The 144179-nt window shown below is 38.4% G+C and overlaps 1 protein-coding gene across 4 annotated transcripts; it reads right to left on the reverse strand.

Annotated features, from left to right (window-relative positions):
• Positions 1-837: 837 nt before the first annotated feature.
• On the reverse strand, positions 838-114576 carry Otogl (otogelin like). 4 transcript variants are annotated; one of them, XM_038314891.1, is made up of 59 exons: positions 114495-114576; positions 113451-113490; positions 112417-112465; positions 106797-106863; positions 105065-105163; positions 103184-103338; positions 98039-98160; positions 95679-95884; positions 89841-89968; positions 89372-89478; positions 85071-85177; positions 84726-84851; positions 83031-83139; positions 82159-82205; positions 81582-81727; positions 79840-79963; positions 77338-77515; positions 74179-74303; positions 71720-71929; positions 68975-69140; positions 68300-68374; positions 65732-65784; positions 63288-63450; positions 59147-59254; positions 58143-58281; positions 52048-52182; positions 46775-46924; positions 45038-45157; positions 42921-43037; positions 39570-39726; positions 38359-38385; positions 33895-34062; positions 32036-32314; positions 29615-29732; positions 26603-26682; positions 26227-26297; positions 25883-25886; positions 25467-25516; positions 24380-24557; positions 23991-24133; positions 23739-23762; positions 23556-23648; positions 21556-21745; positions 18491-18705; positions 17007-17148; positions 15916-16101; positions 14586-14798; positions 14089-14193; positions 13745-13852; positions 12487-12588; positions 12068-12172; positions 11942-11982; positions 9877-9940; positions 8625-8803; positions 8080-8184; positions 6793-6912; positions 5498-5543; positions 1693-1772; positions 838-1038 (listed from the first exon to the last, which is right to left on the reverse strand). In XM_038314891.1, exons 1-59 carry the CDS (start codon positions 114574-114576, stop codon positions 838-840), a joined length of 7047 nt encoding a protein of 2348 aa, XP_038170819.1. The 4 variants fall into 4 exon arrangements, with proteins under 4 accessions (XP_038170819.1, XP_038170822.1, XP_038170821.1 ...); XM_038314894.1 differs by lacking the exon at positions 52048-52182; XM_038314893.1 differs by lacking the exon at positions 25883-25886 and having other exon boundaries at positions 26256-26297; positions 46775-46921; positions 114495-114546.
• Between the last annotated feature and the right edge of the window lie 29603 nt (positions 114577-144179).

A 144179-nucleotide genomic window follows, 5' to 3' on the forward strand; every position in this document is an offset into this window, starting at 1 on the left:
CATTCTAAATGGATATTGGATTTAAGCTTTTTAATCCTACTCAGTGCTATTTAATAATGGAAGATTATGTGACGTTTTGTCACCTTGCTGTATCATTTACAATAAAAGAGCGTGAAACCAGAATCAAAAATTCCTAGAAAGTATTCTAGTATTTAACACAATCTTACCACATTGTTGCTACGTGTGTTTTTAGAAGTCAGAAGAGTGTTTTTGGTAAGGTCACACCTGGAAAACTAAGAGGGGTCTGCAGTAACATTCCTAAGATTTGGTGAAGTGTTAACTAAACTAACAGCCTATGGGTCTGTGTTCTGTTTCTAAGCACACAATTCTGTGGTTATTTATCAGCCAATTATAACCAATCACATTAGCCAGAGTATTAATTAAATACTAGAAATTAGTATTAATTAGTAATTTAATTAATTAGAGTATTAATTAAATATTATAAATTAAAGTCTACCTCAATTTAGACAGCTGTGGCAGACTACAAATCAAAACAATTAAAAAAAGAGAACTATGTACTGAAATGGAAGGAATTCAGCAACACAGTCTTCTACGTTATAAGAATATTTAAATTCGCCCAAAACTACAATTATAAATACAAAACAGCATTTCAGCAAAACAACTTGGAGTAATTTTATTCTCCGACATTAAACTATAAATCGTATTTTTCTATGGAGACTATACACAGTTTTACCGACTGTTAGGCTGTCCAATTCCAGTAGCATTAGGAACACGTTCTTGTTAAATGGTGTGTGTCCGCCGTGTGCCTGCACAAGAACGATGAGCTGATGTTGCCTGGCAGGGCACTGTGGTGTAGAGTTCTTCCAATGTAAGCGCTCAGTTCCACTGGCACGTGCAGTCTACCGGTTCCTGGAGCGTGTACATGACTTCTGTGCCATTTCCCGAGCAGTGCAGAGGCACGGTGATGTTCCGCACCCCGTTTTCACGGCAGCACTTGCAGAACCTCAGGTGGCTTTCCACGTTGATGTTATAGATGGTAGCCGACGGGCACTTCCCATCACAAGATGCCACACTCACCTGCGAGGACAGATAACGAGGAAAAAGAAATCTTCAGATGTGTCCAGCATTGGTGGTTGTTTGATTCCTCCAAACAGTCCGTAAGAGCTCTTTTACCATTTCTTGCCCCAATCTTTTATATGTTTAAAAGATTGTGGAACTACTACATTAGAATATGACTCATACAATGCAGCAAGGGGTTGTTATGTGGCCATCCTGAATACAGCAATGCTTACATAATTCAAAACTGAATATTGCAAGCATAACTGAATAGAAAAATGAAGTAACTTAGTCCCAGCCCAGTAATCCTATTGTTCCTGGTGTTCTGTTCTGGGACAAGTACAGCATAGAATTAAGTAGACCGTTCTAAAAGGAGTAAAGTAATAACTCTGACTACATTTTTATTATTACTCAGAGGATATAGTCTAATATATGTAGCTTGCATTTATCTCTAGATTACAATGATCACTGAGAACTGTTGATTATTTATGCTAAGAAAAATAGATAATTCTTCAGAAACCGGATATTTTAATATTAGAGGATAGGAATGCTCTCAAAGTTGAATACTATATGTTGCTGTTTTCTTGGCATATTAGTCTGCCACGTGTCAGTGAGCCACAGATTTCCAGAAACACAAATGTTCTTTATGTAGCCAACTTTATTTTCCCCACTTACAGAGCTCTGGCTTAAACAATCCTGTTTCTTTATGATTGATTTAATGATCACTTTCTGGCATATTCTTTCTTCTCGTTTGCCTGGAAAATAAAATAGAGAATGTATTTGTTCATTAAAAATCCTAAGGAAGGGGATGAAAAGATGACTGAGTGCTTAGCAGTCCTTGCTGATGACTGGAGCTCAGTTCCCAGCACTCACATCAATGGCTCACAACTCTCTGTAAATCCAGTTCCAGGGGACCTGACACCTCTGGCCCCTCCATGAACCACATTCATGTGAACATACTCATACCTCCACAGAATTACAATTAAAACAATCAATAAATATCACAAGCCCATGTAAAATGCTTTCCAAATTTAAAACACAAATATAATTAGATTGGAAAGTTGGTATATGTATTTAAAACCTATAGTCAGTATTAAATTTTTTTTCAAACTCTAATCTTAGAAATTACATGCATAATATCTTTTCTCTCCTTTTATATAGCTTGGATCATCTAGATTCATAGTTAATTTTACTTTTTAACTCATCATTTAGAATAATCATTCTCATTATTAGTCAAAAACATTACAAATGTGGAATAATGAATTTTATATTTAACTATGATTCTTGAAAATATGAAGTATGAAAAAGTAATTCACTAGTACACAACAATTTTTAAATAAAACTGGTATATAAAACTACATTTTTCTAAGTACTCATTAATATGCTAAGTATAAAAACTTAATTGTCAGCCTTTTGTAAAGTATGAATGATTCATACTTTATTCTATGGCTTTGAAATGGTCTTTTATGATTTCAAATAAAAACACCTATAATCAATCATTCATGACACAGTAGTATGCATCAATGTGCAACTGAGAGTTACATGATAATATAACCAGAATATATGTTTGACAATGTTTGACACTGATGTAAGCCCCGATAAGCCAGGATTCAGACCTCGCTTGGTCATCGACTTGTTTTGTTACTTTGGGCAAGTCATTGATTCATTCTGTTCACTATACTTGTTTATGGAATAGTGGAGTTACATTATCAATTTTCAAATGACTTTATGCATGAAAGTCTTAGTTAAAATACATACTGATATGAAATTCAAAGAGGTAAAGCTAAGCTACTCTGGTTTGGGGAAAAATGGGTAGTTAAAACTGGCTAAAATTAAATTACCTTGGAAAAATTAATTCAATAAATATATGGGACAACATTGTTCATCACTGGTTAGTTGAACATTTTATTCCTAGAGGTATTTCCTGTGTAGTCCTCGCAGATTTCTTTGTAAGTATGTTTGGTGTTCATAGCGCCTGTGATAGTACGTAAATTCTACAATCTCCACTACATAACCTGGCCATTCCGAATCTCAGGCTGTGACAAAGCTTCTCTAGTTCAAAGAACTATCAACTACTTCATGTTCCCTTACACACCAGATGAGAGACACCGAAGCAGTTTGCTCTTATTCTGCAACTCAAAGAAGTTGACAGAGTTGAACTATACCCATTTTTGATTAACATTATCTTCTCTTCTGGGCTTGATTACCTAATCATTTCAGGAAGCTACCGCTTCCTCTATGAATGGGCTGTGATCATATCTATAGGATGAGAAACACTGGTGTGGCATTCACCAGTTTAGCAACCCAGTTATTCCCCTGTCTTCCCTCAGAAAATAAACACTAACTCTCTACTAGTTCTCCTAGGATGATACTATGGGGCCAATTATAAGGGCTTTGACTTGGACTATGACTGTGTTTGTATCTCCTATCGAAAGGAGAGACTAAACTCCAAAGCTGTCAAAGGAGTGAGAAGTAAGAATATGTAAATACAAGTCTCTTTAGATTCTACAGCTAAATTTAATTCCTGTGTTCCCGATACAGTAGATAATCGACAAACATTAGCTCCCATGTGACTCAGAAAAGAACACTGAATGAAAAACTACTTATTTTCAATGAACAGTAAACAGTTTTATTTGCTGGTTCTTCCTAGGGAAAAAAAATACACATTTTTCTTAAGGCCCAGTCAGTATAGTTCTTGTCATTTGGATTGTGTCCATCAATTTTTCCTATGTTCAGTAGAGCTATACATGTGATTTTCATTTGGTCACAAGGCCATTACAGAGGCAATCAGATGAGAATGAGATGAATATGAAATTGAAATGCAGATTGACTGGTCCATATAAAAGGGAAAATTTGGACACATGTGTGTACATGCATGTGCCCGAACACACACACACACACACACGGGGGGGGGGGGGGGGCAGGGACAGAGATTATTTTCTGACTGAACTCAGTAGAAAGCAGCTTGCCAACATCAAAGTTTGAGGACTCCAGATCTCTGAAGCAGTACATTTCTGGTGTTTAAGTCACCTCCTCTGTGAGAGTATGTGTTACCACAGGCCTAGAAGTCACACAGTAAAATGGACATCAAGGTTCGAAATACTGAACTTCTCCACTTTCTTGGGATTTTTTGGGGGGGAGGGGGTGCTTGTCTATGACTTAACTGGGTGTTTGTACACTATCGAACTAAGTTTGGCCTCCTTGAGTGGAAAATCAAAAGTTTCCCAAAATTTATTGCAGTGAACTTTTGTGCAAAATAAATATTCTGTCTTTATATAATCATGAAATTCAGTTCTTCAGGATACTCACAAATCTTATTTGAGAACTATTTCAGCTTGTATTTAGTAATCCATCCCTCTGCAATGATGTTATTAACCAAAATTATACTATGTCCTTTATCCAAAGTATTTTTATATAATTTTTAAATTTCTACCTATGTAACTCTTCTTAAAATTCCTACTTCTGTATTAATATAAGTTCATATTTTAAAAAATAAAAATGGTTGGTTGCATAGTGCTCTAGTTCATGAACCTCTAGTTCAGTCTTTAAATTATTCAAAATCACAACAAAATAAGCATGTAATTAAAACAAATATAAAATGAATTTTATGTAGTTAATTAATTACCATGAAAATTTGTAAAGACAGGATTTAAACATAATTCATTGTTGGCATTTTCCAGAAGTACAGGCTTAAAGATTTGTTCTAATGGTCTGAAGATACTATACTTCTCTGAATGTCCAAATTGGTGTCTCGATGTCATTCTTATCTGAAACTACTTACGTTTGTGTAATTGAGCATACTCCAAGCAAAGTAGGCCATAGTGAGCTTGAAACTCAAACCTATTAAAATCCTAGGCTAGAGGCTAGAAAGTCACACAGCAAAATGGACATCAAGGTGTGAAATGCTGAACTTCTCCACTTTCTTGGAGTTTTTTGGGGGGAAGATTATCTGACTTAACTGGGTATTTGTACACAATGGAACTAAATTTTCGCCCCTCATCACCAAATCACTGAACAAGTGGCTCAAGACAACTGACATCTCTTCTAGAGGACTTGGGTTGGTACCCAACACCCACATGATGGCTCACAACCTTGGGTAACTCCAGGGCATCGGGTATCTTTGTATCTCTGTAAGTACTGCATGCATGTGGTACACAGACATATATAATGCAGGTAAAACACCCATGCACATACAATTATTGTAATTTTAAAGAAAATACTAGGCTATGATTTTTTTTAGAAATACCACAATAAAGAAATGTCCAAAAGGAAATGAGAATTTATCTAAATAAAAAAAAAATGTTTACGTACACCACACAATATAAAAGTTGGGGTAGAGGACTATCAACCACACGTTGTAAGAGCACTTAAATGACAGACTTTACCGAATACAGTTGAGGAACAGACTGTTCTGAGACCACAACAACCACATAGGCCATGAAAACTACTCTACTTCTGCACGGACTCCATCCCCACTTACAGATCTTGCAACAGCCTTCATTATAAAGCTTGACAATCCCTTCATTCTGAAAAAGAAGAAAAAAGGGAAAAGACACAGTGTTTATCCATTTCCTCTTAACCTGGGATTGAAATCCAACTCTCATAATATTTTATCAATTATCACAAAGCCTTTATAGAAAAATTATTAAAAGTTAACAATTCCTAATAAGAATTTCTTAGTAACAATATTTTCTTCAAAAACTGCATTTTCCATACCTTAATAAAAAAAAGTACTAAAAAATGCTATATAAGGAATAATTTTTCAATGCTCAAATATTTTTAAGATAATAAAATAATGGAACTATTCTAACTTGTCATTCATTTCAACTCTAAAAAAGATTTAATCTATAAAATTAGATGAACTTTTAAGTATCATAAAATGTTAAGAGGAAACATTTTTTCATTGATAAATACTTTATTTTTCAAACAAACCCCATCTTTCAGAACTTGAATATAACTTTAGTACATGTGATAGCTAGCTGGCCATCACTATTAAGGGTGTGACTACAGAGGAAAAATCCGTAGCACTCCGGAGGCAGAGGCAGGCGGAGCTCTGAGTTCGAGGCCAGCCTGGTCTACAAGAGCTAGTTCCAGGACAGGCTCTAGAAACTACAGGGAAGCCTTGTCTCAAAAAACCAAAAAAAAAAAAAAAAAAAATCCGTGAGATTATGCTTTTTCTCTATGCAACTGAATAAATCCCTTTTTTCACTAAGGACTGGTTGTCTAAGTAATTAACACTGGAAAAGGTTTGATTTAAAATAACAATCATAACCTTTTAGAAATCTTCCCCTTAATAGATTTTTCTTTTAGAAAACAGAGGGTGAAATGGAGCAAAACTCCAGAATCTGGAAAAGCACCAACTTCTCCAGTGGCCTGTATCCGAGAAGCGAGGAAAATGTCACTAGGTTACATTGCATTCATGACACAAGAAATCTATGTGTTTGTCTAAGAAAAAAAAAGGTAAAACTCAATTAGGTAGCACATTTATCTTTATTAGAAGGGAGTCTGGGTTTGCTGACCAAAGGAATTTTCAATTATTCTTCAATATCTACATAAAAACCTAGTGACAGCAAATTATCCGTTCATAGGAAGTCAAATTTAAATTCAAAAGAGCAAACTAAAGAACTGCAGCAGATATTTTATTTATGCAAAGAAAAAAAACATTGGCCATAGCAAATAAACCACAGTGTCTGTAGGACCTTGGAAAAGAGTCTAATGGGCACTTCCTAGATTACAGTTAATATAAAATTTCTTGAGATATAATGAAGTACAAACCAGTTTGCATTCGGTCTCATTAAAAGGAGGGCACACCATGCTGTAGTTTAGAATCGTGGCTCCCTCGTCAGTCCTAACACATTCATACGTGGTGCAGTTATAGTGCCAGGAGCTCCCCTCCTGAGAAAGAAAAGCAAAGTGACAGCTATCTATGCCAAGATCTACTTTCCTTAGAACACCTAAATTTATTAAATATTCAACCAAATCCACAACAAGACAGAGAGCTCCTTGGAACATATTCCATTTGAAAATTTCTGCAATTCTATCTCTAAATCACATACATGCACATACAGAGAGAGAGAGAGAGAGAGAGAGAGAGAGAGAGAGAGAGAGAGAGAGAGAGAGAGAGAGAGAGAGAGAGAGAGAAAGAGACAGAGACAGAGGAAGGGAGGGAGGAGGGAGGAAAGGAGGGGCAGAGAGGAAGAGAAAGAGAGAAAGAGAGAGGGAGGGAGAGGGAAGGAGGAAGGAAGAGAGAGAGAATACATTTGCTTGTGTTTGGTTACATAATGGAACTATCAGGTTTAAAAGAAAACATTTGCTTTCTAATGATTGTTGAGTTATAGCTACAATTTAAAAGTACAGTCAAACTCCTGAATTTTCCTTGTTAAACAAAAAGAAAAATATGAAATTTATCCCTTTCTTTGCTCTAGGTCAATGGTTCTCAACCTGTGAGTTGAAACCCATTTGGGGGTCACATATTGGATATCCTGCATATCAGAATATTTGCATTATGATTCATAACAGTAGCAAAACTACAGCCATGAAGTAGCAAGCAAAAATAATTTTATGGTTGGGGCCACCACAACATGAGTGTGGTGAACTGTATTAAATAAAGAATCACAACATCAGGAAAAATGAGAACCACTGCTCTAGGTCCTATCCAAATTTATGAAAAGTATCAGATCTTCCATGAACCCCAAAGAAATTACAATCTTTAAGTTCAAGGGTGATAAAAAATAATATGCAAAGTTATAAAATATCAATATCCAATATATCAAAAATAAAAGTTTAATGGCTCCATAAAATACTAATTTTTAATATCTTCATAATTGACTAGATACCAGCCTTTTCTGGAACTCATTTCTTATATCTGTAAAATTATGAGAGTCCAATTTAAATTTAACCTAAGGAAGCAATTTAAACAAATTTTTGCAAAAGTATCAAAAATATCAAAAAATTTAAGATACAACAAATACACAAATATGTAGGAGGTATAATCTGTGTATAGGTGTGCAATGTGGGCAGAGGTATGACAGATGATATTTTTAGTAGAGAATAAATTCATACCTCATATATAACTGACGTTCCATTGTCCATGTGAAATTTGCAGGATCTGTTCCTACAGGTTCCACAGCAGTCGTAATCGCTGAGAGACGGGGTATAAATCTGGTGCTGCATATAACAAACAGGCACAGTAGTGGTCACCCAGCAATACTAGTATCTTAATGAGTTAGTTCTGAAGTTGTTCTCTCTGAACGTCTGTAAGCATTTCTAAAGTTGCATGTGAGCAACTTCAAAAAAAAACCAGTTTTCTTCAGATAGACAGCATATAAATAAAGTAGATAGTAACCTCTACATCTATAGGCAACAATTATCCAGCAGGTGTGACAATCTTAGGTCCACCAAGCAAGAAAGCTCTCCCCATCACAAGTCTCGAAGTTCAAGGTCATTCGTCGTAAAGCGCAAATCTGCGTTCAATAGATACCTCATAAAATAATAGTGTTGGGGAGCTGTTCAATTGTGTAACCCATAAAGCATTCACAAGCTCAAACTCTCTAACTGGAAATTTTAAAACTCACTAGGCCGCCAGAATGACTTATAAGAATACTTACAACATCGCAGGCTTTTGAACAATTCACCATCGTAACGTTCAAAGTATGAAAGCCTGTATTGTTATCTTTGTCATCCAGACATTCTATTGTGTAACAAAAATCCCCTTCCAAATACTTTGTCAGAGACTGGCCAGGATTCAATACTGATACTTCTTGAAACACACATACATCATCTTTTTCTAAAGAAATGGTCAATAAAAAAACCACAATGTCATCTTTTACTTATACTTAAGACTAGATTTTCATTGTGATCAACCAAATTTTCAAAATCAAGTAAGATGTTACATATACCTAGCAACCCAACAATTTATTTAGCCATATTAACCACATCAATAACACAGCTATTCCTTAATATATAATAAAAATTAATCTGTAAAATCACTTGTATTAGCATGCTTGAAAAGATTTATTTTATAGAAACTTCCAGAAGTATGAGGTCTCAGGAATGAGCAAGGCATTTCTGCTCCATCTCCAGAACACAGATCATGACCCCTGTTAATGTGGATGGAGACGGATTCTGAGTCTAATTCAGTAATAGTAGTGCCCTTCATTGTGGAACTCTGTAACATTTTGTGACTTTAATGATCATTATGCTAACAGAAATGATTCCATTCTTGGTGCTTCAGGGATAATGTACCACTGTCTCTGAATGGTGGCATATTAGAGCAGGCTAGACGAGGGCTCTCCTTGCCTCTAAGTCTGAGGTCTTCCTGTTGTTTGCTCATACAAAATTTTGAAGCAATTTAAAACATTGAAGAAAGTCTGTGAACCCACTAAATCTTAGTATGAAAATACAGCACTTCATGCTTTCAAATGTTAATACTAATCATAAAATGATGAGCAAAAATATGCACAATTTTAGGTAGCATAGTTTTTTATCCATCTCTCATATACTACACACTGACCAATTTCCCCTTCTCCCCCTCCCCCCAAGTCTCTACCTCCAATCTCCCTTTCCCCCAGATCTAGTGTTTCAATGCATTTTGACTAAGACCAAATTAGCATATTTTAAAGTGACTTAGAAAAATAATTCCAGTTTTGGGGTGAAAATTCATTGTTCTGACTTATCAAATTTCTCAGAACATTTTGAGATGTTATGAAGGAAAAGTAAGAGTTGTTTATCATAATACTGGCAATCAACTTAATATAAATGCTATATTTCTAAAAGAAAATATTTTAAATATATAAATGCAAAGCAACAGACACCAATAAGAAATAATTATTACTTTAAAGTATTTAAGAAAACACTTACCACAAAGATACTGTACACATCCACAGTCACTCTGAAAGTTTTGATCTATTGTGGCAAATTCTCCCTATGAGAAAGAAATTGTCATGTGATTTATCATGATCATTTTTGAAAATACACATTACAAGCAATTTCACCCAGATACTTAACAAACCTTCTAGAGGTAGGCTTAGGTTTGTTGAGCATTCAGGAAAAAAATCTCAATAAAAATGTTATAGTGCATTATTCAATGCTTGTATAGGAGTATGTTTATATACATGCTCATATGTATGGGCACATGTATGTCTTGTGTATGTTGTTAAGAATGTACATGTATGCTGAAACAAGAGGACAGTGGGTGCCTCCTTGGTCACTCTCCATCTTATACACTGAGGCAATGTGTCTCACTTGTACACATCAATTCTTTAGGTAGCTTACCCCAGGGATCCTCTACCTGTCTCTTGTGGACAGGGGATACAGGTACATAGTACACAGATATAGGTACAAGTACATAGATGCTGTGTATCCTAACTCAAGTCCTTACACTTGTGAAGATTTGATGCTAAGTAAAAACCTGAGAGACATAGAAGTCACGATCCTACTTTTATGGGAATGTGCTTATAATACACACACAAATCAGATGAAAACTTTGTATAAAATCTATGGTAGCTAAATTTTATTGTCAACATGACCAGGAAAATCCCTTAGGAGATGGAGCCCTGGCCTTGCCTATGAGGATATTGCTAGTGAAGTTTAACTAAAGATGAAAAACAAAGCCTCAATGAGAGTAGTACTGTGCCATGGAATGTATCACAGACTGGATAAGGAAGAAAAGGGAAGAAACCAGTTAAGTACCAATGTCCATTTGCAGAAATAATGCGCCTAGTCCCTCCCTCTCCTGCTGCCAAGCCTTCCCTACATCTCGGGGCATATCCCCTGGGCATTGAGGCCAAATCTTTTCTGAAGTCACTTCTTTCCTGGCATTTGGTTAAGAGAAAAGTAACTACTGTGGAAGTTACTGTAAATCCCCAGCATTCCGTGTAAACTATAGATGGCATCACCTAAGAAAATGTAAAGTTAAATGAGAGGGAAAATAAACTAGAGACATCCATTACTTGATGCTACTCCTCATCTGTTTCCCAACAAAACTTGGGTTTCGGATGTCTGAATGGGCTGAGAGTATATATAAGAAAAAGAGGAAAATGTAAGCATAATCTCACTGTGGAAGACAATATCTGCTCTAATAAATGATGGTAGGAATATATCTTCTTTTTAAAACCTAATAGCATGAAATGAAGGTAGGTATTTGATGAAAGACCTACAAAGTATTGTACCAATGGTCACACTCTGTTAATAGCTATGTCAACTTTGCTGCCTTCGTACATAAAACTCTTGAAATTTTCCTCTTTATATACTCACAGGTAACTCCAGAAAAGGTGCAGCATTACATGTTTGAACCTCTTTCTCTGCTATAAAGTATGCATTAAAAGTGTAATTTCTGGAAGAATTATTTAAGACACTTTTCAATGTTGAAACAGCTTTTTTTGATAGTTTACTTCCTTTTAATGACTGAGACCTTCACCAACATAATGTTAGTAGATTAAATTGTCTGTTAAATCATTTTACATTACAGTATAATATATTTTATATGTCACTTTTTTGAATAATCTTGCCATGTAACTCTCATTAGCTTTGAACTCACTATGTAGGCATGCTGGCCTCCAACTGACAGTGAGCCACCTGACTCTGCCTCACAAGTTCTAGTATTAAAACCTGCAACACCTTGCAAGGCCACTTTCTTAAATAAACTATAAAAAGTTAACTATATATGGGTGGAGGGGAGGGGAGGGAAGGGGGAGGAGGAGGGGAGGGAAGGGGGAGGAGGAGGGGAGGAGATGGAAATTTTTAAATATAAAAAATAAAAGAAAAAAAGTTAACTATAATGATGCAATGTCATTATTTCCATCCAGATCATATACTATAACAAGGAAAATTCCATTAATTTTGAATAGTTCAGAAATGAGACAGATCAAGGGAGAAGATACTAATTTGAACAACACCACAAGGCAAACAAAATATACATTCTTACCACTTCACAAGTTGGCATGACAAGATTTTCACAGTTGCACTCTAAAAGGCAAAAAACCAACCTGTTTACCTGAGTCAAAACACATCAGCTCATCATTGAAAAACTTTAAGATATGAAATGCATTACCACACTGCCAGTTTGGGCAACACTGTTCAGATACATTTTTTCCCACCAGATCTGTATCTTTTGCGCAGTTGAGTAACGGTGGAGGACAAAGATTTGGCTCACAAACTAGAAAGAAAAATCAAACGGGGAAAGATGAAAATATGAATCTCATGGACTTGCCAGTCCTCGTTAGCTTGCTGTCATTACCAAGGCAAAGCAGGATTTCTAGTCCCCGGGCTTTCTTCCATTTCTCTCTGCCATGTGCTCCTATGGCTAGCATGTATTCAGCCATCGTTAGTTGATCTAGCCCAGCTCATCACATGAAAAGTCCTGACAAAGGGGTCTAAGCTAACAGCACCATTGAACTTCTTAAATATCTATCTCTTTTTGGACTTTTTATTGACACATTAAAATATTGTTATTAGTTAAGATGGCCTTACCACAAGAGTACTGCGGACAACACAAATGTGTAGTGTTCAGATCCACTGTGAGGAATTCTCCATCAGAGCATTGCGGAGCTGGTTCTGTGCATGCTTCACACACTGAAGATTAAACAAGAAACCAAAGTCATATTAAACTAAAATCAAGTTAATGATTAGTTCAGATTATCAACTACACCAAAATCGAGTATAATATTTTAATTGGGAATTAGGAAAATAATACATAGCTCTTTACTTTCTTTGTACTTTACAAACACAATGCAAAAGAGGATATCCTATCAGAAATATAAGCCATTTATTTCCAGAATTTATTCTTATTGAAAGCAAAATTCTTAGCACTGATTAATTGATATCATAGTTTATAGCATAGTTCATAACATTGATTAATTTATTGGAATTATCTTATTTTTCTGCCTTTGATTGTTCCCTCTTATGGTTGAACAGCATGGGAGGAACTTGTTCATACCTGCCTCCAGATGTGATAATTTTCTGAATTATCTGACAGATGCATCCACACAGTTTTTACAAAGACTATTAATAAACGGGCCACATCCTGACCAGCTACTATGTGGGAAAACCCCTGCCTGATTATCAGAATCTCTTTCAATGGAATTTCAGTGAGAAATGGAGGTACACTCGAATGAGATGCAGACAGAGTGACATCTCTTCTTCCTCTTGACTCTTGCACTTGCCCTTAAATCATTGTTGGAACTTAATCTAGCCACATGCAATCAAAAAAACAACTGAATTCGAAGAGATGTCTTGATTACTGGTGTGATGATTCTCTTGAACTGGGGGGAAAGAGTTTTCCTTATTATTAACTTTCTAGTTCAGCAAACAGAATACTTTGTGCTGGGTACTTCCTAGATGTGTCTGATTCTCCTATGCTTTCTAAAATCATCATAGTTCACAGATGGTACGTAGACATTAAGTTATTAAATGGTCTTATATGTTATTCTAATTGGGTCCTCTAGACTAGCCCACACTAAATTTTCTTTTTAAAAGATAGATAGTTGCCCGTATTCCATTATTTGGATCATGTTTGAGAGGTACACATAGTTTTGTTGACAGGATAAGTACTGGCTGTAACGTTATTGAGAGTCATTTACGATGTCCTCTGCTTTCTATCAATTTTATTCAGACCAATCCCTACAAGATAATATAATACCGCTTGCCACAAGTCCCATGAGGGTCACGGCAAATAGATGCTTCCCAGATCCTTTCTCTTCTTGCTGTGAATTATCTCTAAAGCACTCACCACAGAAAGGGTAGAAACAGCAGGGTTCTCCTTGTTGAACCTGAAGCATAAACTGATCTTCTCTGCAATCTGGTGCCGAAATGTTGGGACATTTCAATGTGTCACATTCTGCAGAATCACAAATACATTTGAAAATTTGTATGAGGGAGACAACAGGTAAATTAAAATGAGACTATTGCTTTTTTCTCTTTGAATTGAGTGACAATCTTAATATAAAGGCATTTTTAGAAAATAGCAACTTCACAAACTTTCATGATAAATTCCATTGAGACCCATAGGAAGAAAGCCTCCTTGGCTATTTAGAATGTACAGTGAGCTTTATTTTCCCAAATAGATTGACTTACCACATTCATACTGTGGACAGCAAGAAAGAGCACTGTAGCCAACCATCAACTTCTGACTACTCGTGCATATTGGGATGGTTGTGTCACACAAAGTCATGTCGCAGCCTAGAAATAAGCAGCAGACTGTTACAGTAGCAGTGAGCCCAACTAGAGTCTTATGCTGCCATCTCAGAGTGGGGAAAATGGCTCTACCAAACGCGCTTTCACTCCAATGAAGCCCAACAGGCACAAAACTGGCTGTGTAAGAAATTGCACCAGCTCAAAGGATCCTCTTGGATTTTCTTGCATCCTTTATTGTCATGAACCAGAGGTTCAGAGTCTTGCCTTTTGTCATAAGTTGTTGAATATTATTAATAGTCACTGGCAAGCATTTTAAGGTGAATTTTTATAACCCTTTTTGAGAAAATGACATTTATGGAAACACTTCATAGTTAGCCTGCCATGTTTTTCACAATCATTGGCATGCATACCCACAAGACTAGAGTTTATCCACATACCACACACTTCTTTAGAGCAACAGGTCAGCTTATCAACAATGCGCATGACAACTTCAGCTTCTCGTTCACAAGTGGGGGAGGGCTCTTCTTCACAGACAGGCTCTATTGGAATAATGCTTCCATCCTCGAGACATTTGTAGAGGGCACACTCATCAATGCCCCCATTCCAAATCTCCCCAGCACTGCGGGGTTGATCTTCACTGTCAGTGCACACTTTAAAAGATCAACAATGTTATTTCATTTACAACCTGGGCACTACAGCAAGTCAAGTCATGACGTCTTAAATTTTGGATCATTACTCTTCCACCCATAAAAATGCAGATCATGAATCTATACTTTCTCAGATTCTTCTGTTTCTTTCTTCAGCTAGTACATTGCATCGCTCTTTAACTAAAGTTGATATGAAGTCCACAGAAAACACTTTTATTTTCCACAACCTTCCATGGCCACTTTCCTTACTGGCAGTCACAAACCTGTTTCTCAAAGTATCCTTACATTTCTATTCTACCTGCCCTTCCATTTAATCATTAGCAAAATTTCTTTTCTTACCATGATTTAAGACCCAAATGACTGACAAAGTGCTGTGTTGCAACTTTCAGAATTCTGTGCTTTTCTAATCAGTCACAACCATAAAGAAAATATGCCAAGCTGGGCGATGATGGGGCACGCCTTTAATCCTAGCACTCGGGAGGCAGAGGCAGGCGGATCTCTGTGAGTTTGAGACCAGCCTGGTCTACAGAGCTAGCTCCAGGACAGGCTCCAAAGCCACAGAGAAACCCTGTCTCAAAAAAAGAAAAAAAGAAAACTAAAGAAAATATGCCAAAAATAAGTTGAATATGAACATAGAGTAGTTGTTTTCCCTAGATAATAATGATATCTACCATCTCCTGTATTCTTAATTTCTTAAGACACTGAATGCTCAAAATGTTTTTTTAACTATTTTGTGTTTCCGTGTTATAACCATAGGGACTAAGTCCTGTTAATTTCTCCATACGTAGCCTCAGAATCACAGAGGCAAAAGTGAATCACCACAGAAAAAATAATTAGAACTTAAATTGACCCCACAAAGTACTTTTAATTTTTAATTTGCCTTGCTCTTTCCTAGTTATTAACATACACACAAGTAAAGATTGAGGACCATCATCATCAAATATTCTGATTTTAACTCCAACTCAATCCGTATTAAAAGCAAATTACAAATTCATTTCCTTTCCAACACCTGGGCAATCTTTGATGAGTTTCCCTCAGCATATATTTTCAATATTTAAAAGATATTGTACACATGTGATGGCTGGATTCCTGGGCAATCACTTTGCACTTGGGTCCTTACCACATTCTTGCTCTGGGATGCACAGGGTTTTATCTGGCCGGTGAAGAATGGTTCCGTTCTTGCACACACAGTCCTCTCTCAAATTCAGACAGGAGGAGTGCCCATAGAACCATTTATTGAGACATGTTCTTGCCTCACAGGGCCTCACACAGGGCTGGTATTCCTTTCCCTCTGGGCAGCTCAGAGCTGTCGGCAATAAAGGACAGAATTTGCTAATAACCAAAGTAATCTATGTGAGTTCTGGTTGAGAGAGAGCAGTCAGCTTGCATTGCAGATACAAATTTTGCGTGGCTTCTTTCATTATTTTTCATTTACTGCATAATCATAAATAAAGTAAGCCTGGTGACTTCAAAGGCATCCTTCAAGTATCTAGATGGTATTCAGTGTTGTAGTTGAAAGGGTTTCTTTAATTTATATCAAATATATATTTCCAGTCTAAGTCTCTTTCCCATAAATATATGGAGTCAACTATTAAAAAACTACTGTGCCATGTAGCCAGAGAAGATACAATTTCTCCATTTCTCTGCCAGATAATCATGGAAACACTCCTTAAACATGTAACTCAAACTAATGAGAGAGAGAGAGAGAGAGAGAGAGAGAGAGAGAGAGAGAGAGAGAGAGAGAGAACTGCCTGTAGAGGTTTAATCATTTACTGCCAAAAGAAGCATTGCTGAGCAGTTTCTAAATGATGTTTTAAGAAATTCTTGTTGATTTCTGCTGTTCATAAAAAGTCACACTTTTCAAAAATGAATATTCAGCTTGTGGGAGATGGTATAAATTGGTACAGTCTTGATGGGGAACAATATCAGCGTGTCTAGCAAAACTGGAGATGTTAGATGTTCATGGTGAATCGGGAATGGAGATTCCTCTGGCAACACACCAAGAGGGGAACAGGAGAAGGATACAGAGCCAAATTCCCTCTTATTTCTGAAACTCTGTGAGAACACTTGCACGGTGACATTTGTTTTCATTTTCCATTCACATTCGATGTCCTAAGTCATTCTGTGACTCAAAGTAAACAGAGAAAGGATTGGGAAGAGGAGGATGCTCTAGAATGGTTAGAAGATACCACTGTGCTAGCAGTCACTCACGGCAGTAGTCAGGTGTCCTCCACCGAATGCAGAAATCAAACTTGTTGCACAGAGCCACATATGCAGAGATCGCATCGCATTCATAGCTCCAGAGATAGGTGTAGTTGATCCACATCTTTTCACAAAAGTCCCTTGGTGAGACCTAGAGACGCATTTTACCATATAGAAAAATTCTGTCATTTTTAACTTCCCCAAAAACCATGAGCTAATCCAAAACCATTTGAAAAATCAGGTAAGAGCATTCCTTTTGTGCCAGCAAATGAGGTACAAAGGCAGGAAGATTGACACATTCGATACCAGCCTCATCTACATAGCAAGTTCAGGTTAGCCAGAACTACATAGTGAGACCTGACTTCAACGAAGTTAAAATATTCAGAGCAGTAAATTAATGTCATCAAAGTTTTTCTTAAACCTCAATTTTTCAAAACTATTTTTGACATACCCCCCCCAAAAAAAGAATTTATAAAGGAAAAGAATTAATGATGCTTTAAAACAGATTTAAATAACAATAAAGTGCATGTGCATGCATTTAAAATATGACTGTAGAATATGCTTGCCTGCCTAGTACGGTCATCCACGTGGGTTTCTTCTGAACTATAACTTCCTCGTTCTTCTCCCTAGACTGCCCTTCACCTCTGTAGACTGCACCAAAATGCCTCATTATAATCCTTGCATGGACTTTTGTACCAAATATTCTCTTATCCACATTGTTTTCTATTTCGAGATCTTTCTCTCTCCCACCTCCATTTTTGGCAATATGTGGTTTTAGATGGCTCAGATATGTGAATCTTCCTGAAAACTTTTCTGAAGCTGAACTTATACGTATCTCCATACCATGTATTGTAAATATCGGTTCACAGATTCCCCTTCTTTTAAACTAGAGGCACAGTGAGGACCTTATCTGTGCATCACAGAATTCTAGCTCAGTTCCTGATACATGCTAGTGTAAATGGCTTACCAAATTTTGTACTAGTTTGTCCTCAATTTTTTTTATTCACACGGATCTCTGAAACTATCTACTAATCACGTAAACTGAGAAAGCAAGAGAGCAGTGGGGGAGGGGTCCAAAAACGGAGGAAACAAAAGCACACAAAAATCAATCAAATTGATCAAGTGATGGTTGTGTTATTCACACTAGAGGATAGCATCATAGGAATCGATTAAAACTTCACGGTCTTAACTCTTACACAAGGTTATCAAGCACCATTGATCTATTTCGGCTGGAGGAATTTATTCATGGGAAAATTCCATTTCCCGGAATGTTATACAATTCTAACAAAGCATAGGAGGAAAAACTACAATAATCCTTCCTGTCTCTATAAGTTTATAACAATTAAACATCTCTGAACTTCATACGTACAGACAGAAGGACCAGAGGGAAGCTATTCTCAGTAGAATACCATGGCAGGAATGGAATCTGATGGGCTTTTCATTCTCTCAGAAACTCTAATGCAATCGCTCATTTCTAGCTGCTTTTAACTTACTTTGTCATGGCACGGAATGAAAACGTCTCTGTTCAATAACTCGATGCAATGGCTGCAATCATGTTCAGTACAATTTCTAACAGGTCTTCTCATCGTGACTTCAAATGATTTCTCAATTTCCCAACTACCAATAAATAATTCTATGTCTTCCATGTTGGTAATAATGGTGCCATTTTGCATCCTGAGGTCATCATCTGGATCGTCATTGCAAATTCCTTGAAAGTACATGCAGCTTTTAGATGGCAAAAACCTTCATTATCACCAACTCAATTGGCTTTAATACTTGATTTTAAACAAACTGATTTGAATGAAATTATAAGCATTTGAATTGGTTATCTCTTAACACTGGCATTGATAGAAACTTCAAAATCATGTCTTTTTTATTAAATATGTATGTTAAATGAAAATGAAGGAGATTGTAAATATGAATATTCTGCTCCTACAGTATCCAAACTAAAATGAAATTAAATACTTTCTAGAACAGCAAATATTTGATGAATGAATTCCAGTCTTCCATTCTACAAGGAAAATCTGGTATAAACATAGTAAAGTTTTTCTTTAAATAATGGTTTCTGTTCTATTATGTAGCTTATGACGTAACTCCAGGAATGGGTCATTGTAATGATTTGTGCAAACTATTGACTTGAGCAGATGTAGAATTATCTATGAATCAATCTATGGACAGACCTTTGAGGGATTATCTAGCCTTTGTGCACGTCTGTGAGGAAATATGTGGGCTGGGTTTACTGAAGTAGAAAGTTCCACACTAAAAGTGGGAGGCACCAGTCCCTGGTCTTGGGTCTTAGACTTAATAGAAAGAATAAACAAAGATAAACACAGCATTCATCGCTCTCTGCTTCCTGATTGTGAGTATAACACAGCCCGTTGTTTCAAGCTTCTGCTGTCCTGATTTCCCTGCCATGGGATACTATATTTTTCAACTGTGAATCAGAATAAATACTTTTCCTTAAATTACTTTTGTTGGGATATTTTATAACAGCAATGAGGAAAGAAACTAAATGGTATAATCTAGACAAATTATAAATTACAGATCATAAACAATCCAGACAGAATCAGGCAGTTGATGGCAGTCACCTGAGGAACAGAGATTTATTCAATATTAGAGTATCACTGTCAGTGTATGAACTAGGGTTGGTGGTGAGAGATACTATTTTTTCAAAGTATTCAGACCTGTTGGCGTGCTCTAGTTTTGAGTTTCTTTGAGAAAGGCCAGACAAATTAGTTTACTCTTCAACAGTGGAGTTTAGAGCCAAAAACAGCATATAGAAATATCCCCAGGGCCCTAATCAAACCTCGCACAAATCCCACTCTAATTTAAACTGTCATTTTTCTTAATTCTCGAGACTTTATTCCATAAAACATGTGAATTAAACATTTTCTTTAAGCATCAAATTATAATCCCAAGACAGGAATATCATCAAGAGTAAAGGCTGTCAGATTCTCTAGATAACTTCATACATCAAAGTAGTCCTAGTTTTTACATCTAAACTTTTATAATGAGGAGTAATAGCAAAACTGTGCTTTAAATGCATTTTCAAAATGTTTTCATTCTAACCACCATGCAAGGGGTTCACAATACTATGAAGAATTTAATGCCAATAATGGCAGTGGGACCAGGATGAACTGGCTTTTTGGAGTCCATTTCCTATGGACTGATACCTTGCTCAACTGTGATAATAGGGGCTTGGTCCTGCCTCAACTTGATATTCCAGACTTAGTTGTCTCTGCATGGAGGTCTTACACTTTCTGAGGAGTGGATGGGAGTTTGGGTGAGCAGAAGGTGGGAAGGAGTACAAGGGGAGGGAGGGGGAACTATGGTTGGTATGCAAAATGAAAAAAAAACTTTTAAATAAAAAGTTTTTAAAAAATAAAAAATATAATAATGGCGTCGCATCTGGCATCCTCTCAATTTGGGCCTCACTCTTTTGGACTAGTTTCTTCCACCAGCACTCAGACTAGCAGTCTTGATGAAACACAGACATCACTTGAATTAACCATATATAACCATATATCTACCACAGTAATTATGTACTTGGGCAATGACCTGTGACTAGCACAAATGTAACCCAAGTCTCTGCCCTACACTGTTTATTTAGAATCTAGTTAGCCAAATGACTGGCTTCACAACAGCAAAATATCATGAAAATCAAATAAAAAAACATACTACATAGAAGAGATAGATCCTAAAAATGATTATGAATTCCCAAAGCTGGGTTTATTACTCAGTAACTAATGAATTATTATTTACACTCAATGATAACTATTTTGAGAATGATAATCTTAAATCATCACAGAAGTTTGTGCTATACTTAACATATTCTTGGTAGTTGAAGAAATGTGTAAACCATATTAACAAAATATTAATGTATATGCAGTTCAAAACAATGTAATATTGTGTTTAGATCCCATTGTGAGGTCCTTTATACTGAACTTTCTAGGAGACAACAGATCTGTTAGTTTCGAACTTTTGTTGTATTGCTGCACATATGTCCAATTTGACTTATAATTTCATGTGTGTGGTGTAATATAAAATTAAGCCTAGGCATAATGGTAAACATGAAGCATACATCTTAAGATAAAATGGGCATGAATATTCAGAACACTAAACTCTTTCAAATGGCTTATGTTTTTCTCGTTTTCAGACATTCAAATGTAAGAAAGAAACAAATACATAAAAGCCTTTAATCTTTATAAAATGTGTTTTAATCACATAAATTAAAATAACTCTGGGACCAATATATTAATGCAGGCTAAAATTAAGTAAATTAAAACATGCCTAATAACTTATTAATGTTCTGTAAAGATGACTAATACATAGTGTTGTAAGATACAACAAATGTGCATTTAAATAGATTATCTAACTTAAAATACTTTTCCTTATACATTAGCCTTTGTTGAAAGTCATTGATTCCTAAAATACTCTCATGTAGAACTAAACATGACAATCACATCTCAGCCTGCAAAGTGGGCCATTGCTGTCCAAAACAATGTATGTAAAAAAGAAAACACATAAAAAAACAAGAGATCTCAACATCAAAACTCACCACAGAGACCTTCTGTATAGGACGACAAGTTAAACTGGGGTCCGAAGTGAATGTCTATGATTCCTGTAAGGTGAGCCCACTTTATGACTAACCCAGAAGGAGTAGTAATCACATACATTGTGCCAGAATCTTCTATGAACAGTTCTTGACTTGAAAAGGGCAAAGGCACGACGATAGAATCCACATCTACCTAGAATAACATATATATAGCTCTTAGGAGATTTCTTAAAATATAGAAAATAAAATTAGCCTTTTATATAATGTAGGATTTTTTAGTATGTGAAATTTTACTTCTCTGCCACCCCACACCTTCTGATAGCTTCTAGTCTTCTTGTTGACCCTTTTCTATGCCTTGATATATTCAGTATTCTCTTTTATATTTTACTTTTCCTGAAAAGTAAATTTGTTTCACATATTTTCTTTAATCTGATTTCCTCAACATGATGACCAGACCATTATTTACTAGTATTAAGACACAGATCCTTTTTCTTCTAACCCAAGATTCAAGAGTACTAATGTTCAGAAGAATCATCATTCAAACTTAATAAGGATTAAGAATCTCAGTGATTCTGCTTCTTTGGTTTTGTTGAGATTCTGGACTTAATTTTCAGCATGTCTACTTGATACTTTTAATGTAGACAGCCCAAGGAGATTATACTTTTTAAAAAAAACAGTGATTTGAGATCATTACCATGATATAGAACCATGAGCTATAAGTAACAGCAATTTTGGTAGTTAACTCTCTCACAAATCTTCTGGGTCTCCATCTTTCAACCCTAATCCTGTTGCCTCTTCTACTCCCCGCTTTCTTCCCATTCTTTAAGACCTCAGGATTTATCTCCTCCACATAGGCCAGTTTGACCCCCTCTATGAGTATATCACTTCCTTTCTGCATTTCTCTGATATATTGCTCATAAGTTTAATCCCTATACCTCCTATTTTTCAATCACCAGACAATAACACAAAAGCCATACAACTGCAGGTTAATTAATATTAGTATCAGTGCTGTATCATCTCAAATAATATTGTTAATAGCTAGATATTAATTTAACAAATGACCAGCAATTGTCCAGGAATATGTTCAACTGAGGAAAAAGATAATAATCCCCTCTATCCAAATGCTCAAAATAATAGCATTTACTATATTTGAGGCTATTTACTATATACTCTATCAACTTCTATCAAAATAAAAAATGCAAGCGCTATCATCTAAAAATTATCATACTTGCATATTTTAAGTTTTACTTAGTTAAACTTTTTTACTATCTTATTTTATATTCATTTTAATATTAATTACATCATAGAATTTAGGGAATTGTGGCAATGCAGTAATTATGTCTAGAAAGAAAGATAGTATGCCATCCATGTACCTTCATACATTTTTCCTTGTTCTTTAAATTGAACCATTTAGATCTAAATAATGTATTCAACTGATAATTCAGTTTTACATGCTAAACAGATTTCTCAGATTAGATCTTTTCCTATAAAAACATTCAATTCCTTTTAAGTATTTCATCACTTTGTTTAGATTATTAGAATAAATTTGAATCTGATATTTTTCTTTTTAAGATAGTATTTATTCATGAAAATAGAGTGGTGTCAATGGTCCAGAACAAGCTATCAGTCTGCCTTTCTCCTGGGGCTCTTCCCTGGCATGTTCTTGCTACTGCTGTTTTCTACCATGTGCACCTTCCTCTCCACATTCTTTCCTTCACCTGACTTGAAGCATGGCTCACACATCATCTGAGGGTGTGCAGCAGGTATATTGTGGCCCTCCATTGGTCTCATGGAGGGTAACTATTTGAAATGCCTTCACATAGATGGAGGGAAAATACCAAACTAAGAAACACATCTTTTAACTTTCCATGACAAAAATACTTAATCCATAAGAGCAACAAAAAAAAAATAACACTCATATCTAATTCCTCCTTTTGTGGAGATGATTATTTTGCATAATTTCCTAAGCTATGTGAGAACATAGCTTAATTGCATGCTCTTACCTTTCTTGCTGCTCTATTAATAAGTATTTTGTGTGTAGATGTTGTCACATTTAGCTTCTTAAAACAAAGTCCTGAGATTCTTCTGAAAGAAGCCTTCATTTGGAAACAAATTAAAAGGTTATGATGTTAAAGAGTTTTAGTGACAGGCAAAAGAAGCTTACAAAATTATTCACAGATACTCACTGGCTTTTTAAGGGCATTTCCATTCTGGGGGAATAAAAAAAAAGACATGCATTTAAAATAAATGCATTGATTATCCTTCAAAATCATCAGAGTAATATTATAGATCTATGACAAATACTTTTCCATAAAAACTTCCTTTGTTTCAATACTAAGTGATCAGTCTCGTTCAGCATTTTATCACTGTGGAATCCAGGATGTTACAATGAGCTACAGATTTAGGAAGAAATGACCCCAAGATGGGTGATAACCTACCTGATTCGTGGAACATTTTTCAATGTGAACAACTACGATTTCCCCAGGGATTCTTACTAGGATGTAAGAAGCCTTGCTGGACAGGGCAGCACTGTTTCCATCAAATGTGATGATGCTAAGCTCTGACAACATGGAGCACCGACCTAGGACAAAGCCACACGGAGTGGAAGTTTTTAAATTACTATTTGAATTTTAGAATTAATTTCTCTCTTAAAAATATACCTTCTTCCCAACTCCCCTGCTACTCTCATGTTGTGTTTTTTTCATTTGTGTGTATGCATTGACATGATAATCTCAAAACAAACAACAAAACACAAAACAAACAAAACACCTCAACATTCTTGTCTGATTCAGAGACACCGTTCACAGTATGAGAAATGCAAACTCACAGGGGCATTCCCACTCAGGACAGCATATATCAGTGTTGACTTGAACAGGTCGTCCCCGGAATCCACAGTCCGGCATTTCCAAGTCCTTTGGGCAGTTCAGCGACCAGTTGTAAAAGGTCCATTCCATATTAAGGCAGATGTACTGGCTACAGTTGTAAACAGGATCAAATTGTTGAGGCTGATAACAGAAGAGCAAAACCAGTTAAGTTCGCAAGCTCAACTAGTGCTTTCGTTGGAGTTTAAATTTCACATTCACATTGTTCTCATAAGTACACACACAATTAACAAAAACCTTTTAAAAGATAATTCAGAATTCCCTCCAACTTCTGTTGTCAGACCATCTCTGTAATAGTCAATATATACTTAAGATTTACATTAACACTGACTTGAGATCAGAAGTATCAGACATTTAAGCAAGAGCTTTTTTTCTTTTTTCAAACAAACACCGAAACTAGGACAAATTATCTAGGAAATATTCTTAAGTTCTTACTTAACTATGACTTTGTTTTTGTTATTGCCATCAGAAATCAATTAATAAGAATTATCTGAATTAGTTAAGAGAGCACAATTGTGGATCGTAGAGATGAAATAATAAGTAAATATATTTTTTGTAAACATACTGAATAATATGTTTTTCAAGCATAAAACTTGACTTTAGGCTCTAGAACTCCTGCTAAAAAGCCTGCCATGGAGGAGGTGCACACTTGTAAACTCAGAGCTACAAAGACAGAGACAGTAGATGCTTCGGCTCATTGTTCAGCCAGAACATCCTGCTCAACAAGATCCAGGTCTTTGAGAAACTCTGCCAAAAAATAAGGTGGATGACACCTGAGGACCAACACCTACAGTTGTCCCCTGGCTTTAACATGACACACATATGTGCCCATGCACACCCAAACACACACACACACACATACACACAAACAAAATGAAATTACAGTTACAAACATGCAAAGTATATCCTGCTTCTCTATTAGCAAACAACTGGATGCCGTGCTAAAGGGAATTAGTGTTTGTACAATGACACACAGACTAGTGTGAGCGCTGTAGGAAACAACGAGCAGCTGAAAGAGACCCACAGCCATACCTCACATTCCAAACCTGTAGCTGGAGTCACATCTGACGGAGTAACCATGTCTGCATCTACAAGAAATAAAAACATGTCCCTGTGAGTGGGATGGGAGCGACCATGAAAGGACGCAAAATGTGACTTTTTAAATATGCTTAGAAGTTTTACATTGTCTATTTCACTCATTCCTTCCAGGTATCAAGCAAACTAGATAAAATAAAATAACTTTGTAATTTTGCAGATGTAGAAACGAAGCCGTTGACAAATCTGGTAAACAGTATGGGCAAATTCTAACTCAGGATTCCTGATTCTAGAATACTACCACTTAGTGATGCTTTTATAAACAGTCTCATTGATAGGATGATGTAGCACAACTATCTGAACAAATAAAAATATCAAGGGAATCACCGAATACCCCTCAGGAGCTACAAAACCCCACTGGGTTTCAATGTTAAATTGTGAATCTAGTCCCTTTCACTTGTCAACCTCCAGCTTGGTCTCTTTTCTGGCAGAATAGATGATGCTCTGTAGGACCATGTGGCAACCCAGTGTGAGTGTGATGGAGGGACTGACACAGGCTCAACAGGCTTATCTGCAAAACACTGTCTAACATTCTCTATCAGTACTAACATCGTACCTAAAATAGTCGGTCTGAAGAACAACAGGATAGCCAAGGCAAGTGGCTGGAGTCTTCCCTAGCTGGAATTGTAATTTATCATTTACAAAATTTAAAAATACTTTTGCTGAATGCTAATTTTGCTGTTTAAAATTGTAGCACTCCCCAAATCCCTGGGTATGGCACCTTACCTGGTGGCACTAATGCAGGTTCTGTGGGAATCAGTGGTATGCCTGCAAAGAAACAGAGGTGCCCTGCCTTAATCTGTAGTTACATAAAAGAAGACCCGCCTAACACATACAGTTCTTTGCCTTCAACGGGACTATTTAAGGAAAGAAATCACAAGAAAGAGATATGAGAAGCAAGATACATATGTTTTAGAAAACTATTGGGAAGTTATAAAATAGCCCGATGACAAAAAGATTGAAATAAGTTATTGTCTTTCTCAAACTTCTGACTGTAGCTAGTTTCCTCAAGAAAAAAAAAATTATCTGTGCTTTTCATTTTAAACAGTAAATTATGCAAGATTCACACTTACAGTCTTCTGGATAAACGCATTTAAGGGTCACCTCATCCAGGATCATATGCTTGGGGCAGTGCGGCAAACATCCTTCAACCCTTTAAATGAAAAAATAAATGAAATAAAGAGTAAATAGAAAAATACGCATTAAATATTTGCAACTGAGGTTTAGTATACTTAAAAATATCATCAGATACTTGGGAAAACTTTACCTCTTTATTTTTAAGTGTGTGTGTGTGTGTGTGTGTTTGTGTGTGTGTGTGTGTGTGTGTGAGAGAGAGAGAGAGAGAGAGAGAGAGAGAGAGAGAGAGAAAGAGAATGTCATGTGTGTGCAGATGCTCACAGAGGTCAGAAGATGGTATCAGATACCCTGGAAACAGTTGTGAGATACCCACTGTGAAGAACGGGAACCTAACTCAGATTGTATCTAAAATCTACAGGCACACCTAATCATGGAGTCAACTCTCTGACCTCTACTCTCACTTCTATATTCCAAATATCTGAGCAGATTGCTATGAAGTTTGACTATTATTGTCCTGAGGAGGTGTATAGGACAGACAACATCAACAGTGGCTTTCACTGCCTATTATTCAGCCCTAACCTCCCTGAAAGGAGAATTGAGATCTCACACAGAAAGAAACGGAGTGGTGCACAGAAGAGGGTTTTTTTTTTCGTACAGACAAGGAGGAATAACAGTGGAGGTGCAAGTTCTTGGGGTAATTAATATTTGTACCCAAATTCCTTCAGTGATATAGGTGAGAGTATATCGAATTATGAGTTGGAGAAAAACCAGCTTGAAGACCCAAGAAGTGTCTGGCTTGAATAAGAAACCCCATTACTTGTAGGAGTCACAGAAGTAAAGGGACAGCCTCAAAACTTTCGAGATGCCATGGGCTTAGGCATTGTGTGCACAAACCTAAAGATGGCATGTAGGTCACTGCTCTTCCGAGGAATAAGACCAAAGTCTGGCTGAAATCATATTTTCCTGTCATCCAGATGAAGCTCAGAGTCCAATGTTTCCTTATTGGAAGGAACTATAACCCACCCTGTATAGCCAAGTCTAATTATTAGAGTCACACATGCCAGAGAGAATTAATGCAAATCCTCATAGCAAAAGGCCTGATTATCTGCCTCTCAAATGCACTAGCAGGCTGTAATAATATTTTTAATAATTTCTAAACACTTCCAATTGCTTTCCGCGTTAATAGACTGGACAAAGACATGCAGTTTTCCATTCAGGGTGAACATGAACTAACTTGAACCGTTGACGGGTCAGCAGCAGAGGGCAGTGTTTGTGAGGAAAAGGCTTTCTCCTGCTGAACAGGCTTAAGTAGGAACAGTTAGCAATGTCTTAGATTCCACATGTACAAATGCGTCTTTTAAAATACAAACAGCTTATACATGCTCAGCTGCCTGTATCATACAATGTACTGGAATAATGGAACTCTAACTGACAATATAATCCCATTTGAAACTTTATCAGTCCGCAGAAGAAAAATTAAAGTTACAGGAAAATTGACAAGCTAAAGCCAGTGGGTTATCGTTAAATGAGGTCATCCTTATTTTTTTATTTGACTCAATTGTTTTGCAACTGTTTTGTAGAGTACAAAATTCATACCTATCCTCTTAAGCCATTTTCCAAAAGCCATTATTTTATCCCTTACCAGTAACTCCATATAACAGACTTCTCTTTACTTTGTCATACAGCTAATATTATTACCAACTTTCAACAAATAGAATACCTCGGTGTAAAGGAATTACTATAAAAGATACGTAATAAGAAGAATTTATATTTGTGCTCCACAGTACACTGCTTGACACACTTTCTCACAAACAGCTTTCATTTTCAGGGAACACTTTGATCTTTAACAGTTGCTTGGTACCAGAAACTCAAGTAATCTGAGACAAGAATGACTGATCATTCATTTGGGCACTTGAAAGAGGGGTGCAGGGGCATATTGAAACCCAGCTTAGTGCAGGGGTCCCCTTGGGCCACGAGCACAATCATAGTGCATGGGTCCCCTTGGGCCATGGGCACAATCAAGAGTTGGTACAGACACTTCAGCATAGAGGACAGGACTGCAAGTCATATGCACAAATGGGAAATCTTGGCAAGTAAAAGCTCCCCTGCATCTTCTAGTCACCCCTCAACCTTCTCCATAAAGGGAAGTCCTTCAAGGCAACACACTGGAGGCACTGGGGGAGCTGGCATCAGTCACTTCGGACACTGGTTGTACTACAAAAGGAATAAGGAATACCTAAATATCAAGAATGGAAGGAGACAGCTCTCAGACAAAGTCTCATTCTGAGATTCCTGAAGACAGGATCTCCATTTTGGACTGAGGTCGAGGTAAGAGCCAGTGACTGGCTGCTTTGCTTTTCTGATATTCAGGTTGAGCCCCAATTTCCCTCTCTGAGTTTTTAATTCATTATGCTACATTTGGTGCCCAACTTTTACCTGAGGCTTTTTAGCCACCAGCCCAGGCCAGAGCTAGGATTGGAATTCCAGCTCTAGGAATTGGGACCTGGGTTTTGGAGAAGCAATAGCCTTTCCAGCTCCCATCCGCCACAGCTTAGCTCCCATGTAAATATGGAAAATACACAGAGAATCTGGATACTGTTTGTTATTGGGTCATCTTTAAAATGTTTAACTGCTGAGGAAGGAACAAGAGCTGCTAAGAAAAATTGATTATAAATGCTGCTGGATTTATCCAACCTGTATATTCTGAAAATGACTTGACTTCAAAATTTAAGTCAAGAGATATGTTACTTTGGAGGAAAAGGTTCTGTTTTCATTTCCACGGGAAGTGGGAGGCTGTGGATTCATTCTATGTTAAGAAAAATAAGATTTGATCAGGGAAGACCCTCCCTGAAAAATCTAATAGGAGTGGATGTCCCAGATGATCCAATGTTTTAGAGCATCTTTATTGCAGTTTCCTCTGAGTTCTACATCCAGAACAGCTTCAAGACTGCTGGCTGAGATGATCCAGCCTCAAAGAATTTAAAGGTTGATACACCAATGTTACTTACGGCGGAAGAAAAGCGCAGGCTAGGGCTTCGGGGTCGCTGCACGTTTTAAAACAAGGAGTAGCACAAGGTTCGTATCTCCATTCACACATCCTCCTGTAAGGTACCACTGCCTGGATTTCTGAGCAAAGAAGGAGAGTTAAGCATATTGACACATACATTTTGAGAACTAAAAACTTCTGATAAGAACCCGTGTGGTGTTTGACCTCTTTCATCATAATATTCTGTCAGATAAGAGCATTACAGTTCCCCGGGGACCAGAAGATCTGGGTGCTTGGGTTGAGTGACTAAATGCAGATCTAGCCTCCAAAGAGTTAAACGTCCTCCTTTCTCTCGTGTTTATGTTTTCAGTGATTTCCCCATTATCGTAGCTTTATGCTGTAATTTTAATTCTATTTTATCCTTGCACGACTCTGCTGAGGAACATCATTTGTTCCTTCTAATAATCTAGCATCTTCCCAGCTTCAATCAGGAAAACAGGAAGACCAAACACACATCTCAAGACAAAACTCTTGGGAGCTTGTCCCACCACTGTCCTTCCCACAGAACTCAGCACGTCTCTCATACATGGCAAGTCCTGCTTGAAAATAAACAACAGATCAGTAGGATTGAAAGATAAGTCCTGTAGTTCTAGATCGTTTGGGTAAAGACTTTCCTCTTACAAGCTCTGGCACTGCATCTCTTTCCCACATCAGGGAGAAGGCCTTCTGCCACAGCTCAAGTTTTTTTCTACATAAGAGATCATTTAAATCTGTGCCCAAATTTGCTCCCTGAAGACTTCAGTTCTAAAGTGTGGGAAGGAAATGAGCTGTTTCAGAGGATTCTTTGTGTTCGCAGAGCTGAGCTGGAGTTCCTGGCTCATGGATCCTGAACGAGGACTGACATTAGGATCAAGAAGGCCAGTAGAGTTTCTCAGCGGACGAAGCCTCTAGTGATCAGTGTCTCTGATGACGTTATCGACTGTCCTTTGCTAGACCTGAGTGGGGATGCTAGATCTGACTTAGTAGAGCAGACTTCCAGATTAAAGGGGGCTTTGGGGTTCAACTTTACATACAATCAAGTACAATAATCACACCATTCTACAGAATGGTGTGCAGGCATGTCAGTACTCAAGATCCAAAAGGGAAAAGAAATGTCTGTAGATGACCTTGGCTATCCCCAACCTTCAGAGTCCCACATGGGCTTCTTACAATAAGGGTAGAATGCTATAGGGATGTATTATGCACATATAGAGGGGAACTATTGGGACTAACACAGAACTGTCTTTCTAAACCAGTGTGTCCTGAAAAGACTGTTTAGAGACATCAGTGGTATCTAGAGTGCAAAATCCAGACTGCCACGTTCTGCTGCTCCCACTGCTGAAGTGCATCTTGAGTATGGAGAGACAAGACATCCATTACCTGCCCTGAGCTGCCCTCCTGAGCAGGGGAGGTGAGGGTCACAGCACTAGCTTATGGCTTACAGTTAATTTTAAGCTTCAGAAAATTCTCAGCACTTACAAGAAAATGATGGCGTTGCTGGTCCTGACTCCCTCTGTCTCATTAGACTAGATCCAAGGCAACAAGTGTTGAAAGCCATTAGGGAGCCTGTAGCCCTCCTTTGAGTCCCTTGCTAGAGTAAGAACAGTCTCAGCTGCATTTCAACAAAAACTCCCGCATACTTAGAACCTTTGAACTCGGGGCTTTAGGGTAGGGCAATGCTTTTACTAAAGTGCAATTTGGGTTTCCAGAAATCCACCCACTAAAGAGGTTTTCAGAAAATCATTCACAGCAGAAAAAAGCAGGTGATTAGCAATATTGAAGTCCTTCAGAAGAGTGTTTCAAATGGAGCAGTGTTTGAAGGCTTCACACGGAAGTCAAGCTACTGGGGTTTGAAACTCGAGCATGACTTCAGCTGTAGAAAGAGAAGATTGCTTTCTGACACATAGGGCTCCTCAGCTATAGATCGCAAAGAGTCTTCCTTGGAAATCACACCAGGCTTTTGCACAACTAAGAAGACTGTCCAGGGGGTAATGAATGGAGACGCTCTTGAATTCAGAAGACAAAGATAAATAATGCTGTCTTCAAGTCTAAGAATTAGATTAATAGGAAGCTGTGTTATATGAAAAACATAGATCCAAATACTAACCATATCATGAGATGTGAGTGGGTTCTGATGCAAAAGCCCAATAAATACTATTAGCAATATTTGGGGGAAATAATTATAATGTTAGCTAAGTTATTCTAAGCCATTTATATCTATGCATTTAATATAGTAGATAAAAATCAGTATTATTTTGCCCAGTTAGCTGAGTAGCCTGATAGGTAGAAGGGTTAGGGTCACATAAAGTGTGCTCATAGAATCAGATTCTTAACATTGGCTTCTGATAAGGTCTGCACAGTATACATGTCTGTACTCGCTCATTAGAGCTCCCAGGAAGCCCACCTTCTATGCTGAAGCTGCTTGACTGCTTGAACTCTTCCGAATCATCGTATTTTGACACTCTGACACTAGAATCCGTGAAAACAATAAAGAAGCCTTTCTTGCTGTATAATTCGAATGCACTGGAACCAGGAATCCAGAGGCCTTGGTGGTGGAAAAATGTTGCCCTCTGATGAAATGCCGAGTTTGCCTGCCACATCAACAAGCTAAGAGTGTCGTTGTCATGAACATAGAGAAAGTAGTTTGGCCTTTCAGCAGATTCCAAGGAAACCAGAGCCAATGCTGTAAAACAGAGTGTCCTGATGACATAGGGTTTGGGGGGGGAAGGGAGAACACAGGCACAGGCACCATGCTGTTCATTTACAAGATTGAAAATGGTCAAACACATCCCCTCACAAAATTAATGCCCATCTCAGGCACATCAGACATGAATTATGAGATTTCAAAGAGAAAAGGCAAGGCTTTAGGTGTAGTGAATAACAATGAGCCAACCCTCCCAAGCCCAATCTCTGACAGGTTTTCTCGTTTTGAATCTATCTGTTATGCCCTTGGAGGGAAAATGCAAAAATAATATGAATCTATATTCATAAGCTGTAATAATTTCACATACAAAACCTTCAAACCATTCACATGTATGATGGAAGAGTAAGAGAAGAAAAATATACCAATCTAAGAGTGTAACCAGCTGTGCTTTGATATCAATGGGGTCTTAGAGGAAAACTGGGCCTTATAAGGAATCTTGCTACACTGAGAAAATGTTGTTCACTCAATATTACTATCTATTTCTCCAAAGATGAAAGAATGGCTAATGAGCCATCAGGCTTTACAAAGCATTGGATAAGTATGATTGCATTTCATCAATTTGCTTTGAAATTGTCCCTTATATGTGTATGATTCCTGCTATAAACACTCTTTATTAAGATATTGAATTAATTTTTTTAAAAAAGTATTTGTCTCTTTCAAAACCGGGCGTCCCTATAAACTATAAAATCAAGACATCTATCAAATGCAATGTTACCAAAGACATGAATTTTTGTCCTTAACACTTGCAAATACCATGACTGAGAAACCAAGATGCAAAATAAAATAAAATATACAAGGAAAAACAGTTGCAACTAATGTACATTAAAACTTCAGACTGATAGATGCTTGAAGAACACAGAGGTCATTTTACAGGAAAGAAGGTGTCATTTGAACCAGAAAATTGGAAGCACTTTCTCAGAAAAGTGAGCATTTTAACAGATTCATTCATTTCACATTGTTTTTCCTGAGCTTGTAGAAGAAGCTGTATGTGGTTCTGGGTAGACTACAATGGAAACATAGCCCTGCATTACTGGCCGGAAGGGTCACAGCCACCAGGAAGAGGAGGTGCCAGGTAGTTACAAGCCTAGGACACAAACTGCTGGTAGGAGCCAGTGAATGAGGGCAGAGTCAATACCTGAGACCAGGACAGAGGAGGTGGCTGAGGACAGAGACCGTTTCTGACGGTCTACACTCCAGTATGTGCCTCCATACTCAATCATCTGATGCCAATCATACCCTTCCCTTTCACTTTAACCTCCCATTAAAATTAAATGTGAGGAATAAACTGTCTTTTAATTTTTTTTCAAAGTGAGTTCTGTGGTTAATACTGAAAACATTTAATCAGTGAGTTACTTAATACCAAAAAGAAAAGAGAAAAAACACTCAGAAATCAGCAGTTCTAACATAGCAATGCCAATACATAGGCCAAGATTTTGTTTTTTATTATTTGGGGAATGTAGAAAATGTCATAGCATATGAAGCATCTAATTGTTATTTGGGGAATAGTTAATGAAAACGTGTAAGTGATGAACTAAATTTACATTTTCAATTATACTTACAAGATGTCTTCTCTTTGAAAAGGCCCGGAGTGATCATAAAAATAAAAAACAAATTACCACGATTACTACTTCTTGGCAAAGAGAAAATGCTTCTACTGGTCAGGTTGGCACCTAGAACAAGGCCGCTCTGCCCAAAGCTTGCCAGCATATATGGTCCTTCTCCAAGTCCTGGGGAAGTAGGATAATTATAGATTAGCATGGGACTTTAAATTTTTAAAAATCAAAATACTTCATAAATATTCGGCAATTAAAAGTTATTCAGAATAATTAACAACTCGTTTTCAAATAAAAGTAGTGTGTAGTGTAGTAGATAGTATATATTTAAAATGTATTAATTAAAATATATAAATATAAATGTAAGTGTATATTTATGTATGTAAATATGAACAGAGTGCATGCATGAAATTTGTATGCACATAAAACAAAACTAGGTGGAAAATGACTTAATCTTTTAGTTTTCCAATTCTCTCTCCTCTAGAAGAAATTTGTCTAGGTTACTTTCCAGTCTACAACCCAAGGATATTTATATCCTCGATAAACATATGAAGTTTAATTGTATGAGAGCTTGTGAAATGGCTCAGCAGGTAAAGTGGTTTTTACACCAGCCTGGTGGCTTAGGCTTGATCCCTAGAACTCATAGTTGGAGACAGAACCGAACTCATGAAGGATATCTTCTGACTTTACATGCATGCTATGACATACAGCATGTACACACACACACACACACACACACACGCAAGAATGGTTATAATAAAGACATTTACTGTACTAATGGTCTCATGTTATGACACTCTTCTAATTGCACTGTATGAAAAAAAAGAATTCAAAGACACAATATCCAATATTTTACTGTTTGGGGAATTATTAATTTTCACCAGAAGGTGAGTCTAAAATAAAGAAGAAACAAGATGTCTAGACCCAGACTTGGAACTCCTCAGAGAAATCTTTTTGCAAAGCTTATATTATAAAAATAAGTAAATAAATGATAAATGTTATTGATATTTTTATTTGCTATTTTATATAATCCAATTTCTGTGCTGCTAGTAACCTTAATATAACTGAGTATAGTAAAATTTTGAAATTTCTTATGAATGATGATATATACTGTTGCATTATGACCAGCTATATACTTTGCACAGGTGTGTGCATATTTTTGCCTTGTGGACTATATTTGGTGTTACCATGAGCATGGTGGATCATCTCCTAAAAGATTTATCATGTTATACTTGATAAATTTCACTTTCCCCTTTTCTAATTTCTATCTCAAACACAATTTTATCCTCTAGCCCACTCTAGGTAAGAAAGGAAAAAATATTCAATGAATGTAAAATAAGGTTTTTCTCCTTTAAAAGACTCACGTTCAGAGAAGGGGGAAAGGGTCGAAGAGGGGATAACTGGGTTAGAGGATGCCTTCTAAGAGAGCATTTTCCATCATGAAGACCAGGAGAGGGAAGGATTCAGTGCTATCCCCTCCACTCATATCGTCTGGAATTGGTCACCATGGAGCAGCTGGGGCCACAACCATTGAGAGAAGAGCTTCCAAGTATGAATGAAATACTTGGATCTCCTGCGTACGATGGGACTGGAAAGGCTGTCCCCACGCCAAAGTGGAACTGAACCGGAGCAGTGAGAATTTTCCCCCAACACAAGTAACAGTTGGTTCTGGCCCTGTTACTAGTGTTTACTATGCACAGTGTCAAGCCAAGTACATGAGAACCAGAGAAAACTACACCAAAATTCTGTACTGACTTTGTAAAAAGAATTTAAGAAAAAAAGGGATATAAACCTCAAAAAGGAGACTATGCTCCAATTTATAAGTATGTAGATTTACAAAAGTATATATATATATATCATATAAATATGTGAATATGCAAATTATAACATAATTCAATACACATGTGTACACTTGATAAAACTCATTACTTGGATATTAATCTAAAAATAAAAATAAATATATAAATCAACATGAAGAATATGCACGCACAACAACAGTTTGAGGACTTGAAGCATCCTCATGGACATTCAGCCTAAGAATAAGAAAGGAGGTGGACAGCTGGACAGACCTTCCTGCCCATGGAATACAAATACTTCTCATTATGACAGCATAAAGAGATGCCTGTCATTCATTCATGTAAAAACCAAATGGTTGAGGAGGACCAGAGGAAAACAGTACCTCTTGTACATGGAAGGACCACTACATCCATTAAGTCATTTGAAGTCATGAGTTACCAGCACAAGATCAAGCCCATCACCAATCTGGCATTGAGCAGAATGCAAAGGTGTTTACAAGTCCTGCCCTCTAAAAGAGTAGCTGGTGACAGTTAATAGCTACTAGACAAAGGACAGTCTTTCTTCCTTAGGATTGTGGTCTCAGGTAGGTTGATTATGTTCCATGGATGGCCTTACACCTATGCACGTATAGCCAGCACTAATTGAACTTGGTGAGCTATTTAAAAACAAAAGAAGGAAGAGTATTTTTTTAAACAGGATGTGAAGTTGGGAGTTGGATACAGAGGAAGAATCCAGGAGGATTTGGAGGTGGTGGAGATGATTAAATATATCATATATATATATATATATATATATATATGAAATTCTCAAGAATAAATAAAACTCTATTTTAAAAATCAAGCCTAATGCTCCAAGCTAACTTACACTTTGTTTCCAGTCAATTTCCATGTACTACAATTAAGATATCATTAATGAACTTATCAATTTTGGCAGTGACATGTACAATCAATCATGTTTGTTAAAATCAACCATGTCCAACAATGATTCCTTAAACAAGTCATAAATACATATTTAATAAAATCATGCTGAACTTAATTACTTAGCGATTATGAGCAGAATACTAAAGTCTCTGTCCACAGATAGCAATAATGACAAAACTCCATTTACATTATAAAAAAATAACACGCAACTGTGAAGAACTTTTATATGATACTGAGGCTCAGAATTATTAAGACAATTTCAGGCACAACCTTTCCATTCTATTTTTAACTCTGTCTTCTGACAATTATTTATTTCTGTACTTTCCTCAAATAATCTATCTTTACAGCATAGTTTCTGACATGTTATAGATAAATGAGGGAGAGAGTTCAGCTGTCCATGTCCAGAGAAGCCAAGAGAATTTATAAGAGCCGTGAAACAATTCAAAATTGTTTGAAATAAAACAAACTAAGGGAAGTCACTTAATGGTGACTGTATTTTTCTCATTAGACAGTTTGAGAAAAAAGAAAAGCCCAAATCTGTTGCCTTCTGGATTTTTTTTTTTCTGATGTCCTTATTCACCTCTTCCACAGGTGTGGAAAACACCCGTCAGACTTCCTGCCACAAGCCTGGATGCTTGCTGAGGCTTGGGAATTTTGATTGTTATTATATTTTTAGTAATGATAAAACATGTTTCTCTGATTATCATTGCCACTTTGTTCTCTGGTTTTCCACAATATAATAAAATTTATCTGTAGCCATGAGGCTGTGTGATGATCATTAAAATTTATTCTCCCTATCAAACTGAAACTTTCTATCCTTTGAATAACATTTGTCCTTTACTTGTTAACCCTTCCCCCTCCCAAATTCTGCGGAGCATCACATTTGTCCCTATTTCTGTGAGTCTATTTCAAATAACACATATAATGGAAGCAAAGATAATTTCATTCTACCTGGATTATTTTATTGAGCTTAACTTCTTTTTGGATCAGACATGCTGCCATGAATAACAAAAGTCTTACTATTACTTTTGGTTCAATACTAAATAGCTAGAAGAAAGGATTTTAAGGGTTCTCACAACAAAGAGTAAATGCTGAGATGATTGACTTGCTAATTAGTCTGACCTTATCATTCAATTGTGCATTTATTTTAAAAACACTATATTTTACTGCAAATATATAGAATTGTTAACTTAAAATTATGGAAATCTGGGGCTGGCGAGATGGCTCAGCAGTTAAGAGCATTGCCTGCTCTTCCAAAGGTCCTGAGTTCAATTCCCAGCAACCACATGGTGGCTCACAACCATCTGTAATGGGGTCTGGTGTCCTCTTCTGGCCTGCAGGCATACATGCAGACAGAATATTGTATACAAAATAAATAAATAAATATTTTTTTAAAAAATATGGAAATTTTAAAACTTTTGAACAGGGTTTATAGTTATATGAATGGTTATATAAAGCAAGATATGACTTCTCTATACTTTTGCATTTTACCTAAAATTAATTCTACTACTTGTTCATTTTCATCATTCCAAAAGTGTTTTGGAAGACCTTTTAAGTACAAATAACCTAAATTATACACTTTGATTTTTAGAAAATAAATTTTAGCGTCAGTCCTCATAAAATTAGATGCGATATAGAAAGAAAAGCTTTCATAACTTTGTCTCATGAATTATTTGTGTTTTTTTCACAGTATAAATTGTTCAAAAAGTTTTACCTGAAATACTGAAGTAATAGTCATGAATATGTCACATACCTTCATTATAATATTCACAATCAAGAGCTAAAAGAAAGAAAAATAAATAATAAGTTGCATATAAGTTACATATTATTTGTCTGAGAATGTGCAACAAAGGAACAGGCATTTAGTAACAACTACATAAAATGACAGAGAGTGACATCATTGCTTAGAAACTTCCTACGAGCAAAGGCGATTGTGTGTGCATGTGTGGGAGAACACGTACTTGTTCATGCAGAGGTAAAGCTGATGTTTTTAAAACAATCCTGCTTACAGCCTAGGTCAGCTTCACACTTGCTCACACTGATCCTCCCTCTTCAGCCTCTCCAGTGCCGGGAAACGGGTGCACACATCCAGGTCTTACTCAAAGATTATTTTTAAGATGGTGTGTTTCAACAAGATAGATTTCATGACATTATTATTTTTTTTATTCTACTTCATCCCCTCCCGCTTCTCCTTCCAGTCCATCCTTCCCATCCCACCCCCTTTTCCCCACCCCCAATCCACTCCTCCTCCATTTCTGTTAGTAATTCAACAAAACATGGCATGTCAAGTTGCAGCAACACTAAGCACCTCCCCATTTATTAAGGCTGAGCAAAGCAATCCAGGATGAGGAAGAGGGCTCCAAAAGCCCGTAAAAGAGTCAGAAAGAGTCCCCTGTTCCTGCTATTAGGACTTCCACACAAAGAGGACTCGTGACATTATTTTAAGAGTAGATAAAAATGCCTGACAATTTAGAAGTCAATCACAGTCACTGTCCAAACTGGAATCTGTTCTTCAGATGACTCAACCCCTACATAAAAATTATTAAAATAAATAAAATTATTAATATAAATAAAATTAGCTGACAGGAAATCAAGATGGGTTTTTAAGAGAACATCCTTATTATCAGAACGATGGAACTACACAGGTGTAAGAGGATTGGAATCACAATCAATTTCTGTGAGGATGGTATGTAATTTCTATTTCAGAAGTTGCAGGAGCAGCGGTCAAACGTAAGAGAAAACAGCAAATGTCTTTCTCTTTGATATATGATAACTGGTGACTATCAAAAGACTATGAAATTTAGACAGCTAAAAACGATGTTTCCATGAGTTCCCTGGCATTGTACCACAATAAAACGATAAATAATTCGGATCTTCTAAAAAAAAAAAAAAAAAAAAAAAAAACAACAACAAAAAAAAAACAAAATACAATCCACTTAATGACGTCCTAGGCAAGGTACCCACCACAAACTGTGGGTGACCTCCAGCGCACCGGCACGCCTTCCTGGCAGCATTTGTAGGCATATGCGGCCACACTGGTACAGAGACATTCACAGTCGCCACCTAAATTACAGTTACACGTATCTTCGTGGCAGTTTTTGGCAAAAGAGGTCACATCGATCTGAAAGTAAAAGGAAAGATAATAAGATTTCAATAAGCGCCGCTTGTGATTACATTCAAACAGCTGAGAGAAGAGAAACTGCCCACTTTTCACGATGGGTGACATCCGCATAATACCGCCACCCACACAGTCCTAATTGTCTCAGCCCACGGTGTTGCCAAAGGAAACGGGGTTACTAAACAACAGCCACCTCAGAGGACTCGCAGAACAAGTAAGAATAACAGAGAGATCAATCTTGACATCCGCAATAGGGCAGATTTCAGACTTAGGAAAAGTGTATTGTTGGATTGTTTCATTCTTGGCGTAATCACCCGGCATCAAAGCAGCTTGCTCTGTTTCTAAATGCGCTTCGCATTTTTTTCTTCTGCTTCTTCGTCTCCTAAATGGCAGTATGCTGGTGGTGAGTGAGTGGCAATGGCAGTTTCTTATAAATGTCTTATACTCAATTAATGGCTTCCTTTGCATTGCACTTGTTAAATCACTGACTGATTGAATAGATTGACAGTGTGTCACAAAAGAAAGGTTTGGTGTCTGCTATTTGTGTTTAGTGTTTCGTGCCAATGCATGGGTTGGCCTTTCAAGCAGCATCCAGGAGAGGAGTCTTGAGACTGTGGCATGGGTCCAGAATGAACATTGTATTGCCTGTCAAGGAACTATGGTCTCAAATGGCATAAAAATCTCAAAATGGAGCCTCTTTATAAACAGGACTCTAGGCTACCCATATCCTTTTAATGTAGCAAGCCGTCGTGGACTCCCTCTAAGTTCCTAAAACGTTTTGATATGATAGCAGAGTTATCATATTAAAACTTACCCCTGAGGTGTTTAGAATAATAATTATAAACTCACTACGTGTTAACATAAATTACATAATTTATTAAAACCCTGTATTTGATCAAGCAAAATTAAAATAGGGGAGAGAGCGATGCTTTACAGTTTCGCAGATTTCCTTAACATCCTTTCACAAGACACAACTTGACTCTCGTATCTGATTTCCCATTCGATGTGCTGTACTATTTTTGCTGTGGCTTGGTTTTGGCTAAAATCCAAGGAAAGTTCTCTACGTACATATAACTAGAAAGTCAGTGGTATTTAATACATTGGGAGGGTGACTGTGATAATAATCTTTTAGGCTATATCCATAACTGTAGCTTTGTTTCATGTTTTAAAAGGGATAGATTGTGTTAGATAGCATTATGGCATATTCAATCGTGTTTTAGCGATTTCTCTTTCCCTTCATGTCCCCACCCCACCGCCCCTAATTCCCCTCTCACAGCCTCTTGGGGAAGGGGGGGGCTCCTTGCTTCTTTTATGTCCCTTTGTCCTTTAGCTCACTCCCTATTCTTTCCCATCACCTGTTAATTACCTTCTTGGTTTCCTTTCTACATTATTGGGCTTCATCCTCTTACAGCTATTATATGTAAACATGTATACATTACAGGCTAGGATGTGTCTAAGAGATAGAACATGTGTTTCGGTTTTGGTTTCCTTTCTGAGTCCGTATGTAGTACACTACAGCTCCATCCATTTTCATTTCTCTCTACAGCTGAATCAGATTCAGTGTGTCCAGGTACCACATTTCCATTATGCATTCACCTGTGATGGACATCGGAATGGCTGATAGAATTGCCTTGCTGCTTTGAATATGCGTAAATAAACTTGAATGAGAATGTATCTCCATAATAGGATGTGGATCCTTTGTAATGGCAATAAGCGGTGTGCCTGGGTTATGGGGCAGTTCTTGTTTTAATTTTTTAAGGAATTCCACATTGATATCCACAGAGACTAGGTTGAATTAGATGTCTGAAATCACACCAATGAAGTCTGTACTTTGCTTGATTAAACTCTTTAGGTTTAACTTGCCTTTAGTTAAATAATCTTTAACTCCTGTGTGAGTCCATAACATTGGGCAATGATTATTTGAAAAATGTGTAGTGTACAAAGATATGGATGTTAATGCATTTAATTATAGACAACAGGTCACATTTATTCTTATCATCAGCTGATAGGGATTCCCCTCCGTTTGCTGTGAATACCATTGGTTAATAAAGAAACTGCTTTGAGCCTATAGCAGAACAGGGCAGAACAAAGCTAGGCGGGGAAAAATAAACTGAATGCTGGGAGAAAGAAGGTGGAGGAGAAGCCATGCAGCCCCACAGAAGACAGACAGACGCAGGAACTTTACCAGATAAGCCACAGCCTCATGGTGATACACAGATTAATGGAGATGGGTTAATTTAAAACATGAGTTAGCCAAAAATACGCTTAAGTTATTGGCCAAACAGGATTGCAAATTATATGATTTCTGTGTGATTGTTTCGGGGATGAGCAGCTGGGAACAAACAAGCAGCCTTCTACAACAATCAGCTGCATTTTCAGAAAAGTATCTCAAAACTTTTAAACCCACAGCAATGAAACCAAGATTTGCAAAATTCTATTTTTCACTTCAAAAAGTTTAAATATTTTTAAGGACAACAGATGCCATCAGATGTTTGCCGTGAAGCCTCAGACTTATTCTCTTTTCCTTAAGAAAATATCTGCCAAATATTCTTGTCTGAATGACCATATTTTTCTATAATTTGTTCTTTCAAGTAAAAATAATGTTCCAAGGAACTAAACAGCAAACCTGCCTCACAACTCAAAAAAATGCACAAGTAACTTCTTTGAGAAAAGAGGGGGCATGTGGCAGAGGTATTCTTGGCTTTAAGCACTGTACTAAATTACATTCCCAACTTCTACTGGGGCCCACGATTATCACATGAGGAAGGAGCTTAGATATTTAAGTTATGGTCTTAAAATAGCTTCTAAAACTATTTTAAATATGTCACCAGGAATCCGGTTAAACTATACTTACGTTGAAAAGAATGTCCATTTGAAATACTCTCTGACGACAGAGACACGACTATTTCCCCTTTTATTTTACACATATTTAAAAAAGACACTGTGAATAAATTTTATTTCATGAACTAGCGTTGTGATGCTCATTTCCAGACGCACACTGTTCGACAAGATGGGCTGAGGAGGAAAGGAGGTCAACTGATCCTGGCGCCCACAGAGAAGCACCACTAACAAGCGTCCCCTAGCGACGACCACAGGACACCTGAGACACACGAGCCGCTGGATGTACCCCCACTCATCTCAGCCCATGCAGCAGCAAGTCGCTATATTTGAGATTTCAGTGAAAGTTCTCAATTTACCACATTGCGACACGGAGCGAAGACATCACTGTACAGAATGGAGCACTCTTTCTTGGCATAGGGGAATTTGTTTTGGTGGGCCTCGCAAGGCTTCAGTGCTTCAACAGGATCTTCACACTGTTGAGTAGCAAAGGGAAACGAAAGACCTTAACGGGGTTGAACTCCGAAATCAAAGTACCCAACACCCATGACAGTGGCATCGAGCACAGTTTAACCCTTTCAACATTCTTTACCTATTGCCTGTTCTTATTCATAGAGGTTACAGAGTACTAACATAAACCACTTCTGAGAAACAGCTAAATATTAAATAGAGAGATGTTAGAGAGAGAAATTAATCTTTTGAATTTTTTTCACAAATGCAGTGTTTTCAGAAAGAATTCGATGAACATGAATCTCTCCCTCTATCTTCTCATGCTGTTCAGTTTGCCACCAGCCGTCTTCTGAGATACGGATGTACAGATTACCTACTGCCTCCTGAGACTCAACTGCCCAGTGTGACCTCTGCTGTCGCTAATCTACCTCTCCAAAGCGTCCCCGAGAACGGGCACCAACGGTTTGCTCAGTTTTCAAGACAGTTGCCAGGCTGCAGCCACCTGAACCTTCCTTATCTTCGATTCTGTCTTAAGTGTTTCATCTGACTTGGATTCAGCCTCAATGTTTTCTACTGGCTTTTCTTATACTACACCACGCTGACCCTTCTTCCCCAACCTCCTGTTCCCACCTTTCTTAGAAAACTTTTGCCTTGAAATCCCTGTGCCCCTCATTTGACACAGGTGCACTCACTTCAACAGCCTGAAGACTCTAAAGTGTCAAACCCCTGTTTTCATGCCAGGGTTATTTCCTGCCCTTCAAGCTAAAATCTTTCCATGACATCTTTCTCAATGCACTGTGTAATTTACTACCCTTATTTCTACTATATCCTGAGCCCAACTTCTGCACACATACTTCTCCTCATTGACCTGTCTAGGGGAGAACTCCAGCTGATATTTCTGATGCCAGAAGGTATAAACATTTTTTTGAGTCTTCCAAATCCATCCTTATCAATAATGTCCTTCAACAAATATTGGGAGCTTTCGTTTTGTAGGGTCTCAAGTTTCTACCATTTTTGAAATCTCCCCTAAGAGATAACCTGGCTGTACTATAAGAGCCCTCTGCCCCTGCTAAGATTTATCTTTGGTCTTTCGGGAATTCTCAACCTGTGGGTTGTGACCCCCAGAGGGGTCACATATCAGATATTCTGCACATCAAGTATTTGTATTATAATTCATGACACTAGCAAAATTTACAATTATGAAGCAGCAATGAAAATAATTTTATGGTTTTGGGGTCACCACAGCATGATAAACAGTATTAAAGGTCAAAGCATTAGGAAGGCTGAGAACCACTGCTATAAACTTTACCTTCTTGTATTTTGTAGATGTTAAAGGCCTTATTTACACGTCAATTGTTCCAGGAATCCTCCTTGGACTATAACAACCTCTACTAAAATGCCTATCTATATCAACATATTTTTGGTAATTTTCTAAGTCACCTACTGACTTAAGCATTGAAATTTCTCAAAGACAGAGACTATCATTTTCATATTCTGTATCTATACTATAAGAAAAGACATTATCTTGGCCAGGGATGGTGGTACTCCGTTAACCCCAGCACTCGGAAGGCAGAGACAGGCGGATCTCTGTGAGTTCGAGGCCAGCCTAGTTTGCAAGAACTAATTCCAGGACAGGCTCCAAAGCTACAGAGAAACCCTATCTTGAGATAAAAAAAAATACAAAAAGAGACATATTAAACAAAATCTACTGAATGGATATACAGTAGAAGATATTTTGCTATGCTTGAACAAATATGAGAGAAGATATAAGTCTGAATGTCACCTTTGCTACTCTCTGTACATTAATTTGTATTAAATAAATCATTTAACCTTCCTGAAATACAATCTTTCTATCTGAAATGTGGAGATAATATTAACTTTTGCAAAATAAAGTTGTCATAAGAATTACATAGAAAAGTCAGTATGAGAGTTCATTACTATACATTCTTATAAAAACATTCTGTAAAAGATAAATTATTTCACTCTTTGGAATGCTGTTCAGTTTGTTCTAAATTCTGTAACTCACCTGTCCCAAGGCCCAACTGTCCCCAAACACCTGTGCATTTCTCACTTCCAAGTTATTAGATGTGGTCATATCATTTGAAGTGCACTTGTCAAAGTTCCCACACAATCCTGCCAGTTTGTTCTACAAAAATAAAATTATGATGAAATATTTTATATTTTTTCTAACACTCACATATATTAAACCTTGGATGACTTTAGATATATAAACAACTTTCATAGAAATAATTTAAAACAAATATCTTAATAAAATAGATTTATATCAATTAAATTACATTTATAATATTTAACAGCCCCCAAATAATTTATCACCCTCCAAGAACTATATATCCACACTAACTATAGCATCTTAGCATTGATATCTCTTACAATGCAAGTAGAAAAGTATATACTGAAGTATATTAAAAAATACATGTACATATAATATAAACTGATACATATATCTTGTACATAAGCATAAATAATTTTTATGAAGAAAAACCTACTAGATTATGTGTTTAAGATTTTGTAACAGTATAAATGTTGAAACAATAAAACTAACTTATTCACGACAGACTGTGAAATGAAGAAAGAGTAGCTATGGGTCTTACTCATATCAGCACTGACTACTGGATTTTTCTCAAAATGCTGTGAAAAAATTGCTTTTAGAGGCAGAACCTTCAAAGATGTTCAAAAATGGATGACATTCCAACAAGAATAGAACTTCTGCTTAAAGCCTTGAACTGATGCTCCTTGAATTCTCTCCTCCATAGTGATGCCTGCAATAGGACCCTTTGAAGTAACATGGACCGACTTCCCATGTTCAGAAAAGCAGACAGGACAAGGGACCTGTGTCTTAAAAACTGCCTCTATAGAAGACCAGTTACCACTTGTTACCACTTCCACCCATGGGTAAATAAACCATGGCACATCCATACCAGTTACAATAGCACTATAAAGTGAAAAAAACCACCATTTTATACCATATGGGTGGATCTGATATTTATTTAGCCAAGTCAAAGACGAGAGAGCTCAAAAACTACTAAAATTCCACATATATGATATTTGGGGAAGGAAACCACAATGGATATAGAAACAGTGGAAATAGAATGTTCTTTTTCCAGATTGTGGCTGTGGAGGTAAAACTTAGCAATACGAGGGAAGCCTCAATGAAAAGTCAGTATTAGTAGACTTGCTTTGTAAAAAACTCCAATATTAGATCAAGACTCTATACAGTTTTCAAAATACACAGAACCCTAAAGGTAATTTTAAAGTTACTGTTATTCACTTACTACAACAATTTTATAGTATATGTGGATTTATTTTTAAAAAGATAAATATGAAACAAAATAAAGAAAACAGATTATTACAATAAGTGAATCTTTTTTTAAAAAAAAAAACCTTACATAATAAAACTCAAAGGAGGAGAAAGAAGAGGCATGAATGAAGCAACAACAGACAGTACAGTGTTAAAGCAAAAAAAGAACTAAATAAGATTGGCCCCGATTATGCAAACTAATAGTTACACCACTTGCCTGACCCCAATTCCTGGAGTCCTACACATGGTATATTACTAGAAAATTTGAAAAAATAGCTTACTACAAACATAGCTCTCTATAGTTTATTTTTAAAAAGACACCTTCTAAAACTGAATTTACCTTACAAATTCAATTTTTTTTGACCTTTCTTTTCTTTAAACATGATAAGCAAGATAAACACAATTCCATTTATTGCATCCCATTTAGGGGTTAGGCTTGCCTACCTTCCACTGTGGCCCAACTTTGATGTGGATGGTTGTCTTCTCGTCCCACAGAATGGTGATATCTTCCTCTGGGAAGTACACTACTATGTTGTGCCCAGCCTTCCACAACTGGTATGCAGGCTTGCTCTCCAGGAAAAAACCTGATCGCTTCTTCCAAAAGGATTAAATGTCTTAGAATGAATATCACACTCTCTAACCAAAGGAGAGGCATTAATGCTTTCTGGTATCTGTCTAACATGATTTCTTGCTATGTTTTTTTTTTTTGTAACTCTCTAATACAAAAACAAAGTATTACGTAAGAAATACATTAGAATGATATTCATAAGAAAACAAGAAATTGGGCTCAAAAAGAGACCATGGGGAAGGTAAAAGATAATCCAGTGACAACGAAGAGCAGAGAAAGAGAAAAGATACAGAAAACAAGATCGGATAATGAATACGAAAGACTGAGGATGAGGAAGATATGCTCTTCCCTTCAAAAGAAAAATGCATCCTTGCTTATGATTCTACAGCGTAAAATCAGTCTTCCAACATTACTAAACTCTTTAATGAAATAGAGAATTGTTACATTTGGCAAGATACAGTGCTTTCACAGTCCAGTGTAAATTTCAAGATTAAGAAGTTTGATAACTGAAAAAAGAAAACACGATACAAATATATAGATATACGGGCATACACGTAAGTGTGTATACAAATATATAGATATACGGCATACACGTAAGTGTGTATACAAATATATAGATATACGGGCATACACGTAAGTGTGTATACAAATATATAGATATACGGGCACACACGTAAGTGTGTATACAAATATATAGATATACGAGCACACACGTAAGTGTGTATATGGGAATGAGATAGAGATGCAGACAGACAGAGAGAGGAGAGATGAATTACTATCAAAGAGATTTTAGAAGCATTATGAGGGGAGGCATTATACTTGGGAAAGAATCTGCATAGAAAGCTGCAATGAGAATGGAGAAGAAACGAAGGGATGACTTAAACAAAGGTTTGATGCTGGGGCATCCAAAATACATTCAGGACTAAGAAAAGCAGTAAAGAGCTGTAGCATGGGTACAGTGACAAAGGTAGCCTGGGGACTCAACACTCAAGTAACCCTCAGAAAGTAACTATCACTTATTCAGAATGCAATCAATAAAGGCTTTGATCAGGGAAGTAATAGCCTATGATTTGGAAACTCAAAGGAAATAATTTGCAAACTAGGAAGGGTAAAAGTGATTAGATGGGAATACATTGCAAAATGAGAATACCTGTAATTATGACCACGGCCATAGATAGAGCTCATAAAATGATCTGGAAAATGCATGGTTGTATTAATGAGAAGAAAACTGATTTATCCGGGAGGAAACAAAAATTGGAAACAGATATGAAATTTTTCAACCATTTTTCTTCTCTGAATGTAACCGAGTGTAGAGGGAGAATGTCTAATGTCTAGAGTGGTGTTGAAGCAAGCATTCCAAAGGTCAGGTGAAATGAACCTAGTCATATTTATAAGGTATTTTCCATCTACTATACCAAGATTATATTTATAGTTACGTTGTACACAGCAAATATAGCCATCCGTGTTGTTAACAGGCTTTACCTAGCCTCAAAATCTTCTACCCCACAATTATCTATTCTCACTGGCTAGGCTAATCTAATTATTGTTTGAGCCATCTCAAATCTATGCACGTGATAGTCTCCTGCTAAGAACTATAACCCCAGAGTGTGGTATAACTGATTGATTCCCTCTTTGATTTCCTCCGTCATGAGGCCTCACAGTATCTTTCAGTCCCAAATAAACTGATTTACTGGCCCCACACTTAGAATTCTAAAGCCCAGTGGGACAAAGATCACGCATCTGAGCCACGGCATCCTCGCTCATATCGATTCTATGGCCTGCATCTCCCGCCTCTCAGCACTGATTTTCAGCTTCTTGCTTCCTGAACTCTGCTTGCAAACCACTGCTATGCTTGGGGACCACTGCTATACTTCATCCACAACACAGAGGGAGGGCAATGGTAGGTTGAAGATAGGACCCAAGTACCAAAAATGATGAGATGAGGAGCTCCACACTAGGGAGGTCTACAATCACCATGAAAGGACATCTGTGCTCAAAAGGGCACACATCAAATGAATAGAAAAGCATCCTGACCAAAAATAAAAATAAGAAAACAAGAGGTAAAACAGATATTCCCCCCAAGGATCCTACATTTTCATTTGATGGATGCCCCACAATTTGTATTTTGTATAACCTGCTATGCCACCAAATTACTCTGCTACGTCATCAACTTTTAGCTTCATTGTACTTTCCAGTAGTTTTTGTTGATGTTGTTTTTGTTGTTGTTGCTGCTGCTGCATTTGTCACCTGACCTGGCCTTGTCATCTCTTCCCATCCCAGCAGTCTGGTTTTAAATCAGTTGGCTCCAAATCAAAAGCACACTTTTAGCTAGTTGCCATTAGATATAAGATGCTTGTTTTATTAGATGAGGCAGCCTGCGACAAGAATGTCCTTCCTAATCAAAAGAAATGACTGTGATCCTTGCTTTTCAGTTCATCAGCTAAAGCTTCTATCTGAATGAGTCAGGAATGAACTGCCCAAAGGAGAAACCTGGGCATTATAAGACAAGCACCTCAAACAAAACTAAACGATGTTAGAAAAATAAGTTCAGAAATGAAGATCGTTAAAACACTTCCGAGCACAGCTTTGGAAAATTTGTAAAAGATTTTTTAATTGGCACGTTTGATTGAATTATAATTGTGCATTCATACAAAGGGCAGAGGGTTGTTTATTCATTTCCCTGGATGAGCAACCCATGAGTTTATAAAATAAGTGGCACTTGCTAGATTTCCACTTATGATCTCCCGGAAAGACATTTTAGCTGGGAACTTGTTGGGATCAAACTACTCTCATGACTTTTCTTAATCTTCCTTCATTCCTCATGGTCTAAATAAAGGAGATTCATCAACACCTGTGTACAGCTGAAAATTGGAGGCTGGGAGTTACATGGAGCTTTAATTACCACTTCAGAAATGTGCCAAATTGTCCTTATATGAGCATTTGACCAATTTCTCCCCTTTTGAAAAAGCATCCTTGATCATAAAGAGACCTTCACCTATAAATGAATATCTAGCTAATGGCTAAGCCGAACATTTCGGATTACTTAAAATAGATGTCAATATGACTGTAGAAGCAATTTTGTCTTGTCTGATTGCTGGGTTGTTAATCTTGGTATTCCTACCTGAGATCCAAAGTTCTAAAACTGCAGCAGAAGAATTTGGGGTGAGACTGAAATCCAAAGTAACACAAAACGGCAAAAAGCAATCTAGGGGTGGGACAGATTACATAAATCACAGGACCTGTCCAAAATAAAAAAGTGTGACCTTTTGTTTAAAACTGAGAAATAGCCCTCTTTTGAGCGTGAGGGTTCATGTTTTCTGCAATGTCTTTCACTCAGCCATTCCGGTGCCTGAGGCAGAACACAGAAACTGAGCCTTACAGCAAATGTTCCAGATGACTTTCATGAAGATCTGTTTCAGAGAAAACTTGGGAAAATGGTTTTCTGGGAATTCTGTTTGAAACAGTGAGCTTTACAAGACCATCATCAGATCACACACTTCAAATCCACAAATGCACTGCCTTTAAAATGAAGCGCACATGGGTTGTGCTGCCCAGGGGCTACCAATCAGAGCCTAGAACCCTTGGCAGGCCCTCTTGTTCACATGCCTTCTGGAATCTCGGCCACACCCTTGCTCTATCATCCCAGGGGCTTTGTTTCAACCTAAGCCAATTGTTAAACCAACCATGACATTTTGTCTTCCAACTCTGCTCCTTTGAGTGTGGCCATTCCTGCAATGCTCTTTTTTGAGCTCTTCATCTATTGATCCTCGTTCATCTATCTACATTCATCTTTCTATTATGTATCATCAGCTTTCATCTCTTCTTACGGTGTATAGCTCAGGAGCTGACTCTATATGAAAATAAGGGTAATAAAAGAAAGGGGGTCAGTCCTTAAAATTCATTTTCCTGACTTTCATTGTAATCTTCATGGGACCGAAGAAGGTGATTTTGTAGTCACGCTGAGGGGAACTTGGAATTTGAGGAGCCCAAGAAACTTTGCTGGAATGGCACAGCAGATAGGTGGTGGGTGGAGGTGCTAAATCACTTCTGAGTGACTCCCAAGTCCATGCTCCAAATCTCCTTGAAAACTGAGGGTTGCTTTAGTGTTGGTGGATTTTCACAGGTGTTCTTCTAGGAGCTGATGTAGACCCTGACGCATCACATCACATTGTCCAAGCTTATTGCCTTTAGTGAATCATTATTCTCTTGAGTATATTAAAGGCAAGCAAGTGTCTTTTCACTATGACAGCCTAAAACTTGGGTGCCAGTTTTAGTATATGGTAAACATATTGATGAATTAGTAAATAAGTAGGTAAATGAATAAAACTGATTATCTTTTAATTGGATGAATTATTGCTATTCAAGAATAAATAAAAGATGCAATGATCTTACTTCATATGTTGCTTATAGACACACAGAGAAAACAGAAAGACACACACAGGACTTGACTAAGGGCTGAGGAGGATCTAACAGGGTCTTTGAGAGCATCCTGAGATATTTCCTAAAGGAGACTGGACATACTGCACAGAATATGGTGAATCGACAGATGTATTCATAAATCACTTTCTCTAAAGGTACAGATGAGAGCAAAAAGAACCTAGAATATGTAAATAATTGAAAAAAGATTCAACCTATGGGATATGGGATTGAGAAAGAAAACCATGAGAGGCGAGGCAGGAGAGGTGGACAAGAGCCGAATTGGTGAGAACCTGGCAGGGCAACAGAAAGACATCTGAAAATTTTGAAGTACAACTGGCATAGGAAATCAGATTTCCATACGGGGAAAGCCACTGTTGCTGCAACGGATAGGATGGAATAAAGGGAGTGGGGGCTGTTTGGAGAATTAGGAAGACAGACTGGAGGCTGCTGGAGGAACTCACATAATAGGTGTGGTTCTCAAAACCAGAAGGTTGATCATGGATAGGAAATATAGTAGATTTAATTGAAATATGAAAACAAACAATATAAGCAGAAGATGCAAGCCATGTATACCATGTTGTTTACCAAAACAACACAAAACGATGAAGAAAAAATCTAGATATTCTAACTACTTATAATCAGAGGTATCTAAGTAACCATGCCATTTCTAATCTGTTTTCTATATCAGTAGCACAAGTTGGGATAATTGTGAAAGAAAGAATTCACTTACCTGTTTGTAAGGAGCCTCATTGAGGTAGATTTCAGTGTCCCCAATTGATATCAGAACACTTTTAGAACAAACAATATTATTGTCAAAGCATTTCTTGTTCTGGGCAATCACAGAGATATCAGAATCATCTGTACTCTGAAATATGTCAAGAACATTTTATTGACACAAATGTATACTATATACAGTTCCAGTTATTTTTATTAACAAATGTAAAGACAATCAATATTTATAATGACTTATATGCAAATTGAAAGAGATCATATGACTAAAGTGAAAATAAAAATTATACTTAACTGAAAATGAGAAAATATTCTATTGGGATACCAGTCTTTAAATAATTAACCTAATATGTTTTAAATTTGGTTCTAGCAAAGTTATCAGAACCATAACATAGCTCCACTTGTCAACCATTATAATTTTCTTTATCAATATATAACCACTAACATAATAAGTCACTTAGAGAGATTTGACTTATTTTCATTTTTAGAAAATACACAGTTTCCTTTTCTTAGGGAATTTTCTGGGCTGCTTACTACCTCTAAGGAAAAACTGAAGCAGATGCAAAATTTTGCCACGTGCTAGCAGACAAAATAAAGCATTTTATTTCAGGGTTTGCCTTGAACTTCGTGTGTCTCTAATTCCTTTAACATTGATTTTTACTGAAAATGGTGCTTTATTGTTTCATAAAGTGATCTCTCTAAAAAGAAAATGTTTTAAAAATAAAGTTATTTTAAGACAAAACATCAGAGCATGCTCAGACAGACATGGGCAGTGCATCAAAGGTAGCTGGATAGTGAAGATTTGATCTCTGTATGCAGACTTTTAGATCTCACACACTCTCATATCTACTTGCTCAGTATTATTGTGCAAGCAGTCATAGACAGTCATCCATGCACTCCTTGAGTCATAGTGGGATTACAGCCCTTCCTTCTCTCAACAGACTCCAATTCCAGCAGTGTGGAATAACCTACGTGTTACCCGGCCCTGATGAGGACAGCATGCACCTCTGACAGGTGACATCTGCTAGATGAGACGCAGAGCTGTAGAAATGAGATCTAAAGCTTGAAATGTTCTCAGTTCTCAGAACAATCTTCACTATCAGCTGTCTTATTAGAGTGTACAGGAGGCACCCTGGTGTCAGCTTTGTCTGTGCACCTGTCAACAGTGTGTGTGTTAAATATTCTGTCCCACCCACACAAATGCCCTGTGTACAATAGGCACAATATTCCGGTGAATCCCTTCTTGATCTGTGCTCATGTATCAGAGTTCATCCTACAGCCATCTTCTCAAGCAACAAGGACCATCAACCTAAGCAATGACATATGTCACCCTTTGGACAGTGACACTATCTGTTGTTAACTGGCTAGGCCAGTCATTGGCTTGGCTAGTCATCAGTGCTCTGGCTCCATTTTCTGTGGCTGATTTTGAGTGCTCTAAGAAACACAGGACTTAAGTTTATCTCATTGATATGATCCCATAACAGTTGATAGAGAGTACTGAGACCACAGTGTGCTCCTTCGGCTGTGATCTTACCACCTTTTCAAGGAAGTCACACCCACGGTGGTATGTCGCTGTGAGTGGCATTTCTGGGATGACACTGACCTAAATATGCAATCAAGGGTGTCATGAAAAATTGAAGTGGCTCTCTGCTTCAGTAAGTTAAAAGTTCCTGCTTCTTGATGGTTCTTTTGTATTTGCAATCTAAAAGTGTTTCCTTGGTTTCCCAGCTTTACTTTTTAAATTTTCATATAAGGATAGTGTATTTACATCATTCCCCCTCGTTCATGCTCACTTTAACTACTCTTGCACCCTCCTCAAAGCTCTCTTTCAAATTCACTCTTTCCCCATTGTAGGAAGAGAGAGCCGCTTGTTGGTTTTCGGCCACCTGGCTAGCTTAGACCCAAAATAATCATACAGAAACCATATTATTTAAATCACTGCTTGGCCCATTAGCTCTAGCTTCTTATTGGCTAACTCTTACATATTAATTTAACCAATTTCTATTAATCTGTATATCACCACGAGGTCGTGGCCTACCAGCAAAATTTTAGCACATCTATCTCCAACAGCAGCTCCATGGTGTCTCCCTGATTCAGCCCTTCTTTCTCCCAGCATTCAGCCTAGCTTTTTCTGCCTAGCTAAGTTCTGCCTTACTATAGATCCAAAACAGTTTCTTTATTCATTAATGGTAATCACAGCACACAGAGGGGACTCGCACATCATCCCATAATTATTATTCTTTCTCTCTCTCTCTCTCTCTCTCTCTCTCTCTCTCTCTCTCTCTCTCTCTCTCTCTCTCTCTCTCACACACACACACACACACACACACACACACAGTTTATAGTCCCAGGCATGAATTTCTGCCTATCGAATGGGCCTTGAGTCCAACTGGACAGCTGTTGGTTACCACCAGGATATAAATGCCACTATTGCACCACTGGGGATAGTGTGCTATGCTGTGCATTTCTGTGTGTCATAGACATCACAGCAGGGGGGCATTGGGTCTATTGGTTGATTTTCTTCCTTGGTGGCTTGCATAGCTCGTTTCCCACAGCATGAAAGAAAATCTTCCGGGAGGAGGTGTTTGAATCAACCTAGCTCAATTTCTCTAAGTCTGTTGTCAAAAAACATTATTACTAAAGAAGCTCTTTTTAAAATCCCTCATCACCATATGAGTTAACAGCTAAGTGACTCTAGAGCCACTGCCCTCCCATTGTGGCTCACTCCGGGAGCCTACCCCAAGAGTCACTGGACTACACGTTGAGCTATGACCTGCAGAATACCACTAGCTGATGAGAAAAGCTTTGAATTGCAATCATGCATTTTCAAGGAAGCAGAAATCTGAGCTGAGACGTGGACAAGAGGCCTACAACCATGCTCATGCAAGGGATGTCCAAAGATGCTGCTTTCTGGACCACTTCCTTTTCTTCATTTGTATTTTTCTCCTATTTCAAATCTAATTTCAACTTAGTGGATCAACTTTGTCTTACACTAGTCTCTTCTTAGTTTTTAGCTTCTGAATAGGTTTTCCCAGAGTGCAGAGGCAGGCCTGGAGGTGGAGGTCTCCCTTTCTTAACCCCTAAGCACTGAGATTGTTTTAGATGGACTGATCACCTTTCTCCCTCTTTCTCTTGTCATGCTACCTTGGATGAAGCAACCCTAACTTCTCCCTTTGCCTTTACGGTTTCCCCTTCATTTGCATTTCCCTTCTTTATTTTTTATCATGGTTACTAGCAATAGGAATCCTAAATCAATATGCTTCCTAGTTTGGCCAAATTATTCCTGGCTTGTTAGTAATTCCAGCAGCAGTGCCTACAGGAGAGGGTTTGGTGAACAGTGCTGACAGTGTAATTAATGTGTCTGTGTGATTCACTTCTACTTGATGGGTGCTGGGAGCTCTTGGCTTCTTCCTGAACGCTCCTTCTGCGAAGCATTGCGTGAACTTTGAAAAGCAGCATAATGAGGGCCATTAAGATGATTATAGCATTGTTCTGCTAAAAAATTAATCCCACACTTCTATGTTTTTATGAATGGTTTTCAAAGCAGAAAGGAGTATATAATGCAGGGTGTTGTTTGTTCTCTCTTGGGAAGAGTTATTTAGATTAAAAGATGAGAGCAGTGGGCTACAAAGCTTCTATTACAATCACATATCTGTTACTGTTAATCAAAGTAACTCAGCGTTAGCTCTATTCTTTATATTAAATCAGAAATGTCAAGAAATATTGTATATTACATGGTCTGTCTCTTAACACCCTGCTATGCTGACAGAAATTCAAAACAATAGCAATGCTAAGAGTTATGTGTCTATAATTCCCCCTCCTGATCTACTTCGAGTTAATATTAGGTTTGGAAATAATGTGGCAGAGTTACTAGGCAACCCAGGAACAATTACAAAGCTAGATGGAAAAGGTCAATATCAAGGTTTTTTATTCTCCTCATTCTAAAAGCTCTGTTAGACAATAGTCCTCCGAAGGATCCCAAAACTTGAGATGTGGGCACCTTTCAAAGTAGAATAGTATTGTGCTTGACAGGCCACTATCAACACCTGTCCCACACAAGCCCAAACCTCCTTTAATGTCAACCATTCCACACCAGGTCCCTGCTGAATCAAAAAATCATAAAGGAGGGTTTGTCGCTGCAAGACATTACGAAACCGTGGCAAGGCAGAATTTCATGGAGGCAACACACACAAAAATATAGAATCTGTTAGAACCACAGTATGAAGAAAACTGGAGAAAAGAGGCACAAAAGTAGGGACAGGTGATCAGAAACAAAGGACCGGAATCAGAAGAATAACAAGAAGACAACGGTGACTTCAAAAACGGGATGCAAACAAGAAAGGTTTAGAGGAAGTTGCTCAGGTCAGTAGAGTGTTTGTATAGAAGCTGGAGGACTTGAGTCACCAAATCTGTATTTTAAAAAAAGCTACAGTAGCATGTATTTACACTTCCAGTTCTTAGGAAGAAATAAATTTGTGGAACTCAAGGATAGCCTAATTTTTATCTCAAGTTCAATAAGAGCCTCTGTCTCAAAATATACAATGGGAAATATTTATGAAGATATCCAATATCTGCCTCTGGCCACTACACACCCACATGTACACACACAAACACACACACACACACCAAAAAAGTCCTTAAACTGGATTTAACATCGAAGTAATTATTTTCTTTTCTTTGTAGTTTCATATAAATTAAATAATAATAATATTCTCCCTATGACCCAAGTATCAAATAAAGGTGAGCACCCATGAATTTTTGCTCATCGCTGTACCCCAACTTCTCAGTCTAGGGCTGACATTGCAGAAAACACACAAGGCAACAATGAGGAGAAAATGTAGGCAATGTTTAAAATTTTCAGAGTGATGAAATCATAAAGAGCTCAGGGGCCGAGGGAATTCAGTTATATTTGAAGAATCCACTAAAGAGAATGTTAAAATCCTTATCTAAAAGAAGTTATGGGAAGAAGTCTAACAGGTACCTGATACTTGCTATGAATTAAAGTTCAACTCTGAAATCTGAGAAGTAAGATAATAGACTTCCTGGTTTGTGAGTTTATAGCATAGGTCGGCATGCCGGAAGTTTTAGACTTTGTGGGGTTTCTTTGCACTTAAATCATATCTTGCCTCACAAAACACAGTTATGATCTTCACTCTAAGTCTGTCTCAAGACACAAATAATAACGTGCTATGTAATGTTGTTTTAAAGAAATCTAAAATCAATAAAGTAGCAGAACATTTTAATTGTTGAATTCTAACAAGTACTCAACATTGTAACAAGTGGGATACCTAGAACTTGATTGTGTTAAGAAAACATTCAGTCTAGTGATGGGCAAAAACAAACCTACCTTTCTGTAAGGGTGAGGTCAAAGACCAGCATGCCTTTAAAACAAAACTGTTAATTTTTAAAAAGTCGGAATAAAAAATAAAAGTGGGTACTTTATAAATTAGATTACTGGGTCCTCCTCAGGACCCAAAGAAACTCAAGGTAAGTTTGACCACAGGTAAAAGCCAAAGTATACCATCAAAATAGCATTTCTAGAATCAAAAATAATCTCTCTTGGTTTTTAGATTCATAAGAATAAAATATATGTTTTAAGCCAGGCGGTGGTGGCACACGCCTTTAATCCCAGCACTCGGGAGGCAGAGGCAGGCGGATCTCTGAGTTCGAGACCAGCCTGGTCTACAAGAGCTAGTTCCAGGACAGGCTCCAAAGCTACAGAGAAACCCTGTCTTGAAAAACCCAAAAAAAGAATAAAATATATGTTTTAATGAGTTATATGTATATTTATTGCGCCAAGCTAACAATAATTGAAATAATTTATATTTAATGAGCAATTACTGTGTAATCAAGCCCTTTCTATCCCCATTATCTTCACTTCACAGACAAGGCAAAAGGCACGGGGCTGAAGAATTAGTGCGTCCATTACAAATAAGAAAATTGAAGAAGAGTATAAAGCTGAGCAGTAAGTTGAAAACATTATGGCTTTCCTAAGTTTTATTAGTAGTAATTACTAATGCGATGTGCCATGGACAGCAGGCTGTTCTTCACATCATCTTTATATGAGTTCAAACAAAGAAAGTAATTATGACCAACCTTTATCAAAAACACCTGGCAATCACTGATGTAGTCATATTCCAACCCATCAAAGGAATAATAGTGCCGATCCCCATATACTGTGCACACTGCAGGACATGGATAATACGTGCAGTTGAACATCCCCCGCCGACAAACACTATTGAAAGATAACAATAATTATCTTGTGAAGATATTAGGTTCAAATTAGTATTTTTATTATATATTCGTGTGTGTGTGTGTGTGTGTGTGTGTGTGTGTGTGTGTGTGTGTGTGTGTGTTTTGCCTGAACGTATTTCTGTGTACTATGGGGAACAGAGTGCTTGTGAAAGCCGGAAAAGAGTTGGAGTCCCTGGAACTCAAACCAGGGTCCTCTGAAAGAGCAGCCAGTGCTCGACTGGGAGCCACCACTGCAGGATTAACAATTTTCCAATAGTCTAAACATTGGTTCTCAGAAGCATTCAGAGTCAATAATTCCTATAAGTATTGCCAATTCTTTCTGATAACACCTATTGCAGTGAAAAATTTGTCATGTTTTGACATTTATTGTACCAGACATCAAAAGTAAGTCTGGGACACACAGAAAATAGGCAATGGAATGAAAATTTTATATTCAGGATTCTATATTCAAAATTTTAGAACACTTGCATATATTTTACAGAAATTTTAGCAAAAAATTAATTATTTTTATGACATTTTTCGCACTGACTTCTAAACAATAAAACTTCTATTGAATAAGGCCAGCTCTTAGAAACACTTAGCATTTTCTTATGTTCGTCATGTTTCTCCTATTGTTGCCAAATTGTCTTATTTCCTACTTCTAGGCTAACAAATATACACTTATAATGCCATTATCCCATCAGAAAAATTAGTGGCTCAACTTCCAATAGCCTACAGCTCTGATATGTGCAAGCGTGGTTATGAATCCCTCTTGCTAGTCAGACACGTCAAGTCTCGGCAGTCAAACAAGTGAAGTTAATACAATTGCCGAGGAAAACTTCCACGGAATAAATGGCTGTCCTTACCAGGTGTAACATGGCGTGGAGATGACTTCCCCAGAGACATACTCCCAGTCCTTCCAGATGCAAGGACAGCTTTCAGGAACATAGCACTTCCCCTTGTGCTCTGCCATTCTTTCAAAGGAAAAGGTCACATGAGTAGAGAAACCGGCAAGCGTCAGGTGGGCTCTCAGGCTATAATTTTATCATACTCAACTCTGAGTTTGCATTGGAAACTGAATCTGGTCTCCTCCTCTTCCCCCTCACAAGGTCCTTGTGTATCACAGTATTAACTAAATACCAAGAACATGATCAGATATGATTTGACCTCTTGTTATATAGCACAATAATTAGAAAACACGAGAGTATATTATAACATGGTGAGTTGTTCTAGAAAAAGCACATTTGAAGAGAAAATGGGTGGCTCAGTCACCATTATTAGCTACTAATAAAGAGGCCGTGTTGTCCGACAGTTCCTGGTAAAACAATAAATTATGACAACAATAATATTTTCTGCTCAAGGATTTAGAGAGCAAACAAGCTTGCTTCTCGGAGCTAAGATATAAAATTATGACAGTTTGATTTAGGTGCATTTAAATTAAATATATTTAGTATTTAACTTTCCTTTATGTTAGTATACTATTTCAAATGTGCAGTTTGAAGTGTTTTCCCGTCTTAAAAAGTTATCACAGAACAAACTATCTAAAGATATCTAGTACTATAAAATATTTAGTACATATAATTTAATAGTAATGTAATAATTCAAACTCATAATATTGGAGGAAATAGTGTGCTATCAAAATATCCTGGTATTAAGATTAAGTAAATCTACATTGCATAGATTACATATATATATATATATATCAATACCATCATTATAAATATGAATTTTAATATTTTTATATTTTCCCTAGAATACTATATATAAATTGAAATAATTAACAACATAATAATAATAAATAAAGTTGTAATGATTTAAATATTATTTAATTATATAGTAAAGCAAAAAATGCAACATTTGAGTGAACCTCAAGAATTAACAGATATTAATATTTATATGAATAATTAATTGATTAAATAATTTTAATAAGACAAAAACAAATGATTAAAATATATCATTACCAAAATATATAGAACATATTTTTATGATTTTTTAAATGCTATAATTTAATATTATAAAACATGGGGCTAAGGGCTGAAGAGGATTTACATCGATATTTGTAAGTTGCCCAACACATATGAACCTCTGGATTCCATCCACAGAACAATAAAAAAAAAATACCATCAACGTTTTGAATCCTGAATTCCTAAATAACCACGCATGTGTTTTTAGACTTCTGCTGTCCTCATAGCTTAGTATCCAGTGTGGCGCTTTCTTACCGGTGCATACAGTCTGTTAGACTTTACACAGTACTCAGGAGGAAAATGGTATTTGCTATCATTTAGCCATGGAATAGACTTCTTTGTTGAAAAAGACTGGATAAAGGAACTTGTGTGTGTCAATGATGTATTGTCTGATTCAATTTCTTTCCTACAGGCCAGGTACTCCCCAGGTTCTGCACCCTTACCTCACTCTTCCAAACCTGCCCATCTTCTTGACTCTAAATCTTCTTTTTCTAAAAATTCTTCTCATTGTTTAGGTCTCACTTTCGTTCTCTCTTTTCTCAGTCTTCTCTGTCCCTAACTTCCTCACCAGCTTCGGTACTTAAAAATCTGTATCAACGCCTCATTGAGGATTAATCAGGTGGATTAAATATTTGATTAGATGGGTGATAAAGACCCCAATAACAAAAGCAAGTATTTTTGTTTACTCTTACACAGACACTATCTTTAAATATGCCACAGGCTCACTAACCTAACGACAATGCACTACGGTAAACTGTTTTCACCTTACACATATATTTTAATGCCTCCCCCCAATCCCCTTCTCCAAAAAAATAGTTTCATAAACTTAGTTGTTTCAGTCAAAGGGACCATGATATCTGTAGACCCGACACAGCAACAGTCTTAAGTGATTATACAGAAGACTGATGAGTTTTGCATACATAATTAAAGCTGGGGAGAAGGAGGAAGACACTGTCCTTTTGTGTCTTTCTGATTGGCTGAGGGGTGGGGGAAGCGGGCAATAAGCACCAACTGGGCACCTACTGTGTAACTGCTCTGTTGTGATGTACTCAGCCATCCATGAAACAAACACCACTACACTCATTTTTAAAAGAAATTTAAACTGGGTAAATGTGCCCCAAGTTTACTTAATAAGGAGGACCAATATTTGAAGCCAGCTATATTGACTTTCCCTCGATTTTGCATTAGGGCAGTGATTTCTAAACTAGATCCATGTAGATCTTTTACAGTCACCGACCCTATGAGGATCCCAGAAAATATATGCTATGCTAAGGCATTGTCTCAACATGAGCCAGGAAAGGTCATACTGAAGAGAAGATAACTTAATTACCGTCACTGACCTTGTACTAGAAGTGTTTCTGTTTGAATTTTTTTCCTGAATCAACCAGAAGCATCTCAGTTCTTTCTAGCACTATTTCAATATAATTACAGAAAGAGAGGTGGCACTTCTCTACGCTTCTTAAAAAGGTTAGCCAGGAAATAAATGTCAAGTTTGAACTGAGAGTCAAAGGTAGTAGCAAACAGCATCACACACTGAAATAAAATTTAGATACGGCTTTAATCAGTCACACATCCCAACAGTCGCCATCAAAGAGATCAAGCCATGTAGCAGGTTTTAATTATTTGACCACAATAAAAATTTTCTTTCCCTTGTCCTTTAGATAAATTGTTTTCCTTGCTTGTTTGTGCTATGGCCTGATTTCCACCTGTCTTTGCTCTTCTTGTATGCAGGCTTTTGTCTTTTGTGACCTTCTTTCTCTCCCTCCTATGCCATTCTCTAGACAGACTGACATCATTCCCAGATACTTGGCTCTTTGGAGCCATTTAGATAAAGGTGATTCTCCTGGGAGGCAAGCCACAAGGCCTGTCCCTCCTGTGCTCTGACTTTTATGAGTTGTTCCTGGGAATGTCTTTATGGAACGTATTCACTGAGGAAGAATGAGTGACCCATTTACCTGAGATGGCCCTCTCTCTATCCATCATTAGACAAGCAAGAGCCAGGGAGCCCTGATTATATGAGCACTTACAAGGGAGCAAACAGCCTTCAGATTCTGTCTGTCTATTCTAGTCTGTATTCTATGTACCACAGGTACACGGTATTTCTGCAACTGGAGGAAATGAATGAAGAATAGATAGCCTGCAATTAAATTGTGATTCATATATATTGAACACACTCTACACACACACACACACACACACACACACACACACACTTATCTTACAATATCTTACAGATCTTACAATGCCTACCTAGTTGGGGCTTCAGAGGAAAGTGTAGAAAAAAATCATTCAGCTAACAGCAGAGCAAGAATTTGAGCTTTGGTGTGAATGCAGTCAGAGTTCCCACTTAAAGCAACCCCCTGTCTAGCCTCAATATCGTTACCTGAAATGTTTATAATTAAATCAGTCCACTTCGCTATTACGAATTAATGTCACTGATAATCACTGCATCAATGGAACGTGTTTGGTGTATACCTAGATGGTGCCTTGAGAAAAGGTAATTGATGGTGTCATATTCCCACCTGCAGCTGAAAAGGGGGAAATCCCAACCTTATCTTAAAATGTGCACCTTCTTCAATTCAGTGCATGACTCCAGTTACATTGCACAATGTTGAGTTACCTTAGCAAAATAGTGAGAATAGTCTGGTAGCTAACAACTCAAAGTAAACCACTGGTCAAAACAAAGATTTCGACTATTCTTGAAAGAATGGTTTTAAAATGTTTTTAAGTAAGTTTGTGTGTGTGTGTATGTGTGTGTGTGTGTGTGTGTGTGTGTGTGTGTGTAAGTTCGTGTGTGTGTGTAGATGTGCATACATGGGCCTAAGTGTCTCATGCTTTGACTATGGAGGTATTAGGACAGCTCTTTGGAATCAGCTCTCTCCTTTCACCTTTATGTGGTTTCCAGGGATCCAGCTCAGGCCATTAGACTCACAAGGCATGCTCTAACCACTAAACTATCTGGCTGGCCCCAAGAATATTTTGAAGAACCCTTACTATTCCTGTAAATCTTAAATGGTCATATTAGCAAGATAAGGGAACTCACCCTGGAGCACAAACACAGCCACTTATGCAGGGTGAGGATGGGGCACAGGTGAAGTTCATGGCCAGGTTTGCACACGTGGTCTCACAGTTTATACCACCAGCTGGTAATTCAGGGTCAGGAAACCTGCAGTCAAAGTATTCCTTCCCTTCTGGGCAGGCGTGAACTTCAAATACAAGCAATGATAACATGGCTTTAACTTTGTATTGGCTTCACAAACTTAAGCACAAAATTCATGGACCAAATCATTGCTATATCTAAAGGATGCTCTCATTCATTGATCCTTGAGTTGATGCGCTTAGCAACATTATCTAGTCAGAGTTTTTCAGTCATCAAAATTTCCAAACTGGAAAATCTTACCCACTTTCCCTGAAAGGTCAATAAATTAAATAAATGTAATTTCTTGAAGTACGAAAAAGGGGGTATGTTGATTAATTCAAACACACCTATTTTTAAGAGCTGAAATTATAACCCCTATTTCAACAATTATAAAGCCATAATAAATGTGTTACTCCTTGACCATGTTGCCTAATCTATGAATAATTATTTTCATCAGTTTTTACTATACTCTAAAGTACAAAAGTGGCCATTGTTACAGAGGCATGACAGGGACTTCCTGTTTCTCCAAAAGGCTTTGGGTCTGTCAGGAATCAAAACCCTTACATATGATCAAAGGGATAGAACGGTGAGGACTCTGTTGAGAAAGCAGGCTCCCTAGGCATCTTCGATTCAACTATGAGCTTTGTTGAAGTAAGAGGCGAACAGCGAGGTTTCCAGTAGCTCGTGTTAACTATGAGGCCCAGTTTATGGGGCCTGTAGAGAAGCCCCAGACAGACCCAAATCCTGACACAGTAAATCTAGAACATACAATTCAAAGGAGATCTTATTGTTTAGTTTTGGGTTCTAAGAAACAGGCTCTCACTCGGAAGCCCTGACTGCCCTTAAATCCCTCCCTCTGCTTTAGCTTCTTTAACTGGGAGGATAGATATGTACCACGAGGCTAGGCTCCCAACTGATTCATAATGATAAATAGCTGCGTATCCAATTAAGTAACAGAGCCTAAATCTCACTACCTACCAGAGTGAAAACCAAGAACTGTCATTTGCCCAGAATTGTTCTGTAGTCCCTGAAAATCTGAGGCTATTTCTTTATCTGATGGGAATACAGATTCATACAGTCCCCTAATTGGAAGATTTTCAGGATACAGACTCTAGTGGGAAGGGGACGTTCTAAGAGAAATGACAACCGATATATTGTATAAACCTATTGTTTCTATTTTTCATTTTTATAATGGGGTCTTATGTAAGCCATGTTGGCTTCTAACTCAGCATAGCTGAATCTGGCCTTGCAATCCAGACTGCCTTACCTCCACCCCCGCACTGCTGGCCTATAGGAGTGTGCCACCATGTTCTTATGCTATGCTATTTTCAACTCGTTGCAACTAATACTAGAACCCTGCTACCCAGACACACCCCAGGGCCCAAGGGCACTGACATTACCTTGGCCATTGGTAGACATTCAGGATCTCTAGCATTGATCCTGAATCAGAATCAGAACCTAGGTCTCAGCAAGATTACCAGCATTTTGTGCACGCATTAAAAACTGTGAAGTGTTAATCTAAGACAGAGTTTTCTGGTTTCTGATCCACAGCAGTGTTACGGCAAGCATCTAGGCTAGCTCCCTCAAACCTTTTGGCTACCCAAAGTGGTGCTTGGGTAGACGGTGTAAAGGTTTACATGCCTCAGCTGATCAGCTGTGGCTCTAATCCAGGGATTCCCAACCTGTGGGTCACAACCCTTTAGCAAACCTCTCCCTCCGAAAGTATTTATATTGTGATTCATAACAGTAGGAAAATTGTAGTTATGAAGCAGCGATTCAGTAACTTTACGGGTGGGAGCCAGCAGAACATGAGGAACTGGATTAAAGGGTTGTAGCATCAGGAAAGTTGAGAGCCATGGCTGGGGGAAGCCTCATAGGCTCACCTCTCTAACTGTCCCTCGTATACTGTAAGTCTTGATGTGAAGAAGGTCGGGAACCATTGGAATGCTATGCTGACTATGTGATGTTACTGTATGCATGTGCTTGGGTAAGGAAGCCTGGGAGGGACTGGATGCCTTCTAGCATTAAAGTAAGAGGCAGTGTTTGAGATACATGAAACTGAATGAATGGAATGTATGCCCTGGCAATGCTGAAGCATGCATGGGCAGCCCGTATATAGCGGGTCTGTTGAACTTGTCCATATTGGGTTTCATGGTCGAAGTTGATGAGGAGGACTGACCAGGTCTCTTCCTCAGGAGGGCACCAGATCTCATTACAAATGGTTGTGAGCTGCCATGTGGTTGCTGGGAATCGAACACAGGACCTTGGGAAGAGCAGACAGTGCTCTTAACCGCTGAGCCCTTTCTTGAGATACACACTCCACAGGAAAATCTTTATCTGGAACTCACCAGTAGAGGGTGTTGCTGGCTCATCACACTTCACAGTCCCATTTGAACACTGGCTAGATGTAAAGAAATTGTTAATTTATAGACCGCCAAAGTGTGAGTCATATAAATTATTATTGAAGACAGCTATTTCATTTTGACATATTTTATCAAACACTTCCATGTAAGCGGCCTTGTGAGAGACATGAGGATAAAAATACCACATTATTGTGAATGGCCTGGCCCAAGTGTTTCTAGCAAAAGGGGAAATGATGCAATTTGATTTCTACAATGTGACATACTCAACACACAAATACATTTAAAATCTAAGAGAATAAAAAACATTTTAAAATTTTAAAAATCTATTCATAACTGACATTTAGGTAGCCAGGGGTAATAAACCCTGAACAATTCTAAAGGATAGATGGGGGTTATGCCTTAGATCAGACAGAAAGATTCCAATGCTTAGTGGAAATATACAAACTATGAGATACAATACACTGTTCTGCTCAATCAGGTGCCAGGAGATAAGGAGAGCAAAAGAGATAAAGCCAGACCCTGCTCTGATGCCATAATTTTTTTCCTCCTGAGTTGAGCTATCACAGTTTTTAAACATGGAAGTGAGAAGGTCAGTTAGAATGTTAAGACCACCATCCTGGGGCAGCATCAATAAAGATGAATTGAGTCACAACAGTCATGTGATTGCTTGTGATCTAAAGAGAAAACCATATACAGACAAACGAAGATTTCAAATTCCTTAATATGATAACATAATAGGAACACACACCAGTCCTCAGGAATTCCAGCACAGATTTCCCTTTGGCTTTAGAGCAGAGCCTATGTCCTATACTTGCAAAATGAAGATAATGACATATCAGATGCCATATCACATGCAAACCATGTGCCCACATTTTTCTCCACGGAACGTCACTCAAGTGTGCATACCTTAAATACCATAGAGGAACTGAGCCAGCCAGATCTTTTTAGGATACTTCTCCTGGGTCAGAGGCCTTTGACAGGGTAGCAAATAAGGTCACAGTGCTAATTGGTTTTAGTTTTGGCACTAAGGAAGGATGGATTTTAATTTTACTAAAGTTAAATAAATATTATTCAGGATATTAAATTCAAAAGAAGGCTTTTCCAACACTTGGGAGGAGAGCACAGACAAGGAGAGCTGCTGGCAATTGTTCTGCTGGAGTTTATTGGCTCTCAAACTCGTGTTAAGGATTGGAGCCCACGATGACGCAGTTAGAAGGTGAAACTTTAAGAGGTGGAGTTTAAGGTGCAAATTGATTTGGTCATGGGGAACTACTTCTGAAAGAGATAAATATGTTTATTACCTGGAGCAAGTCATTATTAATCTCTCAGAACTGGGCTGTTTACAAGGGTGACTGTTATGAACAGTTGGCTCCCTTGGCTCTCTCTTCCCTGCGGACCCAAAGTTCTTGACTCCTGTAACATTGAACTAAGTAAACCTTTGTAAAGTTCCTGGCCTCTGGTATTTTGTTACAGCAATGTAAAACAAAGGCAATCATAAGAAAGGTGCAGGGAAGAAGAACTGAGTGTTATTGTTAAGGCGGTGGGATGGGAAGAAAAGAATGCATTTCACCTATGTGAAAAAAATAAAATCAACCTAAATCCAAGATTGTTAGGGTCTTTAAGGCTGGGTGTGTTGAGCATAAAAAATGGAGTCAGAACGAGTCTCAGATTTCTAGCTTGGGAAACTGTAGATAGTGGTATATTCTATACACACACACAGACACACACACACACACAAAATGCAATGGTCTCTTTGTGTTTTGATCAGCGGGTGGGAGGGAGATGGAAATAATTATTAAAAAAATAGTGCGAATGATAGTTTACCATCAATGCAAAATGAGCTATGAAGCAAGGTCTGCAATCGAGGAGCAAACCTGCCAAGCCAGGTGCCTGGGCACGAATCCCAGCATCATTATCAGGTTGCTTAATTACACGTGCCTCATTCTGCTCCTGTATAAATTGGGATAAAATGGCAGACCCTTATCTCTTGCAGTTACAGTCATGAGTGCTTAATTAATAATAAATATAGCAAGCCGAGAACAGTTTCAGGACAACGGAAAACACAGAACTCTGGCTCTATACAATTGTTGGCATTATCGACACCTAAGGATCAGCTGTGAGAACCTGCAGGGAGCCGGAAGGAGGATGCTGAGAGAGAGGCGCAGATAAACTGGTCCTGCTCTGTGGACATGTCTTCAGTTAGTAGACAGGTTATATCTGGAATGGGTGTTATCCTATCAAAGCTATTGAACAAGCTTTGATATATGTCAAGAGAAGATAAGTGACCCCTATGTATGCTATTGTTCTGATCCATTCCAGAATTGATTTTTTTTTTGAGCCAGTAGATGAACCATGAACCTATAAGCCCTCAGAAGGCAGTTTGAATTACGATCCCATTCCTGACATCTATTAAAGAACCAAAACCTATTAAAGGGCTTTTGTTTCACCAGTACATGTCTCGGGCATTTCCTATTCCACATTCCAATGTGATATATATATATATATATATATATATATAGTGTGTGTGTAGTTAATATATTCATTGACACCTACCATAATCCTGAGGGTGTTGGGATGAGCTCCCCAGGCTGATAAATGCTCCCCCTGTAATGGCACCGGCAGTGATATCTATAAGCAGAAAGGTGAAGTAAATAAAATAAGATATGAATTTTTTCCAACATAATTAAAATGGCAATTGACTCCTTGCTCTGAGATTGGCCACTGTAGGGTGCCACCATTCACAGTTCTGATGTGCAAATAGCAGAAACTAACTGGACATAGTAATTAGAGAGTCTGAAGATCAAAATAGTTCTGAACTGCTAGTTAAGTCCCAATAAAAGTCTCTGAATGCATTTCAGAAAAACACATCTGCTGTGTCTTTTACTCCTATGTGCAAACCAAAGTCTTTGCTTCCTCTGAGGGCTAAGACCTTTCTGAGAATGGACCCTACAATCTTACCACTCACGTTAAAAGGAAATGTCAATCTTGCTAGTGATTTTGGGGTGTGGAGAAATCAAGTAGGAAAAAGCCTCGGGATTAACTGGAAGAATCTTTTCTGCTTTCTGTAACTTTCTGTGAGTATCTCAGCACATTAAGAAAAAGGTAAATAACAAAAGAAGAAAAAAAAGGTACTTAGCTACGTAAAGAACCACGAGCAAAAGTTGATTTGACCTATCAGAGGGAAATGAGACACAATCTGGCTGTCGTCCAGCCATCTCTGTGACTTACATGGGCACACAGAAGTTAAGGGTGTCCTCGTAGAATTTGCCTTCGGGACAGTTGCATCCTTCCGCACAGTCACCATTGCACTGCTCAGGGGAGGAGAGGGAGGTGCAGGAGCGGAGGCAGAATGAGGAACACTGATGGTACAGCATGCCCTTCTGACACACCACAGCTGTGGACAGACAAGCATCACTTACAGCCCCCACGCACAGAATCATGTGCTCATTCATAGGTCCAAAGTAAATATAAGGCATGCGGCAAATATTGTCTTGCAGCAGTAAACACATCACAGATTTGATAATAAAATCAAGGAAGGAAGGAATGAACAGATAGACAAACAGAGCGATGGCCTCATTAAGGGTATAACATGGAAGTGAAATTCCTATTCCTCAGAGAGGCTATTAACTTAGCCGTTCTGTGCCATTCTTAATTCCTGTGCCATATTTATTCGTTCTTACAGATGATATTTTTAACAGTCTGAGTAAATTCCTGTGTGACATTTAAATCTTCATAGTGCTATTCCTTTATCCTACTTTACTCATCATTGTTTTGATAAAACACTGACCAAAACCAGTTTGAGAGAGGAAGGGTTTATTTGGCTTACGCATGCTAACTACAGTCCATCATAAAGAAAAGCCAAGACAGGAACTCCGACAGGACCGGACTCGAGTACCATAGAGGAAAGGTACTTACTAGCTTGTTTCCAGGCACGTGTTCAGTTATCCTTTCTTAAACAACCCAAGAACAACCTATCCGGGTGTGGCGCTGCCTGTGGTGAGTGCCTCTCCTTCATCAATTCATAATCAATGTCTCACTGTTATGGTAACAGACCGGTCTGAGGGAGGCATTTCCTCAGTTGGGATTCTTGTTTCCCAGATGGTTCTTATTGAGTCAAGTAGACAAAAACTAACCAGTATGGTTATCACCACATTAACCATATTCTTGAAACCTAAATAAGCATTTGTCTGTAAATATGATGCAATTTGATTTTATTGATCCATACAGTGTTTTTTTTTTAAATCATGTTTATACTTTTTTTTTTCAAAAAACTTCTAAATTCTCTTTAGGTCAAATGGAACTAAAAATGGAAGGCAACTAGTTAAACATAACCTAAAATAAATCTACACAATGACAACACCAGCTGACATACCAGTGTGGATAGGGGAAATCTCCTCAGCTCCTACCCCTCGATGAATAACTATAGGCAATTAATGGTTGTTAAGAATCAATTTGTCTTCAGCCCCTGATAGGATGTCTAATACCAAGTGCTTGGCCCTAAACACATATATATGAGTAATATTAAATAGTCTCAGCAGGTTGTATTTATGCATAAGTATGCAGTAATAATAATTATAGAAGTCATAACTTTAAGAGGGAGTGGGGAGAAATGGTAGAAGTTGGAGGGGGAGGGGAAATGATAGAACACTCACCCGTAAAATTCTCAGAAAGAAAATAGTAAATTAAAAAAATCTGAAATTTTCAAAGAACTAATAAGAATACTATTTTCAACATTTTTTATTTATTTAAGGTAAAGAAAGATTTAGAATACATGAAAACACCTTGACCATTCTGATTCAAACATAATTAAAATTATGTTAGGTGTGTAATGCAACTTTGTGAGTACAGAAGTGGCAAGGATTCCAGACACCATAAGCAAGGAGAGAACTGAAGCACAAAGTAGAGGAGGGGGTGTTGATCCTAGTTGTCTTAGATCTAAGATTTCACTCTTGTGAGAATGGGAAATCCCTTATAAAAACCAGAAAGTAGAAGAGCCAGGCTGGAGAGATGGCTCTGTCATTAGCGATTAGGCTCCCTTTAATGGCATCAATCAAGAAACTAGAAGAACCATAGGTGACTTCTCAGAGATGAGAAGCCTCAATTGAAGAGGGGACTAGGGCAGGGGTCAGATGTGTAAGGGTCTATGGGCTCATATTCCCAGCTGCAGAGGCCCTGAGCCCTGCTTCTATAGCATGAGAGCGGGCTGTGTGAAACAATAAATTTAACAGTTTTCAGTAAACTTCCTAAAAAAAATCAAAAAAACAAAACAAAACCAAAAACAAGCAAACAAACAAAACCAGGAAGCCCAAGAGTTGTAGCTGGAAAAATAATTATAGGACACATATAGAATTTCTTTTAACAGCAGAGATCATAATTAGAAGTATTAGGAATCAAGAACATGAAACAGCAACTGCCTACTGCATATTGTACCCATTTAACTACAGACCAGTTGCGTCACTTAGAGCATCATCATCTTCCATATTCTTCACTATGATATTTCCAGGATAAGAATATTTTCAAAATTTTCCAATTATTTTTAAGGCTTCTTTCAAGAGACATAATAATACTCTAACTTTGTAATAAATAACAGTTGTTAGTGTTTTCCTCTGTGTGTGTATCTCTCTCTCTCTCTCTCTCTCTCTCTCTCTCTCTCTCTCTCTCTCTCTCTCTCTCTCCTTTCACTCCTTCTTCCCTCTCTCCCTCTTCTAGCTCCACAAATTTAAGTGAAGGGTCTCTCACATACTAAGCAAACACTATAGTACTCGATCTTTATGTTATAAGTTCTTTTATCCAAGATATAACTAGTTTAAACCAAACTCTGTATTCATTTATGTTCAGAACTTATACACTATAAGAATACTTCAAATAATTTACATACAATATTGACATCTCTTTTATAAAGTCAAAAGAACCAATTGTGGATACAAACCTATCAAGATTTACCTGGTCATCTGCCCGTGCTGTCATACTCACCACAGAAGGAGATCTGCGATCTGAAATCAATGGGCACACCACGCTGGGCACATAGGTAGGCATAGTGGGCAAGAGCATTGCACAGGCAGGAGCTTCCACACTTGCATGCATCATGGCGGCACAGCTGATAGTACAGCCCTGGACTCACGTAGACATGGCACGGTGCAAAGAGCTCCTGGTGGATGACGTCACAGTGGGCTGCGTACCCAACTAACAGAAGAAGCCATGAATATTTCGTATATGAGCCAGGTATGACCCTAAGAATGGGGTAGCAAAACTACTCAAGTATCTCCCTTTCCTAGAAATGTGTTGCTACTTCAAACGAGAGTCAATATGTTGAGCAACCTAGGTAACAGCACTGAAACCACATTCAATTGTCTTTTAGGAAAAACTACAGTGTTTTTTTAATAGCTTGAGCAACAGAAAGGCTGACAGAAGTGGTAGCCTCAGACAGTCCCAGCCTGAAGATCACCTCAGAAAACCTACTATGAGGACCTGGCAATTATTATTTCCTGGCCTCTGTGCATGAAAGTGGTTCCAGACAATGGATGGACCGATAAGTCCGTATGAAACACAATTACTCCAGGTCTGGCAATCATTGCATTCCTTCTGATGGAGTCTCAGGGGTGAAAGACAGTGGGGCAGATGTCACAGTCATTCGATCCATCATCTACACAATGCAGTGGCTAATATCTAGCAAACATGAATAGCTCACTCTTGTTTGGTTAATAAATCTATGTGTGAAAAAACGGGTGAACAATGAACAGAAATTAGAAGTTGGGATGTATTTTGAAGTCTTGGTGACACAACTGGCATTATAGTATTTGAAGTAAGTTTGTACAATCGCAACTTCAAATCAGTCCTTGACCAAATACATTCCTGTGTAGGACTAGCAAAACAAGTTTGACCAGATCAGGGAGCTAAGATCTTTCAAAAAAAATAGAAAAGGTGAGGTATGTGGTTCCTTGATGAAGTATACCTTACATGCAATGGTTTCCTCATAGATAAAAACCAGTCAGTCTTTGTATTGCTATTGTGACTGGGGGGCAGATGGACATCAGATATTTTACTTTCAAAGAACAATACTGAATTCATTTTGTTGAGAACACCAAGCACATTTAATTGCAATATGACATATTTTCACTCATTCTTTAAGAATTTAATACAATGCGTTTTCATCATATTCACCACCCAACTCTTCCTCCAACTCCTCCCAGATCTGACATATTTATTAATAATAAAAAACCCTGGTAGTTACCTAAACACTATTTTTGCATTAAATATGCATGCATATGCAAAACAAATGACTGTACACAGTTGGGAGACACAGTCCTAACCCCAAGAATCCTGAAAGAGTGAAATAACACACCGATAAGGCCATTCCTTTGTGTTCTAAGAAACTGTAGATCAAATCGTGCTGCTGTTGTATAAGAGGTAACTCAAGAAGATCTTTGTGAGAAACTATCAAGAGTTTGGTTCAAAGTTACTGTCTTTTTATCGTTTTTCCCTTCTTCTTGGGTCTTTCTTAATTTATGTGTTTGGGATTTTCAAGAAATCATGGTTCACAGCAAAAGCAAAAGAGAAAATCTCTAAAGCATATACCACAGAAGGCATCAAGTGTGAAAGCAAAGCGATGAAAAATATGGTAAAACGGACACAGTGGAGGCTGAGAAAGACCACAGCCAGAAGGCACAGCTTTGCAAGAGCTCCACTTTACAGGGCAACTTGATAAACAATAAAGTCGCTGCATCAGCAAGAAGGAAATCGTCACTGTTAGAAACAAGATATCAAAAACCAAATGAGATTAGTTGAAGAAGTGAATTCATTTTTAAAATATCGGGATGGAATGGAGGAAAAATAGAAATGGGTTGTCAAAGTAATAAATGATACAGGCCAAGATTCCATTCCAGTACTCTTGAGATTAAAGAAAGAGATTGACAGTCCTCCTCATCAAGTTAAAAACATCTAATTTCTTTTTTTTAAGTGTTGGGAGCAAGATTATCTGTTCTTCCCAGCACATCCAAACTAAATTATGGATTCCCTGCTCATAAAGTTATAATGGATGCTGTGCATAGGGAAAAATACATGATGTACTTGAGTTATCACACCATGAAACTGTAGCTGAGCATCCCTAAAGTCTAACAGCAGTGTTAGAGTGGTTCCAGTATCCAAAAACCTCAAAACACAGACTGTGTTTAAGAAGAAGAAAAATTATAAATACCCATGATGTGTAAATTTTTAAATGCAAAGTAATGGGTTGTTTTCTGTTCTTTTAAATAGACCTAATTACATTTAACAGGCATGGTTGTAGGCATATGACTGAACAAAAACACATACGGAATGGCAGTGCTCTTACATAATGAATAAATCATAATTTCAAATTACGGCATAATGTTATAAAATTAGAGTAACATTCTGAGCATCTCCCCTTAAGTCTACATGCGAAAAGGAAGACTTACTGTTCTGTTGATTGATGTTACAGGGGTCCACCATCGGGACGTGGACAGGAGCAAAACAAGTGGAGGAAACTCTCCACGCGTGTGCGTGAAGCTGTGGGGTTCCTTCTATCATGCCCGATGGAGAGCTGGAAAGCCAAGAAAATGTTCACCATCAGCTCTCTCATTCACCTTATTCGTTCATATCCTTCAAATATTCAAATAAGTAAACATTCCTTTTCTTAATGTTTAAGTAGATCAACTTCAAGTTTGCTAGCAATTTCTAAGAAACAGAAACATTTCAGCTTCCCGTTATTGAGATTTTTCAAGGTGTGAGATTATAGACATATGTAATGTGATTGAATCTCCATTTGTGCCTTGTGAAGAAATCCTCCTTATGCCTGTTTTATAAAAGAAGCAAGAAAGTATCTCAAAGCATCTCACAGAAATGTTGATCAGTTTCATTAAGCTGGTATCCAAGAAAACAAAAGATCAGCCCTGGTTCCCACAGTAACCAAAAACTCAGTCTGAGTGTGGATTAGGGTAATTGTGGGAATGTAGAAGTACAAAATTCCTATGGTCTATTCAAGCTAATGGCAAATAGCATTGGGTAAAATGGCCTATACTCTTGACTCATTATATCAATTTATATTGTAAGGCCTGAAATACTGAGCAAAATTAATACCATTACAATTGGGATAAAAATTGATAGAACGTCACCCATCCTTCAAATTTCCTTACTTCTTCAGTTTCCTCCGCAGACCAAAACAGAAGAGAAACAACCACCCTTTTAAAGTGAGACTACAGTGTCAAGGAACCAAATATGAAATTCCACCTTCAGGGACCCTCAAAACTCATTAATTCAACAGCCAACATTGGATAAGTGATTCCCTATCAGTCCAGGCCCTGTGAAGTCTACTTATATCGGTCAAGAAGGCAAATCCAGTCTCCTAAAGGATCTGTAGGCCTGTGCTCACAGCTACAATGTGTCTGAGCAGAAGTCCAGGCTTGTCTTTCACCCTCATAGCACGCTAAAAGGTCAGTGCTTCGGTCACTAGCTAGCTGAGACCAGTTCTTCAATGGCACAGAAAGGAGAGAAAGAAAACAGTGCACAAGACATTGGGTGACGTTTCCCCTCATCCCCTGCATCCTCTCCTTTCTTTTCCTATTTCCCGACAAGCCCCCAGAATGCTAAAGAACTATAAGAAGCCTAATATAAAAGTCTCATTTTGTTCAGATGAAGGTATTAAAATTCAAGAAACTGCCTGAATTCTATTAATGTCCCTCCTTGCCTTTCTTCTCCCTGCCTCCTCCCAGGGAAAGCAAAATATCTCAGGGTTCCCAGGAGGAGCTACCCGGAGTCTGGCTCTCTTATTTCACTTGGATGACTTAAAACAATAAATTGGTTAAAGATAGGAACCAGAATGTAGGCCTGTTTATTTATTGTATTTCACTTTATAAAATGGCCTTTCAGCTCATCATACTTGACTTACTCTAACAGGGCATGTAAAATAAATTCCCAATTAATATTTTTTCATTAAACTATGTTTGTAGATTCGCATTAACCTTTGTTAAGTAAAGAACTTTAACTACTTTCACTGAAAAGCTAAACAATGTTCAAGAGTTATCTCTGACTGAAATATTATCCTGCATCCTTATCGCGCCTGAATGTTTATGCATGGAGGGGACTGGTGCCTCAGAGAGTGGCAGACAGATCTGCCATCTGTTAAACTCTTGACTGCTAACCCATTCTGACAAACAAGGCCAAGAAAGAGGGCTTAATGTCTTTTCTGTACATCTGAGCCAAGCCTCCTAGCCTGGATTCTGTTTTGAAAATGTGATAGAGACATTGTTATTTTAACTTCAAGTAAATAAAAAAAATCTGAAAGTAAATAAATTGTGTTAGAGATAATGTAAGATAAACTTTACGTTTGAAACTTTAATTAAAGCATCAGCTCTCATTATTTCATTACACATTCAGTGAACTTCTTGATGCATGGTTAAATGTTCTGCTCAGTTTGGTTGTCTATCTGGGATGAGCAAGTTCTATGATTACAGCAACCAAGGGTAGTAGTCTCCTAATGCTCACAACCCTGGAAGTTTGGTACAAAAACCAATAAATGATATTCTTCTCACAGCTAATCCAGATTTGACTTTGGCTAGATATAAACTCAATTTTACAAAGCAAATATTGTCTGCTTGATTTGAATATTAAACCAGAGTTTATGATTAAGATTACAAAGGGAAAAACCACAGAGGGAAAGATTATGTGTGGAGGTATTTGGGGGAAAAATAATCACACGTTATTTAGAGAGCAGCTCTTCTATGACATATTCCCTGGATGCTCAGCCCACAGTTACCTCTAAGCTTATATTCTTATGCAACAGCTTTGTTTTAGAAAGCGTATTTTTAATATTTTCTACCATAATTCCTCCCTCATGTAAATATCAAATTGATGTATCTTTGGAGTGTATTGATAGAACGCTTGACTTTTGAGCCTTTTACTTGTTGATTTGAGTTTTGTTTTAAAAGTTTTTGGCTTGAGATTAAGACAAATTTTTCAAGATCATCTGAAATGACCGTAAACGCGGCTCTACCATTTTCTACTACATTTTTATGTGAAACAGCATTCTCAGTATTGATGATTATAAAACCAAAATATTGGGTGAATCTGGCTGTATGTCCTGCAGTTGAACATATTCAATTCAATTCTTTGTGTAAAAACACAATTGTCTTCTCACTATGCAAGTTTTTTTTCATCTTAAACAGAAAAATTATATTATAGCAAAGGATTATTTAAAATCATTTTTCTTATAGCTTATTATCACTATATGTTTGAGATATATATATATATATATTATATATATATATATATATGTTTCTATTTTATGTAGGACTGCATAAAAGTTCATGGATAAAAGGGTTTGAGTGGGGAAACTTTAAGAAGCCCTAAGTGACCTTGAATGACTTTCTTATTCCCATGGGGTCTTAGTTTCTTCTCTAATAACTGAGACAAGAACACAAATGTGAAGGTGGCTATACATTTTAAATATGATGGCATATGTGAGGTGCTTAGCCAGCAATTCCTGACCTCCTATCCATTATGTAAACATTTTTAATGAATTGCCCTCCTCTAAACTGACAGTCATTAAACTCAATGAGCTTTACATAAATCATACTTACAGAAAGTCATCTCTGATGTTGCCATTAAAGGTGCCACACAGCCCTAATGTCCTTCTTTTCCATGCACTGGAGAGCTGTATGTAAATTCTTTCTCCATCAACAGCAAACAAGATCTTTAAGCCAAAGGTAGTTCTCAAAAGAATGAATAAAGATGACAAAGTTTGGATTTCCACAATGCCTGGAGGGAAATAACATATATAAAGGAGTGCTGTCGCACAGAGGCAGTGTTCTTAGATTGATGTAGGTGGGTCTTCTGTTTTGTGTTGATTTCATTGGTTAATAAAGAAACTGCCTTGGCCCTTAGATAGGTCAGAACATAGGTAGGTGGGGAAGACAGAACAGAATGCTGGAAAGAAGGGAAGTGGGTCAGTCGCCATGATTTTCCGACCCGAGACAGATGCCATGGAGCCAGCCGCCAGGTCAGATATGCTGAATCTTTCCAGGTAAGCCACCACCTCGTGGTGCTACACAGATTACTAAATATGGGTTAAAGCAAGATGTGAGAGAACTAGCCAATAAGAGGCTGAAACTAATGGGCCAAGCAGTGTTTAAATGAATACAGTTTGTGTGTTGTTATTTCGGGTGTAAAGCTAGCAGTGAGGGAGTAGGGCAGGACGAAAAGCAGGCCTGCTTGCCTCCTCACTACATGAGATGACCAAGGGTAACAGTAGGCCTCTCTTTCTATGGCACCTGCAAGTGTGCAGCCAGCTGGCAGTCTTTGATAACAGTCTTTGGCAGTATTCCATATGGACTGTTATCAACATGTGCTTCCCATTGTCAAACATCTCAAAGTGGGTAGGTCTTAGACATTTGAATTCTAATCATCGTTCTCATAGTGCGCGTGCTTGCTTGTGTGTGTGGTGTACATAGATATGTATGTGTGCAGTGGGAATGAATAGTGTAGCAGAGATGTGGTGTATGATCATATGGGGGGTGTTGGGGTGGAGGTGTGGTGTGTGACCTGTGTATGTATTTGTGTGTGTATGTCATTTGTATATGTTTATGGGGGATGCAGTGTGTGTGCATGTATGTGTGTGTATGATGTGGTGTAGCATGACATGTCATGTTCTCCTAAACTGGCCATGATCCATTAGGAAGTATCAATTTCCTTAAATCTATTCCATATTTTTGTGAATGCCAACAAAAAGAAATGGAAAGTATAGCTCTTGGTAATCACTATTTTATGAGACACAATACAGACAAACTCAAACTTTGTCACCAAAAGCTCTTCTTTAGCCGGGCGGTGGTGGCGCATGCCTGTAGTCCCAGCACTCGGGAGGCAGAGGCAGGCAGATCTCTGCGAGTTCGAGGCCAGCCTGGTCTACAAGAGCTAGTTCCAGGACAGGCTCTAGAAACTACAGGGAAACAGGAAACCCTGTCTTGAAAAAAAACCAAAAAAAAAAAAAAAAAAAAAGCTCCTCTTTACTCCTATGTCAATTTTTTTCAAAGATTTTAAATTTCTAAATTTGGTCCCTAAAGCCATAAACCTGAAAAATTTTGATCACTGCATTTTCCTCATTGCCCTCCCCAAACATCACCAATGAATCCAGCAGTAAGTGCCGGCCACTCGTGTTCTGATAGACCCTCATCAGTCTGTCTTCCCCCTGCCTCCACTCTCTCTGCCTTGGAGCAGCTCCTCCTTGGCTCTGCCATGCCTCACTAGACAGCATGCTGCATGTTGTATGCCTGATATCTATCATCTCAAAATCACTTCCACAGTGCTGTCCTCATAGTCAAAAAAAAAAACAAGAAAAACAAAAGAAAGAAAGAAATTACAACTCCTTAAAACTCACTGTTTATTTGGCTATAGTGTATGAGATTGCCATTTCACAAAATGATTATTTTATATTGATTTCTATATGCATTTTCTTAACATGATACCTGCGTGACACTGACATGTGACTTGTAACACAAGCTGGAACATTGCTGAGAGTTCTCACTGGGAGAGCAAAAGAATATCCTTAATAGCTATGTTGCGATGTGGACATCAACAAGGTCCATCTCAGGAAACTGCCACATACGAAGCCCTCGACACACTGTTCATACCCCACCTGCTTTCCTGATGTCAGCTCTGGATAGTCTCTGTTGGCCCTGTCAAGGATGTAGCAATGTCAGTTCGGTTATATCCCCTGAACAAGTTTCACACACTCAGCCCTCCCTTCCCTCCATAGCACTATCTCGCTCTTTCATCCTAAGAATTGCTCAGCTTCAAACGTTCTCTTAACCCGGAAAGCCCTTTGCCCAGTGTTGGATGGGCTACTCCTCATTCGAACCCGCAAAATCCTCCACAAATCTTTGAGTCGATCTCATTTTATTTCGAGAATCTGCTTGCTTGTGCAAACTCTAGGCCACTTGAGAAAAACAGTAAATATGGTGGCCTCCAGTAGTTTTGGTAGAATGACACAAGCACCCAGTAAATGTTATGTCATCCAACGGGAAGAAAATGGGCCATTTAAATTGTGCTTGCTTTGATGCTAATGTATGCACAGTGTTGCTTCTTACCGTTCAGAGTGAAGCCATGGTTGGGACTGGTGAGGACCTGGCCTCCCCTACTGAGTGTCACTTGTTTGTTGAAATCATCCTCCAGGATGAGAGTTATCGACTGAAGGCAGACCAAACCCAGGTTCTGCATAAAAGTCAAAGTATTGGTGATAGACAAGAAGAGACAGAGGAAAGAAAGAGGGAGAAGGATGGGAGAGAAAGGAGAAGACAGAAAAAAAAGAGTACATATAAATAATTTCTGGTACATAATGGAGGCTTGATGCTGTGATAGATAAAATGAAACAACTGATACATAATCCATTTCATATAACCCCACCCGTTGCAAAGTATGGTTTGCTATGATATATTAAATATGATACGTATTGCAGAAACTGTTTAGTAGCAGCATTTCCAGTCAAGTACTAGCAATTGCTTTCCAAGGCACACGGCTCATTACTTAGTGGGTACAACTGACAAACTTGTCAAGAAAGACAATTGCATTGTATTACCAAGCAATTTAGGACTCCTTCTAAAGCTAATTCAAACACTAATAAATTTCAATGAAAGAATCAAGTTGGAGCCAGGCATGCGGTTCACATGAATATTCCCAGCACTCCAGATGCTGATGAAGGAAGAGTGTTAAAAATCTGGGGTTAGACTGTGCTACATAGCAAGAGTCTACCTCAAAAACAAACTGTGGGGGGGGGGGGGGGAGAAAGAACTTAGTTAAGAATGTTTGTTGAAAATGGCCTTTTATTGGAATTATTTTTTATTTATTTTTCTCTTACATATTATATCCCAACCACAACTTCTCTTCCATCATTCCACCCACAGCTCTTCCTCCCGGCCCCAATACACTCCTCTGTTTCCTTTCAGAAAAGGGCAGGCCTCTCATGGCGATCAGCCAGCCATGCATATCAAGTTTCCATAAGACTAGGTATGAAGGCTGGATGAAGTAATCCAATAGGAAAAGAAAGATCCAAAATATCAGGCAAAGGAGTCAAAGACAGCCCCCTCTCCTACTGTTAGGAGTTTCACAAGAACACCAAGCCACACAACAAGAACATACATGCAGAGGTCCTAAGAGGAATCCACGCAGGCTCCCTGATTGTTGCTTCAGTTTCTGTGGACCCCAGGTTAGTTGTTTCTGTGAGTTTTCCTGTGATGTCCCTGAGCCCTCTGGCTCCTACACTCCTTTCCCCACCCCCACTCTTCTGTAGGATTACCCAACCTGATTATTAAAGGTTTGGGTAAATTTTTGAAATTATTTTTCCTGTTGTAACAAATTACTGATGTTTTTTATTTAAAAAAAAGATCCAACATCAATATTATAAAAAGTCAAAAAATTATATATTATATTATTACATATTATGTGTCCCTTTAGAATGATATGAAACCTACTGGATCCTATACAAAAAAAATACCTTGTTACACAAAGAGTTTGGCAATAAATTAAGGCTTAGTCCTATAGTGAAATCATGCATTAAGTTTCAAAAAAGAACATACATAAATAACTTTAAGTTATTTTTGTATGCAAATGTAAATACATCTAAAGTCAAGGTTCACCACATCATCAATATATGTCATGACTAACAGTGAGCATTTTTATTCTTTTGTGATATATTAGGAATAATGACATATTAAAAATCAATACATTAAGAATAATCTATTTTTATTAATCAGAGTTGTCACTTCATCAGAATGTGAAGTTGGAGTTTGAACAGTGATTATTCCCCTGCCTACTGTTGGGCGTTAGCACTTACCTGTTCACAGTGAGCTTTCTGTAAAGTAATTGTGAATTTATCCTTTCCAGTTCCTTTCACGAGGATGTACTGGCACAAGCCAATGAAAGAGTAATGGCGCCCATCGAAGGTGGTAAAATGAGAGTCCCCCACAACAGAGCACTGAACTGTCCAAAATAAATAAGGAAGGAGAAAAACACAGAGAAAGGAGGTTGGAAAAAGTGTGTTAATTCCTGAACAGCAAGAGGACAGCTTTGGATAAATAAGCATACCTCAAAAGAAAATCTAAAGTGTAAATTTAGTTTTACTGATCTGACAAATTAAGTCATTAAATTTCATTTAAAATTATTAAATTATAGCTTTTCCAAGTAGTTTTAGGCATTATATTTACCCATTTTAACAAAATTTTACCGAAGTTGCCTACTCAATGGTACCATGTATTCAATTTCCCAATTATCCTCTATTAGCGAGTTTTATGTTATTACATGCTTTGAGGTATATATGAGATGCAGTCATAAAAGCCAGTGTTGTTTTCGCTTCCAAGTTAAAAACTACTTTTAAGATTTCAAGATTGTTGTTCAACATTTGAAAAAATTACCTGGACAGTCATGCTCAGTGCAGTTCCAAACTCCACCAACACATACACTAAATAAAATCATAAAGATATTAGCCTGACACCGACAATATGCTGACATTCGCCTCACTATATCGATTAATAGACAAAATGTAATAGGTTCTCTATTATCTCACTAGTACTCTAAAAAAGTTAGACTAATCAGTATAAACTGGATGGTTCATAAATGGCTATCTATTATGTAGCTATTTAATGTCACCAGCCACGGACAAGAGGAAAGAGATGTCTTCTTGTGGAAGACACAGACTATAGGCTTCTTCCCACCTTGACAAAGTGAGGAGTTTCTGGAGAAAGAAAGGGTCTCTGATGACGCCAGCATCTAAGAACACGGTTAGTTATACGATAGCATGTCTTTTGTGCATACTGACAGCAAAGAGAAAGGGACCACAGTCATGTAGCCTTCTGTATTTGCCTGGTAGTGTCCTGGAGGAATTTCATGCTTCCCCAGAGCCTGAGCTAGGTTAATAAGAAATTGTAAATCTTACTGATCATGACCAAAAATTAGCAATAGACAGTCACTTTATAAAGCACCCAGTATGTAAACCCAGAAGCACCACCTAGTTCTAAGAATAAAAACATGTGTGAATTAATGCTTATGAATAACAAAATGGGATGGTGGCATATGGGCAGAGGATTTTATGAAATTACCAAGGGAAATAATAAGAATACAAACACATAAAGATAACGAAAGTGTGCCGTTCAAGTAAAATACAAACTGCGTTTCAGAATTCACGGATGAAAATAAGCAATGGGTAGATTCTATAAAATAACTGTCATGTCCAAGTTGTTAAGGAGAACGGTACCTAGAAATTATTCTTTACCCATGGACCACTTACCACTCGGTGCACTCTTGCTCAATTTTTGAACCAACTGAATAAGCTAACCCATGGAAACTACACGGGCAACTTTCCAAGGAGATGCAAGTCCCATTGTCCATTATGAGGCCTGTTTAAGAAAAATAAATGTTATATTCTCAAAAGAAATAGTAAGGGTTACATTCTTTGAGGATACAACAATTCAGTCAAGACCTTGATGATAGCAGGTGCTAGAAACAAAAGCTCCTTGACTGTCAGGGAAAATTCTAGCAGCCTGGCTCTCAGTCGTGTCTCCCTTATAAAGGTTTACTTCAATGAAATTTCAACTTCGATTTCCTGGACTTGACCACCAACATCTCAAAGCTTACCAAAGAGAAGAAAGGAAGCTGAAAAGTGCCTCCTGAATTTTAAGGGGAGAGAAAGAAAGAAGTGAGAAAGTATATCCTCAGTTTACGTTCTGATCAGCCAAAGATAAAAGAGATTGACACTGTTATGCAAACACTAAAGAACAGTGCTTCTCCCTGGCTCAACGAAGTGCATTTGCGAAAACTTTGTGAAGGTAAATGAGGATGGAGCAAATTTTAAATCAGCTTTTCCATCCGGTGATCTTACTCATAGCAAGTTTCTACAGGAAAAAAAAGATTGGCCTACCATAGCACATGGATTTATGCCCTGAAGCCACTGCATTATCCAGTGTTTGACTGTAAGCAAACACCTCAAGACTGCCACTGGCTCACCGTACTGGCAAGTCAAAAAAGGCGCTGGGAAATTCACTTAACACCTTTATGGGTTTTTTTTTTTTTTTTCATTTTGAGACCTGGAGATTGACCAAGGTCTTTTGAATACTAGGGAAGTACTTTAGCCCTGGGCTTCTTTTCCTAATTTGTATTTTTTTAATGGTGGGGAACATGTTGCACTGAGAATGTGTCTCTGCAGGTAAAGTGCTTGCTGTGTACGTACAGGGTTTGAGTATGGATCTATAGGATGCAGAAAACCCAGGCCTAGTGATATGCTCATACAATCCCAGCCCTAGGTAATTGAACAAATGAATCCCAGAACTTGGTAGTCAGCCAGTCTAGCCAAAATGACAAGCTCCGCAGTTCAGAGAGACCCCTTCTCCCAAAACCAGGTGGAGAGTAACAAAGACGCACACAAAACCTCAGTCTCTGGCCTCCACGTGCAGATGCTTACACGCACAATAATTAATTACTCATGTGCACACTCAAAGAAAGAGAGAGAGGAAGCTAGAAAACATCTTTGTCCTTCTCTATAGATGTCTACCCATACAATAACTTTAAAGCTCACTTCTACCGTTGGTTGTCATTTTCATTTCAAATACTAAAACTACACTTGGACTAAAATCTTATCATGGAAAAAATATAAAGACTCTTTTCTAAACTCACTTTCATAGTCCAGGAAATAAAAATGTATAAAGTACTATGATATAGTGAAAGAATACATTCATCACCTTGGGAATTAAAAATACTAGTTTCCAAGTTTCTGAATTTTTTGCAAAATAAAAAAAAACCCACCCTTTTATTGAAGAAGTGGACACGTTCCTTAAAGGATTACTTAAAGGATTGAATGCTACGAGGGTACAAAGTTGCTGTCGCTCTGATGTCCAGGGAATGGACAACAAAGACCAAGATGTGGTCTTCCCATAACCGAGTACCACGATAGAGGAGTGCAGGCAAGGTTTCTTGGCAAGGTGCTTACCGTCAGCACAATAGCATCCATCAAGGCAGTGAAGATTGCTCCCGAGACACTGCTTCTCAAACGTGCAGCTAGGGGGGCAACAGCTGATACAGTCCCGGTGGACAAAGCTGTCATCACATTTATCAGCTGAAATGGGCACGCAGTGGTTTACAAGTCAATTAAAAAAAAAAAAAAAAAAAAAAAAAAAAAAAAAAAAAAAAACAGGGTTGAGGAAATAGGTACATTTACAACTATGTCAGCCATTTTTTGAAGTTTTGCAATGTGTTAGAGAAGTTAGGCAAGCTGAATTCTAGGATAAGACTGAAACTTTTTGTAAAATACATGACTTGAAAACCACAAACGTACTGCATGCTGGGAAATCGTCCCTCCAGTCTTGAATGGGAAAGCCAGCGTGAGAACAGGCTCTCGCGTACTCGGTGGCTGCCCGACAGTAAGTTTCATCATCATCCGTTCTAGAAAGAAAAAAAAAAGATAGAGAGAGAAAACTGAGCCAGGGACACTTGGAAATCTAGACAGAAATCTTCCTTGGACCTTGGGCCCCCTGAGTGTTAAAAGCAAAGAGGGTTTGTATAATAATAACGCTAACATTAGTTAATGTTAGGATGCAAATCTTCCATGACGTACCTTGGAGGAGACAAGAACATTGAAAACACACACAAGAGATCCTAGATGAATATACCCACCTAAATTTAATACAATGTATGTCAAAGCCTTTATCAAAGCCTTTCACTTTTCCTATGGGTCAAGTAAACTATAATAAAAAGTATTCATATTTAATTTTCTTAAATCTTCACATGTGTTTTTACTTCTATACAAAATATTCCAGACATTTTAGAATTTAATAGTCATTAAATGCAGATAAAAATTAAATAAAATTAAAACAGATAAAATTGTATTTCTACAAAAATATCAAGGATGAACTTTTTTTGGAAACACCTCCTTCTGAATTGCCCAATAGTCTGCAGCCCTCCTAAGGATTATGTTCATACCCATATCAGTCCTTGCCATAACAGCCCAAAATACTTTTCAAAGACTTAATAAATAATATTTAACTGAAGATTTAAAGGGAGATTTCCGAGCCCTTTCACTGAAGCTGGACATTTTTACAGCATTGCCACAAGTAAATTATCTCTAATTATTTTTCTTGCAATTGCTTTAGAAGCTCTGTAAACAATAATTTCTTATGGGATCTGCCAGTTCCCAGAGCAGATTAACTAGGCGCTTTCAAAATAAACAGGTTTCTAACAAGGTAGCGAGCTTGGTTTTCAACCCGGTCTATACTCAGAAGTGGATAGTTAAGCATCTTAAACGATAATGACCTTAAGAATGTTCCACTTTGTGACTCTTAACGTCTTCGGCCTCTGTTATAAAAGCCACCTTCTCAAATTGCCCTTATTCTGTGCTACTGTAATTGGAGCCAAGTAGCTTATCTAGTCCAATTAACTGAGCTTTAGAAGGCAAAAGAGAAACCTGTCCATATAACTACAGGGGCTCAGAAAATCCTCAGAGAACAAAACAGAAAAGTCTTTCTGAAAGGAAGTATATATCAAAAACTGTTGCATTTCTGGAAGAGATTTACCTTGCAATCTCAAGGTTTACCTTAAAAGGTGTGAGTGTTTCCTACAATTAAAAGTAATTTTGAAAGTTAACACAAAAAGTGATTTGGGGCTTGCCAAACGATGCAACAAATATCAAAATGTCTGTCATTTACTGAGAGTCTATGTTACTCCAGGAAGACATCATCCGAGGCACACAGTCTTATGGCACCTAATGAAATACATCGAACTGTTCAAGAAGGAATTCATTATCCTAACTTAGTGAAAGAAAATGAGCTGATTTTCCATTTGGATGTTAACTCCAGTGAGAAAGGTGAGCATTAAATAATAGTTGTTTCTAATTTGATTGACTCTAACATGCCAAAAATTAAAAACCATTTCTTTGCTGCCAAGTTTTTAGAAGCAAAACCAGAAGGCATAGTTACAAGGATCGTATTGTTTTCGTCAAATTCTTCGTCTTCAGTGGAGCTTAGTATGCAGCCCTTGATTTCTCTGTGCCCATCACAAGCAAGAGGCAAAGGTGGGTGCCACTGTTGGGAACCCACTTCTCTACCCTACTAGAATTCAGCTTTCAGAGGAGAGACTATAGGAACATGGTTTCTATGTTTCCGTGTGGACCACACTGCTTAGCACAAAAGATGGGCTTCGAGTCAATTTCAGTGAACCATCATTACTGAACCAAGAAACTAATGAGTGCCCATAGTCAATTCAACTTTTCATCGAACAGAATCTTTCTGAATCTGTTCCATAGTCCAAGTAAAGAAAAGAATCATTCATTTTTTACCAAAGAAAAGAAGGAGAGTACGAAGAAGTACCCAGAAGGAAATACCAGGAGAAGTGGAAACTTACTCTGGGAGTTTCCACTTCTGTTTTGGCAGTGTCCACGAAACTCAAACACAATGCTCTTCTTCCCATATGAGATGCCTGTTCTCCCCCCAATCCAGTCTTTTCACCTCAGACACATGCTTTAAGGGTCAGCTAATTTAAACCCCAACAAGGTAATGTAGTTTAAATTAGCTGCACCGGACTGCTCTGTTCCATTTGTACTAGAGAAAGAAAAATCAGAGATTCAAAACAAATAAAATAAAAAAGTTGGGAGTTTATATGATGTGGACATAGAAGAGGGATGTTTTTATCTCTAGTTCTCCCTTATTTTCAGGATTAGAAACTTGCATATTTCCTGAGTGTGTGAATACAAGAGACATAACTGGCCTTCTGTACACCTAGGTATGGGACATGTTTCTACATTCTGATCCAAAAAAATAAGAATGAGGATTGTATATGAATCTTCTAGGTTAAAAATCCCTTTGTTTCCTTTCTCCCTTTCTGACAGTTAACATGAAGATATAAGAGGAGCCAGTTTGGGCCTTGAAGTTGAGAACAGAAACAAGGACACCCTGTATCAACAAGACTGCAAAGTCACTGTGAAGTTTATAGAAAAGAGCCATGATGTTAATCCAAGAGCAATTACTGGCTTGAACTTTTAAATGAGAGAAGTATAAACATTCTGGTTAAGTTTATCCACTGTTCCTTTAGCTATTGGAGCAGCCAAATTAATGAATAGAGAGTGACCTTCTTGAATATACCAAATGAGTCTTTATCTCAGCCTACAAAAGAAATGGGTGTTAAAGATACCTATGACAAAGCAACTTAGGAAAATTCGAAACAATGGACACAAACCACTGTAGGGAAAGAATAACAATTTTTAATTCTATATAAATGGGAAAGAAGGGACAAGCCCACCTTTGCGAATCTTGAAAGGGAAAAGGTCAGTTTGTGTAAAAGAAAAAAGACATAACAATTAGTGCTTACTTTTGAAAAAAAGAAGGAAGAAATTTTTTCAAAATTTCTTGCATAATAAGTTCATGGGCCATCAGTGGAGAGGAGAAGCTAGCTGAGAGTTTTGTACTTGTTTAGGAACCCCTGGATTTGGAGACCATCTACACAAGTCAAGTCTTGACTGCACTCTACTCAAAGGGAAACCAAAAGCCAATCAGTTTATTTTAATATTTGGAAAACCTTAGTATATTCAATATACTGTTATAATAATTGATCTAAAGAAGAGTGTTTACAAGTACCATAATTTCAATACTATTTTGACTTTTTTAAAATTGCGTTTGATAAAAGCAGAGATCTTAACAAGCTACCAAATATTCAAATGGCTTTACTCAACTAAAACCTAGTCAGCTGTTCTACAAAAACTTTCAAGTACACAACTTATATTTCTTGTAACTCATCCAATATTCAGATATACAAAATCCCTAATATACTCTTGAATCTTCAAGATGGCTAATCATATATACTTGATAATTTAAAATAAACAAAATTTTAATAGTTCAACAATAGGTAATTTGTCTTAAATGCTACGATAAACACAGTGTGATCAATTTGTTGCCTAGACAACTTCCTATTCTGGATGTTATTAACCTGGGATAACATCAATCAATCTGTGACTATGAATATACAAACATTAAAAGTGTTTTTCTAATCATCTCCAACTGAAACTCAGCATTTCTTTCAATTGTGCATAAAGTCATCAATCAAATCATAAAATGTTAGCAACATGTGATTTTGTCGACATGTCTCATTTCTTTTTCATGTGTTCTAATTTCTTATTATAATTGTAGAAATTACAAATTATTGTTTATACCCATGATGTCAAATTTCAGCTGTTATTAAATATGAAATATATTTTAAAGCACATACATGTATTAAATATTGATTCCTTTCACCTTTTCAATGGCTATTTCATTAGGTTCCCTCATAAAATTGTTTTATTTTAAAGATTTTAAACGTCATTGTGCAGATAGAGACACCTCTAGAATCTAAAAAACAGACAGTGGCACAAAATGTTTAAAAGCCACTAGATTCTGCTCCCACTCTGTAAAACATAGAGCTGCCCATTAGACAGTCTGTTCCTAATGACTAGCTGTCGGTCCAGTTTGGGCTTTACACTTAGCTCTCTACGAACAGCCGCTGACATGGCTACATCGCAGAAATACACCTGCTCTTGGGGCTTTATGTGTTGGTTTGTTTTGTATTGGGGGGTTTCTGCATAAATATGCTCCAAATACCCATTGTTTCACTTACTTGCACAGATCATTAACACAGCTGGCAATATATAAGTATGGATCGATGTATTCATGGCAGCTCAGAAAAGGGAACTGCAACAATATCTGGCATTTGAAGAAGATTGCCTGTCGGGGGAAAAATCCAGATGCCAATCATCAGAACATCTTCACTGGTACACAAGAATTCTAACCTTCACTTGGTATTAATCTACTTGCCGACTCTGTTCTTACCAGGAAAGGGCTGATAATTTGTGCTCATCAAATGTAATGAGCAATTTTCAAGCTATGTATTTTTTAATTACTGCATTGATAAATTCCAGTATAGTCACTATTTCTAAGATTAATATGAAACCATTCCATTTTGCAATTCCATGATCTGAATTCAATAATTTAATTATACTGCATTTGCACTAAAATGCCTAATGTTAAATACCCCAAAAAAAGATTTGGATTAAATCCATGCTCAATTTTTTGGCTATCAAACTTACCTCAAATGCTGGCATTCCACTGGAACACGGATTTGGAAAGTCTGAGGGAGTGGGTATACATTTAGGGTCATCTAGAGTTTGCACCAGCCAGCTATTCGCAAACGTAGCAATGTCTTCTGTGTAGTCCTCTATTGCAAATAAGCATAAATGGTGTTGAATCAGACTGTATTGGAGGCATTTTCATAAAGCTTATTAAAACTGTTCTTCAGAGATGAGGAAGAGGTCTCAGCCTGTAAGTGTTTGCCAGACAAGCGTGGGAGCCTGAGTTTGATCACCAGGACCCGTGTAAATGTGTGGAGCAAAGCACAGTGGTGCACATTTGTAATCCTAATGGTAGGGAGACCGAGAAAAAGAGATCCCTATGACATACTGGCCAGTAAGTTAAGAGCACTTGTTGAGTTCCAAGACAGTGAGAGACTGTGTTCCAAAGGAGGTGCATGATGTTCCTGGGAATGAAACGTGATGCTGTCCTCTGGTCTCCACAGGTAAATGCATAGATGTGCACACATACACATCTATCTGTGAATGAACATGCACACAAATGAACACATACACAAACACAGGCACATATATTTTTTAAAGTTCTCTTTCATTTTGAGAGTAAACAACAACAGTTTTAAAAATGTATTTAAAACATAAAAACGTTTCAGAAAACACCCCATAGGCAATGAAAAACTAGAAAAGAACCTAAAGAAAATAATGCTAAGAAGTGAACCTATTTCACCTAAATATGATGAACAATAGGTTGAACAAGCTTTAAACAGATTCTAGAATTAAAAAGTCTATCTGATCCCAGAATAACTAAGAGGCAAGATTTAGTAGTTCATATATGATCCAACAGGTAGTGCACAGCCTGCAACAGATTAGGCTTATGTGTCTCACCACTGGGCCTTTGAATAAGTTCAAGACAAGATATAGAAATTAATTCTGCCCCGTATTCAGATAAAAGCTGAATCTCAAATCTCATGGGATTGGCATAAACAACTAAGACAGAAGAAATTCAGATTGGAGCTTTGGCTTTCTGCCATCCAGACTTGATGGTCACAGGTCAGATGTGGGTGGCAATAACTGTAATAATTCATCTAAATCTCAAGTGAAATGTTGCCCCACTCCTCCTGACCAATTTAAGATAGGGAAGCTAATATCTGTGGGTTACTGGCAAACTCCGGTTAAATTCATTGTTTACAGGAATTCTTGCTCCTTATATTACATTCCAAGCTTGCTTATAACCTAGAAGACTGCACAAGGTGGGCACCTGCCATTCCCACCTCATGCCTCCCGACTCATCCTCCGCTCTAGCTCTTGCACAATCCTTTCCAACCACCTGGTTTTGGGGGCTGCTCATTCGCAACTCAGGGCCCACGATTTCATGGGCCTCCTCCTCCTCCTCCTCCTCTTCCTCCTCCTCCTCCTCCTCCTCCTCCTCCTCCTCCTCCAAAATCTCTCTTCTTGGATGTTAAGCATGAAGACTTCCAGCTCAGTTTTTCCTGGCTACAAGTGAGTTCAAGGTCTAGCTAGGTAATTTAATGAGAGTCGGTCTCAAAAGGAAAAGAAGGTCAAGGGTGTGGCATAGGGAGAGAACCCTGTTTCGTGTGTACAAGGCCAGAAGTCCGATTCCTTCTATTGTAAAAGTGAACAAATTTTTAAAAACACTCTTACACCAGTTTCCTCTCTTCGTTCAGGGCTTACTGAATGTGACCTTCTGAAAACAAGTTCTAGATCACTGCCAACACACATTGTTCTTACCTCATTTCCCACTTTCCATCAAGGCTACCATTTCTCCCAAGGATTATATTTTAATTTGTCTCCTTATTTATTTTACTTTCTTTCTATGGCAATATATGATAGCAGCTTCACTCTTTTATTCTCGTAGCCTTAGTTCAACATAAAGCAATGCTCAAATTATATTTACCAAATAAACAAATGAAAAACATAGATGAATATTCAATATATACTGAATTATATTCTTATAAGACTGTCTTGCCACCTTTGTGAACTCTGGAATTGCTGAAAACATTACACACAGAACGAAACCTGTTGTCAAACACTTATTTTAAAGTGGAAAAATTTGATGATCTCCTTAAGTCAAGCTATAGCTGTATTTCATTTCAGAATACCGTTTTTTTCATGGTCTGGAAAAAAATATTTTCAAAAGTCCCAATCATGTCAACCTTTTATATTACAAAGCAGCCTGGGTAATGCCTTGGAGTTTACTCCTAGCTTCAGACTTGCACATGTAGCAAGTTCTCATACACTGCCTTAGTAAGAGGGTCATATGTGCTGTGTGTTCTGAGACTTTAAATCCACATCTGTTAGTTTGGGAGCCCACTAAGCCAGAATTACTATGCCTCCTGTGGAAGATGCTGAAAGTAAAATTATTCGCTGAGTGCATCCAGACACTTTCGATAGTGAAGAAGCACTGTTAGTTTTCAAGTTGGAATGTAAGTAAACCAGGACTCCTCTCTACCTTTGTGTTGTTTGAAGCAAGACCAAGACATGACCTGGGAACACAGAATTCTCAACTTAACAACAAGTTAAATTAAATTCTTCCCCCTTGAACAGAAATTCTGAAAAGTTTCATTTCTTTGTGAGGTCATTTTTGAAAGATAAATAGGAGTGCAAAGAGAAATACAGTTTTCATTTTTCTTGGGAATCTGCATATTCAATAGTATTCCAGCAAACTATACAACTCTTGATCTGATCAGCAAAGGGCATCCTGACTTTCAGGCAAACACTAGAGCCAAAGACGACATGCTCTCATCTGGAAATTGCCTTCAGTTTTACTACAGGAGAAGAAATAGAAGAGTAGATTTATTTTAAGTCCCTATAAGTTATTTTAAATGAGATTTCTTTAATAATCTCTCCTTGAGACAACTGCCAGTCTCTGGGCTTCTCCCACGGTCATTCAAGGGTCTTTGAACTTCCTTGTCAACAGCTCAGCGCCAGCTCAGCTTCCAAATGCCAATCTTCCCGCTGTTCATCATCGAATAGGCTGTTGCTTGCTGCCTTCACTTACTTCACTGCCAAAAACCACGCTCTGTCACACAGCTCCTGAGCAGAAGCCCAGCCCATATTCCCATACATGGATGCCTAACCCACCTTCCTGCACACGGATGCCCAGCATCTTCCTGCACACAGATATCCAGCCCATCTTTCTGCACACAGATGCCCAACCCGTCTTCCTGCACACAGATGCTCAACCCATCTTCCTGCACACAGATGCCCAGCATCTTCCTGCACACAGATATCCAACCCATCTTCCTGCACACGGATGCCCAACCCATCTTCCTCTGCACAGATGCCCAGCCCATCTTCCTGTCCCTAACAAAAGCACTGCATATGAATGCCTAGCCTATCTTTCTAACCCTAACAAGAGTAGATCCTGTCCTCCATCTTCACCTCCACACCAGGCTCCTGGATGTCCTGGTGGATGTCATCCAAAGCAATCTTGTCCAACTCCCATACTAATAACTGGACTGATTTTTATGTTTTTCATGAAAATTTGATTATGAAGAAAATTAATCACAAACTGCCATTTGATTGACTCTGTGTTAGTTCTAAATACTCCTTCTTAACAGGCTCCAGATTCCAAATTTGTAAACCTTTTCATTCCCGGCTCTCAACAGACAAAAGTGACCATTCCCCAGTGTTCCTCATCCTGTGCATTCATATTGAACTCACAGACTCCTGAGCACTTCCGTTTCCATTTTCTCATTAGATACTCACAGACTGGGAGGCACCGAGGGTTGTTTTCTTTATTCCTATTCTACATATTAGGAAATTGGCCCAGCGGAGCGAGGCTCTCTACTCTTGTTCTTGGTGAACTAGCCCTGACGATAAGTTACCCACGTAGTGTGAGTAAATGTTTGCATTTTACTAAGGGCTTGTAAAAGCCATACGACGACATATTTCTATGCCTGTGAGACAGTAGAGAGAATTACAAAGGACATGAAAGAACTGAGCGCTATCTGTGTGATGGGAAATCTACATGCTAGCAGATGAAAGAACTGAGTGCTATCTGTGTGATGGGAAATCTACATGCTAGCAGATGAAAGAACTGAGTGCTATCTATCTGTGTGATGGGAAATCTACATGCTAGCAGATGAAAGAACTGAGCGCTATCTGTGTGATGGGAAATCTACATGCTAGCAGATGAAAGAACTGAGCGCTATCTGTGTGATGGGAAATCTACATGCTAGCAGATTAAAGAACTGAGTGCTATCTGTGTGATGGGAAATCTACATGCTAGCAGATGAAAGAACTGAGTGCTATCTGTGTGATGGGAAATCTACATGCTAGCAGATGAAAGAACTGAGCGCTATCTGTGTGATGGGAAATCTACATGCTAGCAGATGAAAGAACTGATCGCTATCTGTGTGATGGGAAATCTACATGCTAGCAGATGAAAGAACTGATCGCTATCTGTGTGATGGGAAATCTACATGCTAGCAGCGACTGTCTCACTTTATCCTCGCCACTCTACGAAAGTACATGCTGTCACATCATTAAAATTAAAACATGTAAGAAACAGCAAAGCAGAAGTTTGATTCCATATTCTGACTTGCAGAATACATGCTGTATAATGCTCTTCTTTATTTTTTATTTTTTTATTTATTAAAAATTTCCACCTCCTCCCCTCTTCCCATTTCCTTCCCACTCCCCCACTCTCTCTCCCCGTCCCTCCCCAGTCCTAAGAGCAGTCTGAATGTGGTTGACAATGTATAATGTTCTTTTAACACCCATTAAAGTACAATAAATAGACAACTACCATTAACTCTGTAATGCAAAACAAGCAATATCATATAGCAAATTGTGGTTTAAATGCAGCTGTTTGCAATTAATAACATCTATTTCAACTCTCAGAGAATAAACTTAAAGCTGCATTATTTTGGAGGTTGTGACGTTGTTTGAAAATTAAGAATTTTATAGTCTAAAAACCTTACAAGATGATATAAGGGATAGGAATAATGTTGCTATCTGGTCATATTAAACATTATGACAAATGATAAAGTATATTTTTGTTATCACTTATTACTCTATAAGTCCAGAATTACTGTGTTTCTCTTTTACAGCAATGGAAAGATTCAATGATCCAATCTCAGAAGTATGTAAGAGTGGAAGCAAGGTAAAAGGTCAGATCTACTGGTACTGAGAACAATGTCTTTTTTATTTAGCTTCTTTATGTGTATTTGAATCATGCTTATGGCCTGTGCTCTTACCACAGTAATCTCAGTAGTCCTCGAACAGAAACAGACTCCGTTACTAGTGACTCACTGAGGTGAGTTTCATGCCTGAGGACACAGTGAGTAACCAGGAAGGTATATAAAACTTTTCCCAGTTGCTATGCAAAGTGGCTAAGCCTGACTTCATTTCATCATATTTACAGAACTATCATTTGGAAGTCATTTTAATTTATTACTGTTAAGACTGAATACAAAATAGGTTTTCTCCTAAAGTAAATTCATTCAAGTCAAAAGGTTTAAATCACTAAATGATGAACTCCAAGGATGGGGAATTCTACATTGTGTTCACTGCAGCCCCCAAGTCCCCATGGCAGTAATATATATTATCACTCAAACTCCTGAATCCAGCTAAATGCTCAGTTAACATTTGCTATGTGAGCAAGTCCTGCATCTCAACCTAGCAAGTGTTGTCAAGTAACCAGAAAATGTTTTCCGACTTGACCTCCACTTGGAATCACCAGAGGAGACAGATGGTAGCCAGGGATTTTCTACAATTGGTCAAGGCTTCTGGCTACTAACTGCTATTGGCCAAAGGAAGAGGACTGTAAAGAGAACACCCCTCTCCCCACCCCTTTCTCATGCTCCATCTTCCTACCTTGCTGAATCATGAAGTCATCCGACTGAATGCCATTGTAGTTTGCACACAAGCCACATGACTTCCCTCTGTGCTCCTCGGACAGTTTGAGGTAAACTCCCGATATTCCATCCCAGGCCAACGAGAAGCCAAAGGTAGTTTTCACCAGAATGTAGTCGGCTAGCTTCTCGATGTAAACCTGGCCAATTGTCTGAGGCAGAGATAAGCTTTAAAAAAAAAAGAACATTGTAATATCTGAACCACGGCCAAGTTATAGTTACACATACCAGATTCTCACGACGATTCAGGCGACAGAGAATTTTTACACAGAGTTACTGAATGAGCTATACAGTGAGATCTCCAAAAGTTTAAATATATGGGAAACCTCAACATTGTTGACAAGTTTAATATTTCAGTTAAAAGACAACGAAGATGCCACTGATGTAGAGTTAATACTTACAACTTAGTGGTTGTTTCAAAAGCCAGCTGAAAGTTGCATATAATCTTTTCAACATGGAAACTAGCTCTATCAACGTCATAGACTGAGGGTTAAAAAATACTTTTGATCCAGACAGCTAAAGGTAATCTAAAAATTAACAGTTCTAAATGACAGACAAGCGATAGTCAAAATATGCAGGTGTCCTGGAGCTCTAATTTTATTCCCAACCAAAAAGAACTAACCAAATGGGCACTGCCAAGGCCAAATGAGTCACTTGGAAAGCAAAAGAAGACTGTCCTCCTTCCAGTTATAAACGAGGCCGTAAAGAGCAGGTCCCAATCGTAAAAGAAATTTGAGACGCTCACTTTTATGAAGGTAGTCATAATTTATAAAAATAAATTTATAAACCATGATGTAAGGCAGGCAGTTAACAGATGTAGTCACACCTTCCTCTCCAAAATTCAAATTAGCAATTTCTGTTCTAGAAAGAGCAGGGCTCTGTCCAACAAAAACTGCAAAAGTAACCAAACTGTAGATAATTCCCAAAGAAACACTAATACCTCTGACCATTTACACAGAGATTTTTTTACATATAAATATTTATAGAAAATAGTTACAAGAAGAGAGAAATAACTATGCATTATAACTAGAGGATAAGTGACAAGTGGAACGGTTATGATTAAAAACTAAATGTAAAGAATTCATAGCAAAAGTCAGTATGAAACAACAATAAAATATTCCTTGTTTGAATTTACAAGTTTATAAAAGTCTGTATTTCAAAATAGTGGATCATATTTTATAAGCATATTTTACACTAATGGGGTGCTAATTCATGGGGGGTGTAGCTCTGAAGAGGGGGATTTTGCTGTGTTTAACTGCCAGTCACCTCTGTCTGCCAGCTCTCTTTTTTCTGTAAATTTAATTAAAGATATATTTTTAAGACAAAAATGGCTATCTCTAATTCCTTGATGTTTATGACACAGAAGGTTGCTGATATATGGCAAGATCTTTCACCAAGAGGAAAAGGCATCAAAAATTAAATAACCACCAAATGGAGTGAAGGCTGCTCTTGGTTGCAGGACTGAAACAATGGTCCCTGAGGCTCGCCTTTTTACAATGCTGCTCCTGCCTCTGGCTGACTCTACATGGAGGAAAAGCAACATCACCGTCCTACACTGGAAGGAATCCCATGGTTCACACACCCAACAGTGAGTTCTGAATGATGGATAAAACTGTTCCATCTCACTATTTACTTTCTCTGGCCTCGCTGAGCTCTGAAATGTTCTAAACTGGGTGTCTTTGTAATTATTTAGATCAGAAAGGAAATTGTTCCCCATGACTCCCTGTTCTAACTGTATGAAATCTCCATCTAACATAAACATCCCCTTCCCTACAACTCCCAGGTCACGATGTTGGCAGGCAGAAAGCCGTGGTGGCTACTCTGATCTATCAACAAGGACATTTATTTACTGGCTCAGAGTCTTTGTCAAGGCTTCGATGGAAACGCTCAAGTGACGCCCGAGACTCATTCTCATAGACTTGGGAGGACTTCCAGAATCCTTCCCAAGAGAAAATAAAGTCAAATTTTGTACGATGTTCTGTGAAGGGAAAGAGAAAATATTGAAGATGCCCAAAGTAATCAGAATTAAATTATATAGAGACAGTTCTTATTGTGCCCTCAGGAGAACATAACAACCCTAGGTGCACCTTTGCAAATATATCTGCATCATGCATACTAGGCTGTGGACCAGCTAGATTCCCAGCTGCCTGGTGGGCTCCAGGGCCACGGCAGGTGTGATGGCTCTCTGACACTACTGCACAAGTCAACCGAAGAGCAACCCCTCTCTATTCCTGTTCTCCACCACTCCCTGAGTCTGAGACCTCGGAACTGTCAATCAACCTCTGGTGTTATTTGCACAGATTATTTTTTTTCTCATCTTACCTGATTCCATTCATTTTTATTTCGTGACCATAAATTCTAATTTCCTCTTGGTTCGAAAAGAATAGGCTGATGGAACGATAGCAAGAATACACAGAACCAAGGCACTTTGGGCTGTTGTGCACCTGGAACGGAGGAAAACAAAAAGGAAATCATGGGAAACAACCGCAAGTCTCTACATAGGCAATTAAACCCTTGGAATAGCAACTTGCAGCATCACTGGTCCCACGACGCCCTACCAAGTAAGGACTACACTTACACTTAGGGTTTTTGAGAGGAAAATAATATTTGCCTCAAAAATGGCGCAATATAATTTTATAAAATGCAAATTATTCAGGACATTTGTGTGCTCACCTTAGCTTCTACATGTTAGATAATAATATTCTGAAGCTATATGATATATACTGGGGAAATTAATTTGACAAAAGAATCATAAACACCACAAGGAAACACATTTGGAGCATGTATGCCCCGTCAGGGCATCTATGGACTGTCATGGGAGAATGTTGAATGGATATTGTCATGGAGAATGTTCGATAGCAAGCAATATTTATAGGCTGACAAAGTGAATATAACTTCGCTTAAAATAAAAATTGATTCTCTTTATTCCCAAATGCTTTAGAAAAGAAAGAAACCATTTAAATAACAAATTGCTACTTCAGACATTAGGAAGAAGTCCATTCACTTGGAATAACACAAAGCAAGGAAAGAGCAGAAAAAAAAGAAAAGAGAGAGTGAGTGTTATTCTTTTACCTTAGCTCAAGATTCATTTCAGAAGGCTCAAAAGCCAAAATATATGTCATAAAACTGCAAAGCAACTGAAAAATCGGTGGCTAAACAAATGCAAAAGAACTTTCAAATATGAAAAGGATAAAAATTCACTAATAAGACAGCTTAAAGATATTAATTCAATATGTAAGTGGTAAATGTTATCTACTTATTATATATCTAACACACACTCTAGAACCATAGCCATCAATAAAGCGGACAAAAATATCTGCCTCCCTTAAATTTCTATCCCATGACAGGAAAAGTGGTAAAATGTGCAACTAAATAGAAATAAAATATATAGTGTTGATAACACTAAAAAAAGTACTAAGTGAAGAGAAGATATAGATTATACACATCAAGATGTAGGAGAGGATTTTAGATACCAGGCTAAGGAAAACTTCTCTTAGACACCAAAATTCTGGGAAGGATGGGGCTTGAGCGGAAACTGTGGGACAAAACATAGAAAAATATTTAACCAAAAAAATAAACACGAAGGCTAGGTGAAGGAATTTGAAATATTCTCAATATCCAGATACCATCATCCAATCCCATCCAGAGAGTTGAAGGATTCCTCTTTAGAGAGCAAATGGAGAAGATTGATAGTTATCAATACAAGGGGATTTTGCTAATGAAACCAGAGTGTCCTCCCTCAGCCTCACATTAGCCAAACAAGCCCTCTGCAAATGTCAGCGGTTCTGAATCAATTTTTAAGCATGTATTCTCAAATGTAAACAAATATTCATAGATTGTTTAGCACCTGAAGCAAGTCTATACTATGAAAGACAGAACCAAAGAAACAATGAAACACGAAATCAAAGAAACAATAAGCTTTTTTGTTTGCTTTGTGAATATAATAAATGATCCTTATAATTAAATCCTAACTCTAAACTCATTTGTAAAAGAATATGTACTTATGTATATATATATATATATATAATCTGATATAATCCAAAATATCAACTAATATCAGATAGAAAAGTGAACATATGACATATTTAAAAAGGAAAAGATATTTCTTAAATAGAAATAACTAAACATTGACAACACAATAAAAGAAATTAAATAATCAGAAGGTAGAAAGGGATATGGGTTAGAAAGAAGGTTTCCACGATGTAGAACAGAAAAAGCAAGCTGATGGGAAATACGCAAGAATTAATAAGAAAATGAAGAGATCCTTCAGTTCAGGGACTTCAAGACATAAGTAGCAAAAGAAGAGGAATAGAGGAAACAAGGGAGGAAATGTTCCTAAAGTGGAAGGTGTAACACGTGGATGGGCCTTTCATGGACAGATGCACAAAATATATATCTGCCTCCTGTACCCATGACATCTTCAAGCTGTGGGTATAAAGAAAAGACACCTCCTTTTTTCCATTTTCTTTCTTTTTTAACTCTTTTTCTTAAGAGGCAGTGGAAAGGTTGAGTAAAAAAATGCTCAGAAATCTGAAAACTGAACTCAAAATTTCTAGAAATTCTTCTCAAATTAAAATCAAGATTTCAGAGTTGTCCTTCCATGCTTATTTCCCAAATAAGTGTCTCTTTCCCTTCTAGACATCGAGCTAAAAGCCTAGTGGGCCCCTCACTCTTTCACCGGCTTTTGGAACTCTACTGCGCATACTGGGTCACCTTGTCCAGCCTTAATACATCAGCAGGTGCTTAGTCTTACTGCAACTTGATATGCCTTGTTTTGATTAGATTCATGAGAGGCCTGCCTTTTTCTGAGCAGAAATGAAGGAGGAGGAGTTTGAGGGGAGGAGAACAGAGGGGGATGGGAGAAAGAATGGAAGGGAAAGAGGGAAGAAAAACTGTGGCCAGGCTATAAAATAAATTAAGAAAACAAACAAACAAAAATACCTTCAAAAATAGGACCAAGCTTTTCCACAAGAATAGGCCATGAGTTCCAAGGACCCAGGAAGCTTTTCAATGCTAATTCCCCAAGAAGACAAAGTTCCTCCCATCATCAGACCTTTCCTTGGATCCAAGAAACAAGAAAAAAAGCAATACGGGACACAACAGAGTAGTCTCCAGAAGCGGAGTGAGCAGACACCTCCAGTGCTGAAGACGAAAGGCCTGTGAGGCAGCTTGTCTGATGTGAGCATCAATAGGGAGGGTTGAAAAGAGGAGGCTCCATGGAAGAGGGACTCTATCAAGAACTGTCCTACAGGGATAAGAGTGCGGAGGAAGACAAGGGTGACTGCGGTAAAATAACAACAAAAGAGATAATTGTCCACCCTAGGAAAATACATAAGGGCAATAAAATCAGTGTAACATCCTGCGCTCAACTCTTAACTGTTTACATAGTGACAAAGACAGAAAACCTACAGGTTGATTGGGTCAGCAATACTGATATAACAACAATAGAAAGAGCAAGGGCCATGGATGTGTGCATATCCCTGTGTGCTTGTGTGTATGTGTTTTTAAATGTGTGTGTTGGCGTGTTTGGCTAAGCAAAAAGCCCGGCGTGATCAAGACAATCCTCACGTGCTACAGGAAGAGCGAAGAGAGGATTTATAACTTTGACAGCTGCAGAAATAATCACATATTGTGATAGAAGACAAAAATCAGAAGACGCAGCTCAAGAAGCTGGAACAATTGATTCTGGGAGTCCGACTAAGTTACAGTAGGGAATGGACAGCGAGCCATTTCTGTTACACGCATCTTGATGAAATATTTTAAACTGTGAGCCTTCATAAAATTAAAAGCAAATTTAAATAAAAACAACATGGCTATGAAAGGGAAAATGCATATTAATATTCCATTTTTTGAAATATTCACTTTTTTAAATCTAAATTTCCAAAATAGAATATTGTTAAATCATTTAAGTACTCCATAAATTTGGAAAATGCAGTTAATAAAATTTATATTTTTAAGATTATGTGGCACAAAGGAACGTTCTTGATATAACATTCAGTGAAAATATAGAAGAGAAAATTAAACAGTATCTTTTCAATTGATGAATTTGCATAAAATCCAAAGAAATGGTCTTAAAAGAAAATATAGGATGCCGTTAACAATGGTGTCCCTGAAATGACAGCCCTTGCAAGTTTTAGACTCATGATTTTCATCAAATTTTCAAAGAAGAAGAAGTAAACTACTTTTATAGCCAATAAGAAAGACTGCATTTAAGTAAACATGCTTCTGGGTTGGGAAGAAAAGTCCATCATTGAAAACAGGACCCATCCCTTAACTGTGGGAGCATGGTTCTGCACTCTGCACTGTAGTAGGCTTCAAGAAAAAATGATCAAGTTGACACCTTTGTTCTCAAAAGAGTGAGACACTGAAAAAGAGAATTTTAATTAGAGGGTCAAAGGAGTTGAAGAGGCCAGAATTCTGGGAGGGTTGGGGCAGGATGGGAAGTTCCTTAGAAAATAGAGGGCGGTGCCTTGGAAGCACTCAAGTTGGGCCATTTCCCTTCCTAAAGAGACTTTCTGTTTATCCCACTGCCCCAAATTTACCACTCCTTATACTTCACTGTCTTAGAGGATCGCAGGCCTAGGGTCCAGAAGCAAAGCTTGCATCTTCCAGCAAAGGGGATTTCAGACAACTACAACCTGATTTAGAAGTAAAACAAAGGTCAGATTTCAACATTTTGTCTATAAAGAATTAGTTTTTAAATGGGACAGTACGGTACTCCCCTACATGTGACTAGAGATGCCTTGATGAACAGGAAAGGAAGTCTCTGGTGCCCTTGCTTCAGCTACTCCTCTTCCGCAAGTGAATTTTGAGATATTTTCATTGGACTTGGGAATTCTGAAGCCTAGCGTGAGTTCTGTAGGCTCTATCATGCAGCACGAATCTATCTAGCAATAACGTAATTCATGTAGGAGCTGTCATAAACATGGCTTCCTCTACACACCAAGAGTTCCTTTCGTTTTATAGTGTCATCTACTCATCCATTTTGGGAGTCAAGGATCCAAACCAGGGGTTTGTGCAAGCCAAAAATTTGCCATACCAATAAGCTACATTCCTTAGCCTAGGAGAGACATTTAAAAAAACATGAAAGCAAGTGAACATCTCAAGTCAAAATAGCAAGGATGGAGAAAATATGAATAATATTATTAATATCTGACTCTACCTTCTTCCAAATTACAAAAAAAAAAGCCATATTAGGGATACTGATGAGAGTAGCTATGGTAATAAGCATATATTTCTCTACAGCCTGTAAGACTCTCTCATGGATTCAGTCCCTGTTGCTAGCATGTCAGACATCATCTTAATAGAATTGCACTAATATGGCCACAAAATTGGACCATTCCATTAAGAGGAGGTTCCTGTGTGTTCTGTAATTATTGTCTATTACTCATCATTTGTGCAATGCTTTTAAAATACATTATTTCCCAGAGGTATTTTTTTAATTGATGAAATTTGAGTGCTACCTACCCATACAGTGTACTGAGGCTCCAAATTACCACAGTCCTTTGCAAATATGTAAGAACAGCTTCCTGGGAAGTAATAGTAGATCCCATCAAATGTTTCAAAGTGATACTGTCCCCAGGTTTTGCAAATGCCATCTCTGCCACTTCCCATGTTTGGGACTAAAAAGAAATTAAATAATATTTAGTATTATTCGTGTAAAATAAATAAATAACATTAGTGTAAAATAAATCACAGCTATCTCAAAAATGTTCAGTCACGATAAGTCATTGTAATTTTTACTGAAATAAGTGTTTCCCCCCAATTGGGTAATCCATGGAACAGGAAGACACAAGTAGCATTGAACTATCAGCTGCTCTTAAAACTACCAACTCCTTTACGAAAACCCAGTCTCTGAGTTGCTATGAAGAAAAGACTTATGTTAGAAACTCCCCTAATTTTCGTTTCCAAGAGAAGGATTTGGGGGGGGGGAAGGAATAGTAAGGAAGGCGATACAAAAGTAGACAGTGATGTCGGCAACGCAAATGAGTGACTCAGAAGAGAAGGTCACCAAGAAAAGGAGTATCCAAGAGCAGCGTGGACAGCAGCCGAATACCACAGCCTCCATAATTCTTTCAAAAATGTCTTTATGGTATCCAGAGAGAAAATTAATGATGGCCAAAAAAAATCATGTTTATATGCCTGGAAAATGGAGCTGGAAGCATTAGTCATTTAGTTTTCTGGAATCATGAAAATGATGATCTCAAACTGGTGAAATTTCAAGCAATATTTACTTTAAATCAAAGGACATCTATTAGGATAATGTCTCTCCTCTAGATAAACTTCTACTCGAATTTATTTTTATTCATGTTACATATTGTTGTTGTTGTTGCTGCTGTAGGTGTGGGGTGTATAGGTCACATTGTATCACATCAAGCAGGTGTCTGAGGACCATTCTGTGCAGTTGCTTCTCTCCTTCTACCAAAGAATATGTGGGTTCTGCGGATAAAACTCCCCTCATCACACTTGGCAAGAAGGCGATTCTTTGCTGAGTCACCTCACAGACCCTTCATTTTCTATGTTTTAAATGATTCACTTTTTAATAATGTAAAAAGCAGCGATGTTTGCTAAAAAGTCCCTTGGTGAGTTTTCATATACACCAAGGCAAACAGAAACATAAGGGCCAATGTTTAGTGTCTCCTCCTTTTGGAAACATTTACCTAAATTTATCAGCTTGGGTTAACTTTGGTCCACTCAGGGAAAGACATTGATGGGTTCATTTTGTTGGCCATCATCCCTGGCAGTGCATCTTACATTCCACGCTTTCCTCAGGGCACTCACGTTTAAGGATGGCTTAACCTCTTACACACCACTAGTTGCCGAAGCATGTCTGTATTACTCAAAATACACTTTGCTTTATGCCTAGCATATAATCTTCCAAATGGTAAAATATCGGTTAATATCTGTTGATAATTATTAATATAAGATCCCCCCTTAGACATTATGGATAAAAATATTTAAAAAAGAAAAACGATCCCCATACCTGATCAACTCTCAGTACTATTTCTAGTCTATATACTGAATATCCAACTTATTAAATAGGAAGAGAAGTTTGCAGTGAAATATAGTGAGGAAGAGCTACACAAATAAATGAAAAGATGGTCCTATGGGTTAGTGCAACAGAAAGCAGAAAAAAATACTCGAGGAAATAGAGATCAATGGGAAGGGAAAGCACATACAGCTATGTTCTTTTACAGCATTTCTGAATTCCTTCAAGTTGATGAAAATAAATTTGGAGCTGTCTAGTTAACGTCCCAAATCCCAGGGGACGAAAGCTTCCAAGCAAATCATGACTTAATGTTCTCTTTCATATCCCATAATACTCTCATAAATAACCCTGAAACTTACCAATCTGGCACCTTGTCCCGAGAGCTTGGAATATTTGACAGTCACACGCACCGGTCTTAGAACAGAAAGCCCCGTTAAGGCATTCATGAGGACAAGAACCTGAGGGACCAAACAATAACTTATCTTCTGGCATGGATCAAGCTCATATAAACACAATATGTCACGATCTAGCTTGGACTAAGTGTAACACTATTAACTTAAACAGAACCCTGGACCTTTTGCCTTGTGGTGCAAAAGAATTAAGCCATCAAATCTCTATCTATTCGTTTCACTATGTGTCCTGTGAAGCAAGAGCGACAGGCTTTTGAATCCCAAAGTATTTTGCGAGGAGAGGTTAGCCTCCTTCGAGCAATCCAAAGGTCAAGTCCCCATGTAAGGAATCCCTGTCCCAGATGATGAGAACCAGAAATACCCAAGCTGGAGATGATGCCCTGTAGCGAGTTTGGAATGCATCCCGCCAGCACTTTCTCCCGGAGCAAGTGCTGTGCTGAAGAATAACTCAGACCTTTTCTATTCAGGGAGGGCTCAAGTGCAGCCTAACATGCAGAAGGAAACGCCCACCTTTGATGAGAAGGGTGCCACATGTTGTTTGAAGTTTGCCCATGAATACTGATGCTCAGTTATAAACGACTCAGTGTTTGGGATCTGTGCTTAACAAAGATGAGGCAGAGGCAAAAATCACCTCTGGTTGTCACAAAAACGGGACTTTTTTGAGGAAAGAAAGCTTGTCCCGAATAAATACATTAAAAGAAAGGAGCAAATTGCTATGAGTTTTTCCTGATTTTGCAGGTATCTCCTGAGTGAATTTCAGAAGGCAAATGAGTCCTAAGGACCCCAGGAACACATCAGGAGTGAAGAGAATGTCTTTGAGTCACTGTGAAGTGTTGCTGAAGAAGCTGGGCCTGTCTGGAAGATGGTGAAGACACTTCCCAGCTGCAATAATAAAGCCAGTCTGCCAAACCCAAGAAGGACTCCGTCTTGCTCTCATTTTGCCCCTAAACAATCCACTGACTTCTCTACATTTCAAAGCCTTCAGCTCTCTAGGTAAATTTTAGATGAGGAAAACAAATGAACTGTTTTAACTTAAAACGATATTTCACCAAAATATAGGTGGAAATAATGTTTTTCGTAAACTTACAAGCACTTTGGTCTTTCTTTAAGAGACATACCTACCTCTAAACTTAGTCTTGGATCAAGTAGTCTTAAATTTTTCGAATGGGTAGGTGTCTAAATATTTAGATAAACAAATACGTCTTTTTGAAAACATATTTACAAAGTTGCTTACTCTCCTGAAAGTAAATATCAAACTGAATCCAAAACGAGTCACTATGACTTAAACATAATGATAAGAATTACTTCTGCTTCTTTGCATTTGAAGCTACCATGATCTGTCTGTGTAATAGAACTGGTAAACTGCTGAGACAAAATTCAGATGCCAGGGAGTGAAGGAACAGGTCACACTGACTCCGCGCAAGAGAAAAAGCTGCTGATACCCACCGGTGCTTTCTCCAGTCACGCTGTCATCCGCTTTGTCTAAATGTTTAGCTCCGGGCATTTCTAAAAATAATTTGGATTTGTATAGGACAGGAGCTTAAACGATTGCTATTATTACTACCCTGGCTCAGTACCCTCCAGTAAACATGGAAACAATCAGAACTGATTTTAATATACACCCCCCCCTCAAGGGATCGCCTCAGAAACCATACACAAAGGAACAGATCTCCACACTGACCTTTGATTTTACTCTCGCCCCAGTTAATCGCTTCATGGAAAAAGTATCTTGGAGAGGTTGCTTTAAACTTCAGAGCAGAGAAACAAAAACACAAATTAGCTCATTTAGTTACCATACATCAAACGTGCAGATGAAAATATTCTGGAAAGTGTCTGCAAATATGGAAACTATGAAGTGCTGACTTGACACAGAAAGCTATCATTGAGATCATCTCAGTGAGATAGGAAGGGTTCCCTTGGAGTGATGGTTAAAACTGGTTTCAAGCCTTCTGTCTTGTCCGTGACTTGGGCAAAGTCACAGAGACTTTGTCCTCAGTGACCTCATCCCCCTTCCACCTACCCACATCCATCATTCCTTTGTGAACGAGTTCCGAAGAAGCACTCTATTTATATTAGCTGATACTTTTCATAAGGGCATCGGTTCTCTGACATTTCCAGATGAGTTAGGGGAAATGCACAGGGTTAGTACACTAGCAGTCAGTGATGACCAGCCTGTGTACCAGACAGTGAGAACCCGACTCACAGAAGCATCTCTGATTTACATTTCCTCTACTTAGGCAGATTTCCAATCAGCTTCATGTCTCCATGTATAAAATGGGAACAGCCGTGACACCTGCTTCAGCGTGTGGCATAACAATGAAGTAAAGAAGGGTCCTCTAATCTTTAGTGCTCACCACAGAAGACTAGCAAGAAGGAAGCTGATATTGTTTTAAACCACCATTATGAAATATTGTGGTGTAAGACTTATTGCAAATAATTATAGGCTATTAGAGTTAATCAGTTAGAGCATTTCAGTTCAACTCAGTCCCAATTGCATATATAATGCAGGATTGTATCCTTACCAAGAGCACTTTATATTTACCTGAAGACATAGACTCAACCTTGCCACATGATTATCAAATTAGGTAGCTGAGGATGTTGGAAAAACTGGAAGGGGATACAAGATAAGAATGAAGCGTGATGTGAGGAGCAAGGTCCTTTCTTCTCTAGATTCTGATCATCCTCACACGCAAGATGCTTGATTTAAGCATTTGCCATTTCAGTATTTTTCATATGTGTGTGTGTGTGTGTGTGTGTGTGTGTGTGTGGTGTGTGAAGTATGTGTATACTCGTTCACCTGGGTACACACGGGGATATGCATTTCCCTACGGAGATCAGAGGTTGACATTTGCTGACCTCCTCAATTACTCTCCACCTTATATTTTGAGACATGGTCTCTTAATTGAAACGGGAGCCCAGGGATTCAGTTAAACTGACTAGTCAATCAGCTTCAAGGATCTTCCTGTCTCCTTCTCCACACTCTGGACTTAAGGGTAAAAGGCCATGCTTGGCTTTGCACTGGGAATCTAAACTCAGGTCCTTGGGCTTCTATGGAAGGTACCCACCAAGCCATCGCCCTAGACCATTAGTACATTCTTTGACAGGCAAATTCACCCTCTGTTACCTGATACTACTAGAACTCTCCCATTTGTTGAAGACTCTTAAAGATTCACTTTTAAACTCCTTTTCCCCTACCATAGCTCCAAGTTCATAAGCTCATTAGTTCCTCCTCACAAATGCTCCCAGCTGCCTAATTCAAAGGGACATCAACATTGTTGAGCATAGGCCATCTTTGAACCTGTTTGGCCAATCCTTGCAATGGCAATAAATCCATCATCTGTGATGTCTGACAAATGCATAGCTACTTCAACTCTGCCTCACAATGACCTAAGTGCTTGAATAAATTATCTACTCCATGTAGCCTCATAGCCCAATAAATAAAAAGGAATAGCAGTATCTCCCTTACAGAATCAGAAGAATAAAGTGAAATAATTACCACTTTAATAATATCATCATTCATAAAAAATGAAGGGCTCATTACTCCTTACTATTACTAACTGAAAATGGAATATAGGGGCTGTCAAAATGGTTCAGCAAGTAAAATCCAATGACCGGAATTGGATTCCCATGATCACAAGATGGAAAGAGGAAGAGGCTCCCAAAAGTTGTCATCTGACATTCATGTATCTGCCACAGCACAAGAGCACCTCCCCTCCATCTTTCTCCCTACCTCCCCCCTCTCTCTTTTATTTCTCTCTCTGTCTCTCCATATATATATGCATGCCTGTGTACACACACACAAAGATAAATAAATGTAATTTTTAAACTTGATATACTTTATAACACTGGACTAAAGCAAATGCATGTTTTTTTTTTGTTCCACTCAACTCTGACCTTCTCTAAAGAAATCCCAATGACCACTTAGCACACCAGCTCCCTGACAACTCAGCATCCCTTCTGTTTACCCAGAGTCGTAATGCGTTTCACTAGTATAAAGCTTCACACTCGGTTTTAGCTTCGGAGCATATCTGAAGTTAGAATAGTGTACCACTTTGATAAGTGGGGCATTTTTTTCTCGTGTTATGTACATAACATCAAATAATTCATGGTGACTCAGGCTCAATAAACCATTAGAACAGAAATGATATTTTCACAGATCCCTGGAGAAGTGGAATTTCTGAATTACAAGCATGGTTATTCTTGTTTATATGTATGAAACATGACCCCTGGCACGTCAACAACAAGTACCAACTGAACGGGAACAAAAGATACTATTCAAATGGGAATGTGCCTCGTGGTGTTCAGAACTGTGGCTAGGAATGCGATTTCAGCCCAAGTCTTGGTTGGCCTCAGTGCCTGCTGCAGGAGAATTACCGAATGTAGGGCAAAAAAATGTGGCAGTGGATGCACATTCTCACACAACTGACAAAAGAGGACAGCCTGTTCTTTCTTCTCCCTGGTCACACCTCCACAGGAGGGTGCTCGGGACCACAGACATGTGCCTTGCACAGGGACCACACTGTAACACTGACATGCATGCCATTTATAGAAGTTTGTGCCTAGGCTTGCCTTGCTGACGTCACTGCCAGCATATTTCTGCAGACAGTTATCCATCCATCAGTGCTGTTTGCTTACGGCAGAGGAATGAACCGAACGTGCGTGGCCTTCAAGCCTCTTTCTAAGCAGTGCACTGCATGACTGTGACCTCATTGCTCCCTGTCATATTTCTCCTTTGAGACCTTAATCGACGTTAACTGATCTTGACACGTGTTCACGGGCTACAGGAAACAGAAGGGCAAGCAAGTCTCCTGCTCTTCATCCTGCCTAAAATGGACACCAAGGCAAAGCAAGTGCATCCCCTCTTGGTAACAGAGGAGAGGCATTAGCCTAACTCCTAGCGGGCAGATTAAATAGATACTTATGACATGTAAATGCACACTGGGTTGGTTCCAGCCACAGAACTCTTTCTATGCCCATTTAAGGCACAATTCACACAAGTTTTTCAATCTAGAGTGTTCACTCACCAGAATGGAAGAGGCTTTTTATCTTCACCACCAGATCTTTCTACTGAATTATACTGATGAACTTTTTGGTTAATATGCTCTACCGGCAAGCATGTCCTTCAAAACTGTCACAGAAAACTCATTTTAACTGCTACACACGATAGACAAGAATCTTTGGACACAAGCATTCTTCTGAGGGTTTGTTTTGTCCTCAGACATGGCATCCCTATATAGCCCAGGCTAGACTGAAACTGATCATCCTCCTACTGCGGCTTCTGAAATACAGAATTCTCCTTAAACTGAATTATTATTATTTCCACGGCTATTCTAGTTTTTTTTTTAAGACTCCATGACAAGGAAGATGATTCAGTGGATGAAGTACTTCCTATGGAAGCATAAGCATCTGCTTATGTTTGAATCTCCAACATCCACATAAAATGTCAAAGCCATGGACAATAAACTTTGGTCATAGGATATGAAGAAACTAAATTGTTGTTGAGCAGGAAGCTTCCTCCTGCTGGCTGGCTTTCAGGAACAAAGGTACCAGGTAGCCTGCAGGGCATCAGGGAAGTTATCTATCAATGCCTTATGGAGATGCAAACCCTGCGAGCTTCAGGAGTGGTCTGAATGGCATGTCCAAATACACCAAACTATACAAACACACACACACACACACACACACACACACACACGAGAATCTCTAATCTCAACAAAAAAATGAATTTGTTTTGTCTTCTAAATTGTCAATATATTATATCGTATTTGTGTTCTGGAAGAGAATATTTGTTTAACTAAGTAAAGATGTGTTACATTTGTTTATGTTACAGAATGGTTGTTTAACTATGTAAAGATGTGTTGCTATTTCCCCCTGCCTGCCTAAGGCGCCTTGTTGGTCTAATAAAAAGCTGAATGGCCAATAGCTAGGCAGAGGAGGAATAGATGGGGCTGGCGGGCAGAGAGAAAAGAAGAGCCAGGCAGCTGGGGGCCAGTCAGCCAGAAGCAGAGGAAGCAGGAAGGAAGGCTAGACAGTATGTGGATGAGGAAAATGAGCCTCAGGGCAGCATATAGATTAATACAAATGGTTTAATTTAAGTTTAACCAAAAAGAACTAGCTAGGAAAAAAATCTAAGCTAAGGCCAAGCATTCATAATTAATAATTAGTCTTCATGTCATGATTTGGGGGCTGGCAGTAAGAGAAAGACTGCTACACATTTGTCTTCTGCATCTATCCATTTTCTTCAGTTTACTCTAATAAAATATACCCACAAAGGATGAATGTACCAAGCAGGAAATACTTCTAGTACTTGTATTTCAGAGGATGAAGAGATGGCTTACTGGTTAAGAGCGCTTGCTGAATTCAGAGGAACTGGATTCAGTTACTTGTGCCCACATCAGGCGACTCAACAACCCCCTGAAAGTCCAGCTCTTCGGAACCCAATGCTTCGGGCTCAGGTGCACATACCGGCATGTAGACACACATCGACCCATACGTGAAAATAATTTCCAAAGAGAAATAGTTTGGATTTCAGGATTTGTCAAGGGTTCCCTTGAATGTTAAGACTGATAGCTACATAAACACTAAAGTCCTATTACTTCCCCAAGGAAAGTCTTCCCCACCTTAAATCTCTAGTTTATTATCTGTCTTTCATAGAGAAATATTTCCTGAAGCTCATTTACTTGAACATTCCAACATATTTTGATGATGCGGCGATTGTGTTACTCAGTATCCCCTCTATATGTAAGAAGGGGGAGGCAAATGCTCTCAAACTTACAGTAAGCTGCTCTTCAGAAATAGCCATAGTTTGGATTTTTTTAGAAAATACAAAAGCTGTCTGTCAGTATATAAGGATTTGTCTGTCCAGTGCCCTTTGGATGTATCTAACTCATGCCATCTCAGTCTTTCTCCATTTCTTCTTTGGTGTGTTTGCCTTGTTGCTATTGTCCTGCCCAATGCTGTATTTAATTTCTAAATCATTCAAAGGTTCCAGCAAGTAGATGGTATCCAATCCACATCAACACTGAAGCCTATGTGTGGATTCCTGAGACGGATAAAGAGAAAGATAAAGTGTTTCCTTCCAAACAAATCAATGAGAACCAAGAATATAGTGGAGGGTCACAAAAAAAATAAAATACAATACAATAAAAGCTGCCTAGAAACTCCTTTGCCTCGTCACGCTCCTTCCTGTCTTGTTTTTAGCATTTCGTTCCCTCCACAAAGGTCTCATTGTTGATGTGACAGCAGAGGCCACAGCGGAATGAATTCTTTCTCTGCCTTGCTCCCGCTGAGGCTTAACCTACCTGTGGTCCTAACAGAGCTCCTTTCTGTCCCTTTTCATGGAACTCACTTCTGCAAGAAAACACAAAAGAACTTGTGTAGTCAGAGGCCCCTGGGCAACCTGAACAGCCTTTCCCAAGAGGGAGCTGGTGTTTGTCTCCAGATCTCCACCCCTTTATCAAAGGGGCCTTTCTTGGTTTAACATTTAAAGAACCCCCTCCCCTCTTCGGAAGGGTGAGATTTGGGTGGTGAAGATGTCTCATTTTACAAAATTCGGGACTGGCCCCAAATCTCACTGGACTCTGATATACGTGGAATTTTAGGAAGGAACTTTGAGACTGAGTAACAAGCAAAATAATGTAGTATTATATCACCAATAGGCATAGTCTAGTCTGCCTAGAACTTTGTGAGTTTGTTGAAGTAGATATTTATCAAGGGGGCATTTACCTTCCCAAATGTAATATTCAAATTTTATCTGTTCCATGTCATTTAAAAGTAGCGTGATATAAAAATGTAAGGACATTTAATTTCCAGCTATCCAAATCAAATAAGTTACACATAAGTTATGGAATTTGATATTTTTATTTTATTTTCATCAATAAAAGTATTCTTTTAAAATTCAATTAGTATAATCCTGCTTTTAAGCAAAGCAGTTAAAACTATTTCATTATTTATTACTAGAACCATTTTTAGTCATTTAAGCACTAAAATCAGTTTTAATTTATGTTAACAATAATACATTAGCAGTCAATAATGTATCTGAAAACATAAAAGACATATGACTGGATATAGCTTCTTTAAATCGATGAAATGAAAGAAATGTCTTTTTGGAACCTATGGGCAGTGGACAGCACCAAGATCTTCTTATAAACAGGAAAGGAATGCCCATTCATTTCTAAAGTTTGGAAATATTTCAGAGAAGATTATCTCAAGCTTTGGGTCAATGTTTCACTTGTTATTAAAAAAAGAAGAAAAAAAACAGACAAAGCCGTCTGTTGAACTTGGCATATTCTCATTGCTTTGGCGTTTCAGAACAGAGAGGCAAAGAAATACTCACTCTGATGTCTCTGTCGGGATAGATGATGCACAAACGTATCCTGCCAATATAAATACAGATTGGTGAGGCTGCAACCAACACCAATAGCTTGGTCTGTGCTCTGCTACGTAACAAATCATTTTTACCCAGATTCTCAAATGCGGAGTGAGACTCGCAACTAGCTATTTTATTCTTTTAGAGGGCTCTGACCAGCGAAGAATCTGCAATACACCTGAGGTGACCAACAATGCAGAAACCATAGTCATAGGCGGTCTGTAGATTTCTACAGTGGCATCACACAAGGAAGTGAGGGCTAGGCACGGAATCGCAGAACTGTTCGAGTTCTGGCCCTGCCGCTTAGTATTTGGCAGGCTGCAGCATGCTGTAAAGCAAGGCACAAAATGATCATGGTGAACATGCCAATCTCAGTGTCCCTCCAGCACAGCAGCTACGCCGTTCTCCTTGAGAACAAGGTGCTACTGTAAGAGGAAGACAGTGACTTGGATGAGTCTGTCGCGCTTCCGTCATTTCTTCCATTTCCCCCTAAGCTCCAAAACTCTTTCTTGGGGATCAAGAAGTAAAAATTAGATATAAATGAATGCCATCTCCATGAAAAACTGAATAAAAATTAGTTTATAGGTAAACTTGCTATAAACATTGAAAATTAATTCACAACCTCAAATGCTAAAGTTAGATCTCTTTTAGATTTTAATGACATGAAGCAAGTTTAAACACTTTATTCCCCCCATCATAAAATTACAAGTGCTTAAATAAAGGAAATAATTGCAAAGTGTTTGATAGGAGTAAGTTATACTGATAGTATAATGACAACGGCATGATTTTAAATAGTAACTAAAGAATATTCAAAAAGATTCAAGAAAAGGTTTAAAATTCTCTGCATTCTTAAGAATTCAGTAAAACTGCCTGAATGTTATTTAGTACATACCTATTCTAATGACTTCAAAATGCTTGAGAACTAACTAAATTTCAAGAGAGAAGGAAGATAAATGATAAATAATAAATGACCTTCATAATAAATGAAGGTCAAAACACGAAAGTCCTTACCTTGCAAAGAAAGCAGCAGGACCTGAAACGAGAAGACACTCCAAGGTACCATTAAGTTGAGCTTTCTCACAACAATGTTCATTTCAGTGGACTCTCTCTCTCTCTCTTTCTCTCTCTCTCTGAACGGAAGCCAAATTGTCGGTCTTCACTATGACGACATCTTACAAGTGGGAGTGTTCGTCGTGGGCTCAAACGCAGATGAACACCGTTATGGGATAAAGTGTCTGAAAGGGAAACCCCGGCTTGCTACACACAGCATCTGAGGCTGTAGAACTCACGTTCAGCCCTTTGGCCGAGTCTCTCATTAGGGATGAAAGGCAGCTTCTTGCCTGAGCCCGTATCAGTTACAGCCAGCCACACACCTGCACATCACACACCTCTTTAGCTAATATCAGCCTGTTGTAACCTTGCAAGATGCGAGCATCCAAACAATACATGGTTATGTCTTCTAATGTCATGGAATAACCATTGAATTCCTAAGTGCTGGTTCATCATCCATATCTTCTTTGTCACAAAACAGTAGCCTTTGAGGACGAGGACAGGTGGAATGAAATCTAATCAACTTTCCCTGCAGTGTCTACAATATAGCATTTTATTCTTAAAAATTAAATTAAAACTATGTGCACGTATTTTCAACTGAAATCCTATTACGATCCAATATAAGTTGATGGTTTCATTAGCCCAGAGAGCTGTTAAACACTTTAGAACAAATGCAGATTTAAAAAGGAAACAAAACAGCTCAGCACATACTAAAAACTTTTCCTAATATTCCATTTTTCCATCCTCAATGGTAAGTACCTGTTTAGATCATAAAGAAAGAGGTCTTATTCCCGCAGTAGGGCACGCTTCTCCAGAAGCGATTAACTGCCGAGGTCAGCATCAGAGAAATGTTATCCTTCGTACTGAGCAACAAAAGAGATGATCTGAGCCCACAAACAACAGAACGCCAGGCTTACACAGTGAGTTCATATTTCCTAAAGCAGATTCTGTGAATTACCTGGCCCCTGTCCCTCTCACTCAGCAGACAGGCTACAATAAGAAGAAACATTTGACTACATCGGTACCACATAGCAATTATTACTGTTTGGTGTTTCCCAGACACTTCTTTTGCAATAAGTTCAAAGCATCCAGTGGCTGATTCATCCAATATCCATTACATACCCAGTTTCCTGTTATTGTCCCACATTCCCTGATCCACGTGATATTATTGTTTCATGTTATCTTAATTCTCCATTGATGAAAAACACCTAATTCCATGAAGCAACAAAAAAAGTATGCCCACTCAATAAAAAGTAAGCATGAAATATACACATAAATAGCATTAGAAAGTAGCTATGCTCCTGTCTACAACACAAATGTACACACTCATTCTGAAGTTTTAATGCATATGTTTTAAAGTAAAGCATGCATCCAATAATATTTGCTAAAAAGTTTGTCGTCTGTTATTCTTGAACTAATTGAACAACTAAGTCTGCACAAATAATTAAGTTAGTAATTCAAGATTACATTCTAAACATGGTCCACAAATATGTATCTATTAAGCCACGGTCAAAACCACAAAATCATCTTCTTTTTTAACGTGTCAATATAGACTAATTGAGAAACGATGACTACACTATGTTTAGAACATTAAAAAAATGCCTTCCAAAGAACTTTCTCAGATTTAAGGAAGTAAGTTTTTTTTGTGTGTAAAATGCTTTAAGTCAACATATTTTACTAAACCTTTGCTTCCCTTCCCCTGGCTAATCTACACTAACGCTTCTTAGCTTTGCTTATAAAGCAGTGTATGATGTGACAGATGTTGGAATTCATAATTCAGAACTGTTTTCTCTAGCTAATAAGATCTTGATTTCTTGCCTTGAAACAACGTTTTCAAAAGTGATGCACATATTGAAAACTCTTGAATTGAAATCAAAGTGAAGTTTTATGATTTGGTAGTTGGATTACAAAACTAGTTCTTTTTAATGCACTTGAAAATTGCCTAGAAAGTCATGTGAACTTCATATTTCCCATATAAACTTTGACAGCGCAAAAAAAATAATTAAATTTAATAACTGAATTTTCAGCTCAAATTTCATCTGGTATCTTTTGATTCAAAAGTATCACTTCAATTTTCACTGAATAAAATTGAAAATTCCAAGACTATATCATCTGACATTTTTTTCTCTTTCTCTGTTTTTAAACTCAGTATTCAGAAGCTGGAAGGTGTTTTGCCTATTAAAGAAAGCAGTAAAAATTACCACCCTAAAAAAATAATCCTCAGTGTGGCATTCTTTTATAAGTAGAGGCTTCCTGTGTGCCTTCCCTCCACTCCCCTCTGTCAAGGCTTCTCATAGAGAAGAAATTTCAAAAGAAGAAGAAATAATGACAAAGAAAGCAATAACTAAATGCCAAGTTCTTTTTCAACTAACTCCATCATGAACTTGTTACCTGAAATGGTAGTCGGCATTAAAATAAGCAAAATAGGCTTCCATGAATAGCTCCAAGAGAACAGTGCGTCTAGATGAAAGATTAGACCCAGGGACACTAAATGGGAATTTATGACTATTGCTACGTGCGATTATTGCTGTCAAAATGACAGCTTTTATATTTCTCTCTACCCTGACAAAGGAACTTAGGCAAAATGTGAGTCATCTGCCAGTTTATGAAGAGATTCTAAGTTCATAAGAAGCCTGAGTCAAGCACAAAATGCTTGATAAACAGTTCCCTTGCTGCCACAAAGCATTGTGCATTTTCCCACATGGAATATGAGCTTCAGAAAGTTGACACCTAACAACCTTTTGGCCCCAACCCACCACATTCAAAACAACTTGCAAGAATGGGAAAACTCTAACCTTATGGCATATATATATCAATGATAAAAGGTTTTGTAATAAAATTCGTTGCCTTGGAAGAAAGTGTATTTCCCTAGAATATTTATATAACATCCATTTACATGAATTGAGATCACGTCTACAGTAGCTAACGTGTGACTTCCACAATAGCACAGTCTTCTAGTGAAATTCAAATCCAGTACAAATGAAATTCCTCATTTGCTTTGTTAAACCTAACACATTGCTGGTTCCACGATTTTTTTTTCCCAGAATTTGTCTTATCATTGAGATACCAAAAAAATCTATCTCTAAGATGAATTTTAGCACTATGAGTTTCACTCTTTTATTATAATACTATGATAATATAAGATTACCTATTACAATAAAATAATCTGAAAAATTCTACATATGCTTTCAAGCTGTGTGTTGTGTGATTATGCCTGAGATGTTTCATATAATTTATTTTACATGTGAGATCTATCTTAGCATTACCATATGAGGACAGGTACTATTTCATAAATCATATCTGTATTAGTCATTACTTCAACTCAAAGTTTAGACCCTAAAGTCATCACGCTATAGATTATAAGGACATTCATTTTTCAGGTTGCTGTAGAGTGACTGGTTTTGCACTATCCAATGGGGAAAGAAGTAATGTTTCTCCAACACGTTTCCTCTTGTCAACATCTTACTTCTGCACCTCTCGTGTTCGCTGAACTGCTACAACATGCTGGATTTACACAATCTAGAACATTACATGAGGTACTAAATAAAGTGAGTGGAACTAGTTTCTCATGCCTGTGATCCCTGCTTGTATCGTCAACATTAGTGTGCACCTGCCTTCAAATTGCTGAGAGAAGGTATTTTAAGGTCCTGGGGAGCAAGCAGTAATGGTTTCAATCTCAAGGATTGTAGTTTGCTTCTCTCAATGGTTTTTCAGTTCTGTGTATTGTTTATATGGTTAGCATTTTCTGGGAGAATCCTTTTATCACCAGAGTTTAGGATGTATCTATCATCCTCCCCATACCCCCAAAAATGTATCTACTGCTATCGTGTAGTCTAGGAGCTTCTTGTGTCTTAGCCTAAATGTTCTTAGAGTCTGAATTATAATCATGACTCCATATTGAAGGAAATCTAAGTCCTCTTCTTGCTTTGGCTTTGGTTTCTGGGAATATCCCTTAGAGCTATGTGGAAGCATCAAGTGATTTCTGTGGTTAACTATCTTACGTATCTCCTCCCAGCTTTAAATTTAAAGGTAAATTTAAAGATCATTATAAATTACCATATTACCAAAACAAAAACACCGAACATTAAAGACAGGCTTTGTTCCTTTCATGCATTTTAAATATTTGTTTTCTTTATCAGCTTGATTGTGGCTTACCTTCCCAGCATAATTACAAGTGAAAATTATTCAAAACAAATAACTGCAAGATTTGTGAAGATTTTTAAGAAATAACGTCCAAACAACTCATCGTCACATCATATTTCATAAATTAACCACGTAAAATTTGGTAATTAATATTAATAACAAAATGATATTAACAACACCCAACCAGTCAGATTCCTCAATGCCATGACTGGATGGTTTGCTATCGCACCAAGATCCCAGGTCAAACAGCAACAACCCAGCTTACAATGGCTGCCACTGTAACCTCTAGATAGTGCCTGGAGTCGGTTTAATCGCACATGTCCACTGCTTTGAAATGGTTGGTTCTGAATGGTCTTTGGAGATACGGTCTTCCATGATTTTTCAACAGAACACACATCAGTATGAAAACAACCAATCACAACAAAATGACAGATAATAGTTCAGAGATCTCACTACTATGGTTTAAAATGTTATGTTAGATGACATGACACACCAAAGAACAGGGCATATAAACCACCTGGAAAGCTAATCCAAAGGGGGTCACAATACTAGACAAAGGAAATAAGGAAAAGAACAAGAGCCCCCCCACCGAAACAATCCCATAATGTAAGTTCCATTAAAAATCATTCTAAAACTAATTAACGATGGGGAATGTGATTAAATTCAAGGTGTTCTGAGACAGTTGGGGCAAATGGAGGGTCTGAATGGTGATTTTTAAATGACATCCAAGTCTACCAAGCAGGAAAAATTGCTTATGTAGCTGATTGAGAGACCTAGTGTGTGTGGAGCAGAATGGGCAAAGGGAGCGCCAGGAGGAGGGCCGGAAGGAGGAGATAACAAAGTGAGGAGAAAGCAAAGCCTTTGAGCTATTTCTCAAAAACCACTGAAGCTAGTGGAGCATCTGAAGCAAAGGAGCAACAGAGGACTGTATGCATGTGTGCATACCCGTGCAAGGATGAACCCACAGAGACATTTACACACGTGCACCTATCTCTGGTGACTCAAAAAGCCAGTCTATATTCAAGGACACCCATCAATGAAGGAAAGCAGGCATGGGAAAAGTCCATAAAAGATGAGAGCCAGTTGGTCTCGGATAGAACATGTGCAGCCTGGGAAAATATTTAGAAATAAACTAATAGAATTTGCTCTTTAATCAAATTGGCTTTTAGAGAAGGAAATGTAAAGGAGGGTGGTTTCTGGGATGACTAATTGAATGGGCAGTAATGTTATTTGTGGCCACAGACCTGAGACAAAATACAGTTTTGGAGAGCATGAAATACACTGCAAGTTGTTTTATTCATGAAAATGGATACAGGTACCCTTTGTTGTCATCTGGTTTCTGTTTGTGTGGCTGCTTGGTTAGCTTTGTTTTTTTTTTTTTTTTATTTTCAACTATTTTGGTTTAGTTGGCTAGTCAGGTGTTCATTTGTTTTGGGTGGGAAGGGAGGTCTTTACGCAGCAAAAATTGCCTGAAACTCTTCTGTAGACACTGCTGGCCTTGATAATGAAATCCTCTTATCTCAGCCTCCAGAGTACTGACATCATCTGTAGTACTGGAAGTGACTTTGGGTGGTTATTTTAACGCAGATAGAAATGGTGTCATAAAGAATAAAGTGCTGAGAAGATAAGAGAGGTTGCTGAAGAGGGAACGATTTTGAGGAGGCAGGGATCTTCTCTTAAGGAGTATTAAAGCCAGGGTGTGCGATAATAGGCACATAATACACATCACACAGGTACACACAGCAATAAAACACATGACAGGGAGCTGTCTTCAACAGTGCTGGTGTGTGTCACCTTTAGAATCCTAAAGGAAGCTTCTAACATAGAAAACCAGACTGTTGGTTTGCAAAAAAGACAATAAACCAGGGATATAGCTCACACGTTTTGTTGTTGTTGTTCTTGGTTTTTTTTTTTTTTTAAGATGAGGTTTCTCTGTGTAGCCTTGCTGTCCTAGAACTCGCTCTGTAGACCAGGCTGGCCTCAAACTCAAGATCTGCCTGCCTCTGCCTCAAGTGCTGGGATTAAAGGCGTGGGCCACTACCCAGTTATCACATTTCTAATCCTAGAGAGGCTGAGTAGCAGAAGTTTAAACCAGCCTGGACTACAGAGTGAATCCGAAAGAAGACCAGGTTACGTGACACACTGTCTTAAACAAATATGATTTAGTATTAAATCAAATTAGCTTGACAACCAAACTGAGTGTGGTGATAATAAATCTGAAATCGCACTAGGTGTATGAATAACAGTATTAGTACATCAACCATGTCAGAGGCCATTATGAAGTGTCACTGAACAGTGGCAGAATTTTAAGGATAGTACTAAAACATAAGTTAATCATTCCTGGGAAATCAAGTCTTCTGTTCACCAGCTCGTCCTCCACACCTTGTCCTGCGCTCCTGAGACCAGGGTGGTTTCCAGCTCTAGCCTCTGGCTCACTTAGCAGTGGACAAGGATCTACGGACTTGTAAAGGGAGGGTATCACACTTTCAATGGCAACTGTGCTGACATCTGGAGTGAGCATGCTTTTATGCCCAGTGGACTCCAGGTAAATACTTAGCACGCTGGGCAACGTAAAGGACCATGGTTTGCAGCATCTGTGGCTTCCCATGATATAAATCTTCACAGTTTTGCCAACTTTGAGTACAGTCTAATTGCAGCTGGCTCGTAAAATTCCTGCGAATTTCCTAATCACCACTCACAAGCCAGTAAAAACTAGATCAAGTACACAACTGTACTCCAGTTAAAAAGCCTCATTACAGCACGGTATATAGCAAAGGCTAACACGAGTGGACCTCAGCCATTGCAGGATTTTACCTATGCTCGTCTCTATGACATTTGCCTCATGCTCTGCATGGAGAACGTTAGCAAGCCAAGTATTAAACTTAACAGAGTCACATAAACTTTGTTCATCTAGCCAATCTTTCTACTTTATTTTCATCCAGCAGTGCTTGTGTGCAGAAAACTGATTTTCCCTTAACCTGAGCTTATATTTTTTTAATTTATTTATTAAAAATTTCCACCTCCTCCCATCCTCCCATTTCCCTCCCTCTCCCCCATTCCTCCTCCCCCTCCCTCTCCAGTCCTAAGAGAAGTCAGGTGCCCTGCCCTGTGGGATGTCCAAGGCTCTCCCCGCTCCATCCAGGTCTAGGAAGGTGTGCATCCAAACAGACTAGGCTCCCAAAAAGCCAGTACATGCAGTAAAATCAAAACCCGGTGTCATTACTGTTGGCTTCTCAGTCCGCCCTCATTGTCAGCCACATTCAGAGAGTCCGGTTTGATCACATGCTCATTCAGTCCCAGTCCAGCTGGCCTTGGTGAGCTCCCATTAGATCAGTCCCACCTGAGCTTATATTTAATCAAGTCCTTTCTCCTCATTTGTGCCAGGTATTGCACATTATCAAGTCATTTGTTGCAAGCACAGAGAAGCCCTCTGCTGGTCACTTTTGGAAGTCAACGTCTAAGACAAGGTTCTGCACGTCCTGGCCCTGCCTGGCAAACCTGGGCCAAATTGCGCACTCTGTCTTGAAATGCCAGTAGGTATGAATGACTTGGAGACTTCTAGGAGAGTTTGCTGTGACTACAGGAGACGAGTTAGCTCATAAATCAATGTTGGGTGAGTCCATAGATCCGTTCTAATCCAGCCAGAGAAACTAAAAATCATCAACTTCATTTTAAAATTGACATTCTTAATTCTTCCAAGGGGGAATGGTCTGCTTGCTAGATACATGAAAAAGAATTACGCTAAAAAGAAGATATGAGGTTTTGTAACTTATTTTCTAAATAGCAGAGCTAAGCCAGATGTTTGTAAGAATGATTTGAAAGGGTGAAAAACATCTTCCGTGTCTCATTATTTCTCATCCTTTCTGTATGATTCAACCACCATATTTTGCTATGGCTTCTTGCTTGTAGTATTTTGGCAACATGGAGTTGGTATTTCTTTTTTAAAAAATATTTATTTATTTATTATGTATACAATATTCTGTCTGTGTGTATGCCTGCAGGCCAGAAGAGGGTACCAGACCCCATTACAGATGGTTGTGAGCCACCATGTGGTTGCTGGGAATTGAACTCAGGACCCCTGGAAGAGCAGGCAATGCTCTTAACCACTGAGCCATCTCTCCAGCCCTGGAGTTGGTATTTCTATGATTGATTTTCAATAGGAAAATGCAATAAAGTTTATTCATTTTCTATAGTTTTTAAGACCTAGGGAGGAAACTGGGCAAAATACATATTAACTTTACATCAGAAAAGAATCAACGTAAAAGCTATATTGCAATATGGCTTTTAGCATATTCTCTGGTATAATGTCATATAACGGAAAACAAGTTCCATTTGTACAAGTATTTATTATAACTATGTTGTCAGCTAGTCGTAACTATAATTAAACTCACAGCTGAAAAGATGCATAGCAGTGGTCGTGTTTCTTATCCTGGTCATTAGAGAAAAGCACTCTGGTTTTCCTGTGTAGCTTAGTTATAATTATCCTTGGTGATCTTTCCAAGTGCTTTAAAATTGCAATGTAAGGATCATTCTGCGTGGTTGGAGAACGTGACAGAAATGTTCTCTGGCTACAAAAACATCAGAAATTAACTTTGGCCAGTTTAGAAACAAAGAGAACTTGCCAGAAAGTTCCAGGGGAATTCCCCAGAGCTGTGAGGATGATTAGACGGGTGTCTTAGATCCTAGGTTATCATCCATCTCAGCTCAGACATTCCCATGGCTTCCTTTTTCCTACAAACTGCTGAAGAGCTGAAGTCCCCAAGGGACCAATTGGTCACATGCTTTGGTCACGTGCTTAATGTCTGGTTACATATAAGTTTCCTGGGACACCTCAGCTTCCTTGGTTAGCTTTCTAAGACTCCATATCTTTAGAGGAACACAATTCAAAACATCAAAACAACAACAACAACAACAAAAAGAAAACCGTGACGTTAGGAAGAGGCGAGAAAAACAAGAAAGATTCACCACACTGCTGCTTTTATTATGCGCTACACCACCACCTCCATCAAGGGAAGAGAAGCAGCCACCTCACTCGGTCTCAGTTTCTTTCATAAAATGGGACGGGTACAACGGATGGCTTCAAAGATCTAGATTTTGTGCACGAAGGTTACTGGGAGACCCTGAAATCGCCTTGGAAAATGTCTCCAACTAGACAAGGGACCTGGCCTTATACCTACAGTCCCAGTTCCTAACACCCTTTCCTCTCAGTACAGCGCAGTCCTTTGCAGACACCTCCCGCTCCCCCAGCTCTTGGACCTGAAAGAAACCAAGAGGTTCTGAAACTCAGTGAACTCATGGAAAAACCTAAACACGAATATACTTCGCTGCAGTGCTTACATGAATAAATTATGTCACAAAATTTAACATTTTTTCTCATTAAAAGGTAGCATTCACAGCAATATATGCCATAGTGAAGAATACAGTTCTTTATATTATTTTGTTGTTGTTGTTGTTGTTAAAATGAAAGTTTAAAAGTACTTTCACAAAAATACGAAAATTTATCCTCATAAAGCAAAGCCTGGTGCTCCATCTAGAGGACAGTTTGAGTTCTTCCATTTAAGGGGTTTAGAGGGCTTCTCAGAGATGTCTGCAGCATGCTAATTCTTGCTATAATCAATCTTACAATTTTCTAGATCATATCTCATTTTTTAAAAATATTGTGAATAGGCCCATTTCATCTAAAACTGGAAAACTGGTGATTTTCTGAGGGCTGGTTTTATGTTTTTAGTCATAAAATATGTACTCTGGACTTACTTCTCAGTTTTTAATGGGTTAAAAAAAATTAAATATGAGAAGCCAGAGATGTTGGAAAGATGTTGGAAAGCACTTGAAACAGAAACATGAGTCCCTCAGTTCAGATCCTCAACAACCGTGTAAAAAATTAGAGTGTGTGTGTATATGCCTCCGGTCCCAGACCAGGGAATTAGAGACAGGAGCATCTAGAAGCTCCGTAGACAGCGCTACTTACGTGCAAGCACACACACGCTCCTACGCACACACAAAGAGCAAGTAGGATTTTTAAAAGCCACTTTCTACTTTTGTAATCGTTTTTAATAAACTACCAAAAGCTTTTCTTTTTGACAGCTATTTGATCTTGTTAAAAATATAATAAAACATCGGACAAAAATATACATGTTCTTTCCTCGCTCCATTTAACACAGCATTTTCTTTCAAAATGTTCTGCTTGTTAAAAGTGTGAGCTATTTTTATTTTGGTAACCAGGGTTGCAGTTGAGTAATCTCTCACCAGCACCTTGGAGAACTGTACTTTTACATAAGGCCTAACAGTGTATTCTACTGTTAGGAAACTGTGTTTCCAAACGGAAATGTCCATTTAATCTAATAGAGCACAGCTCTGCTTACCCACTAAGACTGTGAGGAAGCAACATCCTACGGTGAGAGGAAAGAAAGAAGAGTTTGAAATCAGGAGATGAGAAAGTTCTGTGGGGACAACGGGGCTCCCTGGTAAAGGCTGGACGACAGCCATCTTGGTCTGGGCTATGGGGTCAACTCTAGCTGGACAAGTAAGCCAGAGCCTCCCGGTACTGCTCGGGTTCTGTGGGTGGTAGAAAGCCATCAGCACGGCATGGCCTCTGACAACAGAAGATATAGCTGAACAGAAAGTTTCCTCTGGGCTCATTCTGCCTCACCAAAAGAAAAAGAAAATTCACTACCACTTCTTAAAGTTCACCATTTATCTTGCATACATGCAGCAGTGACAGATATAGTTTGTCCGAATCTCCAAGATACAGCTCTGGGGAATAGATGGTTTCCATAGACAGAAAGGATGAGAGGTGAAAGGGAAAAACAACCGTCAGGGCTAGATTCATGTGTCTCTCACAGCAATTTGCTAAATATTGTGATCTTGAGAAGAACCTGAGTCCTCTGGCGGATGACTGAAAAAACAACGGGCATTCAGATGTCGGTGTCCTTGAATGCAATTCTGAAGGAGAGAGCTCACTTCGGATTCAATGAAAAGTAAATCTCACCTGCTGCAGCAGGTCCTGCATCCTCCTCCCATACGCCCTGAGATTACCATCATTTGTCTAAAGTCACAAAGCTGGGACCAGAACTCACTCCTGCTGATCTCCATTACTTTCTATAACTAAGCATCATCAAAACCTAGACAGATGTCAATAAAAACTCAGTATCCTATCTTGGGAGGTCAGCTGTTCAAACATTTCATTTTTAAAAGGAAAAATAACAAACAGAATAAAACTTCATAAAGTATAACCATATTTGGTTCTGTTAAGTTGATATAAATACATTAAGAAACATTAAGGGGTTTTTTGTTGCTATTTTTTTTAATTCACTCAGCTCTATCTCTCTTGTTCCAAAACAGTTTCTGGGCACTATCCAATAATTTTAGAGCCACATTATAAAAACAAAACTTCAAGATGTCTTTTGGCAAGGTTTAGCCAACTCTGAAAGGTAAAGAAATAGCAGTCTGAGGCCTGTGGACTACAAACCCCATGCCTCCTGCCGATTTCCCTGTGGGATTGCAAAGCCTGTTTCATAGGGGACTCAGCCTCTCTGAATAGAAAGGCTGGCTTCTCTACCAGCTGCAGACTTAGCAGGGCTCACTACATCAACCTCAGAAAAGCATGAACTACAAAGTAACGGAAAAAAATATGTTTTAAAAGGAACCACTAAGAATACTACCACTAAAACATGTATTCACTCTTGTGCTGAGATGCAGTGACCTATTGCCTATAATTCTGGTAAAAGCCAAAGTTGTGAATAGATTCTCACCAAGCTGCACACACTTGCTCGGTAACAGGGAGGTCTCTACTCTCAAAGGAAAAGACAGACATTAGCTACGAGCATTTGCTGGGCTCCCTTGTAACTTTATATCACTTTGAAGCATTATGGTTTTTAACCTTGTACAAGTTGAAGTCTGCCTTTTCCCAGACTGGGGGAAGCTCTTGCATGGGTCCACTAAGATCCGGGACACAAACTGTTCCCAAACATATGACTCAGCAAGTATCAGTGTAGGCATCCAGCAGCGAAGATAATTGCTGCAAATGCCATGATGTGCCAGCATAACTCACACTACTAACAACACTGCTCTATGTCCAGATAAAACGGAAGAGTCAGCCGGGTGGTGGTGGCGCACACCTTTAATCCCAACACTCGGGAGGCAGAGGCAGGTGGATCTCCGTGAGTTTGAGACAGCCTGGTCTACAAGAGCTAATTTCCAGGACACGCTCCAAAGCTGCAGAGAAACCTTGTCTCGGAAAAACCAGAAAGAAAGGGGGGGGGTCTATAATATTAGAACCAATATTTTTAAGCCTGGGGTCTCAAGGCCATCTCTTTCTGAAGCTGAAAAAGGAAGTCTCTATAAGGGGAGTCTTATTTCACAACACTCACTACAACAGCCATCCAGTAGAAACCGGGTTAGAATGAGCTTTCCCGTTATTTAAACCATTCTCTTTCCCTCTTAAACTCCCTTTCCCATCACGACCTGATGTCGGGTTCACTTCAAATTATTGCTGAACAAAGAAGGTGCAACAATTCCAGGCGCTGCCAACAGTTATTCATAAGCCTAGCCTGAACATTTAGAATCATCTTAGGGAGCCCTGCCCAGACCAGTGAAATCCTTCCTTTTAGATAAGGAACCCAAGCCTTTTCATCTGTTCCCAAAGTTTCCCAGATGTTTCCTCATTCAGCGTTCTGAATGTGGATATTCTTTAGTCAATATTCCATAGTGTGACTTTTGCAAAGAGTCCATTTTGGTCTTCTAAGCCATTATATTCTAGTTTCAGGATTATTTCTCTAAGAAGTAGATTGCTACTGAACATTATTCTTGATGAAAGACAGTCAAGATTTAAAACAAAAAAAAAAAAAAGAAAGGAAATCCAATCTCTAGAAACTTAATAAATGTCCCAGATGTTGGATCTTATTTGGTCAACTGATCAAAGACTGGACTCTCCATGTTTAATTCAGAGACTTGCTTGCTAACCATGCTTAAAAGAAAATAAACATCAAATTAAAGTCACCATGAGGAAAAAAAAGGATTATTCAACTGGGACTCACAAAATCTGGATCATGTTTAGAAGCTAATAGTTAAGGGACATTGGGACCTTGAACTTGTCACTACTCCACTACTCTGTCTCACTTTCCCATCAGAAAACATCCTCTCCCAGCATTCTATCAATCTGCCTGCCTGTATATTTAATAAAAAGTCATCAATCCAAACACCTGAAAAGATGCATTGTTCTTCCGTCACATTGACAAAATAATAGGGTAGACTTTTTCCCCTTAGAGCCAAGAACGCCGGATTGGAAAAGCCACGTTATAAACTCTTTTGAAAAGTACAAAGGCTAGAACAAGAAGAACCGTGCTGTGGGAAAGCTTCACTCCAACGAAAACACTGACAAGCCTGGGGAGGATCGATTGTTTATGATCCTGCTCTCTGGAGACTGGAATTCTCGGATAGACCAGATGGTTTTATTTATACAGCAAAAGTTCAGCTCCAGCGAGGTGCTGCACGCAATTCACACGCAAATAAAAGACACTGTATTTATCCAATGCAGTCACATCCTTGCCTGGAAGACCAATGGCCTTTGTTGCTGATGAGCCTTTCCACAAGGTGGATGCATATGTTTCAGGAGGTCAACCTCCTTTCAAAGGAACACCACCTTCCTGATACAGCCAAGTGGTCTACAGGAACTAGAATCCAACGCAAGAAAGTTTCAGCCATCTCTGGTTCTCCTCTGCTCGGCGCATGACAAGTCACACTTAATTTACTCTTTGATCTCCCTGTACAATCCTATCTCCTCAAATAGCATTGTCAAAAATGAAAAAGAAGGCCCAACCCCCCCTCCCCAGCCAAATATTTCAAGCTGCATCCTGTATCAAGTCCTGGCGCTAAGTCAACTTCTTTAGCCCAATTTAGAGCACGTGGCAGCGATCCAACTCATTGTGGCTGTTTGTGGACCCCAGATCATGTTTCAAAAAGAAGGGGCAGGGATCTGCTGACCTTCTCAGGACAGTGGAGAACAGCTTTTCTCATGTGGGACACCTGATCTTTCTGCTAACATTAGCTCCTCATCAAAGATGGTGCCAAGATTGCATGAGGCACCAGTCATGCCAGCCTTTTCCACGTCCTCCTCCGAGAGGTGTGGGCCTTCCTGTCCCCCACTGAGTTTCAGTTTTGGGATGCCTTTCCCTTTCAGATCCAAGGAAGCTGGGTTTTATTCACATGTGAGATCAAGCTCAAGGCCACTCTTAATTGAGCTGCCTGTTATTAATAGTGTACGCCTGCCTGCTCTCATTGTCTGTATCCTCGGATGGGCAGTGAGATTCATAACAAAGACACAACAAGCGCATTTGAAAAGCAACAACCCTAGAACTTCTGTCCTACGAAATTCCCTCAGTCCCTGGGGCGTTCTTTACGGTCAATGTCTTATCCATCAATCATTTCTTTAAAATGTGGCATTCATTCTTGCTGGGCTCAAACCATCCTCTTCTTTGCTTCTACTAAATCTTCAAGAACAGAAAGGCTGATGCAGGCTTCACACACAGGGGGACTAAAGGAGGAGAATTTCACCTTCTAGACCATCCTTTCTCTGTCTTACTCATGTGGCTACTTAATAGAAGTATGAAAAATAACCTTGCCCTTGCCTCTGCAGTCCCTAAATCAGAAATTCTGATTCTCAATCTGAAAGGGCCTTTAGGAACATGACTTTGGTCAGCTCCTACCTTATAAACATTGAAGTCTGTGTTAATCTGAAGATGCTAGGAGTAATGGATGTGGTCAAAGTAACCATTGGCTTTCCTGGAGTTTATTCTTACTATAAGAAGGTTCTGTTTCCTGCACTGATGTTATCTTCTTCCTATCTCCTTCAACAAATAACTTTTGAAGTCAGTGAAAAATGAGAAAAGAGAGTGGAATTAGTTCACCCTGTCTTGTTTGTTTCCATGAGTGCTCTCACCGAAAGGAAAAGATGAGTCAGTCCCTGATGCACGATTCCGTATTTGGCAGTTGGGACTCTTGGCTGTTGCAACCAAAAGAGGGCAGCAGAGTTTGAATTCTTAGGAACCAAAATTCTTGGGTCTCTCGCTGAACTCTTTGCCATAGCAAGGCAGTGTACTCTGTGTCGTGTACAATATAAAAAGGAAGAGAATACATAACAGATATACAAAACTAAGGAAAGAATAATAGAGACCTGGAAATGGCAGCTAGAATAGTGCTATGTTTTTGTGAGGACCAAAGAAGACTGAATGGGATGAAAATGATTAGCGGGCTGTTTTGCTTGGTTTGAAATGTAATGAAAACCACTCAAAGCTTTTAAATATTTTTTCTCAATTTTTTATTAAAAATTTCCATCTCCTCCCCTCCTCCCCCTCCCCTCCACCCAAACCCCTACTCCCCCCTCTCCAGGCCAAAGAGCCATCAGGGTTCCTTACACTATGTTAAGACCAAGGTCCTCCCAACTCCCCCCAGGTCCAGGAAGGTGGGCATCCAAACTGACAAGGCTCACACAGAGCCCGTCCATGTCCTAGAACCAGAGCCCATCGCCATTGTCCTTGACTTCTCCGTCAGCCTCCACCATCAGCCACATTCAGAGAGTCCGGTTTGATCGCATGTTCCATCAGTCCCATTCCAACTGGTCTTGGTGATCTCCTGTTAGTTCTGTCCCACCGTCTCAGTGGGTGAACGCACCCCTCATGGTCCTGACTTTCTTGCTCATGTTCTCCCTCCTTCTGCTCCTCATCAGGACCTTGGGAGCTCAGTCCAGTGCTCCAATGTGGGGTTAAATATTTTTTTAATAATGAGTGTAGAGCATGCGTGCGTGCGTGTGTGTGTGCATGAGGTACACCACCACCTGGAAGTGGAGGTCAGGAGACAACCCGTGGGAGTCAGCCAGTCCTTTTCCTTCTGCCCTGTGGGACCTGAGAGTTGAACTCGGGTCATCAGACTTGATAACTCATGCCTTTACTCACAGAGCCATCCCACAAAGCTTTCGGGTAAGCGATATGACTACTCTGTCTCTGGGGATGATGCATCTGAGTGGGATGTATCCAAGATATTGAAGCAGGATGGGGGGGGGGGGAAGTGCAGAAGAAAAAACAGGGGGTAAGAAAAAAGAAAAAAAACTTTGTAAAAGGTGAGGAATTGAACCAGAGAGGATCAGCCAGTGAGACAGGAAGATGGGCCTGATAGGGGACACTATGAAATACAGAAGATGCCTTTATTGAACAGATGAAGGCCAAAAGGGACTGAGGTAAACCCCAGGTTTCTTATCTGAAATTTAATCACAGAGTCAAACCTTTAGCCTATTAGGAATCCAGGAAGAAACAGCTCACTTGGAAGAAACAGTAGTGAGTTCAGCTCTAGAAACACTCCTCCTTCGGAGAAATTAAGCCATTGCTACACTGATAAGATACTATTGTAGAAGGAAAATTCAGAAAGGGCTTTGCCCCAAAGACTGTTTTGAGAGCTAGTCATGGATGCCTACTGTAAACTCTTTTTCTCCCAGATGGAATCTCAGTGCTGACTATATGACTCACGGTGCTGCGCCTTCACGACCTATGCCCTGTTGACTTCACCCAACTCTTTCTTTCTTTATTCTACTATTATTTCAGTCGTGTCTCATAGCAACACTTTGGACAACAGCTGTCCACACATAGATGATGATTTCATAAGATTGTATCAGCTAGTGATAGCATAGCCATTCAGTTTGTGGAAATACTCTAATGGTCAATGACAATTAATGCATTTCTTGGAATGCATACGATGGTTAAGGAATGTCTTTCTATGTTTGTACCTTGTTGTAGGGCTACCACAAATCTTTCTGTAATATATTGTGAAAGTATCAACCAAATCTTCTTCTTATATTTTTCTACATAAGTCTGAAGGCACAGCCATTTGTCATCTGTAAAATACGTATCACTAGCATTTATTGAAGACAAATGTGCTCGACACTAAAGTTGTGTACATATCGTTTCATTTCATCATAGGATTAATAAAACAGCATTCTGAGGTCGTTGTGTCATGATCCCATTTCAAAGATAAGGAAATTGCAACACCATGAGATTAATGTTAACTTGAAATAGGACAAACCTTGCATCACAATCCAAGTGGGCTGACCTCAGAGTCAATGTCCCTAAACACTACACCTACTTTCTCTCTGTCCCTTATCGATACAATATCAATTCCTTCTGGCTCACCTTGCGTATTCCGTAGCATGGAGAGTTAGCTATTTTCTCATATTGAATGAATGGGGGCTTCCGTTCGAGATGGAATCTTATGTCAAGAAGCTGACTGTCCTCTTGAAAGACATTTCTAACTTCAATTACTAAATTACTAACTTCAAGAAGAGTAAAGCTTATTCTTCTAAAACTGAATTAAATCTTCTCTGACTCCCTACACCCAAGGTAGACTAGTGACAGTCTAATATCTGTCATTTGGGTGACCGAGTTGCTCTTTACATATTGGATATCCATAACAGAAAAAAAGGAGTGTGTGTTGGGGGAGGGTGTGGCCATAAAGCCAGCTTTGCTTATGAGTCTTTCTGCTACTAAATTTGAAGCTGCAAGACATCTTCAAAAGAGCCCTTTGGTGTTCTTTCCACCCTACCCCCAATAACTAACTCATCAAGTCATGCATGAGGGCTCAACTCTAACTAAAGGGTGAGAGCTTGGAGTCCAGTGTTTTTGGAGAGTCAATAATTACAAGCTCTGGGTAGCACAAGCTTATTCAGACTACCTCAGTTTCAGTAATGTTAATTACTCTTTCCCCTAGACAGGCCATTTCTCCCTCCTCCAATCATTGAAGGGAGGATTCTCCTCTTCCCAGAAAGCCTACTTTCAGACATGAGAAAATAAATTAGGAATAGACAATACAAGTAAAGATGGCGGCTTCATCAGTAGGGCAGAAAAAGTCAGGAGTAAAGGGTGTTTTGAGAATTGCCATAAAGTTCTTTGCTGTGTAAATCACTGCACTATACAGTTTCGACTTCTCTGAGCTTTAAATGTATAACAGAAAAGAAAAAATAGTGATCATGGAAATATTGTTTGGGATGAAACTATTTTGTGTCTGAAATGCTAGGTTAGTTTGGGTTTTATACTGTAGTCTAGCCGTCTAGCCAAGAAGGCTACAGGTGCCTTTTCATTAGTCAAGAAGATGCCTTTTGGGGGCTGGAGAGATGGCTCAGAGGTTAAGAGCATTGCCTGTTCTTCCAAAGGTCCTGAGTTCAATTCCCAGCAACCACATGGTAGCTCACAACCATCTGTAATGGGGTCTGGTTCCCTCTTCTGGCCTGGAGGCATACACACAGACAGAATATTGTATACATAATAAATAAATAAATAAACAAATAAATATTTATAAAAAAAGAAGTTGCCTTTCATCCTAACGTCAACATAAGTTCATATGAAAATGGGGGTGTTCCTATAATAACATCATGATTTTCACTTTTGAGGACTTTCATTTTAGTTTAGTCAAGTGTTCTTGAGATAATGTCTCACTCTGTAGCCCAGGTTGGTAAGGAATCCAGTCAAACTGGCCTCAAACTGGCATCAATCCTCCTGCCTCAGCCTGCCAAGTGCTAAAACTACAGGTGTTAGTCGCAATGCCTGACTGTGAGCAGTTTTTTAAAACTATCCTTACTAGATATAATAAGATATAGCAGTGGTTCTCAACCTTCCTGATGTTATGACCCTTTAATAGAGTTCCTCATGCTGTGGTGAACTCCAACCATAAAATTATTTTATTGCTACTTCATAACTGTAATTTTGCTACTGTTATTAATGATAATATAAATAACTGATTGCAGGGTCTCTCATATGTGACCTCCCAAAAGGTCACGACCCACCGGTTGAGAACCACAAAGATACAGCCTTAATTTTCAATACTTTTGAAAGAAATGGCTTATGAGAATGTTCCATGTCAGCTATTCTTTATAATAATTTTTATTGACTGTAGTATTTGAGTGAATTTTTTATCTTACTCTACTTAATATTTTTTATTGTTGTTTTCAGCCTACCTGATATTTCATTATTATAGGACATATCTCAAAAAATAATATTTCCCAACTAAAGAAAAATCACCTTGTAATACATTCTTTAAATATTAAGGTCAAAGATTATTAAGATATTTATGAATATTCATGTGGAAATTTTATTTCCAGGGAAGTTTTTACTAGTTCATATCGCCAGTTGGTATGTAGGAGCAGGTCCATTCATTTAGCCATTTGGTAAATACTTAATATGTACTCATTATATACTATGCTGTCATTTCTGTCGGAAATGTCTAATGAAGAAGACACTGAAATAAAAGTAAAACTACAACTCCCAGTCCTTGGATGTTCCATCTGAAGACCAGGCCATGAAATGTATATTTTAATAGGTGGGAACATGTGTTGATGGCTTCTGGGTAATGGTCGTTATAAACAACAATACATTACAAAGATTAATTTGGCCACCGGCTCTTAGAGAGATGGCTGGGGAATGTGAATGGTGCTGGGGAAAACTGTGTGGAGCCTGAAAGCAATGGGTGAGGTTTTACCCAGCTTAAAGCAGCTGCCAGTATGTAGTGAAGACTGAGCTGGTCAACATTCCACATCCATAATGTATGGGGAAGTGGCTCAGGAGGACTAACTGATGCTTGATGAGCTACTGGTGTTTACTACTGGATGAACAGGTGTCACTTTTCATCAGTGGCATAGCCACTGGTAAGTTTGCATATTCCAATTTTTTTTTTTTAAAAAAGGAAGAAAACCTTGACTCATGCTCATGCATGCTACCCTAATTAAGTTCACTGGGTCATTGTAAAAGGCATAAAAGCAGAAGGGGAATGTTTTTCAAAAGATAGAGAGGTTCGGGTGGAAGAAAAGAGAAATAAGAGAAAATACATAAGTAAATATGATAAAAAATACTACATTCATGAATGAAGTTGTTAAATCTACCACATAAATAGACTACAGATCAAAATCCCTATGATCATCTCCTTAGATTCAGAAAGGCCTTTGATAAAATTCAATGTCTATTTATGATAAAAATCCTGAAGAGACTGGAAATATAGTGGGCATATCTCAACATAATAAGGGCAAGAGACAGGAAGCTCACAGACAACTTGACCCTAACCAGAGAAACTCAAAGCATTTCTAAATCAAGAGTTAAGAGTTAAACTAAAATCAAGAGTTAAGGCAAAGATCCCTTCTCTCCCTGTTCCTGTTAAACAGAGTACTTGAAGTCTTAAACAGAGCAGTGAGACGAGAGCAATATAGATAAATAAAAGGATACCAGTAGAAAAGTAAGAATTCAAAGTATCTTTATTTGCAGATAACATGGTTCTATTGTCTCCACCAGAAATCTCCTACAGTTGATAAAGATATTCAGCAAAGTAGCAGGATACAGAATTAATACACAAAAACAGTAACTTTTGTATATATAAGCAACAAGCACACCAAGGGAGAAATCAAGAAAACAATTCCCTGCACATGTATTGGCATGATTAATACCATGAATATGGCCATCCTACCAAAAACCATCTTCAGATTCATTGGAATCTCCATAATAACTCAATATAATTCTTCACAGAAAAATTTTAAAAATCTTAAACTTCATATGGAAACACAAAAGACCCAGGATAACCAAAACAATCTTAAACAACAACAACACATACACACACATACAAAACTGCTAGAGGAATCACCATTCAAGTTGTACAATACAGCTATAATAAAAACAGAATGGTACTGGCATAAAAACAGACTCATTGATCAATGTTACACACTAGAGGACCCACACATAAATCCACACTCCTAAATCCACCTGATTTAAGAGCCAAAAATATGAATTGGAGAAAAGACAGCATCTTCAACAAATGGTGCTGATATGATCAAAATAGAAAGCTACGTGTAAAACGATGAAATTTGATCTTTATTTCTCAGCCTAAACAAAACTCTACTCCAAGTGGATCAGGGACCTCAACATATTTGATGTAGGATATCCTTCTGTATACGTGTTGCTCTTCTTGGTTAATGAATAAAACTGTTTTGATCTATGGCAGGACAGAATATAGCCAGTCTGGAAGAGATAGAGAGAGAGAGTAGGCAGAATCAAGGAAACCCCATGTAGCTGCCTACAAGTTTAAGTAGACAGAAAATGAGCAATCCCTTTAGAAAAGTGCAGAGAGTGGGTAAGCCTGTAGCTCTAGGTCTCAGAAACATGGAATGAGTTGGTATAGTTTAGTTACAAATACAGAAATGTTATTTGAAACTTCTGGAAAAGACAATTCGCCAAGTTAAGAAAAACGGGGGATGGAAGAGGAAGGACAAAGATGACAGGACCCTAATGACTAGAAAATTCTATTTCCCAAACTCACTAGAAGCTGTTCAACTCCCTTCCCTAAGTAAGCTGAATGTGAACATGTAATATCCAGGATAAGGCACTTGTCATTGAGGCTTGTGAGGAAGATGCCCTATTAGGAAAACACTTAGAAAAATCTATTAAACAATACGCTCCAAGGGAGCCAGGAGCCACTGCCAAGATAAAGTTACTTATCGCCTCCCACCGTGACACATTTTTCCAGGGATACTTGCTACGGCCTTAGCTCTAGTCTTTGGAAGCTCATACATTCATATTGTTGAAAGCATAAAGCAAACTGGTTAGAAACATGAAATGCCATAATCCCCAGACCTTTATCCTTTTTATCTATCATTTTCATATTATTATAGCTTACCATCCCGGAATAGCAACTCTGATATTCCCAACCGATTTAGCACAAATTAAGTCATGAAGCATGACATAACCTCTGTTGAGTTATGTTTGAACAAATTGTCTTTCAAAGATATTTGCCGCCTTCACTAAATCAATGTTTACTCCTATAAAACTTAGGCTATAATTTTTTAAAGACCTCATAGGGCCAAATCTGTTACTAAATCAACAAATGAAGGGGAAAAAATCTACAGTAGAATAAATCCAACATTGACATTGCAGAGGCCTTTTCTCCTGCCCAGAGCTGAAACATTTATGAACGAAAGAAGGTTGTAGGGTAACAAGAGTCTCTATTCAATTCCTTAGACTGTCACCCTCAATTTCCTTCTGGACCTCGGTAGGTGGTGTGACGCTAAGTGAGATAAATTCTGAGGTTTCCTGAGGCTGATGTTTTTAGAAAAAAGGAAGGCAGGGTTCATCGGATAAGGTGTTGCGTTAAAGAGGTGCAAATGTGTTCTTGCTTCACCCCTCAACTAAAGACAGGCAAGATATTAAAAGGGATATCAAACAATGACATCTTAACACCGATCCTTGAGGCTTCTTTGAGAACAAGCTAGTAACTGTATAATTAGCAAAAGAAACCTGAAAAACTCAATTATAAATCCATATTGCCCCAAATCGTTACCTATCTTCATTGCTTTTATTTGGGTTCCCAAAGTTTCTCTTTCTCTTATTTGATGAAATTATTTGTTTCCTGCTCTGTCTCAAGTGTCGATCCCATCGACTCAGTTCTCTCTGAAAGGATCTTCCAGAAATCAAATCTCATTACGTCTCTCTCAATTTTTTAGAAATGCTTTCAATTTTTCTTTCGAAAAAATTAGAGTAAAAGCTTTCAGGCTGTGGGAAAGCCACCTCAGCACCACCTGAAGCCCCATCTCTGGACACTCTCCGTGTCCCCACCATCTCCACAGACTCACACCCTTCACTCGCAAAACTAAATTTCCCGTGACTTACGGAAAACGTCACAACTCTTTTTGGGAGAAGAACAGTGAGCTGAAATTTCATTCACTGCAGGAAGAAAGTTCAAAGGAGTTACCAAGACCCCAAGGGTTAAGACAACTCCTTAAACACAATGCCTAAAAATCAAAAGCAATCTAAAAATACATGGAAGACAAAGTATCCGATTTTCAAATAAGAACGCATTAATTATCTCAACCTGAAATTCATTCCTTTTAGGAAGGTCTTGGCTTATATTTCAAGGTTACTTAAGTGTTAGCTCCCCAAGATCTAACGCCTGCCTTCCCATAGCATAGCATTTTTCTGTGGTATCAACGTCTAACACCATTTAACTTTTCTCCAATTTGTGTTGTGTATCTTTTCCGACCTCTCCTCCTGTTCTAAACTGTGAACAGCTTACAGCTTTTAAGCCATTTCTCAGTCCCAGTAATTAGGGAATATTAAGAGTTCCCCACTTATTCATTGTATGAGCACATTTTATGAGAGCCCACATGGTGGGACTGTCTTTTCTTTTTTAAATATTTATTTATTATGTATACAATATTCTGTCTGTGTGTATGCCTGCAGGCCAGAAGAGGGCACCAGACCTCATTACAGATGGTTGTGAGCCACCATGTGGTTGCTGGGAATTGAACTCAGGACCTTTGGAAGAGCAGGCAATGCTCTTAACCTCTGAGCCATCTCTCCAGCCCCATGGTGGGACTGTCTTAGTTAGGGTTTCTATTGCTGCAATGAAACATCATGACCGAGAAGCAAGTTGGGGAAAGGGTTTATTTGGTTTATACTTCCATATAATTGTTCATCAGCAAAAGAAGGCAGAGAAGGAATTCAAACAGAACAGAAACCTGGAGGCAGGAGCTGATGCAGAGGCCATGGAGGGGTACTGCTTACTGGCTTGCTCCTCATGGCTTGCTCAGCCTGCTGTCTTACAGACCCCAGGCACCAACCCAAGGATGGCACCACCCTCAATGGGTCTGGGCACTCCCCATCCATCACTAATGAAGAAAATACCCTACAGGCTTGCCTACAGCTTGATCTTATGGAGGCATTTTCTCAATTGATGTTCCCTCCTGTCCAATGGTACGAGCTTGTGTCAAGGTGACATTAAACTATCCAGCACCGGAGCTAAGCAACTTTTAGTAAGTAGGGCCAGTCTCTTTTTTCTTCCTAGTTCATGAGTTTGCTCTGTCACACACTTGCCAACTTGTGTCGTCTCATCAGAGGCTCAGAGTAATGTGTATATCCTCAGCCTCCCTCCCTGAAACATTACTGGACCAATAACCCCTTAACTTTAAGCCAAATAAGTCATTTTTATCTTTCTAACCTAATTATCTCAAGTATTTTCTCAATAAAAAAACACACACAAAGTTGACTTACAAAGTGAGACACAAAATTTGGAAACAGCAGAAATTCCAACTAACTGCACCTTAGCAACTACCATTTTTATCAATGTTATTATGATTCTGGTAAAGCACTCAGCCTCAGTTCCCAGTCAGTGCCATAAGAACAACCTTACTCCAGAGAGATTTGAATGCTGATCATTTTTAGGAGAGCGGTTAACTAGGGTAGGTGTTTGTTCATTTGAAGTTGAAGAAAGAGAAGGGTGAAAAAAACTACTACATCATCAAAAGAGAGGATAATGATAAAGTACACTGTCTGGGGACAGAAAGTGAGTCAGTGTGACATCATGTAAACAAAAACTGACCATCAAAGGATGAGTCAGCAAACACAGTAAGCAACATTGAGACAACAGAGAAGATTATTGTCTGGTATTCCATCTAAAGAGGCTTAGCTTCACACAGGAACATCTGATGGCAGGCCTGTGTTCTCCCTAATTCAGTAAGTGTGAGCTCCCAACAAGATTCAACATGAGGTGTTTGCGTGCTACGCTGAGTTTTTCTATAGGGAAAACGCAACATAAATATTAATTCTTTGAATATTCACTTCCCCTATTTCGAATGTGCCATAGAATGGAATTATAAAAGGAAACTATAAAAAGGGTAGAAAAGAATCCCTAGGGTGTTGGGGAAGTAGACTAAGATTTTGAAAGAAACTTTAAGAAACATAAAAGTTCCTGAGAGAAGAGTGTTTGGGCTAGAACCTATAAGGCATGAGAAAGTATAATGCATGAGCGTGAATACTAATGGTTCAAACTTTATGATGATATCATAAATATCAAATTATCTTCCTGAATGTTTATGGTTTTTTTTTCACAAAGCAATACTTCTACAGTTTTGCCCAAACATCACTTTGCTCTGATACATTGCTTTCTTGACCTCCTCCACACAGAAACTAAGAAAAGTACTGTGGAGGTGGTAGGGGAGGAAACAAAAAAAAAGAGGAAAGCAGAGAGTCTTAGAGGAAGAGGAAGGAAAGGAGGAGAGGGGAGAGGTTCTGTACTATACAGCTCATGCTATCCTTAGTATCTCAGGAAAGTCAAATAGTATAGACTAAAAAAGCATTTCCAACCCAAAATCAAATTTATGAAAATACCTAAAGATAAAATAAGGTGTCACAACCCCAGAACTCCCCACATTTGCAAAGAAAATACATTATCAACATTTTGCCTTCACCACATTTGTTAGCTTTATAACGGGAATTCTTTCTCTTTCAGCTCCCAGTCAGGGTCTCCACAGAACACAGATGGCATAAAAGAAAAAGATTAAAAAGACTGAGTGAAAAGGGGCTGTCTAGAAAAGTGTGTGTGTGGAACTGAAGAAGTACTTCAGGGGGAACATGAGCAGGCTTTGAAGGCCAAGGGAAGAAACGGGAGACTGCCGCTGGAGCGCTAAGAGAAGGCTGGTTCTTCCTACTGCGTGGAAGTGGACCTCTATAAACAGAGTCAGTCCAGCCCTCAGGCCAGCAGGAAGACCTTCCCAGCCTCTGGCCACCGCTGGCACATCCTCTGGCCTAAGCTCAAATGGAAGCCAGAAGGTCACAAAACTCAGCTGCAGCTGTTCGTAGACACCAGCCTGGGGCGCAGAATAGGGAAGTCCATAGAGAAGAGAAGAGAAATTACGGGGAAGCAAATACAGGCTGTCTAGACCCCTGGACCACGTCAGTTTCTTTGGCATTTACCTCTAAACAAACACACCGTCACAACTTCCTCGACAGCCCTGCCCACATCAGATACAATGCTTTACACACTGGAGACCCCTGGGGAGTAATCAATAAGTAAAGAATATAAGAATATGCACATTCTAGCAAGGGTTAGAGATAATGGTTATTAAAGTTTGGAAAAAGGTTAGAAGCTTGAAGAAAAATAAAACATACTAAGTCGCAAGCTCCATGGGTCTTCTCTTGTGTTTTGTCTCTTCCTCACACAGAGGGAACGCACTTATCTAGAGATATTCAACATCATTTTCACATTTGATTTTATGCCTGTCCCCCTCTATCCTTGGAATATCCTCTCTGTCCTTTCCATCCATGCTTACTGAATAATTTCTTAATGCCAGGAAAGTTTCCCCTTGTTCTTTCTCTTCATTAATGCAAAAATATCACTATATACTTGGTTTGCTGTATACTTTTGTCTTTTTTAATTTTAGATATGTTGGCCCCAAAGTATAAATTGGAAATGTTCTAACATAATTCAAAATATACTACAAGACTAGTATTTTTTAAATTGATTTTATTGAGCTTAACTTTTTTCTCTGCTCCCCTCCCTGTTCCTGCCCTCCCCTTCAACCCTCTCCTATGGTCCCCATGCTTCCAATTTATTCAGGAAATCTTGTCTTTTACTACTTCTCATGTAGATTAGATCCATGTAAGTCTCTCTTAGAATCCTCATTGTTGTATAGGTTCTCTGGGATTGTGATTTGTAGGCTGGTTTTTTTTGCTTTATGTTTAAAAACCATTTATGAATGAGTAAATATGATAATTGCCTTTCTGTGTCTGGGTTGCCTCACTCAAAATAATGTTTTCTAGCTCCATCCATTTTCCCACAAAATTCAAGATATCGTTATTTTTCTCTGCTGTGTAGTACTCCATTGTATAAATGTACCACATTTTCCTTATCTATTCTTCGGTCGAGGGGCATTTAGGATGTTTCCATGTTCTAGCTATGACAAACAATGCTGCTATAAACATAGTTGAGCACATGCCTTTTTGGCACGATTGAGCATCCTTTGGATATATACCCAAAAGTGGTATTACTGGGTTTTGAAGAGGGTTATTTCCTAATTTTCTCAGAAATCGCCACACTGACATCCAAAGGAGCTGTGCCAGCTTGCATTCCCACCAGCAATACAGAAGTGTTCCCTTTCCCCCACATCCTCTCCAGCATAAGTTGTCATCAGTGTTTTTGATCTTGGCCATTCTTACAGGTGTGAGATGGAATCTCAGAGTTGTTTTGATTTGCATTTCTCTGACTAAGGATGTTGAACATTTCCTTAAGTGTCTTTCAGCCATTTTAGATTCCTCTGTTGAGAGTTCTCTGTTTAGGTCTGTAGTCCATTTTTTTTATTGGATTATGTGTACTTTTGATGACCAATTCCTTGAGTTCTTTGTATATTTTGGAGATTGGACCTCTGTCTGATGTGGAGTTAGTGAAGATCTTTTCCCATTCTGTAGGCTGTTGTTTTGTCTTGTTGACCGGTGCTGCAGGAACACATTCTGCTCCTTCAGCCTTTAAGATACCAGCCCACTGGAGCGTGGTCTCTTATTCTTTAAAAAGCAGTGGGAACCGTGTGTGCTCTCTTGCTTCCAGTTTCCTGTTTGTGATGACAGTGATCTGTAAGTTTTTTCCCTCAAATAAATAACCTCTTTTATTATCCATAATTCTTAACTGGTGTAGGATTGTTTTGTGGCTTTAGACCATGTCCTTTGCTTTACAGAAGCTTTTCAGTTTCAAGAGGTCCCATTTATTAATTGTTTCTCTCAGTGTCTGTGCTACTGGGGTTACATTTAGGAAGTGGTCTCCTGTGCCAATGTGTTCAAGTGTACTTCCCGCTTTCTCTTCTATGAGGTTCAGCATGGCTGGCTTTATGTTGAGGTCTTTATCTATCACCATGCACAAAACTCATGTCCAAATGGATTGAAGACTAGTATTTTATAAGTGCCATCTCTTTATTCTTTATAATTATTCAGTAATACAGATACTGTGAATTGTGTTATAATAAATTGAGAGCTAATTTTCACAAAACAAAGATTCATGTGCCATATTCTTAGAGTGAAATAAACACACCCCATATATCCTTTTTTTCCTCCCATTTCCATCTTGTACCATTTATGGTAGGATTAATTCTTCATTAACATTAATTTTTCATAGCACTCCCTATATCAATACTATTTTCCATGTGACTTCATAATTCTGCCCACTGGGAAGAGAGTGTTCTTCCTTTTTGCCTGGGCAGCAGCCTTTTGACTTCATCAATAAAATTTGAACCCCATAACACATCCTGAAAGGACTTGAGGCACTTGGGTTTTCTCCTGTGGTCCACAGTCATGGCCTTGACAGCCAGCTCAAGTTGACCCACTAATCCTAAGGGAGGAATGAGACACAGAAAACAAAACCCAGTTATCCAGCCGAGCCAACCCCACATCAGCTGACGTCCAGACCCATGAGTGAGCCCAGATGATCCCCCACAGGACCACCCAGCTGAGCCTCGCTGTGATCAGCCTACCCTCAAATGACCCGGAGATCTTAAAGATTGCGGTGTAAGAAACAACAGCAACAACCTCAGTTCACAGTGCCTGCTCTTCCACTGTGCAGCACTGCTGTTCATCCTGACGCCAATTTCCAGGGTAAACTCGGAAGCGTTGCTCCCTTTGAGCCTCAATTTGGCGCTGTACAAGAAGGGACTGGATTCCTTCTGCCAGTGTCTGGGTTCTAAAACTGCGGTGGTTTTTATGATATTTAGAGATCATCACCCCAATATTTGTTTTCTCTTCTTTTATCCTTCTCCCTGAATGAGGAATCAGTGGTAACAATAGAATCACAAATGATATGTTTTTCAGTTGATTCATTTAAGTAATTTATATGCTGGGAAAAGAACAAAGGCCAGCCATCAGAAACTATGTTAACTAAGTTAACTATGGGAAGCACAATATATCCACTCTACAGGGATATCCAGTGTTTATTTACACATTCTATAAATAGGAGTGCTTCTTCTAGTTGTTGCGACTGAGAGCAATGTTTCAATAAACACTGTCTTAAAAGAATGAGTGTGACAATCAAATAAAATGAAATGCCATTCTTCAAGTTTTTTCTATAACCAAGTTATTGCTTTTAGTCACAGATAAACAGTTGTGATGCATTCATAATATGATTTTTATTTTTTACAGAAAAAATTTTCAGTGCTTGAGCTTAAACCCAGTGTCTCATACATACCAGAGATGTACTCTGTCACTTAGCTACACTCCCAGACCAAGAAAATATCGTTATTGTAGAATAAAGAGATGTTGCCATAAACAAACGGTCTCCTCTCAGTTGGTAATCCACTTTGTACTTAGGCCAGCCCATCATCCAGGAGGCCCCTTATGAGTCCACTGCAGCCAGTTCTGAACAGTTCTGAACACACGTAGCAGTCTTTTTTACATGTTACAATGGAGAACAGGGACATATACGTCATACGAGCACACCAAATAACAATATGTGATATAGTTTGAACAGTGTGCCTCAAAAAGACACAGTGGATTCCTGAGTATCCCAGAGTGTGCCCTTATTTGGACATAAGGTCATTGTAAAAGTAATATATCAAAATGAGAACATCAGTGTAGACCCTGATCCAAAGTGACTGACGTTCTTATAAAAGAATAAAAATACACAGAGAGAATGGCAAGCATTGAGGGAAAGATGTGACCAGACATAGGGAAAGACAGT

Source organism: Arvicola amphibius, chromosome 17, assembly GCF_903992535.2.
Source record: "Arvicola amphibius chromosome 17, mArvAmp1.2, whole genome shotgun sequence".
NCBI classification, from domain to species: domain Eukaryota; kingdom Metazoa; phylum Chordata; class Mammalia; order Rodentia; family Cricetidae; genus Arvicola; species Arvicola amphibius.

Excerpts from the sequence above, each read along its gene's own strand:
- Otogl (XM_038314891.1), bottom strand. The coding sequence starts at position 114,576 with ATGAACATTGTTGTGAGAAAGCTCAACTTAATGGTACCTTGGAGTGTC. Across the intron at positions 81,728-82,158 it reads CACTGAGCATGACTGTCCAG|TTCAGTGCTCTGTTGTGGGG; the intron begins GTAATTTTTTCA and ends TATTTTGGACAG. Across the intron at positions 6,913-8,079 it reads GAACGTCAGTTATATATGAG|GAGGGGAGCTCCTGGCACTA; the intron begins GTATGAATTTAT and ends TTTCTTTCTCAG.